Source organism: Thamnophis elegans, chromosome Z, assembly GCF_009769535.1.
Source record: "Thamnophis elegans isolate rThaEle1 chromosome Z, rThaEle1.pri, whole genome shotgun sequence".
NCBI classification, from domain to species: Eukaryota; Metazoa; Chordata; class Lepidosauria; order Squamata; family Colubridae; genus Thamnophis; species Thamnophis elegans.
This window is the reverse complement of record NC_045558.1, coordinates 29,750,936-29,865,880: the sequence shown is the minus strand read 5'-3', so window position 1 is coordinate 29,865,880 and position 114,945 is coordinate 29,750,936. Positions and strand designations below refer to the sequence as shown.

The window sequence follows — 114,945 nt, the reverse complement described above, 5'->3', positions numbered from 1 at the left end:
ATATTGCATAAAAGTGAAATTAGCTCCCATAATATATGCTGCTGACTTTTCAAAAGCATAAGAGACTGTTTTGAAATCCAAATGCTACTATGGTGGCAAATGCTTTATAGTCTAAATGTACTTCACCAGACCTAGCCTCCTTGGGAATTTAATAGTCTCTTTTTCCTACATTGGCCGACAATAATTTTAACATAGCAGTTAGATTTTAATCAGGACAAGATAATTTGTAGTGATAGTGGATGATGTGCAGGGGTGGGTTCTAACCTCTTCTATAGAAGAGGTTCCACAAAACTACTGTGCCATTTAGAACCAGTTCCAGCTCCCTCCCCTCACCTGTCAGCACATCATCAAGATGAAAAGTGAGAGGAGGAATTCTGGCAGTTGAAGTCCACAAGTCTTAAAGCTGTCAAGTTTGAACACCCCTGGGTTTTTTTTTCTAAAGGGTTAGGGGTACAAGGGTCTTGTAACTTGACAGCTTTAAGACTTGCGTGCTTCAAATGCCAGAGTTTCTGAGCCAACATTTTGGTTGCTAAGCAAGAGCGTTATTAAGTGAGTTTCACCACATTTTACAAGTTGGCCACACCCACCCCATCACATGGCCAGCAAGTCACTCCCATCTGGTCACATGGCTGGCAAGCCACTCCCACAAAGCAGGCCACACCTACAGGAGAGGTTCTAAAAAATTTTGAAACCCACCACTGATGATGTGGCTCCAACAACCAAAGTATGATCCCTTATATTGTAACACAAAGCCATGATTTAGTTACCCACTGTTTGTTATTAACCACAATCAAATGCACCATGAAGCATGGTTTAAAACTTTATGAGTTGCATTCACAAAAGCATTAAACCCAAATCAAACAAAGCTTGCAAACATAATTATATTTTGATGACAGCCAGATTTTCTGGCCCACAAAATACACTGAAAAATAATAGATTTTCATTACATGCTACAGCCATACACATTACCTTTCTGTAATCTATCAGCCAAGCAAGATACCATGTTACCTTGCTTCCTGTCAAATAGACCTGGGTAGAGAACACATTCAAGTGATTCTCATCTTCCTTCCTTCCGTTCTTCTGCAGATGAGGAAGGACTTGGGCTATCAAGGTTACTGTCTTCACCTCTTGTGCCTAGTGGACACTGATGTGGGTTGGAATCCTCTGCCTTATCTGGAACAATTGTCTGCATCAAAAAGGTTGAATACTTTCAGTTTTTCTAAAGCTTAGAAGGAACCCAAAACAAACTGGCCAGATGAAAAGCTATTGTTACCGAGTGCTTGAGCATTTTCTGCCCATATGTCACAATAGTAGAAGTGAGTCAAGATATTTCTGAGGCACTGCTTCTAACTGTTCAGGAACACTGGAGTGTTTTTTTTCTGCTTCAAACAAAATTTTCAAAAGAAATTTAGGGCCATATCTCTCTGAATTATTATTCTGCAAAAGACTTACTACTAATAAAAAATTAGTTGCTAAACTGAGCTTGATTTTTAAGAATGCAGACTTTGTGGAATGTAAAATCAAATCTGTTCTGTCAATCCATCAAAATAAAATGAGTTTTTATTTAAATAGCTGTCATTTTAAATAGGGCAAACTGGAGAACTGAACTGAAGATAATATAGTTTTGTCCAATTGTTTCAAATACCTCTTTCGAAATATATTAGCCTAAAACATAGCATTGAGGTGGTCCAAGATTCAGCATGCAGCACACACTATTGCTCCTGGCATATTTTTACAATGAGGGGCTTAGATTCACAGGCCGTATTAATCCACATTGTGCTGTATAATCTACAGCAGATTCAGGCAATATGCTAAAACATAATAGGGCTCCATTTTGATTAATGTGTCAGGTGAACTCATTCAGGGTTTGTTTTTCTGCTGCCTTTTGTGTTGCTTTAGTGAACCTTGGAAAGAACAACTGATACAGACTTTCTAACCGATTTTAGGCTTGTAGGTCAGATTTACTCAACCTGTTGATCTTTAGATTTGTTGGGAGTTAAGCTTCCAGAATTTCCAGCTGGAGATTCTGGTAATGATTGATTATTCTGCAGGTGATATTCTCTTCTCAGCACATCCCAAGGATAACAGCTTGGGGAAAACTGGCTTTAGTATTTAACCTCCACCCAAAATGTGCCATAATTGGGTTGGGCACTTCTTCCAAACCTAAAGATTTCTTATACTGTACTTTTAAGCTTGCAAAATGACAACGAAGTTCAAGAACGCTTTATGATTGTGAGCTATAACTACATGCTTACAAATAAAAGTGAAAGATGAGGGGTAAAAGTCGCTGAACAAAACAGAGGTACTTGGGTAAGTGACTGCCTCCTGGGCACTAATTGGCCATTGATTTTGTACGCCTAGCCCAGTTGCACCAAGATCACAAAATGTTTGTCTTGTTTGGGCTTGAAGCTCCAAATTCTTTGTGATTACCCAATTAGAATGAAGCTGATGGCAACCAGACAGGATGCAAGAGTGAAATGAGCAGAAACTCGGTTGGGGGGTGACAGTGTTTCCCCCACACCCTTTTCACACAATGGCCCTTTGCAAGCCCCTACCGTTCTTCAGGCTTCAGCTCAGCTCCTTTTACTCTGTGTGCCAGAGGCATTTCCAAAGGATTGTTGCCCTAGAAACTTGGTTTCAACCTCCTGCTATATATCAACAAGCTTGTTTTAGCAATTCCCCTGCCTGAATTACAGTTACACAGTTTGGCGCTTCTTTCAAATTTCCTCCCATTACTTGGGCCAAAGAAAGGCATTTTTCCTCCTTTAGAAATGAATTGGCTTAATTAGTAAGTAGATTAATGGCAATGGCTGGTGAGTTGGTTTCCAGCAGAGTTTCACCAGAGAGGGTTAATCGGAGTCAGGGCTGGAATCGTTCCCAGAACTGGCTGCCAGCCATTTTCCATCAACAAATCAACCCAGAAACAAATGCACTCGCTCCTCGCAGTTCCTATCAGAGAAATAGAGATGATGAGCTTCCTTTGAAAGCCACCAGCAGCAAAGCTGCCCAAACATGTGGTTGTTCCGCTGCAGGGCCATCAAAGGACACCCAGATTCTGACTTTGCTTAGCATTAAATCCAAAGCTTCAAAAGTCCTCACCCAAAAGATGGGCAACCCAAGTGAGAGAATGAGGAAAGGAAATTCAAGCCTTGCTCTCTTCTGCAGCCTCTTTTTCTGCTTTCTCATTTCTCAAATTTAATATGAATTGCCAGTCATGAGAACCTGCAGCATCAAGCTAGAAAGGCTCCGGTCTGGATTATCTTCCTGCTTTTCAGACTTTCTTTTAAACCTACTTAAGATCAGTTTATACTCTTGGAAAGTCCTACTCCCTTTTGTGTGAATCACCTTTGCTTTTAGAGCTACCACTTCTGGGTCGCAGAAATCCAAGCAACCACTAGATGGCGACAGAGAGCTAGAATTGTCTATTTCTTATCGGCTAGTAGCTGATGGGGCCCTCTGCAAGATTTTTATGCTGAATTCACCCAGGGAAAAGATTATAGTTGAATAGGTGTCAGTTCACCTTTACCACTATGTCAAGAACAAAATTGCATTTATGGACCAAAACTTAATTCCTGACATCCCTATTGTAATCTGGTGGTGGAAATTTGAATGCTGCAACAAATTTGGGGGAAGGGTGGTTTGGAATGGCTGGATTTTTTTAAACCAAATTCATTTTCATCCAAATTCTGTTTCTGAAATAAACATTAGTCTATATGAAACTAATTTCAGGAATATTTTGGTATAACATTTCTGCAATATTATACTGAGTTCCAGAATATGATCCCAATATTTAAATAAGAAAGTGAATAATAGAAATAGCACAATTCATTTTCATTTCCCCCATATTGACAAAAATGCATTCATGGTTTAAAAAAAATAAGTTGTCTTGCAAAAACCGAAAATAGCAGAGAAATGTCTGTACAGCAGTGAAATTTATTCTAGAAAAGGCAGGCTGGTTTCATAGTTTTTCTTTTGAAGGTATGAAGAAGAGACCCAATGAAAAATGACACATGCTTTAGCATTTTAGAAAGCTGGCGACTAGCAGAGTGTCTTTCTCTCCCCCTTCCCTTCTCCCGCCCTCCCCCCCCCCCTTAACTTTCTGCCTCTGAACAAAGAGGTCGGCAAAACTAGCTAGGTTGTAATGAGTTCTGTGTCCCAAGCCCATTAAGGGCATCATGGAAACATATTGTATCGAAATAGTTTGGAAGAGAATAACGGGGATGAAAGAGAATGGTGCTTTGATCAGCTCCCTGGGGTCCTGAGCGCGCACAGACCGGCTTGCAAGGCCTCATTCAGCTCTAGCGAGACACACTTACAAGACCATTCAATGTGATTTGCATATCTGCAATTTATCACATCGGAACCCTCCAACATTTTTTGCAAGGTAAATAAAAGTTGGATTGAATAACAAATATCAATCATCTCACCGCGAAAGGGAGAGGAAACGCGGGTGCAAGCCAGACTAGCGCAGACCTCTGTAAAGAGGCAAAAGAAAATATTTAGCCCAGCGAAGGGAAGTTCAAAGGGACTTTGACAACAGGTTCAAGGCTAGCTTTAAAAAAAAAGAAGAAGCCTGCCACAAATAAAACCTTTGGGGTTTCCAACTCGTGGAAAAAGAGAAAGCATTAAAACACGAATGAGAGAAAACCACTAAATGTTGATTGAGAAACGAAAGAGGATAAAGTGGGCAGCCTGCAGAACGACAAAAGTGCGTTCTCGCCCCCACGAACCTTTCTCGGATCTTTAGATTTTGTGTAATTAATTATCATCTGCTCTTATGAAAAAGCATAAAAGACCAAAAAAAAACCCCACCATCTCTCAAAAATATGAAAATCACACGTCTGTTTGTCCCGAAGTGATATCAGTAAAAAAGTAAATTTAAGGGGATTCCTCTCCAGAACAAGGAGCAAGTTAACAGGCAGCCATTGTCTAGCCCTTCAAAAAAACTTCGGTTAAACACCAAATGAGAATCTTCAACTTGACCTTGGAAAGGCTCGGCGCCTCCAGCTAATCTATCAAACCACCCCAGTGACAATGATGTATTTCCAAGTATTGTCAGATCCTGAAAAGATTGATAAATTCGCCGCTGTTACACCCAGAGTCAGCGTTCCTCTTTGGAAGGAGACACGCTGTAAAAAGCGCACCTCCTCATCCCCAGGTCGCGGGGCGGGGGGGGAGGGGATGTAGCGGGGAGAGGAATGAAAGGCCGCGGCGAAGAGAAACGAGCCCCCTTAAATCAGTCTGGCCATATTTCCTGAAGGAACACAAGAAAGCTGGAGACAATCCTTCTCATATTTAACGCAATATTTCTTGGCTGTGGCGAGGAACAAAAGTCATAGCAAGACGTCTTTGTGACTAATTCAGTCAAAGGGTCGGCTCTGGTTCCCCTGCCGAAAGGTCACTGTCGTTGTGTATGGTCCACCAAGGGGGGGTTTTCACAGGGAAAACGGAGCCAGCTGTCCCTGTCACACTCTCCACACTGGGGGAGCGCACACTGTGCATGGTTATTAGCTTCGTTCTACACCTGCAAAACCTACCCATTTCCAAGACTTTTCAAGGCTTTTTCCCCCTTTTCTTTTTGGACCTCCTTTTTTTCAGCCTCGTCCACTTTGACAACAACTATTCACGTTTTTCCTGAAAAGGACTGGGAAAGAAGGGGGGGCGCTTTCTACGCATTCTAGTGGGTACCCATTGAGCCTCTAGCTAAAGGAGCTGCCTTCCACAAAACAAACTTTGACAAAGTCCCAAATAGTTTGCACCAACGTGGAAACGAGCTGTTGCTAACTGAAGTACCCCTTAGTCAGGGTTCGATGTACAAAGGAGACACGGTCGCTCCTCCCCAGGGAAAACTAGTCCTCCATTTCTTCCCCGGTGTCTGGGCGCTTTACCTGTGGCTGCCGTCGCCGAGAGGGACAAAGGGCACCATTTCCCTCTTTTCACTTTTCACCCTTCCCCCTTTGAAAATACGCTGGGGAAATGCAGAATGGCCTAAGCCAGCCAGAAAGAATCAGGCCGATTGGGAAATATTTAATAATCTGCCGGCGCCACGATTGATTGTTACAGCGTATGCCAGCCTTAACCAGCACAGAAGAGTGGCCAGGGCAGAAGGGTGGGTGGCTTTGCGCGAGGACGGGAGCCTGTTCGGGCGGCAGGATTGGGGTCCAGTTTCGGCTCCTCTTGCCCTCCTTCCCGACCTAACCATAGGAGCTTATCTGCTCCCGCTAGTGCTCTGTTCTTCGTGCTAATGGGCTGGACAGAAGTCTAAGAAATAGCCAAGGTCCGCAGACACTGGAGGACCGGACAGATCAAGAGCCACCCGTTTGCCTTAAGACAGGAAATCCTGTCGAAGGCCATTTGCCAGAAGAGGTTGGTTGATTTGTTCCTTAGCCTCAGTGAGGCAAGCTCGGCCTGTTTTTGGGAAGCCTCTGAGCAGGAACACAGATCTCTGGCATCGTGACAGGCGCTCAGCGCAACAAGTTGTCTTCAGAGCAGGTGCGAGGGAAAGAAATTGGAATCTGGAGGAAGGTCAGAACGGCGAATAAGCCCGGAGGCTCGGAGAGCTTTCCTGAGCTCCGGAAACTAGGCTGAATCTAAAAAAGTGAACCACCATGTTCCTGGATACCTCTAACCTAAACGACGGCGGAACAAGCTTGCCAGGGATTGTAGGCGAGCGCCTACATTTTTTTGGACAGGCAGATCCAGTTCTTCTCTCTGTGTCAGCCGCCTAAGAAGTAGTTCTGGCATGAAGGTGGCATTCTCCCCTTTGCGCCCCCCCCCCTCGGGTTGTCCTCAGCCACCGGTATCCCTCTGTCCCGCTCGTTCAGGCCTCAAGCAGGCCCGTGATAGCAGGACCCCTCTTGGAGACCTCCATGCGCAACGATGCCAAGCAGGCGGATACCGTTTCTTGGCTGTCTCTTTCTATCAGACCAGACCTTCAACAGCAAGGAGAAGGGATTTGAAGTTCTGATGGGGGAGACCTTCCCCTTTCCGGAGCCTCGCGAGCCGGCTTCTTGCCGACTCCGCCGGACCCCGAGTTTTTGGGGGAGAAGCAGAACGCATATGCGTCTCCAGACGGGGACCGTCCCAGCCGCTCGCCTCGGAGCGTGAAGGGAGTTTGGCCAAGCTGCTCAGAAAGGCGCCAAGTACTCGAGAGTTGGACTCAAAGCACTAAGCAATCTGACTGAGGCCTTTGGGGGGATTGCCCTGCTCCTGATAATGACGAATTGAGACCGGGGGCAGCTGAGGGGGAGGCGAGTAGCGAAGCTTTTAGGAGACCCAGAAAGGCCCCTGCGCGCCAGGCTGGCTGTGCGCTCGGCTGAGAAGGCAGCTCTCGCTCTCTCTACTGCAGCCGCGCGCGCCTCATTCACCGCTCCAGCCCTCATTCCCCCCTCCCTCCGCCCTCTTTTGTTCGCCTTAAAAGTAATGCTGCGAATTAAAAGAAATGACAATGTTTTCTCCCTGCTCGCAAGTCCCAGAGAAGAGCCCTTGAGCTTGGCAAAATCAGGCGAATCATTCAGCGTGCCACCCCGCACCTGTGATCTTGGCATTGAAAACCCCGCAGACCTATTCCCTATTAAACTTAATTATTCCCTCAAGCACACAATGGTTGAAATGGAGCAGGTTGGAGTCTGTTTATTGGTCGTAAATGTTTTTCTGAAGATCTTCTGAATGTCATTGTTAGCTTGTTGTTTGAGGCTGCCCTCGTTCTTTCAGCCTAGAGTAGCCTTGGACTTTTCAATTTTCAATCGTAACATCTGCTTAATCGTACGGATCAAAATATGGAGACACAAAACATATGTAATGGTGGATTTGTTAAATCCTGGTAATGAGTTATTAACAAGGGAAAACAATGGGCCAGGATTGTGAGAGCCTTATGGTAACAGAGTCACTTTATGCAACGCTTGACGTTCCCCTTCTTGATAAATGGAACTAAGGTCTGAACGCCAGGTGATAGCAAGAAAATCAATGTCCTTAGAGGCCAGCATGGAGACTTTTTTTTCTGTGTGAAAAATTAGAAGACATAAAATTTAATTGGCTGTTAGGAGAGGGGAAAGTAGTGGTCTTAAGTTTAATTGCCAGTTGAAGGCTTAGCAAAAGGAGACAAAAAACAAAACAAAACACAAAACCCCCCAAACAAAAAAACCGAGACTCGGGCCTGTTTGTTTGCTTGCATCTCAGCTCTTACTGCAAGTGTATCATTGAAAATGCGTTTTATTATAACACATGTCATGCTTTACAGTTCCCATATTGTGTCAAGACAATGCTTAATGGTACATTAAAGACAAGCAAACCATGCCAACACGTCTTGGAGACATTGTAAGGGCCTCTCTCAATCTCTTTGCTTGCTTTAAGCAGCTGCAGCCCAGCACCCAGAAACACAAAAAGAACAAGTTTGAAATACCAGGTGCATCCGAGAGAAACTCGACAGGGATTGATATGTTATAGCCCAGGACATGAACCTAGCAATAAAGATATCATTTTGATTGTCTCCAGCTTCCACGCCATGTAAAAAGCAAGAGGCACCCGGGAAGCCTCATTCTGCTGGCAGCAAAGCCTTTTCCCATCTCGGAGTCCTCCTATCTTCCTCAGCCAAGTCCGAGCACCTGTTGGCCAGACCCCACATCCCGTCGTGGGAATCATTGCCTGCCGAGGCTTCCAGATCTAGAAAATGCCATTTGTTGTGGAATGAGGGTGGGTCCATTCCCACAGGCTTCATGGGAGGGGGGGAGACAAAGAGAGGGAGGGAGGGAGGGAGGGAGGGAGGGAGGGAAAGAGAGAGAGGGTGAGAGGAGATTTAGCGGGGAACCTCAACTGGTGTTTGTTCATCCTGGCAGCTGGTCCCCGATGCCACCGCAAAAGAGACCTTAATGGAAATGGGATGAGTTCATGCCTAGCCCAGGTTTCATACCCCATATATTACAAGCCTTTAATCCCAATATTGGCAGATTAGAAAGCCTGGGAATCCTAAAGGGGCAGGTTCTCAGTCTCCATTAGGAACAGTTTCTTTTTTTCACCCTACCCTGCCTTTGCTGTTCAAGAGAAAGCAGCATCCTTTCTCATAATTTTCCTGCACTTGGAGCTGAAAGAGATTGATGCCTTGAGATTTTAATGGGATTTCTGGTTCTGGCTTTGTCCAGGCCAGGAGTCCATCTTCCTTCACTGGCAGGGGCATCACAAATGCTACTGATTTTGAAGGAAAGGATGGTCTGATTAATAGAAATAACAGAAAATCAGGATCTTAGCAACTCTTGCATCATCTCGTGGTACTGCAGCAGCTTCGGTCTGGTCTGTCTTGTAGGCATAAATCTCAGGAGCGGCATCTTAGCCCATTAGGAAATTGTGAATAGAGAGAAGCCAACTTTCATCTTGTTTCATCCTGAAAATTGAAGAATAGTTTAGATCTTTGCCAAAATTGTATGTTGCTCTTTTCAAGCTCACTGGCCAATTCCAATATTAGCAGTAAACATTCTGAAGAAAACTTCAGGAACTAAGTATTTTCCCATCAGATCACTGTAGAGTTATTTTAAAATCCTGAAGTACTGGGTTATTTTATAACTAGAAAAAAACGATTTAGTTTAATCTTTCAGCCCTTCCCCCAACCACAACAATGCATGCTATTGGCTTCCGATCAGATTGCTGGGGAGGGTGGGAGAGGATTATTTATTTGAATGCAAACGCACAACCCCCAAGGGGAGGAGCTTATCTATGAATCTCTTTATGGTCGCTCTTGATACATTTTTGAGGGTGACGGGGAGAGAAGTAGAGTAGATAAAACGCTGGTTTCAAAGGTTTAAATAGCTGTCACTCATGGAAGCCCACACGCTGGTTCCTTCCAGTGCCAAGCAATATTATACACAGAACCGCCCGGGCGCGCGAGGGCGACTATTGCTGCTTCATTGGGTTGGGGGGGGCGCTTGAGTGTTTTAACTTTCTTTTGCAGTTCCCGCGCCTACCTAAAATAGCACTTTTGTTTCGGGTCTTGGGAGAGACATAGGTTTCACTTAGCATGTGGATTACACGTGTGTCCATTCCTTTATGTATGTGGGTGTGGAAGCGCGCACCCACACCCACACGCCTTTTAAATTATTTTTCTGGCCTTTAAAACATTCTCTGCAATTGTAGTGAATAACTGAGGAAGAAGGCAAAAGACTCCGGAGATGATTTAGAGATCGTTATTAAAGAAAGCTGTCAAACCAAACCAAGAAGAGTCACATGACAGAAAAGCCCTGTGTTTTTCCCTGAGGAGCCAGGCTCTTCCGCTTGATCTGCGCTAGACTTAAAGGGTATGATGAGAAGGCCACCCCTGAATGACAAAACGCACGAGCGCGCGCCTTCAGCACGCGCGCACCTCCTCGCACCCGCAAGCGATGCCTTCGGAGAGTGGGACGTCCCGTAACCATGTTAGGAAGGTGCAAACTAAGCCACGGCCTCAGCCGAAACCCCACGTGCTCGCACTCTCGGCCGTAAAGCAGCGGGCCCTTCCGCCGCTTAAGTGTCCGGGCGTTCGAATCCAGCGACCATTTGACTTTCTAATGAGCGTAATGAAATTACATGCCTCCTGGAAGCGTTTGTGCCAGGGAGCCTCTCTGTGTTTAATGAGAGCCTAATACCGGACCGTCGAATTGTAGCTGGGCTATTCAACCCTCCGCTTTCTCTTAGCGGCTTTCGGCGGTTTAATTATGTTGCCGGTGGATTTTCTCCTGCTCCTTTTCCTGCCGGGGGGGGGCGGGGACGGGGCGGGAGGCGGCCCTGTTCCTCTTCCCGCCGCCCGAGACTGCCAATGGAGGAGGGCAAGGGGACTGAAATCTGGCTAATTGCCCTTGGAAGGGACGGTGCCAGACGGGAGACATGGGCCGGTTTGTCAGCCTATCTAGGTTAATGCAATTAGCCTACCCGAGCGGGTGATGCGTTCCCGTTGCTTTCCGAAAGTGCCGGCATAGCGAGGGGTCATTAGCTGTTTTGGGGCTCCGAAGGTTGACCGCAGTTCCCATCCGCCTGCCTCTCCCCTCCCCCGGGTAGGAGCAGCAAGAACAGCGCTGGATCATACTAGATCCGGGCTAGGCAGCTGGGCTTCTCCCGCCGATCCATGGCGTCTAACATGGGAAAATCAGCACCTGTGGCCTTGGCCAGCCGCGGAAGCACAAGCGGCTGAAGCAGCCTCAGGGCAGCCAGAGGGCTCCGCCGCCTTCGCGGCCCTCGCCGTGGGGTGTGGGACTTGCTCTAAGCTACACACCTCCGATCTTGGGAACCCCCACTGCGCGCCGCGTTCAGTTTAGCCTCCTCACTCGATCGATCTATTTTCGCAAACTAGGTTTTCATTCAATGCAGGATCGTGGTCTCAGATATGGACGTCCTGTTTGCGGGGCGGTGGGTGGATGGGTACTTTTCGGACTGAATATAACCCATGCCAGAATTACTTTTCAGAAGGGCTGTCCTACAATTCTCTCTCTCTCTCTCTCTCTCTCTCTCTCTCTCTCTCTCTCTCTCTCTCTCTCTCTCTCTCTCTCTCTCTCTCCCTCCCTCCCTCCCTCCCTCCCTCCCTCCCTCCCTCCCTCTCTCTCTCTCACACACACACACGTGGAATTTGGGATAGGAAATATAGAAGATAAATTAGGGCTACACGTGCTGAAAAATATTTTGTTTGTTGTGTTTTCCTGTGCCTTTGGGGCATTCGCAGATCTCACTAACAATGTTGTAAAGTAGTTTGCCTTTATAACTAAGTTATACATTGGTAAACTGAAGCTTACAGCGAATTGTAAAACAGATGTCTGGTACATTTATTTTGGGATAAGGCTGAATCTGATCACAGGGACTCAAGTCCCCAGTGGTGGTGGTGTTAGTTGCGAAGTCATGTCTGACCCATCGCAACCCCATGAACCACTACCTTCCTCCAGGCCTTCCTGTCCTCTATCATCCTCTGGATTCCATTTAAGCTCACACCGAACTGCTTCGGTGACTCCAGCCAGCCACCCCATTCTCTGTCGCCCCCTTTTTCTCTTGCCCTCAAACCTTCCCAGCATTAGGTGGGAAAGCATTCCCCAGAGGTATAGCAGCCAGTTTTTCACCTGCTTCTGAAAATGTTGAAGGTGCTGCTATTGCTGCTGCTGTTTGCAATTCTATTTTTAGAAACAGGAGTAGCCTTATTTTTAACTGTCTGGTTTATAAACCCTTAAGGGACACAAACCTTTGAAGCAAATCCTGCGAAATTATTCAAAAGACATGACGTTTCTCTCCCCTTCCCAGGAACATACGTGGATATGCAGAATCATTGCAATAAGAAAAATAACTTTTGAAAATAGTAAATTCATAGAACGTAAAGATTAAAAGGGACTACAGTAAAGACTCTTTCTCTAAAACAATCAAGTGGAATACACAAATAATGAGAAGGACACATTCTCATCAAATTTGTCACAGGAAAAATCCTGCTGGGACCCCTCTGCAGACTTGATTGAGACACCAACATTACAAGCTTCTAAGAGATAATTGCAAAAAAACTTAAAAGATAGTGAACCCCATGTAGCTCAGCCTTTTGCTATCCACTAGCAGTCTATAAATTGGCGATCCTCAACACACAACTTTCTTGAAGTCATTCAGGGAAGCAAAACTCCCCCCTCTTCTAATAAACTTGTTGCATTACCGCACTACAGCCCTTACCTTTAGGATATGCTGGTTTTCAAATATTATTAACCATGACAGAACCTGATTAGTTTCTGAGCTCAGACAAATGCTAGGTATTGATAAGTGATGCAATGAAATACTTATCATCCTAAGCCTCCAGTGATTTTACAAACCCATTAGAAGTGGGTTTGTAAGCAACATTAATGAAACTGGTAAAACGGGTTGCTGCTATAAGGAAACGGACTTTCTTAACAGAGAAATATCCTTTGATGAACCAACAAACTTTGTCCATTGGATGTTACCCAACTTTATACCACCCATGATGTATTTTTGAAGTGAAAGGCTTATTGGAACGTTTTAATGTTGTTACCAGTTTCTAAACCACTTCACATTCCTACATCTTAATATCAAATGTAACCACGAGAGCGTTTCAGATATAATAGATTTCCTAAGAAAGTTATAGTGTTGAAAAGCAGTCCCTTAGTTGCCAGTTAATTTAACTAGGGATTCTGGGAACTATAATCCTTCTGCACCTGGAAGGTACTGGGTTTCTCCATATAGTAATATAGGATTAAGATTTTGCAGCACAGAACCAATAAGGGGGAATGGTCTTTAAATAACAAATTTTATTAGATGAATACATTTATTAGCACACTTTATTTGCTGAATCCTGCATCAAGACATCTCCTGGATCTGCAGAAATTTCCAATATTTTATAAACAATTTAATCTAAAGTTCTACCTGAGAACAGATCCTTCTCCAGATAAACTCATTTTAATCAAAGTTTACTAATATTTTAATATAATTAACATTTTCAACAAGTGGTAATATATTATGTTCACATTTCTTGGGAAACATTTTCCTTTCTAACAAAGTATTTTTCCAAAGGTGCTGGTGAATGAGTCTACAAGTATTGCATATTTTAACATTAAGATAAATTATATAAATTATACATTCAAAAAAGATAGCTCCATTCCTCCAGGTGTAAATAAATAGAAAAAAGTGATTGCCTTAGAATACTTTTTTGTATTGTAAAGTACTTTTGAAAATATGTATTGTTAAGCAAAACTGTTCCAATAAAGTAGACGTATACGTAGCTCAGGATTGGAGTTCTTTGTGCTAAGTTCGGTTGTTTGCTTGCAGATGAACATTACTAGGTTCAGATTGTTACCTAATCAGGTAATGAAATGTCTGCAAGAAAACAACCAAGCTCAGAACCAAGAATTCATACAACTGTATGCTGGCAAAAATATTAATGTTTTAATATAATAATGTTCTCATATTATGATGTGAAATCAAATGGGGGTTCATTTTCAATGTTGTTCACAGATGATTTGCTGTTTAACTTTCTGGGGTCTTCTGGAGTCCAGACTTTAGCTGTTCGAATGATGTTTTGTTCCTTGAGTTGTTTTTCATCAGTCCAGGACAGTGAATGCCCAGCAAGAGGAGGAAGTCCATAATCTGGGTCACTTGGAGAAGGTGATCCTAGAAGGAAGAAAACAAAGGAAGCATTAGACTGGATATTCTTACCATACACAGACTGGAATAAACATGCCATGAACGAGTAGGCAGCAATATAAATTTTCCAAATAACTAACTAACTTCCCAACTTCTGTTACCCCTGTGACAGGGGACTCAGCTAACTGTGGCATCATTTGCTGGGTATATGTCTTAAATTCACTCACCATTTAATCTATGTATTGGATAGTCTGTCAATTTTTAAAGGAATTTAATACGTGCATTAACCCAGCATGATATTTGGGAGAAAGCAGCTTCTCTCCATAGCTAAAGAACAGCACTGGTTTCTGATTGCCCTTTAGGTACATTGGACTAATCTCCATTACAGCCATGATGGCTGTGTACTTGGAAAACCAAAATCTGGAGGACATGAAGATGGATAAGTAGAGGTAGCATACTATTCAGCCTTTCCCAATGGGCGAGGGCTTCTGCAGAGGCTAGCTAGGGAGCGCCCTAATTTGGATCGCGACTCCCTTTGACTGCATGCAGGCATTAAGAATACTATGTGTATGGCTGGGTTTCAGTAATAATAGTCTATCACTGGTGCAGCGATTTGGATGCAAACATACAGATCCATGCAAAATAATGACATCTTAGAATTTAAATTCCGCCTAGAATGAGGGTATCCCCTTAGTTGTTACCCCGTCTAAGGATCGCCTTTGGGTCGGTGGAAACACATTTCATTAGCATACAAAGGAAAGGATAAAGTTTCCGTGTCTGCTCGTGCAAACACTTGTGGATAGCAGCAATAGGAGCCGCGGACGGACGTGTCCATGAGAAAATCCGAGCGCGAATTAAATGCTATTTGGATACCCATTTTGTGCGCCAAGTCAGGGAGTTCCAAAGCAAGGTTTCGGGCTACGACGAGCTCTCACTGTCCGGGAAAGGGAAGTGGATTTAGGGAAAGCGGGGCGCCTGAGCTTCAAGACGATAGTCTGCAAAGTTTCCACAGCAGCACCGAAGCTACTGTAGCCAAGGAGTGTCCCCCTCTTTTTTCATTTGGAACGCAGCTGACCGGGACGGGAAGCTCACCCTGCACTTACTTGTGCCTCGATGACAGATGATGACCTTCTTGGGCTGGCATGGGCTCTGGCTGCCCGCGCTGCGCAAAGGTAAGTCGGACTGGACCAGCTCGCTGAGGAAGTTGATGTAGCCGATGGCTAGGCGCAGCGTGTCCACCTTGGAGAGGCGCTTCTCGTAAGGCAACGTGGGGATATGAGAGCGCAGCCCCTCGAAGGCGTCGTTGATGGACTGCATCCGCCGCCGCTCGCGCACATTGGCCGCCTGCCTCAGTTGCTGCAGCTCAGCCTCAGAGCGGACCCGCCGCCGTCTCCGCGCTGCTGCTGCCGCCGCCGCCGCCGCGCTCAAAGCCTTGAGGCTGCCCCTGGGCGATGCAGCCATTCCGCAGCACTCATAGGTGAAACTGGACGACGACGGCGAGGAAAAGGACATCGAGTAACTACCCGGATCCGCTTCGCAGCACAGAGCGCCTTCGGGCACGTTTTCGGATCCTGAGCCACCGCCAGCCCCATCGCTGCGGTAACACTCGTGGAACGGCGGGCTCAGGAATCCCACCTCGGCCTCCAGGAGCTCGTCACTTTCCAGAGGGTCGCGCGAAGACTGGTCAGTGAAAAATTCCTCATCGTCGAAGTAAGATTCTGAGGAAAAGGAGTCCAACCCGGCAGGAAAGTGTTCCAGGAGTACCGATTCCATGCCCGGTCTGCAAGAATGTGGCTCGGAAAAAGCGCAAGGGGAAGCCAGTTGTGGGCCAGTCGGTGCTTTTTCTTTCTCTGCCCCCCCGCCTCCGTCCTTGGCTCCTGCGGCGCTGCGATTTGCTTCTGTTCCCTTCTGCGTATTTACGCGCGTTCTCTCTCCCCGACGGAAGCTGCGGACTTATAGGAACTGAGGGCCGGCACGCGAGGATTCTTATAAGAACAACCGCAGGCGCGTGCCATTAACCAACATCGCCAGCCAATCAGGGCTCAGTGGAGGACCTCCCATGGTCAAGGGGAAGTGGAGGGGGAGTGTACACCTAGGCTGTTTCAGAAGGGGAGCGAGAGCAGAGTAAGCTCTCTTTTGGTGTCCGCGTTCGCTGGTTTCCTTCTACCTGTCAGCAGACAGATTAACCCGTTGGTACCGCTACCTCCACTGTGCTCTGGAGCGACCCAAGGCCCTTGGAGTGCCAGGAAGCAACTCTCGCCGAAGTTGGTGCAACCAACCTGTCTTCAGACTTTTCTACTACCCCAATCTCGTTCTGCCCTGTGCAAAGGCCCACTCGATATGTGTGGAGAAGAGAGGGAGAGAAATTGGGTTCTGGTTGGGCCCTGTCGGATCTACCTGCCTCAGTGCAACTAGAATCGGCCTGGGAAGGGGAGAAGACTTAATAATTCCAGTCTAACATTATGTCCTATCCAAATTCCCGTTTTCATGAACTTTTAGTATTATTTATCTTATTTTTTTCCTGCTCAACCATTGTCAGGCTAAGACTCGACTCCTTTTGATTGCGTGCAGACATTAAGAATACTATGTGTATACCCCACTTCTTTAGATAGATAGATCGTCAAGAGGGGGAAACACAAAGGATTAATCTGAAAGCTAATTCTAGATTTTCAGCATTTAGTAGATGGAGATACTTTTCAAAAACCACTTTGTCTTGATGAAACATTTAAGTCTCCTTCCCACCACTCTGTCCTTGCTACCTTGGACATCCTGATCACTGGCTTCGAAAGTTTGTCATTCCTTCCACAGGGAACAGAGTCAGGTCCATATCCTTGGGTTTTGTCACCTGTTGTGATAATGATTAAAAATATCAGCCTTGAAGAACCACAACCATGGAATATGGAGATTCAGTCCTGTGTGTGTAGATGAGGCAAATCATCTGCTAACTAAAAGCAGGTGGGTGCACTGCACATGTGTAAGCTGAACTCAAGTGTTTCCGAGTTAAAAGTATTGTAAAACTCAAACAAATACATTCCTTGTATGTTTGTACAGCTGTTTAAGCCAAAATATTTAAGTTGATGTCCCTTGCTATATGAACTAAAGTCAATTATTTCAATATATTGTTGTCCGTAGACCATATTTCCATTTTGTCTTAGACAACAAGCCATAATTCAGCATCTCTGATTTAGGGTGTTGGGGGATCCACAAATGAGAGAGCTGCCCTGGTGGCCATTAAAATGTCCCATACTGATGGCACTTGCAACAAATCATAACTCATCTTTCTAACTTGAAGGTCTTTCACCTTTCTTCTTTTTAGAATAGAATAGAATTCTTTATTGGCCAAGTGTGATTGGACACACAAGGAATTTGTCTTTGGTGCATGTGCTCTCATTGTACATAAAAAGACAAGATACATTCATCAAGAATCATAAGGTACAACACTTAATGATAGTCATGGAGTACAAATAAGCAATCAGGAAACAATCAATATCAATATAAATCCTAAGGATGCAAGCGACAAAGTTACAGTCATACAGTCATAAGTGGGAGGAGATGGGTGATAGGAATGATGAGAAGACTAATAGTAACAACAATGCAGCCTTACTGAATAGTTTAACAGTGTTAAGGGAATTCTTCTCATGATGACGCAAAAAGACATTGTTACCTGAGGCCAAGATCAAGATTGGTGTTGTTAAACAGCTGCTGCAATGCCTAAGACAAGTTCCTGAAATTGTTATGACTTCCTTGCAAAGCCAGCATGCCAAAGATGGATCCTCATTTTGTCTGCTCAGTGGTAGGTCTGTAGTAGTCAGATCTTGGAATAACTTCTGGGAGACCACAATTCAGATCCACCCTCAAGAACAGAAACTCCCTGGAAGAGTTTTGGCAAGTCACCTTCTCTCAGCCCAATCCTTTGAGGCAAAGGATTCTTGTTGTGGGGATAAAATGAAAGGATCTTCTCATGAAAGGAGGGCTCTCTCTTGAAGAAAAATATATCTAACAAAGAATGAAAGAAATGGAAGGGAGATATGTGGGGGTCTGCTTTTCTTTACTGGCAAAATATGTTTCTAAATGAATTTGCTCTCAGGAACACGGCTCTTTTCTATGCTATGCTTATACTCTTTACTCTGAATTGTATCACTACAATTAAAAATACAGTTTCACCAAATTATATGCAATATGCATGTGATGGGAGAGTCGAAGAGTATTAATGACTAATTCGATTAGAAAATTTCAAGAGCTAATGGCTACTTCCACTACTACCTACTTCAACATAATCTTCTTCATGTATGGAATTCACTTAGGCAAATATGGATAGTTTTTCAGTGTCGAAGCATTTGATACCATTCCACACCTGGACCAGCAGATTTTAGGTTTAAAACATTGAAGAGTTTCACCCACCTTCCTAGAAGTCTCCAAAAACCGTCTAATTACAAAAACAAGCAAGGTATTTTGGATGGAGTGCTGTAGCATTCAAAATAACCCATGGAGCAAATGCAATAATCAAGGCTGGCTTGACTATTGTGCAACTCCTTCACAAATTAATGACATATAACTAATTACAGCTGTTTCATGCAAGTCAGGGTGACATAGGCAAAACAGGAGTCTGAGCAAGTATAAGAATCAACATATTATATGTGCAAAAAGTAGTGCAATGTTTTAAATTGTGCTCATATCAGCTCTGTTGAAGAATGCACAGATCTTCAAGCCCTCCTTAAGCTCACTGAACCCCAGAAGCAGCCCCAGAGTGTCCATTGATAATAATTGTAGAGCAATCAATGGATCTTTGCCACCTACCAATTCAATAACACTTTCATTTCACCATGATTTTGATTTCCTCTCTTTTGGGAATGGAGTGAATCCAGCCCTGAGACATTCTCAGAATTAAACCTTTGTTCAGCACCAGGCTGCTTTTCTGGATTTTGTTTTCCAGTTATCTCAGCTTGCTGAGTTCTTTGAAGCTTGGCCATTCATCATACTTTGAAATTGTTTTTTCCGTGTGAAGATAGAGAAGCACTGTGCTCACTCTTCTGAAGGCAGATAACACTGGGTGTTTTCAACTACTAGACCAATCTTATATGTGTATTATGTACGTATATAGGTAGATATATACTTTCTTTTGAGAGTAGACAACAACATTTCATTTTTAATGTGGACCAGTGCACTCACAGTAAAAAAAGTAACAATAAAAGCTTATCTTATCTCACCATCTTATTAGACCAAATTTGAACTTGAGTACATATGAGATCTGAATGACCTACCACCACTGCCACTTTGGACTTACTAAGTTCTCATTTTCAGAATCAGTTCTTTTCGTTTATAAATCTGATAGAATTAAGATTTCTATTGTGAGTTGTAGCAATAAGTTGTAACTGCAAGATGTTAGTTGGAGATTTTGATAAACTAAATGAAGAGTAACAGGTATTATAGAAAATAGGATCTGGCAGGAACATATTGGAGAAAGGTTGGTTGATGAAAGATTTTGCTTGGAGTTTCCCACTCACATTTCATAAAAATGGAGGAGAAAAAAGTTTTCTCACTTCCTACAATGCTGCAAGCATTACTACAATTTTAAAGTAAATACAAGTTGATTGAATGAATTCACACATTCTGCTTAAATTCTGTAAGCCACAGAATATGAAACAAATAGCTCAATTCCACTGATGAATGGGATACTTTGGTTTTTACTCTCTCCTTATATTCCACTAAGATGACACAAGACAGACCCCATATATCTTTAAATTATATAGTTCATTACTGCACTTCAAGATTTGGTGAGGATTATCTATTTATATAACTTTACATATGGATTAAAGTGATGTTTCTAATTGAGACTTAGAAGTAAATATGAGTAGATGTCAACATACTTCATAAACTTTCAGCCTGTTGTAGAAACATCAATATAAATTCTCTGATCTAAATAAAAGGCCAGGTAAATGTGATTTATACCAAACTTAGTATTACTGTATAGTGGCCTCCCTGGGTATATGCTACAGGTCAGCCTCAGTTTCCTGCCAGCATACAAAGGGTAATGAGTAAGGCTGCATGCACCCCATGGGATGGGATTCTCATAAGACCAGGCTACAACCTAGGAGACCAAGAGTTCTAATCTTGCCTTAGGCACAAACCCAACTGTCACTTAGGCCAGTCAGTCTCTCTAAGTCCAGGAAGAAAGCAAAGGGAGTTATTGCTAAAAGAATCTTCCCAGAATAACCAGGACAAGTCCAGGCAACTGCCAAGAATCAACACTGATTTGAAGGTACAAATAATCTTAAGAATAAGGTATATTAAACCAAATGCTTCTAATTCCTATAGGTACAGTTGGTCTGTATGGAATCCTATTCATACAATCTGAAAGTTCTGCTCAACTTAGCAGAATTTATTTCCAGCTTATTGAGCATACATAGACTGAAGTGCTGAAATGATTTTAGAAGTTCCTTAAATGTTGCCAATATTAAGCGACAGAAAACTATTAGTGCCACACATTTACCTCCATATTTGAGTTTCTGTCTTTAACTGATTCTTGCCTGTTATATCACATAGAATTAGTAGCCTAATTAAGACTGCTTAAGAATTACTAGAAGTACTATGTTCTCTTTACTTTTGCTCTTTTCCAAACATAATGACTCTTTTATTATTTAGTGTTGGACAACATGAGGGCTCGTGGCTTATTTGATCTAGAATAGGAGGTGCAATCAAATAATCACTACTCCTATAACTGATTTAAGTATTCAAGATGCAACCACTGCAGTGAAACTAACTCTCTCTAACGTTAGTTAAAGGTATCCTTGCTTAAAATGCTGGACCTAAATCTCTACCCATTCTGAGATTAACTCTCAAGTAAAAAATGGTGTAATGTTGCAGTGTGCATAGTTTCAGCAATGCTTCATATCTAGAGAAAAACCTGTTGGATTCTAAATGGAAATGTCCAATTAGACAAAGAATCGAGTTGGCCCATAATACTAATTTAGAAAGATAATAATCAAAATTTGAATTAAATCAACATACAATTTTGCCTTACTTTTACTTTAGCATACTTTGATTTGAGACACCTAGTTACTCCTTCTTTATTAAAAGTACTGATCTTGCAAATATGCTTAGATATTACAGTATAGATCTTTGAGAATTTACTGCTGACTGCTCAAAAAAATATACTGGGTTTTCTTGGTTTTTTTCTTTCTCTTTTTCTCTCCCTGTCCTTCCACTCTACAAGATAATACATTGACTCTTTCTTTTAGGTTGCTGCGCAGAGGATTTATATAGTGTCCCTTACAAGCCTTCTTTCCAAACATTCTTCTGATTCAGAAGATGACAATTTTTTTTCTTCCTCTCTGCAGATCAGTAATAAGCATTTGTAAAGAAATTGTGAGAGGCTAGGCTGCTTACAAAATAGGCAGCACCTGTGCTGCTGTAGTCCTGTCCCTTTAAGCTCTCTCCCTAGCCAGCACAGCAATTATTGGCCATTAAGTTTGAGAGGAAAAGGGTATGGTGCTGCTGATGTCTGTGGAAGTCAGGGAAAGAAATGTGTGAAGCAAATTAAAGCAGATAGAAAGAGATACTTTTCTCCAGCAGTAGGATTCATAAGAAGTAATAGTTGGAGGAACCATAGGAGTAGGAGAGATAGAATGGGGAGTAGTTAATACTAGCCTTTGAATATATATGTGTGTGTGTGTGTGTGTGTGTGTGTGTGTGTGTGTGTGTGTGTGTTGCCTACAGATCTGTGTGGTTGTACTAGCTCTCTTGGATTTTGGAGCCCAATGACTTGAGCACACATAACAGAATCCGTAATGAAATGCATAAAACAAAATATCTAAACTTCAGTATACTTTAGGTTGGCTAGAGCAAAAAGAGTTTAACATAATATGTAAGTTGCAAAATTTACATTTTAGGTGGTTTTTAAATTAATGCAGATTGGGCAGATTAATAGAGAATCGGCGATTAGCCATAATAGCTAAGTTGGATCTTCATAGTCAGTCTGTCAATTAATACGTTTTTGGAACAATCCTTTGCAATGAGGGGGAAAAAAATACCAGCTTTGCAGCTAAGTATTGTTTCTCAGAAGCAGCTCAGTTTTATATAAACCCAACCAAGTATGCTTTTGTTTTCTAACTCGAAACAAGATTTAGTACAACCAGCCTCTGATGCTGGTAATAATCATCCAAGTGTGGCTAAAAAAAATATCTTAACAATGGTTAGTTTCTATAGCAGTGGTACTATCAGGGAGAACTCCCACAGCAAATTCAGGGTCTGATCAATATAAAAGAGCATAATGGCCTCCAGATACAAACAGGCTGCCTTCCAAATCAATGAAATAATATACATTTTAAAAGAATTTCCCTGTCCATGATACTAAGATGTTCCCAGTTAAGCTGCTGGAAAGAAACGGAATAATATCTAACAGAAGTGAGTGTGATCTATGTAAACCTATGTGATAATGCATTTATTGTTTCAGGAGCATATTGTTTACAAAACATCAGTTCCATCAGAGGCCTATTGCAGGAGAGCACATGTTGGTTCTTTTTATTAAAAGCAAAGAAACAAAACATTCTTTAGAAGCAGAAATCATTCAGATCACCCCATGTGGCGTTTTGTTGTGGGTAGATATGCTGGGCAATCAGGCAGGAGGAAATGTGACATAATAGCACATTGGTATGATGTTTCCATTCTGCCTCCCCTCTTTAAAACCTCCCAATGTAAAATCATCCTGGCTGATTTTGGAAGTGACGCTGAGTGAGACCCTCTGAAAGGCTGCCTTGCTTCCACCTGTTACAGAAACACCGTCCTTACGTTGTTGATGAACGGGGACATTTATTGGAGTCAATTAATACAAAACTTGTCATGCTTTTGTTTTGCCTCAGAAATAAACGACTTACTTCTCTGTCCGAGTGCTCCGCCTTTCTGGGGCCTTGTACACACTGTGAGAGTTTGGAGACGGAGGCTGTGGAAGCGCATCGCTTGCGCACAGTCCTGAAGCTTTGTGAGCGGAGAGGGCTGCCTAGGACAGGAACCCTGGCTAAGCAGCTTCCCCTCTGCTTCAGCCTCTCTCCAGAGCAGAACGGCGCCCCAGGCAAGCGTCGCTAATGGAATCACGAATCCAACGGCCTCGCCTCTGAGGGACAAAAAAGGCCCGAAAGCGCGACAGCGCACCTGCAACCCGGCGCAGCGAGTTGCTGGTACCTGAGCAAATCCCGGCTGGTAATGCGCCATAACGCACCTCCTTTCAAGGTCTTTCAAGTTGAGGTCAGGGAGTCTCCTATCCCCACTGCCGCCCCGCCCCTATACCAAGCTGCAAAGCAGGCCGAATCCATGGGAATCCCGCCACTTGTGCGCTCAGAGGCGAAGGCAGCCCGAAGGCGGAGGGACCTCCCCCGCTCGTCATAGAACCGGTGGAAGACTATAACAAATGGATCGTCATCGATTTCCCGGCGAGGACGCAGAGGCAAATCAAATGAGGGGAGGGAGAGAGGAAGATGAGGTAGACGGGTGTGGGGTGACAAGTAACAAAAACGACCATTCAGCTGTCCGCCTTCTCCCTCCGGCTACGAAGGCGCTGGCGCTTATCTGCGGTCGCCCCTCGAACAGCGCTTGGGAGGTTTTGCTGAAAGCGTGAACGCGTGGCGAGAAGCAGATTCAGCAACGAAAATACCCCGCTGAATCCTCAGTAAGAATATTCAGGATGGCAGTGTAGCTTTTGACTCTTTCTTACTGCCTGGAGGAAGCGCTGCAAGGCAGCCACTCCTCCCGCCTGTCCCCAGGACACCCAAGAAACCAGGAGAGTTCGTTGGGAGCCCGAGGCGTCCCTCACCCCAAAAGTCCGCGAGGCGCTTCCAGTGCGCAGATCTGGGTATGAAGAAGGCCTAAAGGCTAAGGAGGGCCTTGAGTCGGTGAAGAAACCAGTGGAACAGGATTACCGGGGAAAGACAACCAGGTTTCCCCCAGAGGCTTGTTGTGGGCCAAAAGGTCAATATAGCGGAAGCTCAGGCTGATTAAGCTCAGAGAAAAACAGGCGGAGCATCGACCACACTGTCCTCCGCCATATTGATTTTCTTTTGCAGTGACCTACGGGCGCCCCTTTCCCCACAGTTGGGGTTTAATAAAGGACTGTTTTTCAATCTTGTCAATTTTAACAGGTATAGACTTCAACACTCGGAATTCTCCATTTGGCATGTGTCCTTGGGAAATTCTGGGTGTTGAAGTCCAGACAACTTTAAATTGCCAAGATTGGAAAAATATTGCATTGGAAAGTTCCTCGTAAGCGTTTATTTCTTTTACCTATGCCAATAACCATGCAGAGTGGGATAAAAATGCCAAGGCTGTTTCCAATGAAGCTCGAGCACAGAAGAAGACAGCAATACAGCAGAAGCTCGCCCTTTCTTCCAGTTCGGACTCTTACCCAATCAGCGCCAATTCCTATTTAGCTTCCGAGCCTTTGCCAGAGCGGTAGATCATAGCCACCTGCTGAGTGTCGCTTAGCACCTGGTACAGTGGTACAACTGATGTGAACCCCCAGGTGCTTAATCCAACCGCAGTATTTTTTTTCTCCTTTTAGATTTAAGGGGTGGAGGGTGGGAGAATGGAAGCTCCTCTGTTCCCCAAAATAACAGCTTCTTGCATGGCGATAAAAAGAGAGATATAACCAATCCTCCCGAGAGATCCTGCGTTGCCGCCAGCAGCAAAGATTAAGCAGCGGAGCAACAAAGGAGCACCCTTCGATTCCCCCATCCCCAGAAGCAGAAGAAGAACCAGTTCTTCCTGGGGAGTGATCGGGGAAAGGTGGTCTCTGTTGGGGCTGGGTGGAGGGGGGGATGAATTCCGAGACCGACATTTGTCTCCTACAGAGGCGGAGTGCGCAGGTGGATTCGTTTCTCGCAGCCGCGGCAACTAGTTTTTCATTCAACTGAGCATCCCGGCACACGCACCACCTGTCTCACCTAAACCAGGACAAGAGGGCGCGCCGAGACCCGGACATCCCGCTCGCCCCTGACTCGAGCGCTTTAGCCCCGCCTCTCCTCCGCCAAAAGTGGCACCTCCGTCCGCAAAGATGAATCCTCCGCTCGCTTTCTCTGTGCGGTAGGAAAACTAGTGGCCACCACGCTGTTCAGAGGACTTGCAAGCGGCTTGTAACTTCAAAGGGTATTAAACAGCACCTGCAGAAGCTGCGGGTGGCGAGGCAGGAGAGGCAAAGGCGAGAGAGTAACACTCGTGCCTTCGGGAGCCTTCTTTCTCCCACTCTGCCTTGCTCTGCATCCCCCGTACTGCTCCGTCCCGCCCCTTCTCGTCCCGCCTGCTTTCTCCAGCCGGCCTAGAGCTATTAAGGCTTCCCTCCCGCCTAGAGCGCTTGGGAAAGCCTGCAAAGCTGCAGACCGGGCCAGTCCATGGGAATCTGGCCACTTGCGCGCTCTGCAGCCAGGAGGGGGGCTGCGCTTCCTTTACAAAAAGAGACACAATTAAGCAAAATGCTCAATGAACATTATAAATGATGGGCAATCGCTCTGCAGATTGCCTAGCAAATCAAATTATATATGGTTGCTCACGGGTGATTTCCAGGCGCTTTACAAGGCAAACAGGTATCTTTTTGTACTTTTGCCCTTCTCGCCATCTTCTCTCGCTCCCCCCCCCCGCCCGCGCTTCGCACCACCCAAACCCGGCTTTTAAGAAAGAAGACAAAGTCACCCCAGACGGGCAAGGGGGCTTGAAAGCAGGTCTTTAGCTATTCAGAAGCTCCCCCCGCCGCCCGCCGCTCAGTCCCACTTTTGTTAGCTACTGGATTTCACACGAGCCCGGGAGGTAAAGGGGAGCAATGGGGGGAGGCGACACTTTTTACAGTGTCTCCTTGTAAATTGGAGCAAGAGTTGGCTTCGCAAACCCGTAGGCACCTGCTCCCCAAGACCAAAGGGCTCGCCTGGATTTCCATAAAGAGGGATGGTGCTAAATTTGAGCGCACAATGAGCTGCAAAAAAGGAGGCAGTTTCAAAAGAACCCAGAAAGGCGTCGAAGATCAATGGCGAGTCAACAAAACCAAACAAAACCTGTGTGAGTGTATTTTGGGGGTGGGGCGGGGGGGGGGGAGAGGCAGACTTGTAAAGAGAGTGAGGCTTGGCTGAGCCTGGTTGAGAAACAACCTGTGCTGGGAGGACCGCGCCAAAGCTCCCGGGCACAACAGGCCCTAGGGACACTTACTCACCCAGGCGACCCTGGCGGTGGGAAAGCTGAGCGGGCTGATTCTCAGCCTCGGCTTCAGATTTTAAGTTCGTAAGTTTTTCTTTCCGCTATCCTTCTGCAAGACCACCAGCAACAGCAACTGTGACGCAAAAGAAGTCCAAACTCCAAAGCAAAAAATCTCTGAAACTAGAAAGAAAAGGAAATGGCTGTGTCTGAGACTTTTGAGTGCTACCCACAGGTGAGAAAGCTTGCAAATTTCAAGAACTGCAGTAGGACAGCTGCCCTTTCAAGTCCAATGCTTAGAGGCCTTAAACTAAAATCAGGCCATGGCACAGGAAACCCATGGAACTCATGGCTACAGGTGGCCAGTAGAAGTGTACACTTAGATGTTAAATGTTATATATGCCTAAATAAAAAGTTTACATTGCAGCCGTGTCCATACTTGTAAAAAGAGGGCCTCAAGGATCTTCTAAATAGCTCAATTTTAAAGATCTGCATCATTATTTTTGAACAACCTTATCTACATTTTACACAACCTTATGTACACTTAATTAGAAATAACTGCATTTAAACCAATGAGCTGCACTACTTCAAGTCTTTCTGTGCTGCCTCATCCTGAGAAGACAAGAGAAAAAAGCATTGGGAATTTATAAGGTAAAGGTTCCCCTTGCACATTTGTGCTAGTTGTTCCTGACTCTACAGGGTGCTGCTCATCTCCGTTTCAAAACCAAAGAGCCAGTGCTGTCCGAAGATGTCATCGCCGTGGTCATGTGGCTGGCATGACTAAATGCCAAAGGCGCACGGAACACTGTTACCTTCCTATCAAAGGTGGTTCCTATTTTTCTACTTGCATTTTTACATGCTTTCGAACTGCTAGATTGGCCGAAGCTGGGATAAGTAACGGGAGCTCACTTAGCCACTGCGTGCCTTGGGAATGTATACCCAGAGTATATATAGTACCCTGTTTACCTGAAAATAAGACCTCTCAGATAATAAGCCCAACCAGGCTTTTGTGGGCATGTGCTAAAATGACCCCTCCCCCAAAATACTGCAACACAGCAGCAGCCATGGGGTGACCATGCTCTCCGCCTTCTGCACCTCAAAAATAATAAGACCTCCCTGAAAATAAGGCCAAGTTTATTTCAGGGGTCAAAAGAAAATAAGACCCTGTTTTATTTTAGGGGAAACAAGGTGTATGGCGTTATTCAAAGCCTGAAGGTTATCCCAGAGTCTCATCTAAAGCAACAGCCCTTATTTTGGGCAGCAGGGATATTCAGGTAGTCCTCGACTTACAACAGTTCACTTAGTTTCAGCAGCACTGAAAAAAGTGACGATTGTTTTTCACCCTTAGGATCATTGCAGCATTCCCATGGTCACCTGATTAACATTCAGATGCTTGGCAATTGACTGGTATTTATGACCATTACTGTGTCCAAAGGTCATGGGATCTCCTTTTGCAACCTTCTGACAAGCAAAGCCAAAATGGGGAAACCAGATTCACTTAACAACTGTGCCACTAATTTAACAACTGCAATGATTCACTTAACAAATGTGGCAAGAATAGTAGCAAAATGGGATAAAACTCACTTAACAAACATCGAGAACTACCTGTAGTAGGAAGATGCTAGAGAAAGAGGATCAATCTACCGTCAAAGACAGCATTTCACATAAATAGATAATAAATGCCTAAGTCAGTGTTTCTCAACCTTGGCAACTTGAAGATGTCCGGACTTCAACTCCCAGAATTTCCCATTTGCTGGCTGGGGAATTCTGGGAGTTGAAGTCCAGACATCTTCAAGTTGCCAAGGTTGAGAAATACTGGCCTACGTAGTTGACAGTTGATATCAAGTTGATAACAACAATCAATCAAATCACTAAAAAACCTTCCCTTTTATGAATCTGTAACCCCTTAGTTTGAGTGGGATTGGGATAACTGGGTGAAGCTGAGCATTTACTGAGACTGGTAAACAAGGAAAAGGTTATATATTATACGCAGGTAGCCCTCGATTTACAACCCTAACTGGGATCAGAATTTTCATTGCTAAACAAGGTAGTTGTTAAGTGAGTCTGGCCTGATTTTATTCCCTTTTCTTTCATGGTTGTCAAGGGAACCACTGGAGTTGTTAAGTGAATTATGCTCTTGTTAAGCAAGTCCAGCTTTCCCCATGACTAAGCTGGTTGGGAAGACTGCAAATGGCAATCACATGACCTTGGGACAATGCAGCTCTTGTAAATATATGGCAGTTGCCAAGCACCTGAATTTTGATCATGTGACTGTAGGGATGCTCTGATGGTCCTAAATGTGAGGACCAGTCATAAGTCACTTTTTTCTCAGGGACACTTTGAATGGTTGCTAAATGAAATGGCTATAAATTGAGGGCTCCCAGTAGAAACAATGTATCATTGGCTGTAATGACCAACATACAATTTGGCAAAGGGACAGAGTACCTGAGGAAACATTGCATTATAACAATCCCCTGAATGATGGTTTGTTAAACAAGCCACAATTGCCAAGGATCATAGATTATGCTAGGCTGGAAATTACTGTTTGCAACCATAGTGGCTGAGTGAGTGAGTGTGTGTGTGTGTGTGTGTGTAGTGCTAAACCTTAAAGTAAGCTACTGCGTTAAGCAACTATGTACATAACATGATGAATTAGTCAGAGCTGTGAATTAAACAGCCCTTTTGGATTGCTGGAATGGGATAGGAAATGAAACAAAATTTGTAGTAACTCTATAGGTTATTGACTACTACATAGACATAAACCTGGTCTGTAAGAAGCGTAAAAGAGAATTTGTTACCACACAAATATCACTATTCTAGTGAGCAAATCCAAATTATGCCACTTACTTTGAACATTTAAAAGTGCTATGCAGTTCAGAATCACCATGGCAAGGATGCTGAAGATTGGCTGCTATCTTTTCTGCAATGAGACTTTGCAGACTGCAAAGGTATGTATAGTTTGCTTGTAATTCATTACACTCCTAACTTCCTAAAGTAGCCTAGGGAAGGGATTGGATTAATGGAATGAAAGTACTGTATCTCCAAATCAACTATACTGCACGTAATATGGCCCTTCCTTTTCATAAACAGCATATCCAATTAGAATGCCATGAAAGCTGGAAATTTTCCAAGTCCAAAACTAATCTTCAATGCAGCATATGGGAGAGTGTGTGAGAGCAGGCTATGGAGGTTACGTCTTGGTTGGGTGGATTTATAAGCTATTCTCCAGGGGAAGAGGATTTCCCATGCCACAGGTAGGTGATTTGCTCTCCGATATACGTCATCTTGCTACAACATACTGACAGTCATTTCACAGGCTCTATCAATATGCTTACCAAGGGCTTTGAGGAGAGCAGGAATTACCCAATGCCACCTGTCTCTGATTTCTAGGATGAGTAGCACTATGGTGGATTTAATGCTGATTGGTTCTCTTTTGTCCTCTCATGCTGTTGTTTGGGTGGGGCTGCACCTGCTCATGTAGCAACAGGCCTCCGATACTGGAGCGAGCCCTCTGAGCTGGCATACGAAGCTGCAGGAAAGGGGTGTGAATCTAGTCCTCTTTGTATGCTGCTAGTGCACCGTGCACGGGGCTGTACAGCTTGTGTCCTAATTTATTATCCCTCTGCTGTGTATTTCTCACACTGAGTCTCCCTTCCCTCTTGGAATGCTGCCATGGAAGGTTTGGCATCATGCAATCAAATGATCTTAAGAGTAAGTGGTTCCCACTGGAAAAAGTTGTATACTACGTCCACCCAAGATTGAGTCAAGAGTGCAATCTTCTTCCCTTTTCAAACTGGTATTTTGTATTTTAAAGTGAAATGTTTAAGAGATTGAATAGGCTTAAAATATGCATTTAAAATAGTTTTTTTAAAAACTGATATGGGCAAGGGAGACAATTTGACTCAGATTGGAATTGATGCTAGAACTAACATGGATTCAAATTTATAAGCAAGAATTAGAGTAAGACAATTGAATTGTTAATTGAGCTATAGCTCAGCCGATATACTTGTAGCCAAAGAACATGTGACTGGCCATTAGACTAATAATCTAATCATAAGGTTGTTCTAATGTGAGATCTATAGTGGTTAAGTGATAGGTTGGGGGATCCTCAGTCACTTACAGAGAGCCTTTGGATATGCCCCCTTTTTCTTGGCCCAATTTAATGCCAAACATCATGAGGATAAAATAAGAATAGGTAATCCTCATCTAGTGACTACAATTGGATCAAGCTACTTGGTCATTATGTAAAACTGTCACTAAATGAAACTGTACTATGTTATCTGCTTTTCTTTGTTTTACATTCCAGGGAAGATTATATATATGAAGACTGGATGCAAAGTTATCCTTTTATCACATTGTAACAGTGAATAGTCACTGTCTGAGGCACTTATTAAATGAGGACTACCTGCTGAAATTTTCCATTTGACTCTGCTAATTTCCTAGCAGAAAGTGAAATATAAATTATAAATCAGCGGAACTGTCTTCTATTTTAAATACACGAGCTTTTTAACTTCAGTGAAGAATCTGCGTGACATTGTTGATTATTTCCGCAGTTATTCCCAAGTACAGATCAGTCACTGAAACCTAAAACTGTGAAAATGTAATAATGGTAATAAAATTTTCTGAAGCAGATTATCAGAACAGCATCCCATTCAGCAGTTGCACTTCTGGGTTTTATTTATTTATTTATTAAATTTATATGCTGCCACTCTTGCAGTTTGATAATTCTTAAATTTTTACATTTTTAGGGGTCATTTGGCTACTCAAATTGCTAAATGTAATTCTTTTTTATGTCCTTTAAGCAGTTGGTGGTATGAACAAATTTCCTTTGTACCACAAAAAATTGTATCTTTCTTAATTTACCATGATACACTGAAACTTTACTAACACATTTACAGCATCTTAATTATCATTATTAGGACACAAGATTTCTACTATTGTTTGCAATCTCTGGTAAGAATGCTTTTCTTTACTTGCTCAAAATTGTTTATACTAGATAGGTTCACACAGTATGCTAGGCTAAAAAGTGATTTGCTTGATCTGGGTTAGCATGATATATTGACAGTCATTAAGGCTTGTAAATTATGATTTATGGAGCAGATTATTTAAGAGAAAATCATGATTCTTTCTTTTAAAAAGATGTTTTAACCTGGTGTATCAATTCAGCCAATGACTGAACAGATTCCTACAACTTCAGGGGGGAATTTTTAAAAAAATCAGTCTTGGGAGGTATCATTTCACCCTCAACCATGGAGATTTACTGAGTGATTTTGGACCAGTCTCTTTCATCCCACTCTACAGAAATAAAAAATGAGTCACGTATAAAGTACCTTTAAGTTCTTGGATGATAGATGAAATAGAAATCTAACAGAGAAAATCAAACGTATTTTGTACTTTCTTTTCCACTGTCATTTGAGTTTGACTTCATTGATTGAAACTTATGCCAAGATTTAAGAGACAAGAACTAGAATCATATAATTCTATTTTGCTTCTTTGAAGCAGCTTGGGTGGCTTGATTCCTTTCTCAGAAGATTATCTGTTGGGCAATGTGTACAACAGACAATATCTTTACCCAGTTTCTAAAATCAAAGTTGCTAGGAACAACTTATATAATATAACTTAAATGTTATACTTTAAAAAAAGGGCTTCAGATCAAATTTTTGGGAGGAACTAATTGCAGCTGGGGCAATTTGCATACTTAAAATACACACATTCATACCAAGTTGCTCTTGATTACTCAATTTTCAGAATCAAATTTATCTGTGGATTTGATTTATCAAATTGATTTGTAATTTACAATTTGTCCAAATACATTTGGAGTGTAATATATTTGTATAGTCCTATTGTAGGTACTCCGTTACTGTACTACAAAAAGGCGACAAAGTTGTCTAAGGCTAAACCTATTCTCTGGTGCCATCTTGTGTCAATTCTTCCACATTCTTCCTGTTGAGCTTTATGTGAAACCTCAGCTACCCTTCTGTACCTCAGATTTCCTGAACTTCAGATGCTTCAGGTTACAGATTGTTAACACTGTAAATTTTTTCACACAAATGCCCTACTTTGGTTCCAGCCTGTCTACAAAGCTCACAAGTTGATAATTTACATTTGATGTATTTTGGGAAGGTTGATTTGTACTTTGGAAATAGCTAAGGTATTAATGTATATTTGAACTGATGCATACTAACACCAATATATATCTTTTCAATTCTTTCAAATATCAGATTGATATTATTGAAACTATTTCAAATAGTTTATTCTTATAGGAACATTATAGGTAAAATTACAGCAAATATGTAGATAAAATTAAAGCAAATATATTTGCTGTAAACTGGTATTCTTATAAAGACATTTTATTCCAGTTTTTATTTTTGATTATTAAAAGAATATTTACTAATGTAATAAAAGTCAAGCATTACATTATATTTAGATTTAGATTTTATTTGGTTTGTATGCCGCCCTATTCCCGAGAGACTCAGGGCGGCTAACAATAAAATGGGGAGGGGATACACAAATAAAATAGAAAACAGCAATTTAAAATTCAACAACAGTCGTAACCTCGAATGGGGCTGGATAGTTCAACAGCCCCAGGCCTGCCGGAATAGCCAGGTCTTAGTTGCTTTGCGGAAGGCCGGAAGGGTAGTAAGGGTCTGGATCTCAACGGGGAGATCGTTCCAGAGGGCCGGAGCAGCCACAGAGAAGGCCCTCCCCCGAGGAGTTGCCAGCCGACATTGGCCGGCAGATGGAATTCAGAGGAGGCCTAGTCTGTGGGATATGATAGGTCTTTGGGAGGTGACTGGCAGGAGGTGGTCTCTCAAGTACCCAGGTCCGATACCGTGTAGGGCTTTAAAAGTAACGACTATCATGCCACAAGAACAGTTGGATTGTAGTCCAGCCTTCTATTTGCAGAAGTCCTAGAATTTAATCTGGTTTATGAAATGGCAGATAGTTTTGTCATATGAATGAACAGGAAAACCAGATGGTGTTAACAATTTTTTTAAATCTGGTGATTAAACTGGTATTAACTGAATCTGGTATCAATTATATAAGGATAAGGGTGGGAATTAAAAGCTGAGGTGCCATAACAGGTGCTGTTCTTCAGCGATATCCCTTCATTAAACACACAGGGGTCATTCTTCAATCTCATCTTCTAGCTGAAATGTTAAATTTCAATGGCTGTGTGACTTCTCCCGGGCCATTCACGACATCACTGTTTATTTACCCTTACCACCATAACCATGATTGGAGTCCTAAGGTACCTGGTCTTTAGTCTCTTATGGAAATGTGGCCACAACTTTTTATTTATTTTCTTCCTCCGAGAGTACTCAGAACTTTTCAATTCAGCTCTGCATGCCATTCAAATGATACAAGGAGAAAATAAATAAAACAAGGAAGGAATAATCACCAATTTTCCAATCTGAAAACATTTGCAGTAAACCAGCTAATCAAACCTTTGGTGATTCTCTGCAAAGATTCTTTTGTATTTTTAAACTATTTTTTCCCCTGATAGGTTGATCATTGCTGCTTATCATGTACTCCATTGAGCCAAAGGGGGTAGAGGAGCATGGAATATGCACACTAAGCAGCTGACATTTTTTTAATTTGAGGCAGGAGAGCCTTTTGCATATTTTAAACAAGCATGTTTTAGGCCCCCAAGTCCCATTTTTAAATGTTCTTTCTCACCCAATTTAGGAGTACAGCCAGAGACAGAGTTTCAAGGCATTGATGATTTTAGAGTTTGTCTCAAGCCCTGTCATAGCCAGTAGCTCATTCTGTGCTAACCATGGCTCGTTAAATATGTGGCAGTTGCTGGTTTATTCAAAAACCTAAATTTTCACCCATAGGTTGTAAACTGCATTTGCTAGATTCATGAAGCACACTAAACCAAATTCCAATATTATAACTTGTCCATACACAAACCCAGCCAAGGATATGAGCTGTAGATTTCCCATTCTAACTTCAATGAGTTACCTCCATCAGCAATCAAAGGCAATTGAATATATACTGGAACTTAAATCTGAAAACTATGTAGCATTCTTCAATATTTTACACCAGGTTTATGATCGCAGGCAGCCAAAGACAATGTGATTCACTGCTTGTGACAGCAGCTGGAGTCTCAGAAGTAAAATTTGACATAATTTACATGTTTGTGAGGCTCAGTTGTTCTTAAAATGGAAGCATTCTGTATCTTAATGCCCCAAACACACATTTTTTTTGTAAACTATAAAAAGTGGTGTTTCTCCTAACAAGGAGTTATTCTTCTAAAATCCCATTTATATCTTTTGGAACCCATCTTTAAGATGCATAAAAAAGACACCTGCATTTGAGTTTTGGATTTGTGCATTTTATTTCCATGTAATGAACTATTGTACCTAATGGTGAGAAGGTAATTATCAACAAAAGCAACTCTTTTGCAAATAATATCCTGCATTTCCATTGGATTTAATGGAAGAAGCATGCCTAGGTGAAGGAGAGGTGGTGTGTGCCTATAATGGGGGCTCCCAGCAATCGACAGGAAACCAGCTACATAAAAGGACTGTATTCCAGCACGGATTAAATACAACATAATTTGCATCAATTGCTTGGCATTGGCTGTATACATGCTAATTCATTAGATGCAGTATATGTGCGAGAAGCAGACACATTAAAAGCTGGCACCAGGTTCTTAATTTATTTTCAAGGTAGCCCTATGGAGTAAAAAAAGATCTGAGCATTAGAGCACTATCAATTCATAAAATATAATCCTGACTGCCTGGAGATTGGTTTAAATGTTAATTAAACACTTTTGATGCAGAATTTCTGCCCAGATGGCTTGAGACCATCACTGAACACATGGCCCAGATGGGCATCACAGTGCAAAAGAAGAGATTTTACTGCAGCTTTAGCTTCTTCAACAAAACATATCTGCATAAATTATACAAACTGATTTCATAGCCAATGGGGCCAATTAAGCAAGCAATTGGCATATAACTAATAGCATTTCCCATTAACACTATCAACTCCATGAGAACCTCAATATTTTTCAGCCTCTACATATATTAGGAATGAAATGGGAATATTCCTTATCTTCTATGGATAGATCTCCAGTTGAAAAAAGGGAGCTTTCCTTTAGCAAAAATTGTTTTGCTTAAAGAAACCACTTTATAATAAATTCCAAATAGGAAGCCAACAAGAAAATCATATTCCATCTTTGAATCTCATTGTTAAATTAAGCACATTTCAAAATATGCTTCCTCTGATTCTAGATAAAACCATAGGGAAGATTGTTAAATTTGCCGTTGTTTTTTAAATATTGATATTACCCTTTCCAATTTTAAGTATTTAGTCTATAGGCATATTAACTTAGACTAAGTTCCATTGAATTTATTGTACTACTACCGAACTATGCAGAAGAAGGTGAGCATATCTGAAAGCAATTTTACTTAATTAGTAAATTAGGAATTTAGAAATTCAATAGGTATAGCCCTCATTTATCCTTATAATGCATTGCACAGTCAGCCAGGTTTTCACATTGGATTTGGCAAATAACTAATGTTAGCCTATTGAGTCCTTCCCAAAGACTTGGAAGAGGCAAATGGTGATCTTTGATGGTGTTATTGTCACAGAATGTAAACTTTTCCATGTAAACCTGCTTTTTATAATTGCCTGATGGTGATTTTATCAATGCCGAGGATATTCAAGTGTTGCTCCAGATTGTACCCAAGGTGCCTATTACCATTGATGCTACCTTTGCTTTCTTTTGCCCTAGTCATTCTATTTCTGTTTGTGGGTCTTTGCATTTTGTTATCTTCTCCTGTTCTTTTTCTTCCCTTCTGCTATCTCTGGATACTGCCATATCCATCATCCAGTTATTTTGTCTTTCTTATCAATAATTGTTAAGTCTGGGGTGATATGTGGCAGGTACCTATCTGTTTGAATTCTAAAGTCCCAGAGCATTTTAGCTTTTTAGTTTACTATTACTTTCTCTATTTTATGGCAAACAAATGGTATTTCTTGTGGGCCTCACAACGCCCCTTTTTGCTACTTTGTCATCCTGTTGTTTATAGTCAGGCTTTGCAATGTTTTTGCAGCAACGAACCAGGTGCTCCACTGTTTCTTCAGGGTTTTTTCAGTATTATTATGCAGTCCAAGATTGATTCCGGAAGTTTGTACACAGGGATTCATTTCAAAATACGTTGACAGCACTTTGAAAGAATTAAAATTATGCAAAGGAAAAGATGTAGCCAAAAAGATAGTTCCTATGTGAAATGCATCAATTTTATTTAAACGTAATTCCAACTTTTTTTAATACCTGCAAAAGTACCTGTTTACAAATAACTCTGGTGTCACTTGATCCTAATAAATACTAACATTTTTTATTTCATGCATCCCACAGACTTCTGAAAAAGGAGGCTGCAATTCTCTGTTGGAATCGTGCTTGGCTTTTGAGCTAATTTGGAACAAAAAGCTAAATATTAATGGCGTTAATGCAGCCAGCAAGGAGGAACATGACTACTTAATGTATTCTCCCCTATTTTAGAAAAAAAAAGGCTATAGATAGCTGATTAGGCTTGTAAAATGAATCACAGAAAAGAATCATAACCTCCTCTCTCATAGTGGTTTCTGTGATATAGAACTCATTTCCACTTCTTCTGCAGTCCACATAGTAATATAGATAGATAGTTAGACAGACAGACAAATAAAAAAGTAAAAAAGAGCCAGTTTGGTCTAGTGGTTAAGGTGGTAGCCAAAAATCAGGAGATAGTTATTTCTAGTCCTATTTTAGGCATGATAAGCCAGTTGGATGACTTTGGCCCAGGCACTCTCTCCAATGCATCTGATATGGTTCTTGTTGTAGGGAAAATACGAGGAGGAGGTATGTTCACCTGTCATAAGTTATGTATTAAAAAAGGGTGTGGTACAAATTTAATAAATAAATAACATAAAAACTCATAAAACAAGTGATCTCTATGGGCTTCTTTAGTATCATGACAGTTTATTGGGTAGCATTCGGAGAGAGACATTTTTTTTAAATACAAAAGCCAAATAAACACAATCCTAGCACACAATAAATCAGTAAATATTATTTCCAATCAATAAATATTGGATTTAACTTGTTTCTAAATCCTACATTAGCTCAGTATTTTTCAATCTCAGCAAGACTTCAACAGAAGCTGGATGTGAGATTTTGGGTGTTGAAGTCCACACATCTTAAAGTTGCTGACATTGGGAACCATTAACTTAGCTGGCAGTACTTTAGGATACTCATCAATAGATATTTATTTAATTACTTGTACCAGGTAGACTAAAAGATAAACAATAGTTTTCTGATTACTTCAAATGAAGGATGTAAATAAACAGAATATTCGTTTCTCATAACGTTTAGTAGCAAATTAAAATTTTTATTCTGGATTGTTCACATGTATCCTTATCATGGTATAATAGATAAATACTTTTAATGTATTTTACACAAGAATTTTGTCGTGCTCTTTTGGAAGCATTGTGGATTCACTGCTCTACAGTGTCATCTAGTGGTAAATAACAATTGTGATCACTGTTAAAATGTGGCTAGTTTATTCTTATACTGAAAGGGAGGAAAAGGCTTTTCTTTAAACAGATAGATGTGTGAAAATGTATCCCAATCAATTAACAATCCATTTCTATTTCCAAATTTTAAAATAAAAAGTTGTGGGAAGTCCCATTGACTTTACGAGGAGAGATTTAGTCTATTCTTCAATATCACACTGAGCCCAATGAACTTTAGAGGATCTCTGATTATTCAGAAGAAACTGCAACAGAAATCAATTGGATTTGTCCTGGTGAATAAGCAGTGTACTATGGCAACTTTGATTGGATTACACGCTGAATTGGTGCCCTTATGTCAAAGAACAAACTACAAATAAAAATACAGCCACCACCAGCAGCGGATACATGTGTTTCTCACTTAAACACAAAGACAGGCATACTTTTTTTTAGTAACTGTAAGTTAACAAAATATTGTTCCATGGCTGTTCTCTCCAAGCCCCTTCAGTTCCAGTATTGGGAGAGTGATTTAAAAAAACCCTACTCAGAGCAATGAAATACAGCTCTGACATTTAAAGCAAATAAGAGGGACACAATCCCTCAGCGCTTTTATTTATGAATGGGGCAGTACCATTTCCCTCAAATTCTCATCTTTTAAGTAGTGGAAACTTCTTACTGCTGCTGTGAAAAGCATTGTTGGGTTAGAAACAATATAACCAATTTCCCTTCCTTTCCATTGATTCCACTTGTGGATTTGAATGAATATTTAATTTATCCATTAAGTTCTCAACTTTGGCTGGAATAGAGGCAAATCAAATCATAAAATTGGAACAGATCTGTGGTTTTCTACACAGAGCGGGAGTTCTTATACCAATTTCAGACAAATAGAAAAGACAATCTTTTCTTGAAAACCTCCAGCAATGGAGCACTCATAACTCTGGGAGACAAGTTGTTCTATTTATTTTTCTCTGTCAGGAAATTTCTCTTTAGTTTTTAGGTAGGATTTATTTGTTGAGCTTCCACCCATTGCTTCTTGTCCTACACTTAGATGCTCTGGAGAATAAATCAACTACCTCTTCTCTATGACAGCCCCTCAAGTACCAGTAAACAGCTATTACATTTCAAAACTTTCTCTTTGTTAGGCTAGACATATCTAGTTCCCTTAATCATTTATCATACGGTTTAGCCTCAAGCCCTTTATCATTTTTTGCTCTTTTCTGCACTCTTTCTAGGGTCTCAAGATTTGGGGGGGGGGGGAAATCAGAATTGGATGCAATATTCCGAAGTAGTCCCATGAATGCAGCATAAAGTGGTATTTCTCATAATTTAATGGTATTTCTCAGATGATGCCGCCTAGAAATCCATTGGGTTTTTTGGAAGCTGCAGCACCCTGCTGACACATATTCAAATAGTCGTCCATTAGAGCAGTAGGCACCAACCAGTGGTTTGTGAGAAAATTTTGGTGGTCTGCAGAAAAATTACTTGCATTTTTATATTGCACTAAATACTATTTATCTTTTTTTTTTTTAAATTGTATTAGTGGTCTGTGGGGTTTAAAATATGAATTTAGTGGTCCGTGAGGTCGGAAAGGTTGGTAACCCCTGCATTACAGCACCTAGATCCCTCTCACAGTTACTACTGCTGAGCCAGGTACCATCTATTCTGTACCTATGCATTTGGATTTCCCTGCCTAAATACAGGATCTTAACTTTTCTCTGAACTGCATCTAGTTTATTTATTTGTAAAATAATTAACTCCCCATCTTACTACAAGGCAACCCTTGTTAGCTATGGCCCAGTGCTTAAGTCTGTCAAGATCTTCACCCTCTTCCAATGTGTTAAAAAGTCCCCCAGCTTGGTATTATCTGCAAATTTATGAGCTCCTCTTTATACTTACAATTAAAATCCCTTGTCAATGTTTGCCTGATTCTATACCAAAAGTGTCTGTATCATTTATGTTAAAATGCTTAGGTTTTCTCACAGGAAAACGTTCACTGCCACCAAAATGGCAGTGAAAATGTTCATATTTCTATTTTCTTTGAAACAGCTTACAAGAACATTCACAGTGTTTGGTATTCCCCAAGCATTTGCATTACTCAATGCTTTAATACCTATAATCATTCCAATATGTCATTTGCTTTGATCTCTTTTTGTATGTTATCTTACGCACAGCAGGGACAATTTGAAAAAAATTGGTTTTAGTATGAACATTCCATTAAAAACCATATGATTTGCTATCAGTGAAAAATAAGGGTTATATTTCATACATCTATAATCCTCGTTTATGACTGCAGTAATGTGCAATAAACTACAGATATAGGGACCACTTCAGATATTTCAGTAAGTGTTTCATTGATTTAGTCCAGCAATAAAACCATTGTTGACTGAAGTATATCAACTTTCTTGCGAAGAAAGGAAATATTGTAAATATTCTAAATGTGGGTCCTTATTTTGAGTCAGGAGATTGTTCCAGTCCAGAAGCACATTAGTAAATTAATCTTGATAGAATTTGGATTTGTCTAAAGTCTAAATCAGATTTCCTCCTTCCAGACACATTAGATAATAATTCTCATCACTTATATCTAGTATAATATGTATCAGCTGGAAGTAACAGGAATTGTAGTACCATAGATTGGGGAATATGCCATGCAGGAGGGGACTGGCCTAGATCCATCAAGTTCCTCAACGTACAATCATTCAATTACAATGACACTGAAAAATTGGCTCATGACTGGTACTTGCACTTATGACTGTCACAGCACCCCCCCAATGTCACATGGTCAAAATTTAGGTGCTTGGCAACCAGCATGTATTTTCAGCTGTTGCAGTGGGGGTCATGTGATTCCCCCCTCCTTGCATCTTTTCCAGTGTGTTTCAACAAGCAAAGTTAATTAGTGAAGTTTGATTCCTTAGAAGATTGCATGATTCACTTAACCTATGTTTCACTTAACAACTGTGGCAAAAAAGGTTGTAAAATCAGGCATGACTCATTTAATAACTGACTTGCTTAGTAGTAGATATTCTGGTCCCAGTTGTGGCCATAAGAGGAAGAGGACTATACTTTAGTGTTTCTCAGTCTCGACAACTATAAGGTGTGGACTTCAAAGTTCAGAATTTGCCAGTTACCTTCCTGGTTGAGGAATTCTGGGAGCTAAAATCCACACATCTTAAAGTTACCAAGGCTGAGGAACACTTTTCCCTTCAAATATTAAAGTCCCTGTACTAGAAAAATAATATACACTGATTGTCCATCTTTATGCACCAACCATAGTATGAATTAATAAATCCTGACAAAGAAAAGTTAAATCACCTTTGCAGACTGCTGTAGTTCCATTTTAATGCAGGCTGTTCCTCCATTTTTTAAAACTAGAAAAATCAAATTTTAAAAAAGCTTTCCCCATGTCTAAGGGCACTTATCCATCAGCATGGCTCTGATGCTACCTTTCAATATAACGTATCTCACAGGTCAAAAACATTCTCTGCACAAAAACAGTCCATTTGCTATGTTTGCATAATGAAACGAATAATAAATTAACCACATGATCCAAATTTGCATAACATGTTAAATCAAATAAAATTTAGCCAGGATAAAAGATAGATAAGCTTACTGTGTTGGGTGAATGTAATTGCTTGGCTTTTATCTGATCTGATTGAATGTTGTCCTGGGAATCCAACTTGGTGATGTGAAATCCCAATATAGAAGTGTCAAAGTAAGACATAAATTTGAAGTGACAATTGAAGGGCATAGTTTTGTAGCACACACATCCCAAGATGTTTGTTAAGATTCCATTAAAAAGCTGCAAACATGAATGTTAGCAAACATTTTGCAAAGCCCAATTGCCCATCAAATCCTCATATGAGAACATCCATAGCTAATTGAAAGAAGATGCAGCTAACATAACATGAGCTTCTATTTTCACTCCTATCCTTAAGCTTTGGAGGGGGAGAAGACTGAACAAAAGGACATAAAAAGCCCTCAACTTTGCTGGTCCCAATTGTGGCAGTTAAAGGAGAACTAACTATGAATGTATGAAGGAGTTTTGTAAATGAATAAACTAGCATTGGTTTACTGGCCCCAGAAAGTCCCAGGCCATAATTTAACAACATGGCATGGAAAAGTCTTGGGCTCAATCTTGGTATGTCTAGCTAAGATTGGAGTGAACCTAGTCTGAAATTCAGTCACATCCTGTTAAGTGATAGGATTTGATTATAGAATAACACAGTATAAGGCAGCTACCTACATTTGTAAGATTGTCCATACTTGCCAATAAAACTGCTGCATCCCTTGCATTGGAGATCTTTTATGTAAAAATTCCAAACATTATATTTAAGATATTCTGTGTGTTCATTGCGTATATTCAGCTTTGCCCTCCGATATTGACTGAAGCACAGAGCCATGTGTTATGTGTCATGGCTCCATGCTCCCCTCGGAATTTAAAACCACAATTACACGGGTATCACAAAGGTGCCTTTTCAGGAGGCAACTGGACTTTGCTGTTGTTGTTTTTGAAGACATTTCACTTCTTGTCCAAGAAGCTTCTTTGACAGGATATGGGGAATGGAAGGATTTATATTCCTTGCAGACAGCTGGTAATCTGCATCCCTTTAGAGCAGGGATATCAAACTCATATTGTCATAGTGGCGGCGCATGGCATATCAGGACTTTTTCCCTTCGCTAAACTGGGCAGGGGTAAAGCCAGCACATGACGCATCTGGCCCGCGGGCTGCGAGTTTGACAACTCTGTTTTAGAGGGTCTTTGAAGCACTTAGATTATCTGTGTCCTCATGGTCCCCTGAGAAATGCTCCTGGTTCCTGTTGTCTGCATTTTTTTTTCTCCAGTTGCCTCCTGAAAAAGCACCTTTGGGACCACCAGGACGTGAGTGACTGAGACTCACTACAAACAATTACATCGATACCTAAAAAAAGAAAAGCCTCCAGCTTAGTTCTTGGTAACTTCAGGGACACATCCATATATGAACTTTCTGAAATAACACAAAAGTAATTATAATTGTTTCTATTGGAAATGTTCTTTTTTTAAACTGCCCGAGATAGGCTACAGGTAGTTCTTGACTTACGGCCATTCATTTAATGACTATTACAGCAATGCTGAAAAATGTTACTTCTGATGCTCCCTGTGCTTCTAACAGATGCATCGGCCCCATGGTCACATGATCGTGAATCAGGAATTTGGCATAGCAGTAGCACTTAGGTAGCAACAGCACTCCGACTTACATCCAGTCCTATAGTGTGTTGCAGAACTCTGGGTGGTTTATAACATCAGCATATTGCCTCCAACAACACCGGCCTCAGAAGGATGGAAAACTGAGTAAATCTTTGTCAATTGGCATTTGTGATTCTTCCAGTTAGCTTCTAACACGCGAAGTCATGGGGGAAGCTGGATTTGCTTGGGTACACACAAAAAGATTGTAAAATTGGGCACAACTCATTTAATGACTCCATTACTTAATGATGGAAGCTTTGGTCCCAGCTTGGTTATAAATCAAGGTCTACCTGCGTAGTCTTTCTCTATCGTAACAACTTAAAGATGTATGGACTTCTACTTAGAATACAATAGAATTAACAGAGTTGGAAGGGACCTTGGAAGTCTTCTAGTCCAACCTCCTGCTAAGGCAGGAAACCCTATACCACTTCAGACAAATGGTTATCCAATATCTTCTTTAAAACGTCCAATGTTGGAGCATACATAACTTCTGGAGGCTTGTTCTAACTGTCAGGAATTTCTCCTCAGTTCTAAGTTGCTTTGCTCTTTGATTAGTTTCCACCCACTGTTTCTTGTCCTGCCCTCAGGTGCTTTGGAAAATAGTTTGACTTCCTCTTCTGTGTGGCAACTCCTGAGATATTGGAACACTGCTATCATGTCTCCCCTAGTCCTTCTTTTCATTAAACTAGACATACCCAGTTCCTACAACTGTTCTTCATATGTTTTCTCCAGTCCCCTAATCATCATTGTTGCTCTTCTCTGCACTCTTTCCAGAGTCTCCACATCTTTTCTATATCCTGGGGACCCAAACTGAATGCAGTATTCCAAGTGCGCCCTTATCAAGGCATTATAAATGTATGTAACTGGAGTTGAACTTGACTAAGTAATTAGGGGAATTGAAGTCCATCACCTTTAAATTGCTGAGGTGGGGGAGAAAAAACAAGTCTATCGGCCTGGGATTAACTATCTGCGACCATCTTTGACTCTGCTTAAAGGTTGTGCTACCACCTAGAGGCCAATAAATTCTACTGTGCTTATCACGCTGCAGCGCATCTGCCACGGGATTCATTTGCCAGCAAATTTTCAGGCTGAAGAGATCGAGTTCCCAACGCCCAGCAACTTTGCAGGTCTTCTCAAAGAGTCAAGAGTTCATCGCGTTTACTGCGGTCTTCGCAAAAGTTGGCCGAATCAGGCAAGAACGATAGCGGGTGGGAGGGATCTCGGGAAACCCCGACGTGTCTGTTCGGTCCCAGATCAGGCAAGGAGCCACGGCTGCTAATTCGTTTTCCTTCTCCTGTCGTTCCGCCCCACTTGGCTCGACGTAGCCGAAAACACGGTCAATTCCACTGAGCGTCGGTACGGACCATTGTAGATTCCTCAAGCGCCGGCAGGCTGGAGTCAAGGTGGAGGCGAAATCCTCCTGTGGAGCCTCGAGCGGATGCTGAGGTCTCTGAGATGGCCAAGCCAAGAGGCAGCTGAGGCGTAGGAGACCCGGGAGGCTGCGCCCTGCATGTCCTCTGTCGCTTCGCCTTCCTTAATCTCTTGTTCCCAAGCGGCACAGAGCGGATCCAGGGGTCAAGCGGCCGAGCAACAGGCGCCAAGGCTTCCTGGGTTTTCAGCGAATGGCGAGGTCTCTGCTTCTCCCCGCCGTCCACTTCCAGTTTAAAAACGGCTCGCGGTTTACGCTAGCCCTGTTGGGCCGACCGCCATATGTTGGGTGGGCTTTCTTTTCAGACGTTCACGAGTCTATAAGGGGAAAAAAAAATCCCCCCTCTTGCTTCCCCCGTTAATCCTCATGCTCTACTCTAGATTGAATAGATAGGTTGTTAATTTATCTTCGCTTTGGAGGGCTGCGGAATGGAAAGGCCTGTTTTTATCCGTGTTTTTTTTTTTCTCAGTGGAAAAGAAGGCATGCTGGCGCTTTCTGCAGGGGTTGCATTGGATTTTCGAGGTTATCTGCCCTCTGAAAGCAAAACGGATTTATTTTATCCAGTGCAATCTGCCCCCTTCGGGAATTTATTACACGACTAATCTTATTGTGCAGAGGGAGGGAATTAATGATTAGAGGCTCCCTGGGCTCCCTAGCTTGAAATAGCAGTTGGGAGAGGCTTGCAAACTCTTATAAGGGAAAATGAGTAAATATTCTTTCCTTTGTTAAAATAACCTGTAAAAATTACTCATTTGAGGAATGAAAATGCTCATTTGAGGGGAAAATATTCATTTGAGAGGGAAATACTCATTTGAGAGTCTGACGATCATAAGGATCTGATGCTTTAGGTAATTTGATCCTAAAAATCTTAATTTCAGGAGGCCAGGGTTTAATCTGAATTGTTTGGCACACAAAGCATTTCTTAGAATACTGAGCCACAGTATATTTGTGTATATTTCTATTATCCACAAATAGATCACCAGAGTTGACATTTTAAAGCTTTTTATATACATATGTATGTATGTATGTATGTATGTATGTATGTATGTATGTACGTATGTATGTATGTATGTATATATTCATTCAGAACTAGGCTTTGTCCCAAATGAGGAATTTGGTGATTTTGTAGGCCAATCATATGGCAGATCCATCATTTCAGACAGGGTTTTGCAGCAGGTAAGTGTGTTGTAATATCCTATTTGCATATCAGTTTCCATTTTTCAGCCACATTTCACATTACTCAATATTAATAAGTATATTGAGAGCCAGTGGTAATATATTTTAAAAACAAAAGCATCAGTAACCATATCTTATACCGTAGAAGTACATTGCATGAGAAGTGAATTATGAGCATAGCTTCTATCCAGACATTTCCACATTTAATGTTTTAACCTATCTTTAAAAAAAGGAAATTTAGTGTAACTACGTCAGTTATCACTTGACATAAATTATTTGTGTGCTGAGAATAGGTGCTAAGTTCAGGGGATGCTGAGGGCATTCTGGAGATCAAATTATAAGAGTCATTAATTGCTGTCTATTCTTGAGTCAAAGTTCATGGAAACTATGCAGCGGAAACCGCTCAGTACTAAATTTGATTAATGATTAAACATGTTAGCTTCAGACTCAGAGGGAACATGCTGTTACTTATGGATAGTGCACTGATTTTAATAGTATATAGTATAGCGGAAAGGTGAACTGATATTGTTTCCAACAGTTACTGCGGAAAGACACTGGTTTAGCAATATAGGAAACAACAGGAAATGTGTATGAATTGTTAGATATTAAATCAAATAGATATTGTCATTTTCATGTATCTTTCAAAAGCTGGGCTGTTAACTGTGGTAGAGTGGTAGTGTCATAATCTTTAGATCAATATAATTGCTTAAAAATATAAACAGAATAACCAAGGGACCTATATATGGCAATTATTTTACTGAAAACAGATCCAGTATTGTTCTTTAGGATCTTACTAATAAAAAAAGATGTCAGGGGAAAGTGGGAGTTTAATGTACTGCTTCTCAAATTTCCTGCAATTGTGGACACAATTAAACAAATGCCTCTTTTCATTTTTAAGTGCGTGGAAGGAATAAAATAATAACTATAGTTACATTCATTCCTTTTCATTTAAAATATTTTTGAATTAAATTTTATACAAAAAAATAAAATTAAATATTTATTATCCAAATTCTGTTATGTAATTAAGGTCATAATAACAATCACTTTCCTCACAAAACTGTTTGTAAAGGATATTGTACATAAGTAATCTTTTGAGAACTAAGGAGCTGGAGGTAAATAAATGGAATCACATTTTAATATATTCATGTTTTGTATTTATGATTTCCTGTTCTGGTTATTTGTACAAGAACAATGCTTCCACTTAGCTTAGTATATATGGATTCATAGTCTATAATGGCACTTGAGATCTGCTTATGTCAATTTTCTGTATGTCAATACTCATGTTGTTACTTGCTTACTTGTAACATCATCAAACCAATTCAGAATTACTTGATGATAGGAAGAAGGGAAGCTGAGGTAGCAAATATGTTCTGGCTGGTTGACAGGCTGTGAACATGCAGAGGCTTCAATGAATCAGCTGATAGATCTACACAAATATCAGATTTTCTCAGATTCAAAATGGCTGGCTTAGAACAAGGAGAGCTGGAGAACTTTGCAATTGAAGAATGAAAGGAATGACCTAAGCCCGTGATGGTGAACCTATGACACGTGTGCCAGAGGGGGCACGCAGAGCCTACTCTGTGGGCATGCGCACCTTCCCCAGCTGCTCTTCTGGTTTCAGGCACAGCATGCACTCCAGCCAGCCTGTCTTTGCGTGTGCCAGATTGCCAGAAATCTGAAGACAAGCAGACGGCATGCCTGCATGCGCATACACTTGGTGCCAAAACGGTTCGCCATCACTGACCTAAGCTATATGCTCTGTCTTGTGCCTCACAAAAATTGCTAGAGTAGATAGGGACTTGTGCATGTGACCTCTACAACTATGAATTCTGAACTTTGCTGGAAGTTCAAATGGAATCTGAAAAAAAAAATTACTTATAGGACAAAAGTAATTTTTTGGAGTAACAAAACAATAAATATTATGCTGTGCAGTGGATCTATTATCTGGCAAAGATAGTTTATTTTATGATAAAAATATATCTTGTCTTGGTGGGATGAAAAACTGATGGACCTTTCCAGTTACTTGTGTCAGGAGAGAATTAGCAATGGTTAGAAATTGGACTGAAACATGGTAGAGAATAGATGTAAGAAATAAACTAGCCCAGAAGTACAGAACATTGGCTAAGTTGTAACCATTTCATTCTTCAGTATTTTATGCTCAGTTTTGTCCATTGGTAGTGGTAATAAACTGCTACTCACCAAACCAAGTCTGATCATTTCACTGTCCAAATAAAGCTGCTATTAGCAGAATTGTGTATATTCTGCAGTTTTATCACACAGACAGAATTGAGTATCCTGAGAATCATGCCTTTAAAAAAAAAAAAGAAATATCCCTAAAATTCCAAAAATCTCAAAAGAAGTCAATGGGGAAATGGTCTCTAGCACCCTCAAGATGCTCTGTGGAAAAAGTCTGGAAATCCTTGATTTGGTCCGATATACTGTATATATTAAAAAGATAAACATCTGCTTTGTGTCAAGTTCAGTCTTCATGACTTCATGGATATGTTCATCTAGTTCTTGGCAATAGTAAACAGTAGTTTGCCATAACTTTGTTCTTGGGATTTTATTAATTTTATTAATTCCTTCCCAATATAAACCATAACTCTGGAATTTTCTAGATTTCTCATCCAAGTACTCCTGCTTTGTTTTTTCACATTAAAAAGTTGATTAGATGCTTAATTGCTACTAAAACAAATAAGTAAATTGCAATTCCACAAAAGATGAAAACAAACATGGTTAACTGCACATTTCCAATAAGAGAAGAGTTTTCCTCCAGATGTTTTACTAATTCTGGAAAAAAACTCAGTTTCTTAAAAACAACCTACTAAGCCTCTTTGAGTTCCAAAAACGCTTCCCCAGGCTCTTGTAGAATTATCCTTTGCCCAAAAAATTGAGCTCAAACCTTAAACCAGCAGTGAACAGAGAACTATTTGTCCACAGGAGCTTCTCTGTAGATTGTTTGAATAGATTTATCACCCTGAACTAAGCCCAGGCCATCTGTTACGTCCTCTAATTACAGATGCAAAAAGAGGTAATTCACAACACCATCATAAAAAAGTAAAATATAAATGATTTAAGGGCAGGCTTATGCCATGTTTCATGTACTAATCAGAGCTAAATGACTCACTTCTATGACAGCTTGACTTCCTTGTTAAAAGATCCAGTTTCTTGCAGACAACAAATTGACCTGAAATATTTCCCATACTCTGCTTTCATGTCATACATGGTAATAGTAGTCTGCATATTTTCTAATGTTATTCCTAATTTATGAGTAAAGGTCCAAATCTTGCAACAATGCGTTTCTCCTTTAGGCATGTTTTTTTTAAACCATCTACAAAGGGAAGGGCAATATTAGTGAGTTAAGCTTTTCAAATTTATTGAAGTAACATTGTTTGATTAAATAAGATTCCTGGTATTCAGTAATGGCTGTTTGGCATGACTTGATTCAGGGTTCTTATGAAATTCATAATCCCATTGCTCTTCTTTCTCCTGAAATTCTTTATTTGAAACATTGATAAATCTAAAGAGCACAGTTTTAGAGAACATACATTTCATGCTATGTTCAAATAAGTTAGATCTTCCTCATATACATTGTTTCTTTTGCATTTCTGTGTGCATGATTAAAGAATGTATATTAAATACCAATCAGTCAGAAACTAATAAGGCAGTTTCCAAAGGAAACTCCAATACTTGGAGTGTTAAGTATTAATGGATAGAATATCTCTGGAAAGTTTCCAATAGAATTGTTTCCTGACATCATTATTAATTGATGAAAAATGATAAAAATTGAAGATCACACAGATGCCCCAGTTTAAGGAAAATCTAGGCATTGTCAGATGCATGAAATCAGGAGCCAGGATAAAATTCAAGGTACTGTGATACAACCATGCAACCTATATACAAGAATCTGATTAGCTAACAAATTGCACCAGATAAGAGTTAATGGACTTTAAGAGGGGGGGGGGGTAGGATTTAGGTGAGTCTTTTCTGGGGGTGTAGGCCAGATTGATGATGCGTTTGATTCTGCCCTCCACTCAGCCTGGTTATCTCCTACAGGAATCCCTCTCATCTCTTTTAAGATTAGATTTGGCAATTCCTTTCTAGAAAACTTCTAAAGTCTAAATCTAAATGATTTTCAATTGTCTTTCATTTTAAATGGCTTTGGACGATCAAGCATAAGAGAAGACTGGACCACAACATATGAGCATGTGCATTCTTGGCCCACTTTTCTGTTGATTATGGGTTTCAACTAATGGCCCATTGGTATAGAAACAAGTTTGAGGAAATCAAAATAGTGTACAGATTATGAATTCTTGCAGTAATTTTAATTGATAAATTATCTATACTCTTAGGGAACATCTACCTGAAGTTTTCACCCCACTCCAGAATTTACTCTGTATATGTGATCTCATGCTATGTTTTCTTATTTTGAGAGATAAGAGTTCAAGATGGAGTAGCGATTAAATGATTATTTGCTCTTTGTTCCCAGAGTTTTGAGCCTGTAGAATTGATGATAATCAAAGCTTTACTTTTAGAAAAAACTTCTGGAATTACATAGAAGTGTCATCTTAAGCAGGAAAAGAGCAGAATGTTTAATTACCCTCAATATTAAAATGATAAATACTTTGGAAAGTGCACAGAGACTACAAAGAACACATCTTTGCAATTTAATTTTCAACATGCTTTAGAATACAGATAGTCTTCAACTTACGATCACAATTGAGCCCAAAATGTATGTTGCTAAGTCAGAAATTTGTTAAATGAGTTTAGCTCCATTTTACAACTTTTCTTGCCAGATTTGTTAAGTCAATTACTGCAGTTGTTAAATTAGTAACATGGTTGTTAAGTGAATCCGGTTTCCACACTGATTTTGGTTGTCAGAAGGTCACAAAAGGGGATCACATAACTCTGAGACACTGCAGCCATCATAAATGTGAGTCAGTTGTCAAGAATTTGAATGTAAACCATGTGTCTATGTTGCAACAGTCATAAGTGTGCAAAATGGTCATAAGCTATTTTTTTTTCAGTGTCGTAATTTTGAACCATCACTAAATGAACTGTTGTAAGTCGAGGACTACCTGTATTTCATAGAGTGCTTCAGGGACTGATAGAACGGTTTGAGAAAACTCTGGATAGAAAGTCCAATCAGAACTGTGGAAAGCATCTAGAAGAACTACATTGCAATGGAAAGACAGGTGAGTGAAGCATCCTATTTGAATCATTTTAGGAGCCGTGGTGGCACAGTGGTTAAAATGCAGTATTGCAGGCTATTTCTACTAACTGCGGGCTGCCTGCAATTTGGCAGATCAAATCTCACAAGGCTCAAGGTTGATTCAGCCTTCCATCCTTCTGAGGTGAGTAAAATGAGGACCCAGATTGTTGTGGGCAATATGCTGACTCTGTAAACTGCTTAGAGAGGGTTGTAAAGCACTGTATATGTCTAGCAATAGCACTTAGACTTATATAGCCCTTCACAGTGCTTTACAGCCCTCTCCAAGTTCTATTGATAGTGTTATTAAAGCAACTGTTGTCTTATGCAGGCTTATGTAGCTGTTTCAGAAACTGCTTCTACTTGCCTCTTGCAGGTTTTGACTCGTTGCTTTAACAGTGTGAAAAAAGGTGCTTCATTTGTACTCTTACAGGTGATAAAGCACTTCTTCTGAATTTTTGTGTGTTCATAATAAATATGTTTATTTGTCATGGTTGCTCATATCTATAAAGTGAATATTGAGATCAGAGGTACATAATTTGGAGAAGCATCAGGGTGACATTAACCTCCCCCATTTCAAAAAAGGCTGACTATTATCTCCAGAGACTTCCAAAATATATTACAGCTGATCCTCAACTTACAACAGTTCATTTAGTGACCATTCAAAGTTGCAACAACCCTGAAAAAAGTGACATGACAGTTTTTCACACTTACAACTGTTTCAACATCCGCATAGCCACATGATAAATATTCAGATGCCTGGCAACTGACTCATATTTATGACAGTTTGTAGTGTCCCGGGGTCATATAATCATATGGTGCCTTTTGTGACCACCTGACAAGCAAAGTAAATGGGGAAGCACAATCACTTAACAATATTATTAAATTAACAACTTGTGATTCACTTAACAACTATGGCAAGAAAGGTCATAAAATAGGTGGCAAACCTATGGCACACTTGCTGGAAACCATCCCACAAGGAACACACGCCTTTGCTGGCTCCTCTTTCGCTTTCCAATGCAGACATGCGTACCAGCCAGCTGGCCTTCGCGTATGGGAGTACCAAAATCTGGAAGAGCAGTGTTCCGGCACGCTTGCAGGTACTGGCACCCAAACTTCCAGGTTTTCATTGTGTGCATGCGCAACTGCCAGATGTTTGTTGGGCTTGTGCCAGAAACCGGAAATTTGGGTGTCGCTGTGTGCATGCATGATGGAATGCTGCTCTTCCAGCTTTTGGCGCTTCTGCGTGCACGAAGGCCAGCGAGGCTGCATGTTCCTCAAGGGATGGTTTTGCGTGCCATTTCTGGCATGCAGGTTGGCATGCGGGTATGAAAAAGGTTTGCCTTCACTGAAATAGGGCAAAACTCACTTAACAACTGCCTCACTTAGCAACATAAATTTTGAGCTCAACTGTGGTCATAAATCAAGGACTACCTAGACTAAATTGTAACAGTGAAAATAGTTCAGTATATCACAAAAGAATTGATATTATCTATGCTGAATTTTAGGTAAATATAAAATGAATCAAACCCTGGTTTTAATCAATACTTCTTGGAGTGTCTCTCCCTAAAACAATCAGAGTAAATTGTACATCGCTGGTTTAGAAGATTCTATTACAGAAGTCAAGCTGCGAGCAGAAAATGTTTCCAGGCATAAAGACCAGCTAGAAAATATCAAGGCTTATCAAGCGAACTTACTGAAGCTTGAAATTTCAATTTAATTTTAGTAGATTTATAATGTACGGTATATTTTTCAAACTTACACAATCTACAAGGTGGCAGCCAAACTTTGCTAATAGGTAACTCAATTCTTTTAGCCTAGTAAGGCTACTAATTAATTGGTGTTAATTACAGCATGCATTTCTGTCTTAACAGAAGTGTGTTAATGGAACACACTTAACAACTACCTATTGTCCAGGATAATATAGGCTCTGTCACAAGATTGAAATCCCATAGGCCAGCAAGGAAAATCACTATTCAACATCTATCCACTTTAACCCCAAAAATGCCTTGAGAGAGGAAGGGTCCATGGTACCTTCTTGTGGCTTGATCATTAGTGACCCCTCTACCAAACGACCCGGTTTTAATCTGCCTCGCTCTGTCTAAGTAAATGTTATGTGACCCTCATTTATCAACAGCCCCTTTTATAATAGGATGGTGATGTAGTGTAGGTTATTGCCAATTTCCTATGTATCACTGATACATGAGCAAGAACCTGGTAAAGGACACCTTGACATGCCTTCACCTGCCTATGTAGCATCATTGAGGGTCTAAGAGGGCTCAGATATTGTCTTGCATTGATCTATTACTTTGACTGACGTTTGTCTAAGAAACTATAAATCTGAAGTGACTTCCTTCTACCTTTCTTCTTAGCTCACACATATAGAGTACATACACTTTGACTCAGCTTTCTGCCAGGTTTTGCCAATTCTATAGTATATTACCTGTAACTAAACCTTACTTTTAATGTACTTATAAAACCTTTTCCATCAGTCATTGTTCTGGTCAGATTCCCATTCTCTGGGACACTCACAAATACACACAGATCATAACATCTCCCAATACCCTCTGCATTTTATTTGGGCTCAATGTCCACCTCCTTTGTTCCATCCAAACACAAATCATGCACTCCTGTACCAACACTGTAACCATACTTGCCAAAACAAAAGCATGAAAAAGCAGTGTCAGTCATTGACAAGCTAATGAGTATGAAAGTACATTCAGAAAGCGTTCTATTTGTTCTCCGTGCTTCTGCACTCATTTCTACTGGATGATTTGATGGAAGCAGGCTGCCATAAACAGCATAGAATTGTATGTATCAAAATGGTGGTGGTGCCTTGATTGTCCCTGCTTCCAGGCATACAAGTGGCATTGCAAAGTCAGCTGGAAGGCTCATGGGAGTGCTGGGCTGAGTAGGAATATTTGTTAGTTTAATTGTTGGTGTTTTATTGTAGTTCTGAAAAAGGGAAAAATCAAAGTTTATTAATTTAATTTCATTTGGTTTAATTTGAGTGTGTGTGTGTGTGTGTGTGTGTATGTATGTATGTATGTATGTATGTATGTATGTATGTATGTATGTATATATATATATAATGTAGCCTTTAGCATGGAGTCTAGGGACTCCCTGAATCCTTTATGGCAAGGCCCTACAGACCATATGGTTCTACTTCCCAATTCTACACAGCTATAAAACGGGATGAGGCAATCCCATATTTCTTTTGCTGTCGCTCCTACATTCAAATTTGATGATAGTGATCCAGTTTCCTGTCATTTTCAGTTGAAAAATATTTAAAAGCTATACATTTTAAAATAGGTTTAATGTAGAAGAAAAAAATCCAAAGTCCTATCAAAAAGCTCATCCTCTTGAAAGAAAATATTATTTTGCATCATTATCCCACCAGCTACCCAAAATAGTTCAATGTAATCTACAACCATCCAAATGTTAATAGGGTGTTTTTGTTTTTTTATAAAATGAAGAACTACTGCAGCATTTTGTCGTAACTCTCATCACTCATTTTGCTTTGTAAATTTGAACAATCATTTGCTTTTCCGCAGTTTTAATTTTTCAAGTATATAATTCTTTTTTATTTATTCAACATGTCTTTTTAAAAATGTAAAATACAATCAACTTTGTCTCTCTCCAACTTCCAACTTCTGGGAATAGATTCCCATCTTGGAAAATAAGCCCTATATGTAGGATTTTAATAAAGCAAACTGAAATGCTAATAAGCAAATAAATACATACGTAAGGAAAGTTAAGGGGGGAAAAAATCAAATCCGTCGATAACAATCTGCCTCTGGACTTTCTTCCTTCATGAGGCAGCCTGGCTGATACATGAGATCCACAATATATACTTGAGGGGGAAGCAGAAGTCCAGGTATTCCCAAAGGAGAATCATCAACCAATTTCACCTCATTCCACGCTCTATTATATTCACCCCGGTATAGGCTGCAATTAATAGCAATTCTGTCTGCCAGAACCTATGAAAAGAAGAATAAAAATATACTTTAGTTTTGTTATTTTGTGATTGCTATTCTGGTAGACTTACAGAAGTAGGGTGGAAAAATCTGAAGGACCATTGCAACCCTAAATTTCTCATTATAGCCAAAGAGATACATCATTAGTAATAATGCTTTATAATTTGGTATGCTAATGGTTAAAAGAGAAAAAGGAGAAGTTGTCAATTGAATACTATTTAATGAAGAATTATTGGGGTCAGTAAGGAGCCAAACAGCAGTTGGTTTCAGTCAATCTACATAGAGGACACATTCTCATTTTTCTTTCTGAGAATTCACTGGAAGAATGACTGCAGATGGAAAGATTATTGAGTTTATTATCCCTGCCAAACACAATGGATTTGTTTTTGACATGTTATTTTTCAAATTATATTCCTCACTATATCATTCTTAGTCAACAACTTGGAATTAACTGCATACAAATTACATATATATTTAAATCTTCAAACATCTCTAATAATGGTAAGTATTTCTTAATACATTTATCCATAAATACAAGGATTAACTTAAAAGCAATGTCTCTAATGTTACAACTTGCTAAAGAGATAATAGTACTGATGCACAAGAAATCCTGACAGCTGTTCTTTTACTTCAGCAGGAAATTGCTGTAAGAAAACTTTGTTTTGCTATTGCCTACTATTTTCCAGAATTCTGATAGCATTTATTACTTCCTTTTCATTAAATATGTATAGCATTTATTCAGTGCCATTTTTTGACATTTAGATCACTTCATCAATCTACTATCAAACCTTACTATATAGATTTGGTCAGTATTGTTATTTACATATTACAGATAACAAAATGAGATTAAGAAAATATGTCTAGTCTTCCCATAATTTTTTCTGCTCTAAAATGTGCTCCTGATTTGAGTCATAGTTTATGCCTTTTCATACAAAGGACTTTTTCTGTTTATTTTCAGTGTCGCATTGACTTTAATGGAGATTATAAACAGTGTACAGTAGAAAAATGCATATTTATTGATTGGAAATCAATACCAAGTATGAGCAAAAATATTGTGCACATGGAAAAAATTGAATGCTATAATTTGAATACTAGAATACTTAAATTGAATCTGATGGGACAGTAGCATATACATATTCATTAAAACTAAAAGTATGCAATTTAGAGCAGCACATTTGTTTAGTTACACTAGTGGTATCAAACTTAAGGCCTGCAAGCTGGATCCAGCCCATAGGGTGCTTAGATCTGGCCCATGAGGCCACCCTGGAAACAGTGAAGGATCAGCCCATGGTACCTCCGCCAGTGAAAATGGAGTTCAGGGAGCTCCATTTTTGCTGGCATAGGGTTGCAGGAGGCAGTCACGGCCAAAAATGGAGCCCAGGAGGACCATGCACTACCTCCCCAAGCTTTGTTTTTGCTGACAGAGGGCTGCAGGAGCTGTTGTGGTTGAAAAGGAACCTGGACAAGTGATGCTGAGCTGGCCATGCCCACCCACCCCAGCTCCCCAAAATCAAACACAACAATGATGTGTCTCTCAATTAAATTGTGTTTGACACCTCTGAGCTACACAGTTTTACCTTGAAAAGCAAAGCTCTGTGGTAGAAGGTCCCTTTTTCAATCTTCCCAATAGGTACCACGTTGCATTTAAGCTCATATTCAATTTCACTTATATGAAGCTCCCAGCTGAATTCATGTAGATTATTTCTTTCAATGGGACCACCCAACCTATCTGCAACAAACCTGTTTTCAAATCAAACAAGGTAAATTAAATCCATTTTCTTGTCATACTACTTAACTGGGGTAAGAAATAATTCTGCTTCTTGACAATTATTTGCATAGAGTTCATGGTGGATCCTTTCATGGCTCATAATTTATTTGTGTGCCACTGGGAGAAATTATTTGATGGCAGTATATTTTAGGATAACATAAATATTGATCTCATCTAGCAATACAATTTGATGTTCTAAAGGATGGGTATCCAACCTTTTGGCTTGCCTAGACTGTACTGAGTGAAAAGGATTGTTTTGGGCCACATACAAAATACTTAGCTCCTATGAATGCCTTTAGCCCAATGAGCATTGCCTATTTAGTGCAATCTTCAACATACTAAATCTGGAATGGACCTTGAATTGATGGAGATTTCATACTTTGGGCCTAATATTCTGGTGGAAGTTTGCCAAAGGAAGAAACATAACACTGAAGAGAAGTGGCCAAACTTCATTCAATGATCCTTGGATGCCTGCTTTGCAAGAAAGATGAGCTGTGAACAATAGAAAGATAAAGATTTTGATACTCTTTGGGGTTGAGAGGCAGGAAATCTAAGTAAGTTAATTCATGGACAATTTTGAGCGAATGAGACAAATATTTAAACAAAGGGAAATGTATTTTTCAATTGCAAAGCTGGTAAGAATTCCATTATTGAGAGGATGGAATGTTGACATCAAGTGTGCACACTTGATTAGGATGGAATATCTGTGATTTCTCACCTCTTGCTTCCTAGATAAACTTTTTAGGTGATAGAATTAAAGGCTATCGTGGCAGAACAAATTTAGTCATGTTTGGATTATGCATTAGTCTGGGGCTGGTCTAATTTATGTATGCAATTGGGAGAAGACAGAGCAGAGAGAAGTAGGGAAAAAGTTTGCATCAGGAGTGGTAGAGGAAAGAGGAAGACAGAAAGAAGAGACAAAGAAAAGATGGGATGAAACTTTGGAGAAAAGTTTGCAGCTTTATTATTTTAATTCTTCAGTCATGGTTCGATACAAACCTCTTTTTCCCTGAAACTCTTTAAACCAGGGGTGTCAAACTGGGTGCTTAAATCTGGCACATGGGAAATAGCAAAGAATCGGCCCATGGTGCCTCTGGCAGCCAAAACAGGACATGAGGGGCCACATGCGGCTCCCCTATACCCTGTTTTAGCAGTCAGAAGGAACCACTTTTTGGCCAGCAGGAAGCGTCCATCCCCCTCCCTCCTGGCTGACCCATGGAGAACTACAATGCTGATCCAGCCCTTGAAGAAATTCAATTTGAGACTCCTGCGTTAAACAGTTATTTGCTTTACTCTTTATATATATGAGTAAGTCACTTTGAAAATCAATTTAAATCTATCTCAACATGACCTCTATAACTCCTACAAACTTACCCTAAATTATTTCCTGACAGATTAACAGTCATATCATAGAATACAATGAAAATCACAGCCAATAGACAGTCTAAATAAATGGTTTGAAAGATTCCCTTTGTATGGCTCACACATGCATTTGACATACTCACTGTGCAAGAGCTACCACTTGCTCTTTGCTGGTTGGTAGTGGCAGAATCGTTCTGGAAATCTCAGTAATATAATCAAACAAGATGGGGTCAAAAGGGGGGATCCATAAAGCTTTTCCTGGGGTTTCAACTACTTTAGGTATGGATGCTTCCAATTCCTCATCTTTTGGTTTTTCTTCTTCTTTTTTCCCTTTCCCCTTCCTTTTGTAAAAAGGTAACACTGATTATTAGAAACATCTTTGTTTCCAAAGCTTTTATTTTAATCAGCATAGAAGGTTCAGAGGCTCATTCAGAAAAAAAACAACACCATGAGATTCTTCTCCAAGGTAGATAGCACAAGTATTTCTGTCATATTAAAATTTTCCAGCACTTTTCAACAGTGTTTCTTCTAACTTCATGTTCAAATGAATATTTTGGGGTTCCAAAGAGTTCCAGATTTTTTAGCTAATAGCCATAAAATATTTATATTTCCTACCATTAACAGTGTCACTAACATGGGACAAGTCTTTTTCAGTTAACTCCCAGATTATGATCCAGGAGTTTCTTATTTGGCAAGCTTTCAATGCATATATTAGAATATGCTTATTCTGTGAGAAAATTCAAGTTGCAAAAATGCCACAGATAACTTATATTAAAAAAATCATCTCCACTGATAATGGTTTGTTTGGTTCTGGCAATCCTTAAGTGGTTACCTCTATAAAGTTTTTATGGTAATGGTGGAATTGGGACCTGCATAAATCCAGTCATTTAAAGACAATAAAGATCTAGTGAATAGAAGGGACCTTTTCTTTAAAAATCTGAAAAGAGGAAAAGCAAGCAAACACGCACACAAAAAAGCAGCAAACAAAAATATAAATGCAACAATGATAGAATCAATAAAGCTTATTCAATAAATCAAAGGAAAGCAAGTTGCTCTAAAATCATGATCAATTTATATCTATGCCCATTCTGGATATGGAATATAGCTCTGAAGAAGGCTGGAAAGAGCTTCTTACCATATATTATACCTAAGGCCCAAAATCATAATTTGCAAATTTATTCTGAAATTATGACTAATGGCAACTCAGAAATGGTTTTTTTCAGCAATAACCTTATAGCCACAAAACATCCTTCTAAAAAAGTCTTCCTAATTCTTATTCTTTGATTTTCTTACTAACAAATATGATTTTTGAACATTAATTTGATCTTTTAATTTTGCTGCTAAACTATTCTGTGTTTTTAAACAGCATTATCTCTGTAATATTTTAATCATTTCTGTACTGAACTTTCAAATACAAGTTATTTTATTATGTTTTATTTGTACTTTTCTTAGTGTAATCTTGAGAACTTTTACCTGCACGGCTACTAATAAATTGCTGGAAATACAAGACCACCAATCTACTATACACTAAATGAAGTAGATTGGTATTGTAAAAATATGTTACAGTTACCCACTTAAAACAGTTTGAAACAATTAATAGCTGCATATATTTCTGTGTGGTTTGGAATTGCTAGGTTTAACTGAATTGAATAATCAGAGATTGCCATGCACAAGTTGCCATGGTGTTGGTTTTATTTAGGTGCCTTGCAGTAATTTTAAAATGTTAAACTTTTAAGTACTTAACAAAGGGTCTGAATTCTCAGCACTATTTTTAAACAATTTGAGATCTGAAAAAAAAAGAGTAATATAAGAAAAATGTATGATCTGAAGAAAAATCAAAGTATAAGAGTAATATAAGGAAGATAGATCCAGATGAATGCTATTTTTCCATGCTAGATGGTTTTGGTCACATATAATTTAGTAAAATTGGATACTGAAAAAAAGAGCTCTGAGAATATTCAGAAGTGGAACATTTCAATTACATCCTGTGACATGATGAATGTACAAGGAAATCTAAGAAAAAAGTATTGGCTGAAGCTCAGTCGGACTAACATGGATGGGTTGCTTGCTATAATTAATACTGTTCTCTAAGTTCATCTATCTATTTAAATAGGAAACGGCTTCATATTGATATGAGCAAGAAAAGGCAGAGTTGTGACGTTGTACAAAAGATAATTGCCAGGCTACAAAGAGATTGTTTGAATTATATGTTATATCTGGTAGTGGAAAGCAATACTATGCTAATCAACTTTCCAGACCTTACAATTACCTTAATGCATTATCCATATCTTTGCAAGGTTGCTACCATGGACCCAAAATTGTTAATTATTACATGCAGCCCATGTAATTGAAATAATATTCTATTGTGTCCATATTTAGTTCTGCTCCTTTTTCTCTCCTTTTTTTGCTTCCTTGAATTTGTTTTTAGAATGTAGGCCCTTGAGCCAAACTTTTTACCCTCAAGCTTGAAACAAGAATACCAGTACCTTGATCCTTTCTCTCTAGAGGATCCTTTACTGATTGAAGAAGACCGTCCTGGAGATTCTGGTTTGTCATCCAATGAACTATCAAAATTACAAAATAATTGCCAATATCTCTTTATTTCTGTAAGGCATAGGAATTCTTAATGAACTGAGAGGAGAAAGGAAGCAAAACCAATAGGCAAAATAATTTTCTGTGGAAGAATCCTTTCCTTGCAATGGAATAGAGTACTAAAAACTTATATTCCATATTAATGTAATTCTTTTGCTTGCTTCCATGTTTTATAACTACTTGACTAACCAATTAATTTTAAAATTATTTAAGCCAGCCCAGACGTATTTACAATCCGTAGGCACATCAAAAATAGCTGCTTTTAAGGCACATTTCCATATTTTTTTTAATCAAGTAGCACCATTATTATGGAAGCCAATGGAGAATTCAACAGATGAAGTTGAGCCATTTTGAATGAATCCAGCAATTGTGTTTCAAACAGATGATTATGGTTTAATGTTTTAGTTGAAAGCAACAAACTGTGATTTATTAAATATAAACCATGGTTTCATGCAATATGTGCGTTCCCACTGTTTTCTAGACTGAAATAAAAAAAAAGCATTTTCAAACATGGCTGATGGGAGAAACATACATCACACCCAAAGGATGCATGGTGCACTATCCTTGAGAGAGGTGGGTATAGCCCCACAACAGAACACAAATTCTTCTCCCATTTTTGTGAGTAGGACGAGGAGGACTTTGATCTTTCCTAATCATCTTATCCAGACAATTGTGTCATGAACTGCTGTGTATGAGATACAGAAGGATGCTTTCAGAGAAAAAGTGCAGGGGCAGAAAGGCTATTCTATTTTATTTGGAGTATACAGTAATAAATAGATACTACATGCTATTCTGTCCACTTTGTGTCCACAACAGCCTAGTTTCTTTTTTATTTTTTAGCAAAAGCAGTAGCAAATAATATATATATATATATCCTTAGTTATACCAATTGTATCAAAATAAGTTAGTTGGCTTTTGATTAAAATAACACATTAAAATAAGTGTGAAGTTGTTTTTTTGCATCGTCTATGGTAAATATCCATAAAGACCCACTGAATCTGATAAGGTACTTTCTCCGGGGGGGGGGGGGATGGAGGGGGGGTTGGAATCTGCATAGGACTGTGACTATAGCAATTTAGTTTGGATCGAATCAATTTAATCTTTTGGACAATTATTAAAAAGCTGTGTACTATACTATGCAATAACAAGCTAGCCTTACAGAGGCCAAAAAACAAACAAACAAACCAGCCATTCACTAGAGATGCAGCAATAAAATATAGGACTATATAAATTATTGGTTGTCTGGGTATATAAATAGATATACATATATATAATTTAACAATGGTATATACATTTCATTCCATGTCTGAATTAAGAAATATATGTGACTATTGATAATGTTACATATATCCTTTTAGCATATTTATATTATTATTTATAAATCATGTTTTGTAAGTGTCTTAAATGATTACAATACAAAAGACACAAGGGCTATCTTGATAGTACTTGAAATCAGAGTAGGGGGAGCTGCAGATATCAGGAATCCATTGGTGTTAATGCTGTGCAATATTGACCCTAGTTACTAAATAAAAATATATAAAACATGATGTGCATTGGTAGTTCCCATGTATGCTTTGATTAGCAGCAAGGTTTCCTCTGCTTAGTGCCATTTATGAATTAATGCATTTTCTAGCTTCTATACTCTGGATATTTTTTGAGTCTGGAAAATTTACTAGTGCTATTAATTTTTTCTGTTATTTTCTGGATACAGAATATAATATAGTATAGGTAGTCCTCGGCTTACAACCATTCCTTTAGTGACTATTCAAAGTTACAATAGCACTGAAAAAAGGCACATAAGACCATTTTTCAAACTTATTATAAGATTGAATCATCCCCATGGTCACATGACCAAAATTTGGATAGTTGGCAACCAGCATGTATTTATGACAGTTGCAGTGTTCTGGCATCATCTGATCACCTTTTGCAATCTTTTGACAAACAAAATCAATGAGGAAACCAGATTCACTTTAAAGAAGTGTTATTAATTGAACAAGTGCAATGATTCCTTTAACAATTATGGCATAAAGGTTGTAAAATGGGACAAAACTCACTTAGCTATCTTGCTTAGCAATGGAAATTTGGGGTTTAATTGTGGTTGTAAATCAAGGACTACCTAGATGTAGCTTTTACTAGAAATCATTATCTTGCCAGATAAAATCAGAACAAATAGAAAATATTCCATTAACTCTTGTTTATCAATTAAAGCCTCAAAAGGAGTTTCATGCAGGAACTTAGTATCATAATGGAATTTGTCTTAATCAGCATGGCAAAATAGCTTGTTTCTGATGCCTCAATGATGGATAGGTATGAATGAGACTACATAAAATTAAATTGGTGACTAAATGGTGCCATGAGATTTTTAAATTTGAGAAGAATCTATTTCACAGAAACTTGAATAGCTTTCTTATTTTAGATCATCATTCTTATTTAAACTTATTTCAAATTTCAAACTGATAAAGGAAATGGTTTGATTTTTTAAAAAAGAAATTAATTTATACATTTTTAAACCTACAATTCATGAAAGAAAAAAGAGCAATTACAAAAATTTAAATACTTACTTATTTCTGCTAGATTTCCTGACACTAGTGGCAGACGCCGCAATTCGAGAGGCTGGGTTCTCTTGTGGCTTTTCCTCGATTGATATGGAAATTGCTTGATGTTCACTGAAACAGAAAGGATGTTATCATATCAGACATGTATTCTGCATATTGCTCAGAATAAAACATCTGAACATTTAATTCTTTTCAGTGCTGCTGAGTTTAGCCTAAGAAAATTCAAACAGGTTGTTTCTATAGGTATTAAATATAGCATCTTAGTTATGGAAGTTGTGACTAAGCAATAAGAAACAATGAGATTTTAGAATGGAAAATGTAGATGACATTAAAAAATAATTTATTTCATTTTATATACATAGACACAATTTCTCCATATGTATGTATATTTATGTGGTGTGGGCTCAGTTTCCTCCATTCACTTCTACTTTGTGTGTACTTAAATCCTATTTTTGTATTGGCATTACCTTCTGTTGATATGGATGCTTCAACCTAATTTAAGAAATTTGAGAAAATAAACATTTCTTAAGGCAGTCACACAAATGATTCTCCTTACAAACTGGTGTTGACTGAAACTAATAAGCTGTGTAGAAAGCTGGAAAATATGAATACTGAGGATTTAATGCACTCCAGTTTGTGCATCCTTTTCTCCTACCACAAGATGATTGTTTTAAATAGCACTTAGACTTATATACCACTTCACAGTGCTTTTTCAGCTGTCTGTAAGCGATTTACAGAGTCCACACAATCTGGCTCCTCATTTTACCGACCTTGTAAGGATGGAAAGCTGAGTCAACCTTGAGCTGGTAAGACTTGAACAGCCGAACTGCGGGCAGCCAGCAGTCAGCAGAATTAGCCCACAAACCATTGCAGCACCATGGTTAGATTAATATTAATGCATATTTTCAAAAGCTGAATCTCAAAACTTTATGTTTATGAAAAGAAATATTAAAAACTTGGTGTTAATGGAATTCTGCTCTTTAATTTCCTATTGGAATAGTTTTGAGCAGGGTTTAACTGATCAGCTATAACAGGGGTGTCAAACTCGTGGCCTGCGGGTCAGATGTGTTACATGCTGGCCAGCCCCCCCCTCCCCCCATTTTAGTGAAGGGGGGAAGTTGCAATATATTAGGTGATGACAACTTGTCGTTGTGGGCTTGACACCCCTGAGCTACAAAGTTTTTTGTGTAAACTATCATTAGTTCTCCACCCACCACCTGAAACTTACTATAAACATTACCTTTAGAATAAGGATACAGACATTTATACAGACATTTAAATCTCTTAATGGAAAGAGAAGGTTATTTGAAGCAAGACATTCCAGGATATTTCATGAACAATGAAAAAAACCTTTGCCTGAAACCTTGAAGAATTGGATTGGCTGGCTGCAGATGAAGTCAATTATTAAAATCTCTATAATAATCTTATTAGTAGACTCACAGTTCTGATAATTTAGCATTTATTAAAATTATAGCACGATGATCATTAAGCTCCTGACCACAGAGTTCCTCCAGTGACAATAGTTTTTCACCAGGTTTCACCTATAAGAAAATTTCAATAAAGTATGTGATATAAATTGTCAGCCATCTCTAGAAAGTTTACAAACGTCATTGAGAACTCTTGCTAATACTATATTAGTAGTATTAATATTAATTTAGGGTTAAGCACATAGGAATAATGTTCATGAATAAAATGCCTGAACCAAAATTCAGCTTCATTTTAGCATATGAAGATTTACAGTTACATACAAACTAAGGTTTTTTTATTTAAAGTAAACTCTAGTTTGTTTATTAAAGTAACAAGCAAACAAATAAAACAAGTTTATTACTGGTTTATTTGGCATCTGACAAGATGTTTTAAATCACAGTGTTTTTACATAACAAATATCTATTGAAGCAAGTTTTTAAGTTTCTTTTAAATGACAAATTTTATTATTGTACATCATAACAAACAGCTATTACACTATTAAACAGTTTTTGAACTTTTGAACTTGAACTATTTGTGTGAATAGCATTAAACTATTAAAAACCCTGTTAAAATAATTATTTTTATTGTTGTTCCTGTTTTGAATGATCTTTTGTTCTTTTAGATGTTACAAAATTAGTATTTTTATAAACATCAGCAATAAAGTATACACTGATGATTATATGAATTCAAATTCATGTTCATCTTTCAGCAAAAAAGTAAAAATGCTGTATTATATGATCAAATAGTGGAATAAGCAACAATAATAAAATTATTTTTGAAGTTTTTTATTATTTAAAAATAAGTAACATATACATATTTTTAAAAAATCCAACTGAGAAAAGTGTAACAAAGTATTAAAAAGCGTCTTTGTACCTATACCTATAGGGACGCAATGGCTCAGTGGCTAAGACACTGAGCTTGTCAATCAGAAAAGTCGGCAGTTCGAATCCCTAGTGCCACGTAACTGAGTGAGCTCCTGTTACTTGTCCCAGCCAACCTAGCAGTTTGAAAGCACATTGAAAATGCAAGTAGAAAAATAGGAACCACTTTTGGTGAGAAGGTAACAGTGTTCCTTTGGCATTTAGTCATGCCAGCCACTGACCACAGAGACATCTTCGGACACCACTGGCTCTTTGGCTGTGCAACAGAGATGAGCACCGCTCCCTAGAGTCAGGAACAACTAGCACATATGTGTGAGGAGAACCTTTACCTTTTACTTATAGTAAGACAACAGCAGATAAACCTCAGTCCTATTTATACTTGCGATAATAAATGACAATTTAGCATTTATCCTCATATGACCCAGATGGTGGGAAGTAAAGTAAAGTGCGATGCACTTTTATAAATGTGAAGTCTTTTGCTATGATCTCCTATGTACTGGTGATGTTAACTAATGATCTTTGTTTGATAATCAGTAGTTCTGTAAAGACACTTAATGTATACTTAAAGCAAGTTTACCTGTCCATAGTCATAGAATCCATCCAAAATTATGTTAGTTGATGCTAAAAAACCCATTTGACTGTATTTTTGTGGAAGATTGTGATCAAGTATTTTTTCCAATGCTGCTTCACTGAAGTTATTTTTGCGACCAATAGAGAGGTTAATTTCATCAAGAATATCTAAAGCACTTTAGCAAAGAAACAAAGCAAAAGAAGAGAATTACCAAAAATATTGTTCCAATTCATTACAATATTTCTCCTATTATACTATAATCTTTTATAAACACAGTACTGAAATGCATCTGATTTCAGATCTGTATCGACCAGCCTTTTCTAGTTCTCTGAAGACCATGCCCACAAAATAAAACAGACAGGACAAGAGATTTACATGATAGTAAAAGTAGTCAAAAGTCAAAAGGTAGCAAAATCACAAAACCAGCAACCTTGTGTAAAATATCAAAATTTAATTCATATCCCCAAAGTTCTCATTAGACTTGCAGGAAATCTCAGGATATTTGGAAATATTTTATTGGGGATACCGACTGGAAGTAAAGCAAACTCCCTGGTTCTGTCAGTGCTGTTTATGATCTACATGTAAGCCTAATACATGACTAATCCCTTTTTACCATTATCTACAGTAATTCTCTCCAACAATATTTACTCGCATTTAAGCAATTTAACCTTTATCTCCATCTTACATCCCTTAAACTGATGCTATCCTGATGTGTTAGTCCATAATTCTTATCACTTTCCTGAAAATAGGCAAGCACAATCATGCGCCAAGAAGATTCATTATTTATTATAATTATAAGATACCTACAAAAGAATGTGTATTAGTGTGTTCCAATTATCCTATAATAAAAAGATGAAATACAAAATTTAAAATACAAAAATTTAAAGGTCAACGTAACTGGAGTAAAGATGCAAAAAGGTAGCATAAAAATATAGTTATTACAAATAATAACAAATTAATACTTTTTTAAAACAAAAAATATAGTTTATATTATGAAAAAGCACCCTCAGGCACAAAAATATCATCAGGATTCTTTCAGAAAAGAGACTGTGGCAAAAATGAAGGGGTGGCTATTGTGGGATGGGCGATGAAATGGAATATCTGAGGCCACGTGTTGTGCCTGGTTATTCCCTAAATATGGATACACTATTAATAGAACATGAAGACATGAGGGATATAAGTCAGCATAAAAACAAAGATCTGATCCCACCACCATTAACACTACTACTTTGGCATCTCAACTTACCCCAGCCTGGTCATTTCAGCTGCTGTTAATTCATCATTTGCACAAACCATAACAGCCCAACAGGCATTTCTTCGGACTTCATCATTCTTAGAATGTAGAAGTTTAACAAGAGGTTCAAATCCACCAGAATTTCGTAACTGAAAGACAATGTTTGTTAAATTTATTTGCTGTCCATCATGCTTGGGGGCTACTCTGGATGTGGCCCCACAGCAATAACAAAACAATAAAATTGGGAAAAATGATAAAAATGTAAATATAACAATAGCAAAGGAAAAAAAATAATGGAGGTGCAATAATATGAAATTAAAGGAAGATGGGCGGAGAAGGAGCACGAAGTGCAGGGGAGACTTGGGATCAGCTAATTCATCCAGCAGCCACCTCCAGTGATGAGCTCCCTTATTGGGTCCCCAGGCCAATAAGCAGAGCCAGTTCTTCAGGCCCTTTAGAAGAAAGAGACAAACTTCATCCTGGAGGACAGGAAGTTCCAGAGGTTTGGTGCTACAGCAGAGAAAGTTCTTCAATTGAATCCTGTTAGAGTTCCTTGACTTACAAGATAGTCAGCAGGCCTCTGCCGGCCCAGCACAATAGGACAGGCTTGTTATATATAAATAGATTGGCAAGGGCTGTACTCAACTTAAGGAGCAAAATCGCTGCCAAGAATACTTAATCAATTAATTAGGACTGAATAATTAAGGCTATACTTATAGTGAAATAGCACCATTCTAGGCAAGGTAAGGTAAATCCTGCAAAGAGAAATAGAAGAACTTGGCTTTTTCCACAAGGACTAAGATAGGTTTGAATTACCTACTAATGAGTTTGAATGTTATAAAAATTATTTGGTCTCAACCACAATTGAGATTGGTGATTTTATTTTATTAAGCAAAACAGTCACCAGGTAAAACTCTGATTGAGTTTATGATTTTGATTTAGCTTTGTTTTGCTCACAAAGGTCATAATTTTATCACCATGGTATCTATGACTGGTCACTGCCCAAGGTAGTCACTAACCTACCAGTAAATCAACAAAATGGCTGTAATGCTGGCAACTGCTGAAGCTACTAATTACTGGACTTTCCTACTTTCTGCTACTGCTCCTCCTTACTGATTCCTATTCACTTTCTATTTCTGAACAAGTAATGAACAAGCAACATCAAAAAAGTGGTGAAGAAATATTTTTCCTTGAGGAAGAAGCATGTGAATGGGTAACATCAGAAAGAAAAGGTAATTGGCTATCCTTTTTTTTTTAGATTTTTATTTTTATTTTTTATTCTCTTATATAGCATTTTAAGTGTACATTCACATAGTTATTTTTCTATACATTTATCATTCTTATACATTTATTATTTCATTTAATAGGTTAGAATATACAATTTGGGTTGCTTTATTTACCATCCCTTCTTCCTGTTGTAACACCACCTCATTTTCCCTTTCTTTTCTTCCTCCCTCCCTTTACTTTCTTCCTTCTTCCTCTCCTTCCCCTTCCTTCTTCCCTTGTCTTTCTCCCGCTCCTCCTCTTCCCCTTCCTACCCTCTCTCCTTCTCCTCTCCCTTCCATCCTGCTATCCTTGCCTCTTTCTTCTTTCTCCCATCTTCCTTTCATGTTCTCCCCCTTTCTCTCTTTATTTTCTATTATTGTAGGTGTCTCTTTCCGGCCTCAGTTTATATTTCCTTGGGATGGTATTTCCACAGACCCAAATATAATTTGATATCATTTCTTATTCCCTTACCTTCGCTAATTTATCCTAGCTATATCTTCCTCCCCTTTATATCTCACTTTTGGCTGTATACTTATGTATTTAATATTTTCTCTAATCAATCATAGAATCTTCCCCATGTCTTGAAGTACTCCGATTCCTCTTTATCCTTTATTTTCATTGTCAACCTATTCATCTCTGCACAATCTAATATATTTTTTATTATCTCTTCATCTGTTGGTAGCTTATTTGATTTCCAATTTTGGGCAAATACAATTCTTGCTGCTGTAGTTACGTGTATAATCAAATAGGTATCCTCTTTCTTGAATTTCTCTGGGATAATACCTAATAGGAATATCTCTGGTTTAAATTCTATTTCTTGTTGTAACATTTTCTTTAACCATACTCTTATCTTAGTCCAATATTCCTTTGCTTTTGCACATGTCCACCACATGTGATAGTATGAACCTTCCAACAATTCACTGATTTGTCTTTAGACATCTTTGCTAATTTTCCGGGTGTCATATGCCATCTATAGAAAATTTTGTATAAATTATCTTTATAGGCCATTGACATGGTTAATTTATAGTTTCTTTCCCATAGTTGTTGCTACTTTTCTAGCTCAATCATGTGGCCAAAATTCTTTGCCCAAGTTAACATTGTATCTTTAACCACTTCTTCTAAGCTAGTTCTTAATAGGTAGATATATAGTTTATATAGAACTGATGGGTGTAGCTGTTAACTTTCAAAAAAGTGGTGAAGAAACTTCTTTTTCCTTGAGGGAGAAGCATGTGAATGGGTAACATTAGAAAGAAAGAGGTAACTGGCTATCCTGTGGAAGGAAGTCTAGCAAGAATATATTTCAGAAGATAGTGCCTTTCTTAAAATCTGAAACCTGGTCTACTCACCAATAAATGTTATTGCAGCCTTTTCAAATTATTTAGACACAATTTGTAATAACAAATTTGCAGGCTTATTTACAAGCAGATGGATCTGTGAGTATATGTATCAACTGGAACACAGCAATTGCATTAGATGTTGACCAATTTAAAACTTAATTTTTTTTTTTTAATTGTGTTTGGAGAGCTAACAAAATTGCCCTGTTGCCAATCCCTGAGACCAAATATATGCAAATAGCCTTAAACTGACTAGTAGCATTGAATTTCAGAGTACGTAGTTATATTATTTGATAGGGCTGTACAAAGCATCCCCAGAGGTTGTTTTGCAGAGGAGGTCATGTGGGGGAAAACATCCCTCCTCAAAATATTAAAGCAGCCATATCTGTAACTGCTTTGCATTGCTGGCAATCCCAGTAGAAGTACTATGTGTGCATCCACATACATGAATAGACAGCTGGACAATAGCTTTGAAGCAGCCCTCAGACTTCCGAGTGAAGCAGCCAACCCCCCAAAAATTTTTTTGTACAACAAGCTTTACAAAGTGCATCTTTAAAATGCTGTCCACAGTTCTATGATTTTATCACAATTGTAAATGGAAAGCCTCGTGTCTGGGCATTTTTTTTAATATGGAAAACATGAATTTTACAACAAAATAATTATATGATATGTGTTGATTACACAAATGATTACATCATTTTTTTTCACCATGCAGTATAGCAAGGATAACATTTCTCCTTAGGATTTATATATACTACGTAGCTAAACGAAAGCTGACCTTACTTACCAGTAGATACTTTTTTCTAATTCACTATTCTAACCCACTTGTCCTTTGAAATTTTTCAAATCTGGCTGAGAAGCCAGAGGGTAACTAGCATGAATATAAGCATTGCAAATTGTTTATTGAAACTGACAATTTTACACAACCAAGTATTAGACATCCAATATTAGAGAACCAAAACTTTGACCTTTACTTAGAAATACAACAAAATATGCTGATCTAAGAAAGCTGTGGGATATGAAAAATGCCAGGATTTGTTTTTCCTAATATAGAGGACAGACATGTGACTTACCTCAGTTCTGCCGTCAGTATCACAGCCCATAGCAGCCACAGCAAGAGCTGCTCTGCTCTGCACAATGCTGTTAGTGGAATTCAGTGGTTCTACAATGGCAGTCATAAAACCATGGCTTTGGATAGTGAGACGTAATGGCTCCTGCATGGCTAGGTTTGTGAGAACGGAGGCAGCACTAGCCACGGCGCCATCTCTTTTACAGCTCAGAACACTAATTAGCGGTTCGATAGCTTCAGCTTCAGCAACAGCACTACGAAGTGGGAAAAGGAAATAACAGCAAAGATATATTACTCTTCCCCAGGTGACTTATGGTAATTAAATCATGCATACTGAAAATACAACAATAAAGTGTCAATAACAGCAAAACATTTTCAATGAAAATATAAGAAAAAATAATGAAAATTCCATTGGTTAAAACACCCAGCCCCAGTAGTATTAAAATCCAATTCAGTTACAATTAAATCCAGACTTGAATGATAATATCTCATTCAGGGAAAGCCTTGAGAATATGAATAGGTCTTGAGGATCTTCTTCAAATCTGACGTGGTGACAGCCCCTTTCCTATAAGTTCAACTATCTGCTAAGCACAATGAAATCTGGCTGGACAAGATTATAATATGGCTTATTTTAAGGCAGTAAAATGCACATATCCATGGTTTATTATTTTGATTTATCAATTGCAATTGGTAAACAAAATTACAGAATTCACTGTCTAAATATTGATGCATGGTTTGGTTATGGCTTCTAGGGTTTGGAGCCCTGCTCAATGCTCTGACCAGTTTGTCGAGATATAGAGTCTAAGCAGCAAGAAAGGAAGGCAATACAAATCAATAATTGAACAAATAAGGTTAACATGATGCTTTGTTTGTTTGTTTGTTTGTTTGTTTATGTATGCCTTCCATCTCACCTAGAGGTGATTAGAAATGACAATAAATATGAAAGATTTAAATTTTACTGTTTAAGGACATTGAATTTAATGCCACTAATTATTAAATAGGTATGCACAGGAGTATAACTTTACAGAACAATCATATTATTATACATGTTTACTTAAAAATAATTGCACCAGGATTCATTGTTTTTCCATAAATAAGTATTTATAACAGTTCAGCCTTAAATTAGAGCATATATTATACCAATTATTTTTATTTAACTAGGAATGCTTAAAAAACAAAAATAGTTTGTGCAGATCATTCATTGGACTCATTTATTTATTCATAGGTGCTAACAGAAGGACATAATCAGATGGCAATCTCAATTATTCATGGTATCTCCCATTTATATTAGCATCCTATATATCCCATTGTGTTCAAAATACTTCCTAGCTGGATATGTTTAGATGTGCAGTCTTGTTCAGAAGTCTCATTGAGCAAAATGGAGTTTATTCCTCAATTGGCGGATATAAATTTGTAACTTTAATCTCTTGCAGCCAAAATACAAAATGGTTCAAAATAGCAATTGATGTTTACTGTTCATAGTTTTAAACAATTTATTACATTACTTTTATTAGTCATATCCAATTCAATTCTTTCCCAAGGGTTTTTCATTTAGTTTATAGAGTCTAGCCCTAGCCAATAAGCTTCAACAACAGAACAACATTCCATACCTTTTGAACCAATCACAAAGCTATTGTTAGTTATAAACATCCACCATTTCAAGGAATGGAAAGGTAATGATGGACAGCAGCAAATGAATTGTGGGGATCCTCCCTCCACCTTTGGAAAAAGTGTCCCAGTTGTGAAAAATTATGCAGGAATTGGCGAAACAAAAATCACAGCAAAGTATGTTCATCTTCATACATTTATTTTCAGAAAATTTCTTGATGACATCTATGTTTTCAGGGAGGTATGGTATGTTCATACTGAACATAAAAATTGTCACTACTTAATAGCTAGTATTATATTTTTATGTACAATATTATACTGTATGGTTATCTTATTGCAAACTGGTGAAACATTTCCTTTTGCTCTGTAGAAAAAATTGTTTTGTTTGTTTTCAAAAGCACAATGAAATTGTCCATACTAAATAATTAAAAATGCTACTGTATTGTAATAATACTGACAACTGTACATTCATTCATATTTTACTCAAACTTTTTTTGGAAGAGAGAAAGTTGCAGAAAGAAACAGTCCAACTTTCTATTCACTAATAGTTCTTTCCTTTTGTATTCTAATGTTATTATTTGATCCACTATTTCATTGTATAGCGTTATCCACAATACATGCAATAGAGTATTCCATTGCAAAACCTACTTATTTGCATATATTTTGTGCCACATATTCTCAGAATTGGTTTCACTGAGTTTGATGGGATTTATATTTTTGAACAATAAACTGAACTGAATGCAGTCAGAGCTACAATCTAGTGAAGCAGTCTAGTCAAAATCTCAAAAAGGAATAACAAATTTAGTAAGAGTGAGTCAATTAAATAAAGCACAGAAGTAAATGCAATTATGAATGTAAGGATTTTTTTTAAAAAAACCATTTAGTAATAAATCCTAATAGAATTTTGTTTCTTAGATTATAGACCAAGAACAAAAAATACCTAAATAAAGTCAGTCTTTAGGCTTTAGCAAGGCAACTCCCTTGAGTTCATCTATTGAAGTAATCGAAATTTAAAATAAGCAGGAAGTTTCAAATGTCCCTCACTCCAATCCAGTCAAAGATTTTTTTAAAAAAATGTTATGTCTATGTTAAGTGGACAATATTTTTCAGATTGAATTTTGATGGCAGTAACTAATTTATGATTGAAATTAACTGATAGCCATAGGGCTTCAAGGAGCCATATGTTGATAAATTAATTTTAAGCAATGTTTTATATATTTTAATACTGTCTCTACAATGACTGTCAATTAATCTGAATGATTATATACATCTATGTGGAAATTTCAGGAAGAAAACACTGTATAAATTCTGCACAAGTGAGTACACACCTTCCTATTAAGTTGCCAATATCTGTGTCCCATGCAACGAAGTTTCCTAATTTAAAGACTAAAAGCCCAATTTAATTACTTAGAAATGTAATTTAGAATTTAAGACATTTTTTTCCAGGTAACTTTTTTGTAATCCCACACACGGGACTTACTAGTGTATTCTGGTGAGCTTAGCAGGAGCTTTCTTCTTGTACAAAGAAATGTTTCTGATATTTTTACTAACAGGTATTTAATAAATTCTACAGACTGTCACTAGGGGTCACTGTTATGTCATATTAAGAATCTAAGTATTACTGTATTGAAGGATAATTATGAGAAAGGGTTTCAATGAAACATTTATAAATTAGGTAAATAATAAAGAAAAATGTCAAAGTATTTGCATAAATATTGTTCCATGTAAATTCTTAAGTGTTATTCTTGAAAGTCTGTAGTAATATTTAATATTGGAGTGCTTCAACAATAAAGATATTCATAATGTGTTTATTTATTTGAATCCTGGCTTTATCACTTTTTTCAAATAATTCAAGATTGTAAACATATCCAACACATTTTCTTACCTACATTCTTTATATTACGGAGATTACCAACACATATTTCTGTAGAGAGAAGATCTGAAATTGTTCTTTGGATATTTTATTTGGAAACTATACTAACAATACTTCTAAAACCTTACAGTTATATTTGTGATCTTTCCAATGAGTGGAAATACCTGCTCTTTGAATGCAGTGACACTTGGGGAGCATCCCAACTGTTTTTCTTTTGTTTTGGTTCAAGAAAATTAAATTGAAGCAGAGGTGGAGAAGGAGAAGACATAGGAGGAGGAGGAGAAGAGGGAGGAGGAGGAGGAGGAGAACACTGATTTTATCCAATCTAAATATCACATAAATTTCATTGCTTATGAGGATTAACAATTTATCAGACCATTTTTGATCCTTTGATAATCTGATATCCTAAATCAATTGTCTTTTCAAACTACTACAGATTTCCAAGAAATTATAGCAAATATAAGGTGACCAGACGTCCCGATTTTGGCGGGACAGTCACAATTTTGCACAATTTGTCCCGTGTCCCGCCACGTTCTTAAAAAGTCCCGATTTTTTTTTTAATTTTTTTTTTACCAATGTAAAGAGGCTGCAAGGCCGTGGCAGATAGGGGCCGCCAGCGGGTGTTACTGATTTTCTAGGATACATACAAGTTGCTTACTACGTCCTCCATATTCGGGGAGAGACACTCGCTCCCGCGCAGCACGATCACGCCGCAGGTTTTCAAAGCCACACTCTTGTTTGGCTCGCAAATGTCATGAGAGACGGCTTCCAAAGGAGGACAAAAAACGCTGTAGCTTTGCCTAAAGAATAGCTGTCTCTGTAGGAACGAAAATGTCACTCATCCCAATCCGTTGAGACAAATATTTAATCTCTCAGTTTGAGCCTTTCGGAAAGCAGAAAGCCTAGATATTCAAGGGAAGATATCCTACTCGCGATAGTATTGGGATTCTGCACTATAGCTCACAATGTTGCTATGCAGTAGAAAATTGAAAAGATATAATATGGAAAAACCGACGTCATTAAGCTGTAAGTCCTGAACTAATATATTAAGGAGTAAACCTTACTGAATTGCACATGGTTTTCTTGCCACCTCGCTTAGAACTACCCACTAGAAATGAAGCAGTCTTGCGGGCCTCCCCAGCGGCCTCTTTGCTCGCGGGGTGCAACAGCCCACCCTTCAACTCGCTGTTTCCTTCCAGGTGGCTGGAGAGCCACTTGTGAAAAAGCGTGCCACCTCGAGCTACCTGCAGCGGCACTTCCCTCCCTCTGTGCCCTGCCTGCCTGCCTGTTGGAACCAAAGCTCCAGGTGTCTTCTTCACCAGGCAAGCCCTCCGCAGGGCAAGGGGGTGTGACCGGGCAAGGTGGAGCCAGGGGGGGGCAGACAAACTCCATGCCCACATCTTTCTCCCAGCAGCTCTGAGAGTCGCTGGTGGCAAAGAGCTCGGCGGTGTCGCCCAGCTGGAGGGAAGGGTGTGGGGTGCGGGGACCAGCCTTCAGGAAGCTCGCGTCTTCGGATGTCCCTGTAAGCCCCACACATCCCCTCCAGCTTGCTCCGTCCCATCTGCCAGAACTTCTCCCATGTGCAGCAGACCTCTGTAGATCTGCCTCTGAGGAGCCTGCCTGCCTGCCTGCCTGCCTGCCTGCCTGCCTTCCTTCCTTCCTCTGTCTCCTCCTCCTTCTCATCTTGTTCCTTCCTTTCCTTCCCTCTTTCCTTCTTATTCCTATCACCTTCCTTCTTTCCTTCATTTCTTGCCTCCTTTCCTATCTCCATCCCTCTCTCGATCTCCTTCTCCTCCATCCTTCCTTCCTTCCTTTCTCAGGAGGGGAGTGGGCGGGCGAAAGGGCAACAGGCTGTGGGTGGCCAGGGACCCCTCCCCTTCAGAAACAAGACGAGAGACCATGAGGAGAGCCCAGGACGAGGGGAGGGCGAGAGGTTGGCAGAGCCACGAGTGGCAGTGGTTGTCCCAGGCAGGGGCGTGGTGGAGGTGGTGTGGGTAAAAGGGAACTGGTGGGGGCTGCGGGGCCAGCGGGGATCGGGCAATGGAGGTGGCCAAACTCCATGCCCGCCTCTTTCTTCCAGCAGCACCAAGAATCGCTGGTCGCAAACAGCGGCATTGCCCGGCTGGAGGGGAGGGCGTGGGGTGCGGGAGACCAGCCTCCGGGAAGCTCACCTCTCCAGACGGCCCTGTAAGCCCCACACACCCCCTCCGGCTCACTCCGTCCCATCTGCCAGAACTTCTCCCATACAGTATGCACAATTCTGCAGAGCATAATTGGATCCTACAGTAAGTACATTCAGTAGTATCAATGCATTTTCCAACCTGGCAGAATGGAGACTACAGCACCCAGAATTCCTAAACAACAGATTTAAATGCCTGCATGAGAATTTTGGGAATTGAAGTCTCAGTACAGAGGTGCAGATCTTGAGCGAATTGGCTTGAAGGAGGCTAGAAGACAACAGGAGCCTCCCTGAATTTAATAATACTTTTTGCTGAATCAAGTAGACATGCTTCTGCTGATTAAACTATTTCAGTGTTTTCCCTATAATTCCTTTTACAAAATATAATCTTCCTTGAGTCTAACTCAGTTCCTGGAGAAACCATAAACATATTCAAAAACTGCCAGGTTATTTTTGAAACTGTTGTTTTTCCCATTTAGCTTTCAATTTGTAGGGATGTAACCTGGCTGTTTTTGCCTGCTCTCAAAAATATGAGTAGGGTTGAACCTGACTAATAATTGGAGGGGAACCCACCTGGGAATCTCAGTACTGTATATTTAATAGAAAAAGATTAAAAATTGACCCAAAGCAACAATGACAATTTCCATACTACTGCTAAGAAAATTACGACACATCAATAAAATTATAGGAGCTGAGTTTAACTCAAGAGAAACTTTTCTAAAGGTAGACAGTTATATAACAATTCCACAATTCTGAAAGAACAAGCTTGTTCTATATGAAATTTAATGCTACAGCAGAATGAAGTAACACTGAAGATAAGTGCAGCTAGTCCTCAATGCACGACCACAAATGAGCCCAAAATTTATGTTGTTAAGTGAGAAATTTATTGAGTTTTGCCCCATTTTACAATTTTTCTTGCCACATTTGTTAAGTGAATCATTGCAGTTAAATTAGTATCATGGTTGTTGAGTGAATCTGCTTTCCCCATTCTTTGCTTGTCAGAGGGCTGCGAACGGGAATCACATGACTCTGGAAAACTGCAACTGTCATAAATCTGTGTCAGTTGCCAACCATCCTAATGTAAATCTTGTGACCATGGGGATGCTGCAATGGTCATAAGTGTGAAAAACAGTAGAAGTCCTTTTTCTGTGCCGTTGTAACTTTGAACTGTCACTAAATGAACTGTTGTATATTGAGGACTGCCTATATTACATTTAATTTTTTTTAAAATAGCCAATAATTTATATCCTTGAATAAGACTGCATTTAATTCATATAATTATATTTTATGACTATTTACAGGAAGGTTCTAGGTTCTTGAAATGGGGATGAAAAGTCCCGATTTTTTTAAAATTAATCAGCACCCCCCCCCCGCCCCGGTCAACGGTGTCCCTCTTTACCAATGTTAAAATTTGATCACCTTAAGCAAATACGAAGTTTCCAACTATTGCATAGATTATTCCTCTAATCTTCCTTGTATAACAACTGTTTACACTGACAAGAAGCTTCTGCTAATGTAAGATTGATAAGGCAACTACATCTTACATTTAGCTTATGTCCAATATGTATTCTATAGCTGTAGGAATGAATAGATCAATTATCTCAAATAACATGTTTTCAGAAGGAAACTGTACAATGGCCAATAGATGGCAGTAAAACTATAAATTAGATACCAAGCCATGAAGAGAATATTGTGCACACTTAATCACTGATCAGAACCTACTTTGAACACCACATATGATTTTGATTATTTCCTATTTGATTGATAGGAAATGGCCTATCACTGGCTCTCTCTTGGCTAGCATTCAGAAAAGCAGCTAATACATTGAAAATAACATTTGCTGGGCTACTATCATCTTTGGTATGTTTATTTTTATTCCTATTTTTATTAATTTACATCTGGTTTTAAGTTGGCTTATTTGTTTTACTTTTTAGCTGGTCTGACAGACTGCTGTTTTTATTTCTCTTACTTTATTTTATTGGCTGCTTTGACTTTGTGAGTTACCCAGAATGTTTGGATGGAATTGATAATAAATACTTTATAGAATACAATGAACAAGACATTGAATTAACTTTGATTACTCCCATTCTCCTACCTCTATCAGGATTGTTGAACATGTCACAGGAATTGCCAATGAAACTGGAATGCATGGTGCCTAACAGCTGAACTCATGTTTACCTCCCTACCTTTAAGAAAATCTGTCTTCCACTTCGGAAATAGAAACTGGCTGGTGGTGTGTGTGTGTGTGTGTTGTGTAGTGTGTATAGTGTGTCTGTGTGTGATACACAAACATATACATACACACACACACACACACACACACATATACCTGGATACAGGTTTAGATCAATTGATGCTAATTTATAATATTTAGTGCATGTAAACATATTATTAGGTTCAATCATTTAGGATTTATAAATAAGATTAATAAGGAAATTACATTTTATTTAACTGGGTAATATGTTGCTACTAAGCAAGATTGGGCCTGGTTAGTGCTTAAAGAGGGCCATTAGGGAATTTCAGGTCTGTATTCTATTCTGGGAAGCCAAAGATGAAATCAAAAAACAGCAGTGGCAAATCACTTCCATTCTGCTGCCACAAAAACTATATAAAAAGGTTTATAACAGCACCTGTTAGAAAAGCTAAGTGCAATTTAGAAAACTTAATTTTTAAAGTAAAGAATTGGATTGATTGATTGATTGATTTGGAGTGCTTTTATAACACTTTCTCATTCTTACACTTAGCAACACATTTCCAAACAAAAAAATGAATCATTTTACATTTAATGCACTAAATAATCATAAAATAATTCTGGTCTCTGGAGTTTGGGTAAAATTACTGTCAGCATGTTAGCTGACAAATTAAAAAAGCTAATCACATTAACTTGCTTTTGCCTCTGTGGTAGAGCAAGAATTAAAAATTTGCAAATAGAAATTATGCTAGATATAGAAAGAAAAATGGCTTTACCACAATTTTAGACCCTTTTAGATCATAGAGCATATACATGTAGAATGTTCTAGATTTAAAATGATGAAATATTCCTGACATCAATGTTAGATATTCACCCTATCTACAGTAGTTTCCACCAAGGTCCTCCGTTCTGGTGGGAACAGAGGTTTAGTCCTATTGGTCGAAGGGTCTGACAGCTCCCTATAAAAGGGCTGCTGTCAGTCTCAACCTTTGCTGGATTGTTCTCACTTGTTGTATTCAATAAAGAGCTGTTGTTACCGTTAAGACTGTGTGTGCCTATCCATTACCCAATCCAACAATCAAGATTCTAGTAATTAGTGATTTTCAAGGAAGAAATGACAAATGTAAAAAGCAGAGCAGATGAATGCGGATGAATGAATGGAGGCCCATCAAGTAGACTAAACTTTTGATAACTCCTTTCCAGACAAGGAGAGGATTTGAGATTATAAACAAGTGTTCCAAACAGCTACTCCTCACAAAACGCTAGCAATCTCCAACTGGTTAGAAGAAATAACTATCGTATTTTTCGGAATATAAGACGCACCCCCCCCAAAAAAAGAGCATGGAAATAAATGTTGATGCATCTTATACACCAAATACAGCCATTTTTGGCCTCCTGAAGCTCCGCTCCCGCATCCCATTTTTGTGAAAAATGGGCAAAAAATGGCCCATTTTTCACCAAAACGGGATTGTTTTTGCCTTTCTCCAGCCCTGCTGAAGCCTGCAGAGAGCTCCAAGGGGCCAGGGAGGACAAAAACTTTTTTTTCTTACTTACCTCTTTGAAATCTTGGTCTTATACACTGGTGCGTCTTATAGTCTGAAAAATATGGTATCTTGCTCAAAACACATCAATGTCTGTGAAAGAAGAGTAAGTATAGTTCCTTTTGTAATAATTTTTGGAAATTGCTTTGCCAACTGTCCTACAGCTGTACAAGTCATTGGATTGAAAGTTTTATAGGGCTAGTTGAATTTTCTTCAATCCTTAGTGTAATAAAGTTTAACTACAGGTTTAAGAATTTTTTTTTGTCAAAAGATAGATTAAAACTTTGATTTTAGAAAGTTATAAACAACTAATGGTCCAGATAAACTTGAAATAAGATTTTGAAATTAATTATAAAGAATCCTTCCCATTTGAATTTTCTGGAGGAAAAAATAAGATTTCAAAAATTGGACAGTAGAGGAAACTAAAGATTACAATTAAGGAGAATACTCAAATTTGATTTTTAGTTAGAGAATGAAGCAAAATATTTTAATATATTAAAGGACATTTTTGAATACTGACCCAGAAATTAATTTTAAGGGTCCTCTATTAATAGGTAGATTGTGTTTAAAAGGTCAAGAAGAATATATTTTATCTGACAGGATTGAAACTGATCTAAAAGTGGATTTTAAAATGACAGGTTACAAGAATGATGTGGAAAAAGATGATTCATTGGACAAAAGAAATGGGCTAATATCTTAATCATTAAAAGGTATATACAATCAGCAAACTAAGACAATATTATACATTGGATTTACAAAAGAGGTTTGTAAAAGTTTTGAATAGTTTTGTGAGAAGAGACAAAGAAAATATGAAAAGAAATCAAGTTCTAGATTATTATTTGAAGGGACTAAAGACTAAGGATGTTAGAAATAAAAGGAAGGAATATAATGCTATCTTATTTGATCAGAGTGCTGAGATTAGGATTGTTTTATGATTTATCAATAAAAGTAGGATATGAAAATATTGTTATTTAAGAGAAGGTGTTAACCTACTAAATTATTTATGCTTGCGATGTAGAGTTAGGGTTAATTACTTTTCTATTTCTTTTCTTTTACTATATTTCTTTTATTTTTTCCTTTTTTCTTTCTTTTCTGCACCTTCTACTCTTTCTTTTTATAATTTTATTTCTTTACTGTTGTAATTCTAATCTTTAATAAAATTACTATATAAAAATATTTTAGTAATTAGCAATCACTGGAGCTATGCATCAAATTTATTCCTTTCTCAAATGAGATTACAAAAAAAAGAAACTATGTGGATTCACTGTCTAGAGAATAGCTTTCATAGGTAAATCAATAGGTTGTATCAATCAAGTTTACAATAATTTCTAACTGGAAGGAAAAGAAGAGCAATTCTAGAAAGGCTGGGCCCTAGAGGCATACGGCTGGTTGAAAAGCTGGCAACAACTGAATTATAAGGAAGGATTATCAGAGAATATCTATTTCATTTTTCCAGAGAATGGATGAGTAGACAATGTCTACACAAAATGAATAATATTTCAACTAGTGATGTTAAATTAATGTCAGTGGCTATTAAAATTGAGTGAATAATTTGTGACATAAAATGTACTGAATACATTAAGGCTATATGAGCCGGTAGGCTTTTCAGTTTTATTTACCATTTGTCAAAGTCTAAGAAGCCTTTTGCAAATTTGACTACCTTATATCCCTTAAAAGTTTGATTACTTGCTCATTTGACTGTGTTTATTTAAGTTACAGTTGGTTTCCTTATCGAGTGAAAACAGCTTTTCCAAATTTAATATGGAAGGAAATATTGTAAATTGAAGAGAAAAATATCTTCATATCTGCATATGTGAATCCACATGCTGACTTGTTTTCATTATGTTTCCTGCTTGAGCCCACAAATATATGACAATTACAGCAAGATAAAGCAATGTATCTAACAGAAATACCAGACATAAATGCTGATTGTCCAATCTACAGTTATGTTTTCTTATAACATTGTCCAATTGCAATCAAAAATTCTGTTTACATTTAATCAACCAAAAGAATCTTAAAATTTCCCTAATTTTCATTTTATATCGAATAGTGAAATAGGTCACACAGTATAATTAGAGAAGCTCCAAATTTTTGAAAAACAACTAAGCTAGGATTGAATCTAATTTTTAAAGTGCATTTTACAAAGATAAATTTACAGAAGTATATTCAACATATACAACACTTATAGGTACTTAATAACATTCAGTCTATTTAATAAATATCTGAACTACAGCCAAATTTCCTTGATGATAGAAGATATTAATAACATTTTTTTCCTTGGGCAAGTATTATAGATATTTTGTTTTCAGTGAGGTGGATCCATTTCTATTTATCAAATATTCTTAACCGCATGCTCTTTAATTCCCTTTGATGAATCTAAACTCTATTGAATTAGATTGTTGACATTAAAATTTTGGTTAGCTTTCAAACAATATCTATATATATTCATGGATGTTATAGAATAGGGAGATTCCAAAGTAACCCATCTTTAACAAAATGTAAACATTTCTAAGGAATCCCTTTTTTATTTTTGTGCTTAGCTTTTCAAACTTTCCAAATATGAAAATTTTCATGAGAAAAGCACACCCAGACACTAACTAAAATCCTAATACCAATTAATTATATTTTATTAACACACTAATAATAATAAAAAACCAAGCATGCAATCATGCTTAGTTAAATGGTGCAGAGATAACATGTGATGTGAAATAAAGGTAACAAAGCACTGTGCCAAATTTCCTAACAATTGTATAAACTAGAAAAATAGAAAAATATATTTCCTGATTAAAGTGTCTAACCATCCTCTATTCATCTTGAGCTTACCTTACATTGGCAGGATGGGCCGTTGTTAGATTAACCAGAGCCGTAGCAGCAGCTTCCTTTACCTCTTCATTTTCGCTGCTTAGCAACTGAACAAGCTGGGGAATTCCTAAGAGAGGAGAATTGTAGGCAGTTTTAAATTAACTATGGAAATCTTGTAAATTGGTAAATATTTTCTTTTGGATCATAATTCCATTGTTACCATAACTATTTACCTAAAGCTCCAGTGGTTTGTTTACTAGCTAAATTCTCACACATAGCAGAGATGGCTTGAGAAGCAGCTATTTTGGTTCCTTCGTTATCCGTTCCCAAAAGAGTGATAAGACATTTTTCAACTTCTTGTTCATTCAAGATCTTTCTGTTTTCAGCTGTTTATAAAAAATAACAATAAGTCATCATAGATACTAACCTTCAGTTAAATAAGATGGTTCATGGATTGAAAGAAAGCAAAATATCCATTTCTATGCAGATATTGTTGCCGGCAAATATTAACATTACTATATTAATGTAGACTATTAAAATATTAGCCTTTAAACAGAAATCAAGCATGGTGAAGTCTGCAGAAATAAAGTAATCTTTATTACAAAGAAATCTATATTTCTAATCAGGAGCTTTAACTAAGTGGGTTTGTAATATTAAAGAGTATGTCCACTTTAAACAAAACATGCATCTGTAGCCCTCAGATCTATTCTCAGTAGGTTACAATGCTTCCACTCAATTAGTGCTAATAGGAGCCATGTGTATGGAAATTAAAAGGTCATTCTTCCAGTAGAGATACTGTGTATTTGACAGTTGCAGTGCTAATCAAATTAATGCACAGCCTAGATACAATGGAACAGTGGTTAAAAAAGTGTTTTATTCCTCTTTCTCGGATCCCTTTACTTTCCATGCAAGTCCAGACTAAAAAGGTTGCTAATGTGTCCAGTTCCATCACCTGATGCTAAGAATTTATGTGAATACAGTATACTTTGACATTATTATACTGGTGTATTCTTCTTGATGTATTTAATGAAGTCAAACTAAATTCTGTACTCATTCAGGATTAGAATGAGTGGGTTTGCCACCCACAATTCTTTCTAAAGTGATGAATAAATTGCAAAGATTGCCTGCTCCCAATCCCATCCATATCATATACTATTAGAATGTGGATAATTCAATGCTACCGTTAATGTTATGTATTCTAGCTAATACCTAGAAAGGCGTTATTGCTTTTAACTTAGCTTTGAAGAATGGGAAAAATAAATATCATATATTATTAATTTTAATTCCAATTCATTGCTAAATAAAAATAAAAACCATAATTGTTAAATGAAATAATTATTTATTGCATTTAATATATTTAAGCTATAGGAAGAATAATTTTTGTGTAAAATAATTATCCAATTGATTCTGATAGCTTTATTCCATTTTCAAGATATAGTAAGGACAAGTAGCTCTTAAAAACTTTTCATCATAACTAAAATGTTATATTGGTGAGAAAGACACAAAAGAGGCCATTATTGGTGGTAAGTACACTTTGGGGGTCTTTTAAATTATTGATGCATTGTTTTAATTTATAGTTCAGTTGAATTCTCAGGACATCTCAATGGTTTTGTTCTCGTTTGTTCCTTTATTACTTAACCTTTGATGGCATATCTCAAATTTCTCTGTCCCTCCCCAAGGCAGTTATTTAATGGATGCTCGTGGGGACATACTAACTTGACAGTTTGGCAATATGAACCAATAGATTCATTCTGGAATGGAAAAAATGGCATTCTTAAAATAAATCTTATCTTTAGCTTAAAATATTTCATATATTATAATAAGAAATCAATATATTTTTCATTAGATGCCTATCTACTTCATGTGCTCAGATAATTTTACTTTTATGCAGCTAAATAGGGATTTTTGTGGATGTCTGTTTTATGTAAGACTACTGAACAAAAGAAAGCAGAAATAATAATAGCAGCCATATAGCAGCAAGCACGCTAGAGAGGGCATTAATTGGGATTACAGATTGGCTTGTCTCATAATGGACTTTGCCTCTGGCTTGATGCTTGCCAAACTTGTGTGTAATCCCTAGAAGTGGTCTCTAGAGGATTTTCCATTCTTCAATCATTTGATTTTGATATAGCAAGTTATACTGCATTTACGTTCTTGGTATCTGGAACAAAAGTACATATTATGTTCTTGTTTTTCTTGCACAGAACAGTCAGGATAAAAGGATATTTGAAATATTCATTGCTTTGATTCTGAAATTTGAACAAAAGGAAATAAGCTGAACTTTTTCCAAGCTTAATAAAATAAGCTAATAGGATTAAAAGAAAATTAAAACCACGAAAAACTAAGATTTTTTAGTGACATTAAGATGATAGCACAGTATTGTTTCCATTGAACAAGACTGAAATTGTCCCAAAGATTACATTCAGTTGAATGTAGAATGAACTATTTATCAAATTAGTAAAACTTGTCTGGATACCACTTAGTAAAAGTAATACTAATACTAACAATTAGTATAGTATGATAACAACAATATAGGATGACAATTACTCTTCATGCAAAACAAATAAAAATGGATACTTGTTTAATAGTTTTGTTCAATATATAGCCAAAAGAAACTCTGAATTAATTCAAATTCATTCTCAGAGTAAATTAATTTATCCTCATATTAAGAATTACTGCCTGGAGGCTTCTATGGTTTTTATACTTTATTAGTGATTACATTCTGGCTTGTTAAAGTAAACCCAGATTTTCCAAAATATTGTCTGTGGTTATTAAGGGGGAGTTATAATAAAAGTCAAGATAGTGGCTTTAATCATAGAACTGTAACCATCATTTGGACTTTCTTGGTTCCCCGATGATGCCTACTGAGCTTCAGGTTTCAACTGATTTTATTTTTATATTCTTTTAACTAAATACTATACTATAATAGTACCTGAAACATTTACTTTGAGGAGGTAAACAGCATCCTACAAAGTTAGGAGAATGTGGAGCAATCTCATCCTTTTCACCTTCTGTTAAATCAGTGTATTTATTTTAGTGGCCATGCACACTATGGTAGCCATTTTATAAAACCCTCATAACATTGCTGACCAAAAAGGGTTGGAGACTCTATTAAATGGTGTAATAGTATATACCTAAAAAAGAAGGCAGCATGAGGTTCAGAAATGAGTTCCCCAGTTATTCTCCTCCACAGAAATGAGAAAAAACCCAACTGTTTAAATAAGCCAATTTCATTTTGTATTATCTAAGGATGGAGTATTTAAAAATAGAACAGCGTTTCTAAAAATCCATTCTTTGCTTCGTGCAACTTTGTCAGATTTCTTGGAATGTGAGACCAAGTCCTCTTGACTGCATGAATAGAAGGCATCAGTAGGCTTTACAACAGCAGCATCACTTGTTCACAAGATGCCTGAGATCTGAGGTCTGAATGAGGCCTCAATACTTTTCTGGAGCCTTCTGCTACTACAATCCCTGAAAACTGTCAGTATATTCCTTCCATTTTGTGGGAGGAAATGCATGATAACTGTAGACCTAATCCTAAAATAGACCTAATATATTAGCGAAAACCAAAATCCCTCCCTAAATATCTGCTTCTATGAATGGGCCTGCTTGTTTTGCATCAGCTGTCTATGACCTGAATGGAGACTTTACAAAACCAGTTGAAATCCAGAAGGGAACAAGAGAGGGATGTGCTTTATCTTCTTTATTATTTATTCTAGTGGTGAAATAGAGATATTAGATCAGATAACAGAGCAAAAGGTCCACAAATAAAAGTGCATAATTATGCATTTGCTGACAATTTGGTATTAATTGTGCAAGACCCGCTAGAAAACATTGAACATGTTACGAGCAAGATTAAAATGTTTGGAGAAATAGGAGGTTAAAGAATAAATAAATCAAAGACAACAGTACTGTCTAAGAACATAAAGGTAGAAGATCAAAAGAAACTGGAATTTAGAATTGGCTTTGAAGTCATGAAAAAGGTATAGTACTTGGTGGTGATTATTACGAGGAAAATTCTAAGCTTTATTACAGTAAAATGTGGAAGAAGATAAAATTGGATTTAAATAGTTGGCAAAAAATAGATTTGTCACTAAGGGAAGAATTTCAGTAATTAAAATGAATATACTACTTAAAATGTTATTTCTGTTTCATACTATACTGATAATGATTAACAATTCTACTTTCAAACAGTGGCAGAAAGATATATTTAAATTTATTTTGCAAAAAAAAAAAAAACACCCACCAAAAAATAAGTATAAGCTGCTACAAGATTCTAAAGATAGAGGCGATCTGAGTTTGTCACATCTTAGATTACAGTATATTATGATGCTTGTTTGTTATGTTTAAAAGTTTGGATAACTTTAAAAAATTAAAGGCTGTTAAACTTTGAAGATTTTAATTTGAGATTTGGGTGGCATGCCTATCTGTGATATGACAAACTAAAAGTTAATTCTGGTTTTCAGATTCATGTTATTAGGCAATTGATTGCACATGTATGGTGGAAGTATAAAAGATGATTAGGTGATAAGGTGTCACTTTGGCTATCACCTCATGAAGCGCTACATAGGACAGAGATGATTTTGGAATGTAAATAGATGACATATCGAGACTTATTGATATCTGAAAAAGAGGGATTTAAGGTAAGAGAACAACTAGTAACTGAAGGATTTGCTTGTGAGTTTAATTATTATAGAATTTTTGAAAGATTTAAACTTGATAAAAAAATTTTTCACAGGAACTAAATCTGAATTAGATGTTAATTTATATTCTGGAGATGACCATTTGATTTCTAAAATATATAAAATGCTATTCAAGATGAATCTAGAAGATGAATATGTTAAAGAGTATATCGTAAAATGGGCAGATTTTTTTGGGTATAATATGCTAGATAAATGGGAGGATGTAGGGACGAAGGAACTAAAATTTACATTAAAGTATAGTTTCAAACAAAACTTTTATAAAATGATACATGATTGGTACTTGTCCCCAGATAGACTAGCGAAAATGTATGAAGGGATTTCTAATAAGTACTGGAAATGTAGTCAAAATCCAGGTTCATTTTATCATATGTGGTCATCTTGCAAATATATAAAAACATACTTGATAAATATAGCAATGACAATGGAAAAATATTTAAGATACAAATATTAATAAAACCTGAGGTTTTTCTTTTATGGAAAAGCCAATTGAAAAACAATTTGGGGTACTATTCCTTCACATGGTGACGGCTGTGAGGATTGTATTTGCTAAATACTGGAAAGAAAAACAGATGCCGACTATTGAAGAATGGATTTTGAAATTGACTGAAATTAGCAGAGATGGTGAAATTAAGTGATAATGGACTAGAGATAATAGACTGGAAATTGTTTGTGGGTATATATATGTACATATATACACTGTATTTTTTTGACTATAACACACATTTTCCTGCGCCCTGAAAGTGGGTGGAAATGTCTGCGTCTTATAAAACTAATGTTGCCAAAGCCCTGTCCACCCGCTGCCCACCCACTGCCGCCACCCTTCAGCCTCTGCCTGCCAACAATTTGCCACCTTGCAGCAAACAGCCTGGTCAGCTTCAGCACAGCTGATTTAGCACAAACAGCTGATTGGAGGTTGGATCTGCCTCCCCGAATACTCCAATAAGCTATTCCAGGCTGTGGGGATCACCGCCACCCACCGCAGCCATCATCTATTGCCATCTCTGCATGCCCCAGGTGGTGGTGATCCCCGAAAATGGGATGTGCAGAGGCCAAAAATGGGCCATGCATAGGCTGAAAATGGGGTACACAGAGGCCAAAAACGGAACATGCGGAGACTGAAAATGAGGTACAGAGAGTCGGCCTTAGGTGGAGACAGCGATGGGCGGTGATGGCACCAATGGGTGTCAGAGATCCCTGCAGCCCGGAATGACTGATTGGAGGTATTCTGGGAGGCAGATCCAACCATCAATCAGCTGTTCATACTAAACCAGGCTGTGCTGAAGCTGACCAGGCTGTTTGATGTTTGCTGCAAAGAGGCAAATTGCTGGGAGGCAGAGGCCAAAAAAAATCTTGTTTTCCTTCCCAAAAGTTAGGTGCGCCTTATAGTCTGGAGTGTCTTATAGTCCCAAAAATATTGTATATATTTTGTATGTATATTTTGTATACACACACATAGATAAATATCTTTGTAAAAGGGAAGGATAATTTATTGCTTTTTCTTTTCTTTCAGAAATCTGCCAGAGTGACATGTTATATGTTAAATTGACTATTTTCTTGAATTCATTTATTATATAGTAAATTCTAGGAATACTCTTCAAAAATACTTTTTATGTAATTAGCTTTTTTATTCCTGCTTTTGTGGTTAAAAACTGAAACTAAAATATGTATCAGGTTGAAGATCTATGTGGATAATAATATTTCCCATAAATAAACTAGTTAAATAAAATAATAAACATATATTGTCCCATTAATATCAGCTTTCAATAGACTATGATTAGTTCCTAAAAATAAATCTACAATTTGACTTGGTTAGCCAACAGAGGAGGCAGTAGAGAAAAAGAAATAAAATTCACAGAACAAGGTTTCTTGCATTAGAAATTATGTACAACAAATATACATAAATTAAAATAATAATGTGAGAGGTGCTAGAAATAACTAATAACCAAGAGATGGTTGAAATAAGAACTGTCTAAGTCTGTCACAGCTTATGTCATCAGAGTCCCTTGAGAGACTAAGAATCTTATTACAGACAATAAGAAGTACATTATTCTCTATATTATTACATTTTGCTATATGGCACTGCTGTGTTTCAACTGCAGCTTGACAAATCACAATATAGATGCCACTCTAAGACATATTTAAACAGCATTGTCATGCTGAGTGTAAGTTATTTCCACCCAGCCTGCTTGCTTCAGAATTCCATGGTGGATTCAGGAGCAGTGAACTGGTCATATAAACAAAGAATTACAAAATGGATCATTATAAAAGGGTAAAGGACGAGGTTAATTTGCTGGGGACAGCAATCTATAAGATATTTTGAGACAAGTCATATCTTAAAAAGAACATGTCTGTATCTTAATTTATTCAGATTACATAATGATGCTAAAGAATCAGTCTTGTGAAAGAAAAATATTTCCTATGAGAAAATTCAGAAACAAATTCTGAATCTTGGGATGGATTGTTTAATTCAATAGCAAATGATTTATTTGTGAGAACATTTTTATCCACATGTCCTCATTACAGTACAAACATATGAATGTACAACATGGTAAAAAAAATAAATGGATGCCACAGCATTCTATACAAACTGTTTGTTTGCCTGTGTGAGATAGAAGATTTGTAAAAAAGCTCAGTGGCTTGATTTAAGATATATTCAAGATGGGCCATATCTTCTAAATTTGTTCATCCTGAAGTGAGCCCATTATGTGAATATGGTATAAAAAAATCAGGGAGGGAAGAGGAGGGGAAGGAAGGGGAATGTCTTTGTATCATTTGGAGTATTTCTCTATACTTCTTATATACTGTAAATCTGTCTATTTACATATATTCTATCTAAATGCAGAGCATATATAACATTTGATATGGTGACTCTGGTTAATTCCATAATATTCAAATATAAAAGCAATTAATTAACTTGCTTCCAAGAAATAAAGAGAGCACCCACCTTACTATTATAAAGACAGTTCTCTAAAACAACTGGTTTGATGCCTTATGAACTTTGACTCCAAGGAGAGAAATTGAAAAAAATATTCTTAGCAGGTACTAGAATATCTTACCCAGCATTTGGGTATTGTAGCATTTCTCCCTCATCTACAGAATAGTAATCTCAGGCATCAAAACTATCTTGTGCTAACCTGGGATGACAGAGTATGCTGTCACTAGTAGTCCCCTACTATCACTGCCTTGTAGAACTAATAAGATGTAGAAGATGTAGCCTCCTTATTTTAGGAGACTTGATCAAATTATTAAGTTTTTAAAAAGGCTTTTTTCAAGACACAGGAATTTCTGTAATGACGTACGATCAGCGGCTGCTTTAGCAATAGCTTTTGCGGCATTCTTCTGAAACTCAGTTAGAGTGGAAACTTCAGTAAAGGCCAGTAGCTTTCTGAGACCACCTGTCTCCTGGATCAGTTGCATAGTATCCACATCCTCAAGACAATTTGCCACAACTCCAAGAGCTTCTACATGTAGGTCATTAAATTCCTATAAGTTAAAAAGATGCAGATATTAAAATTGTAAGTATGTATAAAGTTATTTTACTGTTTTTTTTAATAAATTTTATTTTGTTTGTACAAACTTCACATTTTTGCAACACATTATTTTTTTACCTATCTGTTGTGTATCTATACCAATAAATCTTTTATAACTATGAGTTCATATATTTGTGCCTTTACATTATTTCATACATTTTTTATTCTATATATAATATTCTATATGTTCTATGTATAGCAGTTTTTACTACATTTATGTCATTTTGTATTATAATAGATTAAATCTTTCATAACTATGACTTCATATATTTGTGCCTTTACATTATTTCATACATTTGTTTATTCTATATATAATATTCTATATGTTCTATGTATAGAATATACATGCTACATTTACGTCATTTTGTGTAATATTTATTTGCTATAGTCTATCTCATATTTCAATCTTTTAATCCTTTTCCGGTTTTATAGTTGTCTACTGTTTTGTTGATCTTTCTTCCTTTCTTTTTTGCTTTCCTGCTTTTCCCCTACTTTCCTCTAGCCAATTGTACAATAAATCCCATATGGAGTAGTATTCAGATTCGTCTTTCTCTTTTAGTTCTTTCGTGAGCCTATCCATCTCTGTACATTCCAATATTTTTTAAATTACATTTTCTTCTGTTGGTATATAATTATTTTCCAGTTTTGTGCAAATATAATTCTTGCTGCCGTAATGATGTGTAAAATTAAGTATCTAGTATTTTTTTCATAATTTCCTTTTATAATCCTAACAAAAATAATTCAGGTTTTAGTGCAATTTGATGTGTAGTAATCTCCTCTAGCCAATCTTTTATTTTTTTCCAATACTTTTTCACAGCTGCACGTCCACTACATATGGTACTATGCTTCATGTTGTTTGTTGCATTTCCAGCAGATAGGTGAACTCTCCTGGAACATTTTTGCAATTCTCGCTGGTGGAAGGTGCCATTTGTAGAACATCTTGTACATGTTCTCTCTATAAGTTGTTGCCATTGTTAATTTGTAGTTTATTTCCCAATTTTTTCCCATTGCGCCAATTCTATACTATACCCAAAGTTTATCGCCCATGTTATCATCGTTTCCTTCACAGTTTCTTCTTCCATTTTAAATTTTTATAAGTAGTGATATATTTTTTTAATCAATTTTTCTTCGGTTCCCTGTAAAATTTTATCCAGCTCTTGCGGCTCCTTATAGAATCTGTCCCTTTCCCTGTCTTTTTTATACTTTGCCTGTATTTGTAAATAGGGCCACCAGCCAATATCTATTCCCTCGTCTTTCAGTTCTTGCCTTGTTTTTAGCCTTTCTTGGTTGTCTAATATGTCTTTATATCTTATTATTTTGTTTATGTCTAATACATTCGGGTATATCAGAGCTTCCATGGTAGATAGCCAGGTTGGGATTTTATTGTAATGTTTTGGTTTGATTTTTAACCATGTTTGTAGTAGAGCTTTTCTAATTAAATGTTTTTGGAAATAGCTACGAATCTTGTCTTTCCCTCGGAGATAAAGGCATGCCAACCCAATTCCAAATTATAATCTTCTATTGTTAATAATCTTCTGTTTTTTTAAATTGATCCAGTCCTTTAACCAGGTGAGAGCTGCTACTTGGTAATAAAGCTCCCAATCGGGAAGCCCAAATCCTCCTCTTTCTCTACTGTCTTGTAACAATTTTAATTTAATTTGTGTTTTTTTCCTGACCAAATAAACTGTGCAATTAATTTGTTTATGAAAAAAAATTTCCCTAGGCTAATCGGCACCACTTGAAATAAAAATAATTTTTTTGTAGCATATTCATTTTAATGATGACAATTCTTCCCATTAAGGATATTTGTAGTTTCCTCCAATTTTCCAGATCTTTCTTAATTTTCTGAATCGTTTTAACATAATTATTTAATTGTTGAGCATTTCCCTGTCCGCCAAATTCCTAGGTACTATACTTTTTTTTGCTATTTGCATTCCCATATTTTTCTCTAATTCTTGCTCTTGTTTTTTAGTAAAATTCTTCGTAACGATCTTTGTTTTGTTCTTATTAATTTTAAGTCCCGCTAACTTACTGAATTCCTCTATTTTTTGGATTAATTTAATTCCTGATTTTATGGATCCTCTAATATTAATACCATATTGTCCGCAAATCCCTGTATTTTATATTCCTCTTTTTTAATTTTTAATCCCTTTATTTCTTGATTGTTTCTCATTTTGGTTAGTACAACTTCCAGTGATAGTATAAATAATAAAGGTGATAATGGACAATCCTGTCTCACTCCTTTCCATAGCTTAACTTCTTCTGTAGTGTCACTATTTATTATTATTTTTGCTGCTTGGGCTGAATAAATTGATTCTATCATTTTTATAATTTTTTCTCAAAATCTCATCATTTTTAATTGTGGGATAATGAAATGCCAATTCAAGTTATCAAAGGCCTTCTGGGCGTCTAAAAAGTCCAGTGCAACTTGTTTGTCCGGATTCTTGTCATAACATTCTAGTGTATTTATAATTATCCTCATATTGTTTTTTAACTGACGTTTTGGTAAGAAGCCATTTTGATCTGTGTGGATAATTTCATTTAATATTTTTTTAATTCGCTCTGCCATTATTGATGTAAAGATTTTATAATCTGCGTTTAGTAAAGAAATTGGTCTGTAATTTTTTATTTGTTGATGGTCCGAATCCTCTTTGGGTATCAATGTTATATATGCTTCCCTCCATGATTTTGGTAACTTTGTTTCTATAAGTGCTTCATTACATAAGTCTAAAATCACTGTTTCTGTCTGTTCTTGCATGGCTTTATAAAATTCTATAGGTATACCATCGGGGCCTGGTGTTTTATTATTTTTTTGTCTCTTCAATGCTTCCTTTAATTCTATCACTGTGATTTTTTTTGTTTAGCATTTCTCTTCTCTCTTCTTCAATTTCATGTAGATTCCTTGTATTTAAGTATTGTTCGTTACTGTCTTGTAATATATTTTCTTTGCTGTACAGATTCTCGAAAAATTTCTGTACCATTTTTTTCCCTCTTTCCGGTATTGTATGTTTCCCCTTCCATCTTGTAAGTTATGTATTATTCTTTTTTTTTTCTTTTTTCAATTTCTGTACTAACCATCTTCCCGGTTTATTCGCATTTTCAAAATAGTTTTGTTTTGCAAATTTGATTGTTTTGGGCCATCTCTTCTTGTGTCATCAAATTTAATTTGTGTTTTATTAATTCTTTTTTCTCCTTTATTTTTTATTCTTGTGGGGTTTTTTGCAGGGCCATTTCTAATTCTTTAAGTTCTTTTTCTAATGTTTCTTGTTTTTGTCTCTTTTCCTTGTTTTTCCTTGCCAAATACGCTATTGTCCACCCTCTTGTAAAAGCTTTTGTAGTATCCCATAAATGATGTTTCTTCTTCTTATTTGATGTTTCTTATTTACATCGTGAAAAAAGTTTCAATTCTCTTTCTATCATTTTTATATATTCTTTATCTTTCACTATTATTTGATTCATTGACCATCTCTTTTTCTTTTTTGGTCCTTTCCATGTTATTTTTATTGGGTTGTGATCCGCCCAAGTGTTTGTCATTATTTCAATCTGTTCTGTATCTCTTCTCAATTCTTGGGTTGACCAAATCATATCTATCCTTGACCATGATTTGTGGGGGTTTGAATAATATGTAAATTGTTTGTTTCCTATATTCCTTTCTCTCCATACATCTTTCAGGCTCAATTCCTACACCATTTCGAAAAAGGTAGATGGTAGCATTCTTTTTTTCTTATTTCTTTTGTTACTCTTGTAGTCATCGTTGATATCTGTTATAGCATTGAAATCACCAATTAGACATATATCCTCATATTATATTTCTGTTATTTTTTGGTAGATCTTCTTGTAAATACTTTTTGGTTTTTATTTGGGGCGTGTATTGCTGTGAGAAGAATTTTTCTTTGTTCTGTTTCTATTTCTATCATTAAAATCCACCCTTCTTATCTGCATATATTTTTTTTGCATTTATCCATTCCTTGATGTATATTGCAATTCCTCTTTTTTTTGTGCTAAAACAGAGAACTGGAAATCCATTGTCTTCTGCAAACCCATGTACACAGACCAGATAGTCAGCTTTGCAAGCAACCACCCTACTGCACACAAAAAAAGCTGTGTCCAGACCCTATTCAGAAGGGGCAGGACACACTATAGCACCACAATGCTAAGAAAAGCATAAGAGAAATAGCTGCTTGACGTCTTTCTCCATAACAACTATCCAAAAAATTTCATATTCCAACACATAGCAACCAAACCACAGCATACCACATAACCAACCATCACGGAAAAATTAACCCTATCATACATAAAAAGGTGTTGGAAATGACTGCCAGAATCCTCTAATCCCTAGGAATAGCAATAGCCCACAAATCCTCAGCCACACTCCGTCAGGAATTATTCAGAAGTAAAAACAAGATATAGAATGATGAAAGAAACAATATAATCTTCAAAATCAACTGTAACCATTGCAACCAATTCTATGTGGGACAAACATCACATCAATCAAAAACCAGGATCCACAAACACCAGCTAGCAGTCAAATGCCACAATCCCAAATCCTTAATCTCTACCCACATTGATACATACCAAACAACACCAGTTCGATTGGAGCAAAAATAATTGGCCACGCTATCACGTGCCACATTCATGTGTTCATCAAAGCCTATTTCACAAGCAATTCCATCAACACACACATTGACATACAACCAGCCTATGAACCCTTCAGAATCCAAATCAACCGCACAGCCAACCAGAGATAGCACTGACCCTCAATCGACCCATGCAACCCTCCCTACCAACAGTTCACCTCCCAATGACCCTGATCTGATGTAACCTCCCTATCACAAGACCCATCACAAGACTCTCACTGATGACTCACACCTGACCCATTATAAGACCATCACTTGACACCCCCATACCTGAAGCCCTTATAAATAGAAGAATACTGACACTGACATCCCCTAAACTCCACTGAAGATGGTACTTAGCCTGGTAACAAAACATCCAGAAACCAACCCACAAAGCTTGGAGAATGAACTTTCACCTGCAATTAATGTTTTCTGGGCAAGATCTATTTAATCTGTGCATATTTTAATCTTGTATTTTATATTTTAAATGTTATGTCATATAGTACGTCTAATTTTAATTGTGATGATTATGACATGAATAAACAAACAAGCATCTACATATAAGATTAGGCCAAATCATGGTTTGCTAATAAATTCCTATATAATTTTAATGAATATCATATTCACAAATAAATTATATGGTGATTTTGTGTAATATATAAATCAATCAAATAAAATTGTATAAAATATTACACTAAACAAGCCTCACACTGAGAAAATATGCCAAACGTATTGATCTAATGATGTATGCAAATACCGTTCATTCTAGAGGTCCCTTCTAGCCTCAAGAAACCAAGGGAACATTATTCCGTATAATTAGAAAGCACTCATTTTATCTAAAGAAAATCTGTTTACATGTATTCCATTCAATTTATAATTAGTTTAGCTGACATTACTTTAATCGATTAAAGAAATAAAATATCTCATTGAACTCAAAAGTCTTCTTTAATTAACCAAGGAAAAAAAACCTTTTAACAAAAGTATTGTCATTAAATATATATTTCTTCATGTGTAGAACAATTTTTTCTAATGTTCATATTAAGTACTGCATTTTTTCATGTGCAATTTCTCCAGTTTGAATTGATTAACTGACTAAAATTCATATCTTTGATGTCTTCAAGGATACCTTAGTTTCCAGTATCTTGAAAAGATGATCTAATCCTTGATTTTCTCTTAGCATCACTCTTGTTTCTTTATCAATGGTAATGGCACCTAAAGTTTTGAGTGCTAACAACTGAATAACTGGGTAATCAGACTTCAGAAGTTCCAACAAAGGAGGCATTACATTTAATTCGCGTATTGCAGCACGACTTTGAAAATCCTATATTTAAATATCAAATAAAAATAATGTGATTGGGGGGAAAACAATATAAAGCACAATATAATTAGGACTGTTACCAAAGGAATAAGTTAGTTCAAATACAGTTTAAACACTTCTTCAACAGATCAAGCATTGAATTCCATGTGTCAAAAATTATATATTATACAGAACAAAACTCAGAAATGTTTAGCTTGTAAATACTGTAATTCATCCATGATAAACTTTACTAGAGAAAAATTTTAATATATTGACACAAGACGAATAAAAGAAATGCAGTTTGACCATTTCATATTTGTATGTATTTTCATATCTCTACTTTCTTGTTTTTTTAAATGGCTAAATGTTTTTAAACTGCCTTGCTAAATATTTAAACTTTTTCTGATTGTGCTACATTAAAATAGTAAAAGTTACTAGTTAGTAACTTGCTACTATAAGTTTTCAAAATCCATTTTTGTGCATTTTTCTATACATTTTCACTTATCAGTTTAAACAAGCACCAGGTGCAGTTGTCCTGATATACCTTACAATAAGGATAGATAGCCAAAGAATGGAAACAGCAAAATGTGATTCAGAATAAAGACATGCTCTGGTGCCCTAGAAAAGATTGAACTGTGAATTGAATTCATTACAGAGTTGATTCACTTATAACTTGGTCCACAACCCTGTTCAATTGGAGTACTTGGATTTAAGCCAATTTGGTACCATTTAAATCAGGAGAGCTAAAATAACTTAAGTCCCACTGTTTCAGCTTCACTGGATTGTAGATTGGGCTATTAGACTTTGAAAAGAGCTCTTCTACCAATTTACTATTCTTTTGCTAACCAGCATATGGTGACATTAACACTGATTGTGAAAGTAACCAATTACAATAACCTTCCCCCCTTTTCTGAAAAGAAGCTGTCAAAATCATTTACTAAGAGTTTAAAAGGTGCAAAATCATTATGTGTTAGGCAAGAATAATACAAATATAATACTTCTTATTCTAAATTGTCATAAATGGACATTTTTATAGCCTTTTATAGAACTTAAACATTATTCCAGAGAGTGAAGAGACAATAGGTTTTATGCATTCTTCTACTGAAAATTATTTCCTTTATAGGCCTTTAAATGGAGTATGTTCCAACCTATACTAAACACATTTAATTAACAAATTCAATCAGAATCAATGAGACTTGCCATTTAGTAAATCACCCTAATTCATTCAAGAGACATCTGACAACAGCTCTTACCAACTGAAAGCAGTAAAACTTTTGTGAGCAAATTTAGTTCTGTGGGCATAGTGATAGCATTAATCATATTTTACCAAGGATGGAAAATAAAAACATGAATGTTTCTCAATGTTTCTTATAAGCCTTCTTATTTTCTTCCTAACTAACTTACGATCAGCAGTCTTATGGATTAAAATAATGACATCAGCTGGGTTAACTGGCAGGGGGAATTCATCAAGCAAACCAACCCATGTCACTATGAAGAGATATGAGGAGGAGGATGCATTTGAAAATAAGATGGCAGGAAAAGTTGAGTAAATAAAATGTGGATCAGCATCCAATATCAGATTCATTTATAGAAGAAGACATTACTTTCTAATGAAAAAGGGAAGGAAATCATCACCTGCACTAGATTATAGATGCATTCCACACAATTCTTCTTAACGTCAGGATCAGGACTTCCTAGCAATCGGATAAGAGGCTCTAGTCCACCTTGCTCAAATATTTGTACTTTACTGTTATAATCAATTGACATATGTACGAGACAAAGGCTAGCAAACTCATGGATGACAACATCTTCTACAAAATATTTAAAAATGACAATGGTCAAACATCCAGTAACAAATATGCACATTTGATAAGCAAAATGTTGATATAACCAATTAAAACCAGATCATAATTAATTATTTTCAAGATTTTAAAAATAAATAGGAGCATATATTTATTTTAAATTATCCAAAAAATTACAGTCCTACAAAAATATGTTGCCAAATGGGAACGGAAAGTTTCTATTTTCATTTTTGTATTTTTATGCTCAATGGAATGGTTTTTATAGACGCTTATACCATGTATGTTGTATTGATTTTATATTTTAGGTAAGCTGCTGATAGTCTTTCAATTGCAGGAACAAAAACTGAGAAACAAACAAAAGAATAATTGAAAAGTAAAGCCATGATTATGAATATATGGAAGTGGCCTTGGGAGACAGAAGGAAAGACAACTGTCATGCAAAAATGTATCTCAATCCACAGAAGGAAAACTGACATGGGGAATTATCTCAAAAGAAAGCATTCCTAATTTTCTGGACATTAAAAGTAAAGAAAGGGGGAAGTACTTTCAGATTTGCAAGGTTTTGTTATTGCAAACTTACAATAAAAATAATATTAGTACTCACTAAGCAACTTATTGGCCATTGTTTCAGAGATATTTATTTAGCCAGAGAAAAGAATGGCCAAGGGCAGAAAAAAACCAACGGGAGTGAGTGCCATTTCTCACTTGCTGCCAATTTGCCTGTGGTGGGACTGGCCCACCCTGCCTCTAGGGCAGGACTGATCTACTTGATCTCCAGATGCTGGGAGCATGGGCAATCTACCTGGCCTTCAGAGACAGAATTGATCTACTGAAAATCTGGGTGGTGGCACAACAATGTGGTAACACAGAAATGACCAAAAATTTGCTGAATTTCAATCCCACAGGAGTCTTGGATCCTAGTTTTGGATGCATTCTGTAAGTTAGCCCATTTGAGGTATCTTGATTCAAAAATCATTGTCATATGATGCACTGTTTTACCCAGTTAAAGATTACAGGCAGAAGAATTTTAGTTGTATATATAGTAGGTGGTTGGTACTTCTTGTCTGGACTATCTTGAAGGACTGAGACCATGTGATTGGAGGCCTATATTTTTTAAAGTGTGTTGTGGCATTAGAGGGACATCAATCATGGCTGAAGCTTCTACTTAGAATTTTTTTCACTTTTCCAGCAAATAAGAGAAGCAAGAATTTACCAAAGAGATGCTGCACGTTACCTTCTGGTGCCAGACGAGCTATGAATGCACTTGTGACATCAAGCTGACGTAGTGATTTCTTCACATCATCTATAATGAAGGACATAAAGCAATAAATTCTGTTAATTGAAGGAATACAGTATGTTGTTATGACTAATAATGCAGGCATAATACTATTGTATCATCCTGTAGAGAAGATATGATATTAAAGAATTGGTCTGGAAGAACAATAGAAATAGACTATGTTTCATTTACAGTTGACAGGAAAAAATATATTTCATGAAATCAGTAAAACTAAAAAGCAAACAAATTCCAAAATAGAATTATGTACCTTTTGTTTGCCAAGCATGAGACATATAATATTTCACCAAAGAATGAAAGCAATGACTAATTTTCACAAAATTACCGATGCCACTTTAAATAGTAATTTGAATAGCTTACACATTTATTTTTAAATAATCAATGTAGTTTTTGTTCAGCAGGATCTTATTTATAACAGCACTCTTAATCTTACAGTGCTTTAGTTCCAGTAATAATTTCACAAATTATGAAATACTTTTCAAAAATTCAATATATTGTATTGAAAATCCATACTTTTCATCAAATCATATGTTAAAGCAAACATAACATTTTTGTATGTTCTCTTTATGTGTACATTGCCTGCTGTTCTCCTGGCTCTGCTACATATTTGTACAAGGACATAAATGTGATACCCTCATGTAAAATCCAGTGCTGGTACATCTTAACTTGCATTGAAGATCTATTCCTGATTAGCAAACATCTTTGATTGCAGCTTAGGGCCACTTATGTCCTGAAAGCTTGATTATTTTGACAGATTGTCAAATATTGCTGCTGGATTTTTACAACATTAATAAATACAAGGAAATGGGCAATTTATCACTTTCAATTTTAATTAAATTAAAGTTTACACCAAATAAAGTTCAGTTTTCACCCTGCTCTCGCCTACTTTCTCAACTATGCACACTTTTTGGAATGAAGCTCATAACAGCACTCCTAAAGGCCAGGGTTGCTTATACTGAAAAAGTTACACGCTCAACTTACTTAATAGTATATTCCTCAAGTCTTATACAGTTTTGTTCTCTCCATATACTTCTTTATATTTTTTCCTCTTTTCAGAACAAAGGTTATTCCATTATTAGAATAGAACAGTTCAAAGTTAACTTTGTTAAACTCAACTATTTTTAGTGTTGCTTAGCATAAACATTAGACATACAACAATTTCATAATTTACATCGGTTTAATATGTGTTAACAGTTTCACGATGCATCTGCCCATGTTTCTAAAGGGAACTCTTACTATGAGATGCCATGATTCCAACTACCATAGTAGCATTTCTGCGAACAGTGGGATCTTCATGTATAACTAATTTAAATAAAGGTTCTAATGCTCCAAGTTCAAGAAGTGTCAGCTTGTTTTCTTCACCTAAAAAACAATTGTTAATTACATTTAATTTCAAATTTCCCTAATTATTATAATAACACAGTAAGCTTTTGATTTAACAGACCAATGGGGAAAAGTGTCCATAGAACAAAACAAAAAATATTATTAAACCTGAATACATTTTACACAAGTCTTTTATATATTTTATGCATTTTCTATAAGTGTAAAAGGCATATGGGATTTTATACATGGACAGAATGGTAATATAAACAGATTTTGTCCATTGCAACTCTTTTTATCCAGTAAACTCCTTAACAATGAAAATTTACTGTAACAATAGTAGTAATTGTAGAAGAAGAAAAATAACAATATTAAAGGATGAACTACCCTGAAACAAAAATGTTATATGTGTCTGTCAAGGTTACTTTTTTTTCTGGAATGATCCAGCAGTAACCTAACTAAAGCACATAGATGATAATAATATGCATCAATAATAGTAATGCATGAATAATAGTAATTAATAATAAGCTGAAGAAACAGTGGACCACCTAGTTGGTTGCTGCAAGAAGATTACATAGACTGATTACAACAAATGGCATGACAAAGTAGCAACAATTGTGTATTGAAATATCTACAAGAAATATCATTCGCCTGCAAGCAAAAACTACTCAGACCACAAAATAGATGAATAGAAAATGAAGAGCAACTAAAGTGCTCTGAGATTTTCAAATTCAAACAGACAAGTATCTGCCATGTAACATTCTAGTTTTAACAACTGTCAATAAAAAAGACAAAATAATCTAGATGTTCAGTACCTAGAGACAGCAGAATAGAAAGAACTGGAGAAAATCACAAAATACAAAATGCAAACATTTGCAAAAAGAAAGTAAATACTAATAAAAGTAGGTGACGTCGGTGCAAAAAATCATCAGTCAATTGCAAAAGGCACTTTTACTTGGAACAGCTTATACCATGCAATGATATGCTTAACACAATCATTCAATAGCATCTCCCTGTTCTAAGTCAATAGGTGGAGCAAAATGCCAGTCTAAACATCTAGCTGACTGCATGACAAACTATAATATGTTTTACTTGGCAATAGCTTATATCTTGCAATGATAGTTTTACACCATCAAACAACAATATAGAGGGACAATTTGGTTTTGTGGTTAAGCCACTGGGATAGAAATAGGGATCCCACCTTAGGAAAGGAAGCCAGCTGGGTGACTTTGAGCTAGTCACTCTCTCTCAGGCCAATGCAGGGTTCTTTTTGTGGGGAAAATGAAGAAGGAGTATTAGATATGTTCTAATTATGTTCACAATTAGAAATATTTTATTTATAAAAATAATAAGATGGGGCATAAGCTAACAAACATACATCTGCCATTCCCAGATTCTTAAGAAGGACTCAATAGGTGGATAAAAATGCCAAACTCAGTCTAAACATCTGGCTGAATGTGCAACTAACCTTAACAATCTGATTTGATTTTCCCTGCTGTTCTTTATCTGGAAGAGGTTGGTTATATGTTAGAAGCTTCCATAACTAATAGTTTTATATTACTCTATGTAACTCTATATAATGTCTTGCATAGTTCTGACACTTAAATATTAACCAGAAATAAGAGTGATTCATATAAGTATTTAGTACTCATTAATAAACAGGTGGAACATGATAAAAGAAGAACAAACCTTTTAATGCAAATTTATACAGAGCTTCACATCCTTTATATAGCACTTCCTCTTCAGGGGAACTGAGCATCAGAACCACTGTTGCAGCTTTTTTGCTTTCAACTGACAAAGGATCAAACTAGATCAAACAGTAAGGATATTAATATATATCAGTGTTATAAAGTTCAGTGCCATAAATATAAGGCAACCATTGAACATATCTTTTGAAATTACAATATATAATAATATATTTACACATATATTATACTTATAAATATCTAGCAGGAAGGATTTAATTGTTTATAACTTTAATGGCAATTTTATGGCTTATAAGAAGGTTCTATTTTTACTTCCCTAATTCTCCATGCAAGGGGATTTTGGAAATAGAAGTTTGAAATGCATAATAGCAGTGGGCTATTGAAATGTGATTGGCCTTGGCCACAGATAGCCTACCTCTAAAATATGGATGAACAGGAGATGAACAATAATTATACTGAAAAAAGGAATTCAAATTCCACTAATTCGGCATTTAGCTTAGAAATTTCCTGCAAACGGCTTCTTTCTCATACTCATAGGAAATCCACTGAGCACATATAATAGAGTTTTGGAAATTGTAATGATACACATCAACCAGTAATTCTGAAAAAGAGATGGCAATGAAATGGACTCTGTGACATTAATTCTAAGATTTTGAGATCAATGAGTTTTTAAAGGAAGCAACATATGTTGCTGATATGGCCATAGGCAACAAACCTACCAAGAAAGCACTTACAGTTTTGATCAAACATAAAAAATTCAATTATGAAATACGATGTACATTGACAATTTTTACTGAAATACATCGTAATATATTTTACTCAAGTAATTCCCTGTATCCTACATAAAAGGGTCAGAAAAGCCAAAGATAACAGCATTGTACATGATTCAGTGAAGAGCCCTGCTCAGTGTACTAAAAACAGGTTACTAGGGATGCAAAAAGTCTGAAGAAGAAAGGAAAAGAAATAGTACAGGAAAAATGCAATTGTATTACAAAACCCTGCAGTGCACTTTCATGTGGAATCCATGGACCACACTGATCAGATCAACTCAAAAAGAACATTCCTATCAAGTGGGAAAAAGGATATCAAGCATGACAACTGAGATGACAGAAATTCTCAGAAGTTTTCGTTTGAAAACTCCTATTTGTACCAGTAATAATAGCCTCAAAGGCAACTTAAGAAATAATGGAATCAGATGGATAGATAGGCTGAACAGGCTATACAATTTTCTTTTCTTTTTTTTTAATGATATAAAGTTCAGATATGCTACATAAGTGAATCATAGTGTCATAGAGCTGAAGAGCTATTTAGGCCACCAGTTCCAACCCCCTGTTCAGTGCAGAAATCCAAATTAAGCAACCCCAACAAATGGCTGTGGAGCTATTGCTTAACTATATCTAGGAAAGGAAAGCTCACACTCTTCTTTGGTAGTTGACTCCTTTGTTGAAGCTCTCTTACTGATAGGAAGTACTGCCTTTGTGCATTTATGACCATTATTCTGTACAATGGGACAACAGAAAATAGGATTTGACCTAATTCTGTGTTACATACCTTTGGTTGTCTTATCTCAGGGCAAAACCTCTCTAATTTTCTTGCTATGTCCTTGCTAGAATTAGCTTCCATCCCACAATTATTGTCAGTGCCTTTCTCTAGACCTGCTTCAATTTATATCCAATGTGCCCAGAATTGGATACAAAACTCAAGGTTTGGATCTGACGGATACAGAATATAGTAGACCTATTATATGATCCGGAGACTAGATTTATTGTGATTTAGTCTGTAATTGCATTTATCTTGATCCCAACTAATGTACACTTCAAGTTTGTCTCACAGCCGATGGATTTTGATTTGGGTCTTGAGACACTTTGCAATAGTCAAATCTTTTCATACTATGCATGAATAGGATTGAAGACAAAAGAAATATAGAGGCCAGCAATAAATAAATATATATGGGATATAGTAATTATGAAAATACAACAAAACTCAATTTTAGAGACTATAGAATATAGCTTATAGAAAATTGATAAACTATATTACAGATTTAGTAGTAAGATATCAATTTCTAAAATAGTTAAAAGCATTTATAATTGTGCAATTCCTTTTTCTTTGTAAACTTTTTTTGTAATGTTTAGTCCTGCCAGTATTGAAGGGAGATAAAACTAATCAACTGTCCAAGTTTCCAATGCTTTATCTCAATCTGATTATTTGTAAACAGGAAAGAACCTGCGATAGCCAATCCTTCTCTTCTCACTCTATGAAGCTGACAAACATCAACCAATCCACAATGAGACAGAATAGTAGATTATGGTTCATAATTGCATAAGTAATTTTTGCCAATCATGAGCAGTGTGGTGGCCTAGTGATGAAGATGCTCGCCTCTGATTTGGAAGGTTGAGAGTTCAATCCTAACTTGTGGCAAATGTTTGATCATCTTCTATGATCCAAAGAAAAAAGATCTGCTGCTAACGCCACATGGCCATATCTGGCCCATAAATGTTCAGCTTCACCTAGTCAACCTGACTCTACCCCAAATTAAGGGACTCTAGGGTCGTAAAAAGAAAAAAAATATTGTGAATGACCTTTGTCAGAACCTAAATGGAAGTATTTTCTGAGTCTAGGGATCAGTCACACTGTTTTACGTTGGTTCAATTCCTTCCTCAACAGCTGGTTCCACTCAGAGGTAACTGTGGAGGAGGAATTGACCCAGTGATGCTCCTCTGTGAGATGCCACAACAGCAATGGGAAAACAAAGGAAATCTAAAAATGGAAGACAACAACATCTGAAATTCTTGAGTAGGGAAATATTAAAAGCCTGGCATATTTGGAGTAGAACTCTGTCTCTACTTAAGATTTTGTTTTTCTTTTGTATCCACACTTCTCACTCTTTTTTTCTTCTTGAATGACAACTAATAGTTCAATTTGGCCACATTGGTGTTTGAAACATGGCCATAAAATATAGAACTGAGTGGAATTGAACAGCTAGCCTACAGTTCAGACCAAAGTGATGAACCACCAGTTACTATTCTTCAAGGAGAAAAACCAGGAAATTTATTTTATTGCAAGACACAATACAAGATAAACTTGCAGATAAAGCATTAGCTAAGTGAAGAAATCCCTAATAAATCTCTAAAGATGAAATGAAAATATTTTGATCTTGATCATTCTTTCAATGAATACTAGACGGGGGTCTATGAACAACCAGTATCAATAAAGGAGAATATTTGTAGCTCGGGGTTGAAATGAGGGGTGCTTGATTGTTCTCTGAGTCTACTTCTTTTCGTACAGACATTTCTTGCAAACATAATGAACTTTTGCAAGAAAACAAACAGATTCAGAGAACACCAATGACCTACCAAAGAAACAGTATCTTCTACTGTTAATCGTAGCAATTTAGCAAAGCTATCAACACAACATCCCTAAAAAACCTACATAGGGAACAAATCTATTGAGACCCTCTCCTAGAACATATTAAATTTATAATGAAAAAAATGCAGACTAAAAAAAAAACACTCCCATAAATCTGCAGCTGGGCAATGTATGGTAAAAATATAGATTACGATAATAGCAAAATAAGTAATTTGTAGAAAATATTTACAGACCCCTTGCATCCTGGACATAAATTGTTTCAACTCCTACCCTCAAAACAATGCTATAGAACACTGCACACCAAGACAACTAGACACAAGAACAGTTTTCCCCAAATGCCATCACTCTGCTAAACAAATAATTTCCGCACCACTGTCAAACTATTCACTAAGGCTGCATTACAATTATTAGTCTTCTCAATGTTCCTATCACCCATCTCCCCCCACTTATGACTGCATGACAGTAACTTTGTTGCTTATATCCTTATGATTTATATTGATATTGTTTCCTGATTGCTTATTTGTACCTTATGACTATCATTAAGTGTTGTACCTTATGATTCTTGATGAATGTATCTTGTCTTTTTATGTACACTGAGAGCATATGCACCAAAGACAAATTCCTTGTGTGTCCAATCACACTCAGCCAATAAAGGATTCTATTCTATTGTATTCTATTATTTCTTTTAAGAGACAAAATAATATGGAAGACTGGCTTCGATAACTTCATGTCCTGCCTTACAGGCAGAATACAATATTCTTCATGAAATCAATGTGATTTCCCTCCTGCTCTTTAAACATAAAGACCATGTAGAAGGAATATAATTATGTTTATATGGTATTTTTAGAAACCAAAGGGAAGTAAGTAGGAGTAAAAGACTAAAGAAGAGCAAAACTGGAGAATCGTAATTGTGAAACATTTTTTATGAGTACTGTTTTATAAACTTACCACATCCTTTGGAGGAGGTTCAACTTCCTTTTTTATCTTTTTACCCATTCTAAAAACAAACAGAACAGCAGGGATAGTCAGTGAATAATCAGTGAGTACAATTTGTATTTTAATCAAATTCATATCCTATATAAAAACATTGCTATAAAGAAGTGAAAAATTCCTAGATTAACAAGATCTGTTCATTCAAGTTAGGAAATAGCATTGGGTATTTTATACACATTTAAAAAACCCAGAGTGTAGCATTTTGAACTCCACTCACTAAACACTAGAATATCCATGTCTCTTGAGTTGAACTCAGTTCCTGGTGAATAATATTATGGAAATGTTTGCAATTGCTCTCTTCCAGGATGTTTTTTTTAAAATAAACTTTCCAATCTAATCTACAGTCCAGCAATTTTCTAGGGATATCAATTTCAAATAATAATCAGGTCTGATCCTATGTAGCTTTCAAGAGAAGCCAGAGCTACTTCTTCTTTTGACCATGACTTAACAGGTTGTTTGTGTGTGTGTTTGCTTATTATATATTTTTTTAATGCTGCTTTCATTATTAGATTTATTTCAGTAAATATTCATGTTTAATTACAAGCCTATGTGAATTCACAGAAACCTACCTGCACTTTTAGCATCAATCTAGCACATGAATATTAATATTTTGAAATCACAGCCCCAGGCAAAGCTGAAAAGGCAAACATCCTGATAATTATGATACACAGACTTCTGCAAATCATTTAATGTGGCCCTCTCTGAGTTTGTTTTTTACAATACAAAGCTATCATTTACAAGTTTGGTGTGCTACTTCAGGGCGTCTATGCTGATCATTGATTAAAATATAGATAGACTGACTTTTCATGGTGTGTTTTGACATAGCGTTGATTAAAATAACAACAACAATTTTCACGTTCTATTTGTCCATAGGTAGGTAACTATAATTTCCTGAGTTTGCTCACTCATAAATTATCAACTATAGGTGAAAAATGAACATTTCTATTTCTGAAAAATATGAATTTATGTAACTCTAAGAATGGGAAATTAAAATAACAATTATATAAAGACACTTATTCTCCAGACTGCCAATCTATTGTTCCAATTTATATATTCATTTAATAAGCATCTAACACATCAATATGAACTTGTTACACATTTTGTTTACAAAAATAAGATGTAAGTTAGAAAATCTAGAAAATCAAATTTTTGCTTCATAATTTTGTTTAGGAGATTGGATCATATTCTTTCTAAATATACTCCACAACTAAATCATGCAAAGGATTTTCTCAAAACTTTCAAATTTAATAACTATTAGATGCATTTATATCTGTAGAGCAAGCATTAATATATTAAATCACCACAAAACCAGAGCCTTTAACTAATGATCCAAATAAATCCCCCCATTCACCCTATTTTCCTACTTTATAATATTTACTTTCTTTTCCAAATTCTGACATAACATGGAAATGTTTCACTGATTGATAAGTTAAACGTGGACATTTTATACTAGAGTAAAACATTCTTTCCTAATCATGCAAATTTATACACAAATTGAAAAAAAATTGTAGGTGGACTCTATGCTGGGGCTGGCTGACAGGCTCAAGAAAAGATTCTCATCCTACGTCACCTGTTCTATTGGTTTCTAATCTTTTTAACTTTAATTTTAATTGCTTTGTATTCTTTTTTCTTATTTTGTAAGATGTCCAGAGTCACTGCAATGATTGAAATGGGCAGAATATAAATTTAATAAATAAATACAGAATACACATCTCCCGAGTCCCATAAGACAAGATTGTTTGAAAGGCAAGGCCTCCAGTATGCCAGTCCTATCAGTTTTTATCAGATAGGCAGAAAATAAATGGTCCTGCAAATTTTTTTTTTAAAAGATCTTTATCAAAAAGTGCTTTGAAGATAGTAACCGTAATGTTGAATTGCATCTGGAAGCCTACAGGCAACCACTGTAACTCATGAAGTAGCAGTGTTACATGTGCATACCAAATATAAACATAATTACTTATGCTGCTGCTTTCTGAAGTCTTCAAAAACAATTTGTGGCTTCTGAAGAATATATTGTAACAGTTCCGAGCAGAGGTGATATTCAGCAGATTCTGATCAGTTCTGGAGAACCAGTAGCGGAAGTTTTGAGTAGTTCAGAGAACCCATAAATTCCACTCTGACTGGCCCCCACCCCTATCTATTCTCTGCCTCCTGATCCCAGCTGATCAGGAGGAAATGGGGATTTTGCAGTAATCATCCTCTGGAGTAGGGAGGGAATGGAGATTTTACAGTATCTTTCCCCTGCCATGCCCACCAAGCCACACCCACAGAATCAGTAGTAAAAAAATTTGAATCCCATCACTGGTCCTGAGGTATACGTGAGTATGACCTTCCAAACCAGCAATGAGTGAAACTGGTGCACAAGATTTGTGGGAAAGCTGTTCAGGCCATTGTTTTCACATTCTTCAAGCAATCGTTGTCAGCCATCAAGGACACCACATTGTTCACTTTAGGGTGAAGAGACTTTAGGATCTCTTTAGGGAAGTGAGTGAATTCCATACAGAACAATAGATGGAAAATCTCCAGATCTACAAGGTTTCAAATTCATAGCCACTCAGTGTTGATACGGTTTATCTAGAGATGAATATCCTAACTCATGCCAATGGATGACCCAGTACGTGACCCGTCAAAAGCGCGGACGACAAAAGCGCGATCGACAAAATCGCGCCTTTGACGTCATCACAGCGCGACAAAAAAGATCGAAAAATTCAAATAAAAATTAATAAAAATTAAATTAAAGCAAGCCGATTCACATAAAGGTAAGGGTTAGGTTTAGGGTTAGGGTTAGGTTAAGGGTTAGGGTTAGCTTTAGAGCGTTAGCGTTAGGGTTAGGTTAAGGGTTAGCGTTACATTTTTCGTTACTTTAACGGTTAGGTTTAGGGTTAGGTTTAGGGTTAGGTTAAGGGTTAGGGTTAGGGTTAGGTTTAGGGTTAGGTTTGGGGGGCTTAGGGTAAGGTTTTCGCTTTATTTTTACATTTTTCGAACTTTTTCGTCGCGCTGTGATGACGTCACAGCGCGCTTTTGTCGAGCGCGATTTTGTCCTACGCGCTTTTGTGGTGGAACCGACCCAGTAGCCTCATTAAACAAATATTAAACACTAGGAGGAAAATAAGAAATATGCCATGTCAATTTCTTTCCTGCTATGGATTGTTCATAACCATGATCAATATCTTCTCTCTGCCTAGGCATGAAACCCAATGATTCAATTAATCGGTTTCCCACTAAGCTGTCTAAAATTGTCTGACCACTTTATCCACAACTTTCTCCAAAAAAGGGGAAGGTTAGAATTGGTTTGGAAATTATCCAAATCATTGGAGACAGGAATTGGCTTCTTGAGAAGGGTTGAAACCATAGCCTCTTTAAGCAAAAATGAAATCACTCCTCACTCAAGGATGAATACACCATCACCTGAATCCCATCACACATCACTTCTTGATCAACCACCAAAGGTATGGATTTTATAGATAGCTACTTCCATTCATAGCTCCCATAATCCTCTCCACTTTCTAAGATCAATGTATTCAAATGCTTTCCAGAATTTCATGGGAAGGCCATAACTTAGCTAATTCAACAGGAAGTGCACAGCTACAGCTCTAAGTGAATGCAAGAGGTTTCATTCAATAGATACTTCAAAGATCTTCACAATAATCCTTCAAATGATCTTCTGGCCCAAATCTCCATAGGGGAAATGGCTTATCTCAAATCAGGAATGGGCCATTAATTTTCCCAAGGGGCCACATGAGAAACTGGGACTGTTATAGAGGGCTGCCGCTTCCTTTATTGTTGCTCTCCCTGCCCAATGGGCGCAAGCCAGAGAGGGGCAGTTAAAGGGTCAGATGTGGCCAGTGGATTGTAGAATGCAATTGTCCATAAAATAACAGTGGGAAAAATACCTCAGGGTTGGGTTGCTTTTTTGTTTGTTTTTTGTTTTATAGCTCTTACCATGGTGTAATTATTAATAGAAGCCTTTACCTATATTTGATTACATTTGCCTTTCATAATTCAGCATCACTCCAGGTATTTCTTTTGCTGACACCAAATGAAAAACGATGAATATTCTTCCATCTTCAGTCCAAGAGAACCAAGAGACCACTGTCCATTAAACCATTAAACATACATCCCACGGGCCCACCTTCATCTGGTACTATAGACATAAATAAAGGAAAGCACTGACAGTAGTGGGAGCAGGAAGCTGAAAGTTCACTTCTAATGGTACAACATGAAGAAAGCAAGATGGCCACTGTTCAAGCTGATGCAGTAGCTAGCAGCTAACCTGGCCATTGATGTTGATCCTGTTCCCATTTGCTCCAGCATGCTGCCATATTGAATCATTCCTGATCAAAGCTTATCATTCCTCATCAAAGCCATAAGAAGAAATTGCTGTCAGCCACAGAGTAGTATTTGCCACTAGTACCATTGTTCTGCAACTTAATACCAAGTAGCTGATTGGTGATGCCAGGCAAGCACATGCCAACTCTTAAAAAGTTGATCAGTGTTGTTTTTCCTGGCACTGAACTTCAAAACTTAATTCCAACTACCACTCTGAATTGAGCTTTGTCATCTTCTTCAGGTTTGATACATATCTAGGAGTTTCCCATAGGACAATTCTAAACCAATCACTCCAAAAGCACCAATCCTTATGGCATCCACTGCTGCTGCTGAAATGAATGTCTAAAAGGCCCGGGGAACACAGGGAGGAAACACAAGTTTTGCAAAAGGGATGGCTCACCCTAGATGGGGGAAGCATGAGAAAGTGATTCTCAATTATAGGGGACAATATGCTGATTCTGTAAACCACTTAGAGAGGGCTGTAAAGCACTATGAAGCGTTATAGAAGTCTAAGTGCTATTGCTATAAATTGATCTGGAAAATAGCTTCAGCAAATTTTCAATATTCCATACTTTACCTTACTGGCCATAAAGATTTTTCCAGAAAGGAAATTAGTTCTTGTTCCCTGAATTTGCCTACCTCTAAGGGTTTGGCTACCAAGGTTCTCAAAAACTACCAGCAGAGCAGATCTAACAATAAAACCCCCAGCACTGTCGGCAACTGCAGAAATTAATGTGACCACTAGATGGAAACAAACAAATTCAGAAAATTGTAACTTTCTGTTGCCATTTAATGTATTGATGTATATGTTAATTGTTAACAACAAGTAGCAACTACCAAGAAAGAAGTGCCACTTTCCATTCATTAGGGCCATCCCTAAAGGTAGCCCAGCATTTCCCAGCCTTTTTGATCACAAGTTGGCAGCAAAACAATATAGAAAATTCTTAACTCCTTACTAACAAGTAGCAGACACCTGTATTTTTTGCTTTTGTCTTGCAATCCAGATAGGGTAAACCTAAACTAAAATATGATGTACTATTCACCTGCTAACTCTTTACTTAAATCAGGGAATCCAAAAGAACTAGTGAATAATTTGTTTAATTAGAGGCAGCCAGAGAAAAATGCCTAAAGTTTTTTTTAGTAAATCCAGCTATATAGGTGGATGACCAACTGAAATACAGAACTACTTCTTTCCTTATCTATCATCAATTTCTGAAAACACACATCATAGATGGGGGAAAAATTCTAAAGCTCTAGGAACTGCAGTTAGCAAACTTAAAAGTGAAAGCAATACCAGATGTGTAACTTAACTTACTCAAGGAATCAGAGGTCAGTTCTGAGGGCAGTTACCTCCTCTGGAGAACAGACAGTAAAATAAGGATGTAACATGAGCTACTGAGCTGTTATATATTGCTCTGATCACTTAGGAAGCCAACATCTCCTTTCCCCAGGTTTGATTATAGTTTTGCCTTTAGGATTTTTGATTGCTTTCAACCCTTTTCAGGAATATGAAAAATTATTTGACAAAATAATAACAAGTGTCACTGACTAGCTAGCTGGTTTTATTATTCAGTTAAATTTGAATTGTAGGAACTGCTCAGATCTATATTATTATTAAACTTATTCTTATTCACTATATTTTAATCTATTATGAGTGTGAACAGTCCAGTTTCCTTACAAAGAAGTCACTGAAGAATTTATATCTTGGTTTAAGGTTTGTATGTTTGTACACATTAATATATAATGTTTTAGATTATGTACAATTAAGAATTAATTGAAAAATCCTTTTCTATCAGATACAACAATCAAGAAAGAAGTTTCTTTCAAAGACCAAAATAAGTCTGCTTCTTTCTCATCCCACATAAAACTTACTCTTAAGTATAGCCGTCTCATTTGTCCCTTCCTGTTAACTTATCTCAGGAAGGAAAATAAATCATCCCAGCTCCTATTGCAAAAACACAACCAGAATGTTGCTAGCCATACGTTTTATACTTGAATCACTGAAACATAATCACAGCTATTAAGTGTTCTCATTAGATCTCAAAAAATTACAGAATAGGAAAAAAAATCTTAAAAGTAATTAACACTAATCCTCAATATCTATTACAACATTCCTTCAGTAGTTTCAAGTCCAGGATTGCCTAAAATGTAGCTGGATTTGCTGTCAACATATACCTTAGCATATGCATTTTCTACCAATATATTAAGGCAAGAATTGGAAAGTCACAATGAAAAGTTTCAATTCATTATTAAATACTCTGTTTGGCAGCGTCTAAAAACATTTAAAAAAAGACGAATCAGTGCTCACGACTGCCTAACGCTTTGCACAACATTAATACAATATAAAAGAGACTGGGTTTCAGCACAGACAAATGATGAATTAAAAATGATCTAATAAAAGGCCAAAGATTAAATTCAGGAACTTGATTCAAAGAAAAATTGGCCTAGCAACACCAAAATTTTGGATTGCATTATTATATCAATTGACTAACATGGATTTCAGAGTAGATTATGTTTCCTTATGGTTCCATTATTTTAAGAGGTAGGGAAGACCTTCTAATGGAGCTACATAGATAAATTTCAACTGATATACACAAAGAGACAATGTCTTCATTAAACTAGAGTTTTTAATATTAAGCAATTTATTAACTATATGGAATAATCAATAAATTTAGACTTCTCTTTTGCTCTCTTTCCAAATATAGTATCTATTTTAATGCTCAAAAGAAAACAAAGAAAGTTGCTCAATGGAGAAATAATCTATTTATATTGCACGATTTTATTAATAAATCATTAATTAATTATTAATTAATAGGAAATTGTCTTTTGCTATATACTTCTCCTTTGCACTCAGTTGATTCCAATATTGACCAATAAATTACATGCAATGAGAAAATTAAGGAAATGGTGAAATTTGGAAAAAAATTGACTGAATTAGAACAAC

At 37.4% G+C, this 114,945-nt stretch overlaps 2 protein-coding genes and 1 long non-coding RNA gene across 3 annotated transcripts; 1 reads left to right on the top strand and 2 right to left on the bottom strand.

The window, feature by feature from the left end:
• Positions 1–13,900: 13,900 nt before the first annotated feature.
• PTF1A (pancreas associated transcription factor 1a) lies at positions 13,901–15,849 on the bottom strand. Its single transcript, XM_032234744.1, is given in 4 exon segments — positions 13,901–14,103; positions 15,180–15,484; positions 15,486–15,514; positions 15,637–15,849. Coding segments are annotated over 4 exon segments (750 nt in total).
• A 34,667-nt stretch (positions 15,850–50,516) lies between these two features.
• On the top strand, positions 50,517–74,230 carry LOC116522566. Its single transcript, XR_004256980.1, has 3 exons — positions 50,517–50,761; positions 68,328–68,414; positions 72,077–74,230. It is a non-coding gene; the product is annotated as an uncharacterized LOC116522566 (long non-coding RNA).
• ARMC3 (armadillo repeat containing 3) lies at positions 53,810–107,675 on the bottom strand. The gene is made up of 18 exons (XM_032237535.1): positions 107,628–107,675; positions 103,297–103,414; positions 101,524–101,649; positions 100,228–100,296; positions 98,827–99,002; positions 97,021–97,215; positions 91,048–91,231; positions 83,279–83,431; positions 83,067–83,172; positions 70,856–71,105; positions 67,195–67,331; positions 65,955–66,123; positions 64,470–64,570; positions 63,036–63,140; positions 60,369–60,446; positions 58,026–58,223; positions 56,330–56,492; positions 53,810–54,755 (listed from the first exon to the last, which is right to left on the bottom strand). Exons 1-18 carry the CDS (start codon positions 107,673–107,675, stop codon positions 54,546–54,548), a joined length of 2,586 nt encoding a protein of 861 aa, XP_032093426.1. The 3' UTR covers positions 53,810–54,545.
• Between the last annotated feature and the right edge of the window lie 7,270 nt (positions 107,676–114,945).

Bases quoted from the DNA above. Each gene is read 5' to 3' on its own strand.
- ARMC3 (XM_032237535.1), bottom strand. From the start codon at position 107,675: ATGGGTAAAAAGATAAAAAAGGAAGTTGAACCTCCTCCAAAGGATGTG. The intron at 60,447-63,035 runs GTAAGTATTTAA...TAATTTTGATAG, and splicing joins AGGAAATCTAGCAGAAATAA to TTCATTGGATGACAAACCAG. The intron at 58,224-60,368 runs GTACTGGTATTC...TTTTTACAAAAG, and splicing joins TCTAGAGAGAAAGGATCAAG to GAAGGGGAAAGGGAAAAAAG.